The sequence below is a fragment of the Patagioenas fasciata genome, chromosome Z (assembly GCF_037038585.1).
Source record: "Patagioenas fasciata isolate bPatFas1 chromosome Z, bPatFas1.hap1, whole genome shotgun sequence".
Lineage (NCBI taxonomy): Eukaryota > Metazoa > Chordata > Aves > Columbiformes > Columbidae > Patagioenas > Patagioenas fasciata.
The window spans coordinates 80,248,741-80,392,919 of NC_092560.1; the positions used below are offsets into that span (position 1 = coordinate 80,248,741).

Sequence of the window (144,179 nt, forward strand, 5' to 3'; positions counted from 1 at the left end):
ATCCTTTTTTGTTGTTGTTGTTGTTGCATAATCAGAGACACCAAAGAAACATTTGGAGGTTTTAGAGCTCAATGGCACAGAATACCTCAGAGACAAATCATTTGAGATACTTTTAGAAAAGATCTAGTGGCATTTTTTTTTAAGGAATAATAATCAGACTAACCTTTTTATGCACATTAAGCAACAGTATTGATCCGCATACCTCTGGGGACACTTGGTTGGCAGAAGAGGTCAGGAAGAAATGCTCCCAGTTGCTCAGCAGTGTGTTGAATGGGAGGAACTACCGGGAGATATTTGTTATTCAGCATTTCCTGGGAAATCTCCCTGGGCTCTTCAGTGCCACTCCTTACTGTAAAAGTTTATGTGGGAAGTGAGCCCAAAACAAAGCACCAGATTAAACAGTTGAGCCTGGGATGAATTCGGAGAAGTGACCCAGCATGAGGTGAATAACAGTTTTGACTCATGAGGATTCAAAGTCGGACTGAAAGTCTGAAATCTGTAGCCAAAGTGCTTTTTCAAACTTCCAAGTATTGACTGTGATATCATTCCTACAAATGGAAATCTCTCCCCTAGTCACCTTTGGAAATAGACTGTCCTTTCTGGGAACTGGAGCTGGAAAAATGGAGCAGCTGCAATTGAGCCATCTTTCCTCTGGATTCTGCTCCCTAATCTCTTCCAGCCTTTCCCACAGGAAATATAAAAACTGCAAAAGGTCAAAAAAGTAACACACAGGTGTTTATGGGTGTGCGGGTATGTATTTACACACATGTGAAAGAGAGAGATGGGGAGAGGATTCCTGCCCCAGAAGTGTGATTAAATTCAAATAAGGTTGATAAAGGATCTACTGTAGTAGGACATAATAAAAGAAAGAGTTATTGGATCTTAGAACTGATCAAGGTGATAAAGTAACTGATCACACAGAAGAACTGCACCCAATTCTACTCTATGAGTAAACAGTCCTGTGGCTCATTCAAGAGGCTGTAAATTTAAGCTTAGTATTTCAGGTCTATCTCTAAAGAGTGACAGAACCTCATATCTCCTGATTCATCCAGAAAGAATACATCATCTTTTTGTACCAATCTAATCAGGAATCTTTTTGCCATGTCCATTTTTCTTTTGAAGTCAAAAAGCACTGAGTAGATTTAGTCTTTTTTTCTTCTTTTTTTTTCTTTTTTTTTCTTTTTCTTTTTTTTTTTTTCTTTTTTCTGGATATGGGGAAAATAAAACCAAGTTCGACTTCGCTAAGCCTCTGACACAGGTACCTTTACTATACGTCTCACAGTAAAGCAGTTCATTTCAACCCTGTGCTTTAAGTACCATCTAGTGGTTAGAAACATATTTGCGTCCCTGTTGCAGGATCTTCTGATTCAGATTTCTGTATCTTTTAGAGATGAACTAGTCTTACCATTTTCTGAAATGAAATAAGAAGAAACACTCTTCCATTTATTATTCTTCCTTTTTAAAAAAATAAAATAAAATCTTCATGTCTTCTTACTTACCGTGTCTCAGTTCCACCAGAACCACTGCAATATTTAGGAACTTCAGAGAAAAAAGGGCTCAATAAAAGTGTATCTGTGCCTGTCTTTCTTTACAAATAGAAAATAAATGTCACTGTGTGATCCTTCTTTTCCTTATATTTTTCAAAACAACAAAGAAAAAGATTTTTTCATTAAGAGTTGAACCCACAGGTCTCTGAATATGCATTTGAGAATTCGCCTTCAATTTGAGCCATTTGTTACTGTTGAAAGTATTGCTCCATCTATCTGCCTGTCTTAAATTAATATCTCTCTTTGTGTGTTCCCCGTTCCATATTGTCTGCCATCTGTTATATGATCACTGAGAGATAACGCCTGGTTCTCTTGTTTGATTAGTTATCTTGCTTTCTGTTTCAGTGGACATTGGTTAAATGTGCCCACAGTGTTACTCTCCTGATATCAGCAGAGTTACACCATGAAGAGGGTAGAGGTGACCTCCTCCTTTCCAGCAAATCTGTGTGATTCTTTTCTACCTTAAGGGCCCAAAAGCTAGGTGTGTAAATCATAGGCAGTCACCTTTAAATAATCATTGGAGACAAATTAGAGCTTGTATCATTCTAAAATAGGCATTTGTGATAGATCAAATGAAAATGCTCCTTAAGGCACCTGTCTTCTCCCCTGATTACAGAAGGAGCTCACTGATGTAGGTTAGGTGATGTCCCTGGACCATGATTCGGTCCCTTGCTCTCAACCCCCAGCATTGGTCAAGCTGTCCCAAGCATGAAACATCCTGCAGGAGATCTGCCGTCTCCCTGTCTGGCAGCCCAGGGCTGGAGGATATTAACAACAGCTCAAAGCACCTGAAATCAGGGAGTCTGAGTTGAGTCCCTTATGACTGGGCTTTCCTTACATGCAGGGGGACCTGTCAGTGCAGCCGGTGGAGCCGAGGGACGATGCTGCTCACCCAACACTAGAACTACTCCAATAGCTCCACTGACAAGCTCTTCACCAGCTCTAATGACAGCTTAAACATCAGCCTGGGCATAAACATCCCTAGGTGTCTAAATTAAAGTGTTTTACCTGTGCACGACATCCCACTTAACATTTTAGTCAGGTAGAATTTTGGCAAGACAACTCGGAAGGTGGCTAATTTCACCTTGTAAGTCTAACTGGCAAGTGATGTGAGAAAAATAAAGACAATAAAACATTTATCATTCTCACACTGCCGCAGCATGGGTTATTACCCTCCCAGAGTTTGTCCCCACAAACATTCAATTTGGTGTTTGTCACAAGTGATGGAGCAGGTTCCCATAAAGAAGGTCCTGCTGCTGCTGGAAAATGTTTCTGTCCCTGGTTCTTGGACCCAGCTGCTCATTCCCTCTCTCCCACACTTGAGATTTCCAGACAGATCTACACGTAGTCATAGTCTGACTCTGGAGACACTGACAACATGTGCATGGGAGGAATTCATATACGACACTTTTAAAAACTCAGTTAAGTTCCTGAGAAAAGCAAGAATCATTTACCTACTTCCCATTTGACAAAATTTAGAGATTAGCCCTTTTCCTGTTAGAATACTGCTCATGCTGCTTATACCATAAATCAAAAATCTCTGCCTAATGTTGAGCTGTGAGGTTTCATCCTAGAAATTCTGCCGGAGACATTTTGACATGAGCACAAGATTTATTGCTGGGCAGCTAGTGGATCTGACGTCTGTGATGACAGATATTCTCTTTTGAAATGAGTATAACGACACTGAAAGGATCAGCTTTAACATCCCTGGAATCTTCTTCTGCAAGCTGCAGGCATACCCACATGCATATTTTTGAGGAATCCCTGTCAGCAAAAGCAGCAACATCACACAAGGTTACTGAGCAAAAGAAAATGTACATATTAGTTTAGACTGCATGGGTGGGGGCCCAGAGGGTGTGATGGAGTCCTGGACTTAAGCTAAACTAGTGGGGAGATGCTGCTCTTACACTGGAAGATATTGCACACCTGCACGCTAAAGCACATTTCTGTTATGTTACCCAGAGTGAATAGTTTATTACGTATCATTACCTCGAACAACAGATAATCAATTTGGATGTGTCCTTATTTACCTGGACAAACACTGCAAGGCTTTGCAATTTAATGGCCTAACTGTTTGTTAGAACAAATAGACCTATTCAGTTCTGAGATCACAGTCAATCTGACGGTTTATAGCCGTTTGGTTTCTGCTTTCAAACTGTGAAACCCTGATTTGTTTTCAAGGTGTAAAATTACCAGTAAAATTTTCACATGCAAATGGATAAGTCCCTTATTGAAACATATGACTGCACTTGCTCATTGCAGAGTGAAAACAGTCTTGCTCAAAAACCCAGCTCAAAGCCTCTGGCCCGCCTGAACTTCACATCAGCCCTGATGTGATGCCAGATGTGAACTGGCCCAGTTCTGCACATGAATGAATTTCGACTATTAATTTACAGGTTGAAGTAGGAGTTTTTCTGCTCATTATTAAATTACACTATTTGTATATAGCCCTGTTGGGCAGCAATGGGGTGCTTGAACCGAACATAGCATTTAAAACAGTAATTCTTCACTCCATCTTTGAAATTATTGGCCTTGGTAAAACATTACAAACACTGAAAAGGAGTGCTAAATCATGTCCCCTTGGTTTAGCAATATGTTCCATCTTATAATCACACCAGTGTAAACAAGTTCAAGGCTAAAAAATGAAGGAATATCTGATCTGAAACGTCTGCCTTTAGATCTTAGAAACCAAAGGAGTCAGAACAAGATGTAAGGAAAGGAAAGGCAATGAGAGGAGAAAATGCAATTTACCATATTAATGTGTTGGTTATTTTTTTCTGTTCAGTTGGGTAAGCCAAGCCACATCCTGAGAATCAGAGAGCCAAGGTAAATTTTGAAAATATCAAAGTGGACTTCAGTGAGAGCTGAAGATGGAGAAAGGAAAAGTCTGGCAAATGAAACAGGTAGCAGATGTAGCAGTTCCAGTGAAAAGCATCAGGCCCGTAAATTCGCTTTTTGGCCCACATGGAATGAGTTGCTGTGTTCAGTACAAACACCACCACATCCAGCAATATCCCAGCATTAATCTGCTTGAGAGACTCATTGGAGTTCAAACTTCTAAAGAAGACACTTACCAGGACACACTGAAGTATTATATATGTGTGGATTACATGCAATAAGGAGATGCTTCAGAATATACAGGGTGTTTCAAAAAGATGGACTCAATTTCAAAACAGTATATTTCACATTATCTTATGAGGCCAGGGCTTGTTTGTGCACTGGGAGAGGCATTCAGCAGGAATAATTTGAAACTCTATGTCCCACCCTTTCAAGTGGTGAGAGTTTCATTCATGGGCGGTTCGTGGTTGCAGAGACACACTGATTGCAAATTGGGTCCATCTTTTTGAAACAGTCCGCATAGTGATGTTCAAAGAGGATGCTTCAAAGTGGCACATGGATGTCTCCAGTGCCCTTCATCCAGAGGACAGCTGTATCTATCTGCATTTTTCAGTGTTTAAATTTTCCTCCTTCCAGGGATTTCCATCATGTTTCTAATTAAATAGTAATAACAAATTGTAACACTTTCCATGTTTCATTTAAGAGCCCAGTCTGTTTTAATCTCTCTACAGAAACTATGTTCTCCATTTGACTGTTCATTTTAATAGTCCTTCTCTGTACCCACTCTATTTTGGATTTGCCTTTTTGTGGCCATTAGTGCCTCCACTTTCCCGTTACAATTCTTTTGTACTCATCTTTCTTTTAGTTGCATCACTTCAATCACAAACACCACACAACTTCTAGAAAACCCAGCTCTTTTCTCTTTCTCAGTAACAACTGATGGTCTCTCAATTAAAACCAGCAATGGCTAGGTTAAAATTCCCCCAAAGCTTATGAATGATATCACAGATCTAATTCAAAGGGATCCTGTAAGCAACCTGAAGGAAAGATCCACATCTGACCCAATGTTTTGATAAAGTTCATTTAAGTCTTAGTTATCTCACCCTTGTCTATGCTGAGATGGGTTACTTTTTATTAAATAAATATTGCCACTTAAATCATGTCACTAGACACATCACCAGCAGCTCAAGGAGGTTTATGTAAGAAGGAAAACCGCACAAGAAACACAGAACACAACACACCCATAGCTCTAATTCAGGAGCATCCATGAACTTAGGATGCTTCATTGCCTTATTCATTTTCCAGTGATACTATTAACAACTTTGTTTAAAGGCTCTGTCATCTAATAATAAAGCTAGTACACACTGCCACTTAGATTTCCCCATCACTGAGCTTCAAAGCACTCTGAATTTGTGGTATTTTGCTCACTCTTCTAAAACCTTAGACTTTTTTTGTTTTCAGTTCTTGACATAAGTGATCATATTTGTCAATCTTTTCCTCAGATTTTCAATTTAAGGTTTTCATCAAATGGAAGAAAAAAAAAATCCACAGCGAATCCTTCTCCCTCTTATTACCATTATCACTAATATTATCATTGTCATTATCCAACACAGATGTAAGTTCTTTAGCTTTTTTCCCTAAGGCTTCTTGCCTCAGAATATCTGTGAGTGACATAGGAAAGGCTTTTATTTGAGGTCCTGAATAAACTTCCAGAAATATTTTCAGGCCAGGGTGCTATGAGGATTTATTTAGTTATTGCCAGGGATTCATCTTTAAATTAACTGTGCCTTTATAGTACTAAAATTCTGCTTTTTCATTAGTGACATAGCTTAATTGCTTCACAATCAGGGAAGAAAAAAATGAGAAATAAGAAGAAGAAAGAAAAAAAGAAAAGTCGCAAATACCTGCCTGACTTAGCCACATTAAGCAGCGTGGTGCAGAATATAACTTAACAGTCCAGTGAACTGTCAGTGGCAGAAGTAATTGGAAATTGGTGGGATAGTTCTTCATGTGATGGTGATGGGAGTTTTTCATGCCTATTTTTAATGGGCAAATAGCTCTTAGGGCAGCTTCATATTCTGTCATTAATTTGTAAAGATCCTTTATAATGTAGAAAAGTTAAGATAGCAAAAAAAAAAAAAAAATCCAATTACATGTTTAATGACTTGGCATTTGTGGTAATGCTATCTAGCACTAATTCACCTGTTAGAAAACAGTCTATCTTTTAGCCCCTGGGGTTAATAGAGTGCAAAAGCCCGGCCTTATCAGAGGGTGGGAGAAAAGTGATTAATTTTTTCCTACAAGTAAGAAAGAAAAGCACAAATGACAAAATTGATTATGAGTTTTCAAAAGCTTTTTGAGCCTAGACTGTTTATGAAATATCTTTTTTTTTAAAGAAAATAACAAACTTCTAAATGCTGGTGTCTGTCTGTCCCTCAGCATTTTGCAGAGAGGCATGAGTCTTCGGTCCCTTTGTACCCAGCATGAGCACCCACCAGAGTGAAGCATTTACCACATCATGTCATGGGGCTGCAGCGATGGTGCTGCACAGCCTGTCCTTGAGATCAAGGCCTGCTTCACTTCTATATGGAAATAGGATCCATAATAAAAAATGTGGTTTGATTAGTCAATATAGGTAGATGGATGGATTTATCCTGTCCTCAGCTGCACACTCGTAAGTACACTGAAATCAATAGTAGATGCTTAAATGTAACTAAGAGCAGAATTTTCTCCACAACGGCAAAGAAATATAGTTCATGCAAACATCCATATTCATTTACATGTTTTTCTTTATCGCTCACTACTGTATTTGCATCTCACCCTGGACAAAAGGCTAGCAAAGGCATTTGTAATGACCTCTTCCATTTCAAAACATTTAAAAAGTCTGTACTGTGAATCGCATATTCTAACTGACTGCCCTGGTGTGAATTTCTGAGTCCACTGAAAGGAAAAGAGGCAGGATTTACTGCGTTTATGCAACATCTTCCTTTGCTTAATACCAGATTTTTCTGTGTCAAGGCTAAACCACGATTAGCAGCAGAAATACTAAATGATGTCAGAATTCATGCAGTCCTGTCTAGCTCATGTAGAACACGGAGATACTGGTAGTAGTAAAAAGAAATAAAAAAATTTAAAAAAAGCAAAACAAAACAAACAATTGCCATCAGTCCAATTTCTAAAACTAGGGGTTTCACATTGAAGATAAGTGCTGGCTAATGGCTGGAAAACAAGCCCAGAAATCAAGGCTTATCTCCCCTGTTCCTAACTCAGCTCGTGGTTCATCTGTCAGGAGCTAATGAAGGCTGAACACTGAGTATTCAGAACACTGAAATCCAGTGATTTCATCAGAAATTCTCTAACCTTGGGTTTCTTTCAGCAGTCAGCATGTACAACTTGTTCCTGAACCCTTTAGGCTCATTTATGGTTTTGTCATTAGCTTCAGTTGGAGAAGAAAACATTGAAATTTATATTCTCTGTACCTGAGCACTGCTCATCTGTGGCATGGAAGCACCAAAACCCAGTGCACCCTGAACAATTTGTATGTGTCTGATCCGTAAGAAACCTAACACTTGCAATGTGCCCTTTAGTGATCTGGTGGACACAGAGAAAATACATACATCTCAATTTAAGGGCAGGATTCACCTCATCTAATATATAGCTTATAAAAGCAGTATTTAATACACTTACATCATCTATATTCCTTTAAAGATTTTTGGAGAAAAACAGGATTGCAAACAATTATTGAAGGTAAGTGTGATTATATGTCTCTTAAATGTCGCTTTCCATGGGCTCCAAAGCAAGGTGAGGATCTCCTAGACAAGGTAAAATTATTTATCCCAACATAACAAAGTTATTTTAAAGACATTATCAATCTATTTTTTATATCCCAAAGCTTTATTTGGACTCAGATGCTATGAAAATGGACCCCACAGTAAGTGGATGGATGGATGGATGGATGGATGGATGGATGGATGGACGGACGGACGGACGGATGGACTAAATTCTTTCTTTATTCATTTTAAAGTTGTTATTATTGATGCTTCTTATTCAGAACAACCTAAAAGAGATGTTCAGCTACTTTGGGGAAGCATGGGGTGCAGGTGAAAATATGTCTCACTCTTAAAAAGACTCAAACTTGTTTTCCCTAAGTTAGTTGAAAGTGATGTGCCCTCATTCCCATGGCAAGGAACATTTCCTTTAGTGCAGCTGACAAGTTTTTCAAGGTGTTTCTGCACATTCTGTAGGGAAAGCAAATTGTCATCAAAATTGAAAATTCAGAATATTTTTTTTCCCCTGAAGGTCCTTAGGGCTCTTGAAATGCTAAGTAGAAAACTGAGCTCAATGCATATGGAGATTTTCATATTTTAAAAGACAGAGTGTCAGCCGGCAGATGCAGCAACTCCAAGAATCTTCAAAAAGGCAGGAGCAGAAAAGTTTACTGCTTGTTCGGTGGACACATTATTTTACCCTGTGTTCTGCAGACTGAGAGGCAGATTGCCTAGGGTCAGAGAGTGACCCTGCCCTGCAGCATGAGTATTATTCCTTCTTTTTTTTTTTTTTTAAGTGTAAATTTACATTTGGCTGCAACCTGTCTCCTTAATGATGGATCAGCTTTTTGCACAGGTAGAAGCTCTGATTGATGGGGCACAGGGATAGGAGAGGAGAATGGAGAAAACAAGTTTATAAATTTGACATAAGATTTGAATCGCAGCAGGAACTCTGCCAGTCTCCTTAGGCATAAAATTGGACTGGCTGGAGATATATACTGCATGTGTGATGTTTCAGCACTTATTGCTTTCATTATATCTTTACTTACTCAGTTAACAGACTACTGAACTTGCAAAATCTGGCAGACTGGGTATTTTTTTTTAAACAAATTTTATGATGGGGGGAAGGGGAGGAGGAACTGAAAAAAAAAAAAAAAGAAAATTACATACAAGATCTTCATCTGGTGTAATCCAATATCATTTAATTGATTTCACTGAAGTTACACTGATTTTCTCTATTTGATGACCTGACTTAGTATTTTTGTTTTGCTTTAGCTTTTTTTTTTTTTTTTCCTTCTGAACAAGCTGCGTTGACATTTCATGGTTCCTATTATTATTATTCCTTCTCCTTCCTTGTTTTTGGAATTATATGTCTTATTGAGTAAACAGCATTAGAAAACTAACGTTAATGAGTCAAACTCTTCTCTAGTGCAACTTTGTTTGGTTCAAGTAATATAGGGATGAATGAGTTCAGGGACTCCTCCAAAGAGGGTTATTGCAGATGTTGACTCTATAATGAAAGGGAAGTCTACCACTTTATTGTCATTAAAACAGAAATCAAATGTTGTAAGAAGCCCAGTGCTTTAGCTGATGTGAGGAAACCTGAGGGTACTGAGCACAAAAAGGTAAAATTATACCTCATTTTAACGGATTGGAACAAATCCTTCAATATTACCAAAAATGCATTTAATAAAACTCCCGCTAGTGTTTACCTATTCTCTGTAGCACTCTGAGTTGTATGGCCAACTAGAATGGCCATCTTCTCCACCATACCTCTGTCAATGGCAACTGAGGCAGGGGCTTGCTGACTGGTATGACATCTGTCCCAAAAGCAAGATGACACTGTGAAGGTTTGACTCCTTAAAATAGCAGAAATGCAGCACCAGTCTGGATATGTCTCAGTGAAAGCAGACTGTTATGGACAGGACAAAAAAAAAAAAAAAAAGAAGGTGGTTCCTAACCAGGAGTGTTTTGGGACAACCTTATTGTGGTCTTAGTGGAGCTGAAACCCTTTTTTCTTGTAAAGAGGCAGACAATGAGACAGATCTAAACAGCTGGTGCTGGTAACAGTAAAAGATGGGACTGCAGATGTGAAGAGATGTCTGCAAGTCCTCGGTCTTTTTGAGCACAAAGAATGATGCTGGACAGAAGGTCAGAGGAACAAGCACCTGGAAAGTTTGTTCAGCGTCAGTGTCATTTACTAAGAAAAGGTCCGACACACACTAGACAGAAAACATTGTACCTTTTACTGTAGTGTTGAGGAGCCAAGTCCTATAATAGCAAAGTACAGTAGAAATGCAGAAGACCAGACGAATTCTTTCTCAAAGCACTCTAGTCTATATCTAACAGCTGTTAATCATGGAAAAATATAAAATCAGCTGGCAAGTGAATCTTTTTAGGTAAAATCTCATTCCATACACTTAAATTATTGCTGCTCTGAGTTTTCAAATTGTGTTTTATGCATGGCTTTTTGTTATCTGGGTAAGCAACCACAGGGCTACCCTTGTGAGAGCCTCAGCTCCCTACAGGGCTATATGCTGCTGGCTGAATACTCTCTGATAGACTTGGGACATTTGCTCCCTGTTCCGTATGGTCTAGATCTGAATGTTTTGTGAGCACATTACAGGTACAGTTTTATAGCAAGGCTAGATTTGTGAGAATGATCTGGTTTTGGACACAAATTACATTAGTAGGTTTTCATTTAACTCCAAACTAACGTGTTGGGTTTTATACCTCACTACTTTTGCACAAAAGGGCTTATAAGAAAGATGGGTACAAATTTTTTAGCAGGGCCTGTTGTGATAGGAAAAGGTGTAATGGTTCTAAACTAAAAGAGGGGAGATTCAGGCCAGACATGATGAAGAAATTTTTTACACTGAGGGTGATAGAACACTGGCCCAGGTTGGCCAGAGAGGTGGTGGATGCCCCATCCCTGGAGACATCCCAGCCCAGGCTGGACGGGGCTCTGAGCAACTTGATCTGAGTGAAGATCTCTCTGCTCATGGCAGGGGGCTAGAGTAGATGAGCTTTAAAGGTCTCTTACTTTTACGATTCTGTGATTCTACAGATACTTCAAAGTATTCAGTATCAACTGTATATGAATCTGTGACCTTTTCATGCATCAATAAATGTAAAACATATATTTGAGGAAAGTTGTATACTTTTCTTAAACAGCATTTCTACTCATTTTTAAAAGAAATAAGTTAGCCACTGTGTTAACTACCTCTCTGTTGTGGTCCTGAAGACCTGTCTGTCATTGTGGTATCTGAACAGCAGAAATATCCACCACGTAAAGTCTCTCTCAGAATATTACTAGAGGGAAAAAGGCAGTTGCCAATTCAGTTTTTTTCCAGTTCATTAGTGACTCAAAGTCATTACCATCTGACAGATGTGCTAATAGTTATGTATAGTTTTTAGTTATCTCAGTGTGGTTTCTAGTGGACAGATGTCCACATTCAGAAAAGAGGAAACTAAGTCTGAAAACACAGCCACCTTCAGCAACTTTCCTGAAAGATTTTGCCAAGAATGTAGGATCTGGCTGAACATCTGAACTGATCAGGCCTCTGGCTTATCTTGGTAGTCCCACTAGCAGAAAACAGATGGTATATGATGAAGAAATGCTGTCCTCTGGAAGATGGTATATATTTCCTGGTAGGATTGAGAGCTTACATATTTCTCTGTGGCTATCAAACGAATATGGACTGTGAGTGATATTTTTGCTTCAAAGCAAGAAAAATAGCTCCATTCCCTCCAAAGAGAATCATGCCAGCAGCAGAGCTCTCCACTTCTCCCACTGTTTTCTTGATGCTTCATCTCATCAGGCTTCTAGGATCCGACAAACTGTCACACTAAAAAATGGGGAAGGGATGGGAGAGATTTTAGTGCATGAACAAAGCAATGAAGAGTGTCAATCTCACACTTGCTGTAAGTTTTCCAATTACAAGAAAGGCAAAATAACGGTGATTAACTAAATCTAGGTCTAGTTAGCCAGCTTCTTATACTCTTAATGAAAAAAAAATATATATATATTTTTTTTTCTACATTTAATCGAAAAGTTTGCAAATGCTTCCCTGTGTGGAGTTAGATTGAAGATTCAAGACCAAACACTTGGGTAAATGTTAGGCACTACATGAACATGTGGTTGAGCAGCGCTGTGGCAAAAAGCCAGGTTGTGTCCCAGTGCCTCAGCTAGGGAGCAGGGTAGGCTGGGGGACAGTCAAGGTACCCCAGACCTGGCCATCAAGCACTCCCATGGTGACGGGTTGATGCCAGGCCAGGACATCAGCCCAAGAGTGGGCTTTGTCTCAGTGGAGTGGACGGCTGGGTCAGGCAGCAGCAGGAAACTGATACCTATGGTGTTGCTGGAGCACAGATCCCCCCAAAATGGGGTCCTGGGGCACGAGCAGGGGAGACTGGTGACCGTAAAGGCATATCAGTCCATCAAGTCACTCGCAGTTTTGCAAGGGAAGAGAGAGATGGTCTTTTAACATCAGCAAAATGAATGTCAGAGTTCACTTCACAACACATCTGAAGCATGAGCAGCCTTGACACTCTGGTTCACTTTCAGAACTTGTTCCTGCTGTCACATATATGCAATTGCCTGTACAGTGTGTGTGGTACTTCACTCCTGGACTGTCTTCTGGAATATACTAATTAGTCCCCTTAAAGAAGAAACCCAAGTAGAGTTGCCAGGATAGTTTGCTTACAGCTGTGCTGCACCTGTAAGAACAGAGATCCCTTGTTTGACACCTGGTGCTTGGAATAACCCTGCCGTACTTCAGTAGTCCACAAACACGCAACCACCACATCATGTCTTCATGCCACACCCCAGATGTCACACTATGTTGCATTATATCACGCTCTTTGAGCTAGAAAACCAGCAGTGTGGTCCCCTGCATTCCCAACTTGGTTTCCTCCTGTCACTCTGATCAAGTGATAACCACCGGTGGTGGTCATGATGGGCGCATCTGGTCTTGATGGATGCATTCGGCTCAAGGTTCAAGGTGAATTCAAGGGAGACAAATAACAGCACGATAGCCAAGGTGTAATTTATGGTGATGTGCCCACCTGGTTACAGTGTTGGTCTGTGCCTGGCTCAAGCTAAGTCGGAAGAACCTGGCACCCGTGGTTGGTATGCAAATATGACTCCAAGTCAATCATCTCACTCCATGAATAGGGGACAGCACAGAGCTCTTTGAGCTCTCCTGCATGTCAGCAGGCTGCACATCAGGATCTCCTCTTAGGTAGGGACACCTCTCAAGGTTATTCCTTGAGACTGAGAGAATCCTTATGGCATCAGATACTTGGTGAGCAAGCTGGGAAAAACTGCACTGAAACTTTGTAATATTAGACAAGTGATATAACGGATTGATTGCACATATATAGTTCTTTAGACATAAAACATTGACCAAGTCTGGATACAGCTGCACCTAGACTCTTCTCTAGGAAGTTTAGGGGGCAAGTGGTTCTCTTTTTAACCTCGTGACTCAATGGGAGGATCTCCCTGACAGTCCTGTCTGACTCTGTCACCTACACAGTAAATTATCCCGTGTATCTCGCCATTGAATTTTGTTAAATCAGTCATATTTACTACTAAACTTTCTTATCAATAAACATATTGCTGCTTCTCTCTTACGAGTGAAGCACATCACTCCAGTTGTGACAAAAAAACACAGAGAAATTATCATGTCTTTTGACCACAAAAGTGATCACTGAAGCTTAGAGAAGAAACGGACCAAATATTATTGTGGCTGGGACACAGAAGGACCAGTCTGCACCAGCCAAGTCAAGATAGGGAAGATGTGAGCCCCACATACTACTTCTGATCTAGTTGAAGATGTCCCTCCTCATTGAGAGGGAGTTGGACTAGATGACCTTCGAAGGTCCCTTCCAACCCAAACTATTCTATGATTCAGGGGCAACAGTCTATTGTGGCTGCTTTTAGCAGTGTAGATGATGCCTTGAATGTCGAGTGCCCTGAAGGATCGACAGAAGTGGCGGGAGAGTAAATAGGATAATGCTCTTATCCAGCTCTGCACCTGCTCCGTACCAGATGTCCCTGCTCAGCTCTGGTGAGCCACCTCAGTGGTAGCAGCGTGGCACGTTCTACAGATGCAACCACTTAGACATCTGTCACCTCCGGCAAGACCCGTGTCAGCAGCTTAGGTAATGATTCCCAGATATGTATGATATGTTCACCATTTCATTCTCCAAGTACGTTGGATCCTTAAAGGTGAAAAATACTCCTAGCTTCCTCTATGGCAGTATTTGAGAACTTATACATGTAAGGTTATTAATAGAAAGTACTATAAACCAACTTTTTTGACTGAAATTGCATCTTTCAGAATTTTATTGTAAAAAAAAGTCTTTCCTAAACATTTTTCTTCTCTTTTGCCTGCCACAGACATAATTTACTTTTTTAGTTGGACACACTGGAGTCTCAGAAAGCTGGGAAATACAACACTTCAAAACTTTTTTTCAATGCCAGCTTCAGAAGTTTTACATAATTTTTTCCCTTAACTTTTTTTCTGATAAATAAACAAAACTTGAATAATGATCTGAAAATGTCTCTGTAATGGTGAAATCGATGGTGAGATTAATCAACTGATACTATCAATTCTACTAATTGAAAACTGATTGAATTTTTCATGAGACAAAATAATACCAAAACAGGTACACACATATGAATGTACTTGTCGTTTCTGTACACACAGAGATATATATTTCTGAGGTTTATAACTGTGAGATTTATTTGTCTTTTAAATTTTTGCAGTTTGATGTGTTACATTTCCTCCATAGCCAAGAAAAACAATACATTTGTTTATCTTTGTTATGGAAAGCAGAGATTTTATGTAAAAAACTGGGCTGGAACCAAACTAACAAACAGAAGCCATCAAAAATTGTGAGGTAAGCAACAGATGAATGGCAGTTGTCAGGCCTGTAGAAACTGTAATAGTGATCAAAAAGTGACAAACCAGAAAAAGCTAGATAAAAGATCGCTTTAAAAAAAAAAAAAAAGAGGAGAGATAAGTTATTTTAATATTATCTGTGCAAAGGAATTTGTTAATTTATTTATGTTTACATTATGTTTTGCACTCATGACACATGTCAGCTTGTCAATGTTAGAAAGTAAAGGCTTAATTTTACTGATAAATGGTTCTGGGTCATGGCTGCCTTCAATTTCCTAGTTGTTTTGGAGGAAAAGGAAAAAACAACTCCTGGTCACAGCACCTGAGGGGAAAAAAATCGTGTTGAAATGAAATAATCCTTTTTTCTTTAAAGAAGTTTTCCTCCCCTGTTTCGGCCTCCTCCGCCCTTGCTGCTGACTAGCAAGAGAAAAGGACCAGCTGGAAGCATGTTCTTCCACATACACTCATTAAAAGTTTTTGCTGTGAAAATGGAGGAGAACACGCTGGTTCCAAATGACAATTACATTTTTAAATACAAGCAGTGTGTGCTGGGAGTGAGCACCTCTACCTTGATGCTCCCTTAGGACTAGGGCTGCTGCAAGTACAGTAAGCTACACCAAATCAGCACTTTTTGCACTTTCATTCAGCAGCTCTGAGAAGTTCAGTGGCTCTGATGGATCTTAAAACACGAACCTCCTTTTTAGTCAGCCCCAGTTACTTTGCCTACATGGACACATAAGTGTAGGATAGGAATGATGTGTATATTTTTTTTCCTTAAAAGTGCCTGCAATCCTTATTGACCCTCAAAACATTAAGGATTTTTTAAAATCATTTAATTATCTACAAGTTATGGGTGATTTTTGGTTGCCTGTGTCAGATACAGAGTCATTCTGCACACGTTTTACAGTTTTGTTTTCTGTTAGGTGATGATCACTGATTGCCTGCTGCTGCTGACTGCTGAGGCTTCAGGAAAAACTTAACAAATGAGGAAAAAAAATTCTCAAATTAAGCATGAGAGACACATGATAAAATCAGCACAATGAATTCAGTGATCAACCTGTGATGTCTGCATCCTGCACAGCGCTTGCTGCACGGGGTGGCAGAAGACAATCGCCATTTCTGCTTGACCTCCTGCAAAGGGATTAGTAACATAAACGAAGAATCGCAAACTCCAAAATCAACCGGTGTGTGACTACCCCTGGAGAAACATGAGGCACAAGGACTGCGTGGAACCAGTACTCTCCTTCCAGGGCACAGAAAGGTTCTAGAGATGAAGAACTTTTCTGCAGAGCAGAGAGTCTCAGCTGTAGGAGATGCTGTGAAATCCTGGTGCTGCTGAGCTTCCTGCTGGGAAACAGAGCTGGAGTGGACAACAGGGTAACCATGAGTCAGCAACGTGTCCTTGTGGCCAAGAGGCCAACAGTACCTGGGGTGCATTAGGAGAAGTGTGACCAGCAGGACAAGGAAGGTTGTTCCTCCCCCTCTGCTCTGCCCTGGTGAGGCCACATCTGGAGTTCAGGGTCAAGTTCCAGGCTTCCCAGTTTAAGAAAGATGAGGAATTACTGGAGGGAATCTAGTGGAGGGCTACGAAGATGAAGAGGGGTCTAGAACATCTTTTTCAGGAGGTAAGGCTGAGAGATCCGAGTCTGTTCAGTCTGGAGAAGATCTCATCAATGCTGATAAATATCTGCAGGGTGGGTGTCAAAAGGATGGACCAGACTCTGTTCAGTGGTGCCCAACAACAGGATGAGGGGCAACGGGCACAGACTGAAGCACAGGAAGTTCCATCTGAATATGAGAAGAAACTTCTTTACTTTGAAGGTGCCAGAGCCTGGAACAGGCTGCCCAGAGAGGTTGTGGGGTCTCCTTCTCTGGAGACATTCAAAACCCACGTGGACACGATCCTGTGTGATCTGCTCTGGGTGAACCCGCTTTAGCAACTGGGTTGGACTAGCTGATCTCCAGATGTCCCTTCCAACCCTAACCATTCTGTGATTCTCCCAGTTAGAACCCTGAAACCTAAAAGCGCATCACTCTGCTGGCAGCTACGGCGCAGCCCAGCCCTCTGCACCCCCCCGCAGCCATACGGCACGGAGCTAGCGCAGCCGCCATCTCGCCGCCCCTCGCATGGGCGCCGCCATCTTGCGTGCCGTACGGACAGCAACCCCATCTGGCTCCGCCCACTCTTCTGACTCAGGCTGGCGGCCATCTTAGTGAAGGGCCATTACAGCTGGAGACGGCGGCGTCTCCGCTCCATCCTCCTTTAAGCAAGATGGCGGCGGCGGCGCATGCTCGGAGCGAGGCGGCGGCGGGGCCCAAGGGGAGGGGGCGGTCGCTGCTCATGCCCGCCGGGTGTTGTGGCGGAAGGCTCGGCACGGACCGGCGGCAACCATGGGCGAGACCGAGAAGCTTTACTATGTTTACAGCTGCGATCTGGACATCAACGTGCAGCTGAAGATGTAAGTGAGCTGGGATGGCCGGGGAGGTGTGCGGAGCGGCGCGGACCCTCCCGGCTCGGTGGAGGCCGGAGCTGCGCTGGGTCCCAAAGCCCGGCTGCCCCGCGGGAGTGCGGATATCGGGCGGCGCCGGCTCCATCTCCCCTCACCAACACCGGAAGGTCTGGATGTCGGCGCCGCCCGTTTGCCGCGGCGCTGCCGGGCGAAGGCAGCGCGGCCCCATCCCTGTCCCAGGGGCCGCGGTGGCAGCAGGGCCGCGATTTTGGCTCTAAACTCCGTACAGACGGTCACGCGCTTGTGTCCCGTGGTGCACGGCGGTGCTTTTAGGCAAAGATTGATGCTAAAGACTCTTGATAACCTTTCGCCTGCAGGTGTCACGGGTCGAGAACCCGGCGAGTTGTGAGGGACCCACAAGAATCATCCAGTCCAACTCCTGTCCCTGCACAGGACAACCCCACAGTTCACACCATGTGTCTGAGGACGTTGCCAGTCTCTTCTTGAACACTGTCAGGCTTGGGGCTGTGACACTTCCCTGGGGAGCCTGTTCCAGTGCTCCAGAACCTCTGGGTGAAGAACCTTTTCCTAATGTCCAACCTAAACCTCCCCTGGCACATCTTCCTGCCATTCTCTCAGGTTCTGTCACTGGTCACAGAGAAGAGATCAGCCCCTACCCCTTCTCCTCCCCTTGTGAGGAAGCTGTAACCCTCATTTTCCTCCAGGCTGAACAAACCAAGTGACTTTAGCTGCTCCTCATACGACTTCCTCTCCAAACCCTTCACCAACTTCGTAGCCTTTTTCCTCCTTGTTTGCATGCTCCTTTGAAAGCAAGGTGTTCTTAGCCGGAGTGTTTGTTGTAGGAAGGTCCAGGTGCTCCAACACGTATATTCCTAACTGGGTATATGCAGGCACCCTTGTTGGAGATGGTATTGTCGCACTCTGATGTATTTGCTGGTTCATTTTTTAATTTTTTGAGATTTTTCTGCATCACAGCAGTTGAATGTTTGCATTTGTGCAGAAGTGGGGTAGCTGTCTTTAAAATCTAGTATACCTAATGTTGCTACTTTAAGGTGTATTGCACTTTTTTTTAAAACTAACTTGGAAAAGTTTGTTTGGGGCTTGTTTAGCTTATGAATGAAAGATGATATCCGAAGTCAGATGCATGTGCCCTCTTTGCTAATTCATCCTGCCTAATGGAAAATATAACTAAGATTTTTTTGTGCATCAAAGCATATTGCGGCCTGGAATGTGCTAGGCTACTTTCTTGCAAGAAACTTGTTCACCTATTCTGAAGTATTTTTGTGGTACTTAAAGAATTTTGTTTGGTGGAAGATCAATCTTGCATGTTTTCCCATCACTACCACAATTCCTTTTATGTTTTCACATGTGCATCCACAGTCAGATATATAATATGCATGATTGTTTTCATGTTAGTGTAGCTGAGGCCTGAGAAATTCTATCAATTTACTCTGACAATATCTTGCTGTAAATTTTCGCAGGGCTTTAATCAAGTTTGGTTTGAACAGCCTACTTAGTTGACCTTTGATTTGTTGTTGATTTGAGAGATGACTGGACTGGCATCCAAAGCTAGTAATATGTTTCACATTTCAAACAGCTTAAAAATAAGCCTTTTTGCATGTGTTTTTTTGCTTTGTGGGTTGTGTTTGTTGTTTGTCTGTTTTTCCCCACCCCCAAATAGTATTTGGAGCACATGTATATTGATAGTTGTTCTTTTCAATAATAAGAGCAGCATCTCTCATCTCATTGTTGCCCTGCTTAGGATACCTCATTTGATGCTGTCTGAAAATCTACAGGTTATACTAGAAGAAGTTATGTCAATTGAAAAGACAAACAAGTAATTCTTCCCTCCACTGCTCTTCCCTGCGACCCTCTTAAATAAAATTCTGTATTTGTTCATCACTTCACATCCTGAGTTCCTCTCCAATATTTGGATTTTGCTGCTGGCTAGTAATGCAAAGTGATGATAGTCTCAGTACTGGGTAATCTAAATATAGGACATGGAAATAGAACAGGATTTTTACTGTGGATAGAGTCATTTTTTGTTTATTTATTTTATTTATTTTCCCACCTTCCTTTCTGCCCTCCCCCCAGAGGAAGTCTGGAAGGGAAAAGAGAACAGAAGAGTTACAAAGCTCTCTTAGAAGATCCGATGCTGAAGTTCTCAGGACTGTATCAAGAAACGTGCTCTGACCTGTATGTAACTTGTCAGGTGTTTGCAGAAGGGAAACCTCTTGCTCTTCCAGTTAGAACTTCCTACAAAGCTTTTAGCACTAGATGGAAGTAAGTGACCGCCTTTTATTTCATATTCCTATTAGTTCCTAGAGCATCAATTACATAAATGTATCAGAATATTTTTATTTGCATCAGAAAGATGTGTTTTCTGTTGTCTTTTCCAAATAACTTATGTCTCTTCAAGTCTCTGTATGTTTATTAAGTGTTGCCCTGATAGCACAAAACCAACTTTTTTGGGTAATGGGTAAGAAATAAAATTATTACTTGTGTGACTGGACTCACTACTTAAATAAATTCTAGGACCTGGATTAGCACATTTTTGTGCTGTTCACTGGACAGACTGATCTTTGGTACTTGGTCATTAAGCTACAGTATTTTCCTTTGGTCTCTAGCCTTTCAATTATGCACAAGACAAGTATTTGAATGGTTAAAGCCCACAAGAAAATAGTCTGTCTGCCATTAGAAGTTCATATTCTAACTAGAATCTGAATTGAGTTGAATAAACTAATACAGAATAACTTGAATTCCAGATCTTTATGACTAATAAAATGTATTTCTCTGCAGTTGGAATGAATGGCTGAAGTTGCCTGTGAAGTATCCAGACTTGCCTCGCAATGCACAAGTAGCTCTGACCATCTGGGATGTATATGGACCTGGTAAAGCAGTTCCTGTGGGAGGAACAACAGTCTCGCTCTTTGGGAAATATGGGTATACTGCTTTTTCTTCTGTCATACAGGTTTGAAGCTGGCTTGTGAATAGTAAGGTAGCAGTGGTTTCGAAAAGTTTTTTTATGGTTTGGGTTTTTTTTTAATTTTTTTTTTTTTTAAACCAGATTAACAGTTTCACGTTTGATTTACTCTATTTCTTCGTAAGTGTAATGTCAAACATTTTACAGTGTTGCCAAAAAAAAAAAGTCTTCTCTTTTATAACGCCAAAATTTAGTTGTTTTTTTTTTTCTCAAGCTGTAAGCTGGATTTTAAGGTAGCAAATACTGAGATCACTTTGTGTTTATATTTTTGTGATGCTTGAATGCCAATACTCATTACTTAAGATAATTGATTTAATTGGCTTGCAATTCGGCTGTTAATGTGGTATTATTTATAAGGATTAAAGTGTAACTCAGTAAACCGTGAATTTTCAAAATTAATCATCTGTGATCTAATAGAGGGTGGGTTTGGTAAATTTGTGAATGGTAACACCAAGATGGGAAAAATTACAAGTGTGCTGGAAGATGACAATACATCAAAAAGATCTTGGCTAAGTGCAAAGGGGACTGAAAAAAACCATAAGATGCAGTTTAAGGAAAAGTATGAGGTGCTGGTACTTTTTGTAACTGATTGTAGTCAAATATGGAATGGGGAGCAGCAGCCGAGGAAAACAGAGTAAAAGATGCGGATTTTGCAGTGAACCTTAAGTTTTGCACAATTCAGCATTCTGATGAAGTTCTGAAATCACAGAATCACAGAATAGTTAGAGTTGGAAAGGACATCTGGAGTCCAACCCGCTTGCTAAAGCAGTTTCACCAGATGAATATGTACAGGGCTCCAGACCCCTAGTCATCTGATCTCCACATGAAATGTGCAAGCAACATGGAATATATGAACAGTCTACAACTATATGCATCAGGGAAAATGTTACATTCTCCTTTTCCATACGTGTCCACTTGACTGGGATATGTTCAGTTCTGTTTAAGTGATTTTAAGCAAGCTGCTGACCACTGATTCTAAGGGAGTCCATGTCCTGACCGTCTAGCAAATAGGTGTGATGGAGGAGGAGTAAAGACTGGTGAGGCTGGAGAAACAACTATAGGAGCACATTTCTATTATGTAAGTAGCATTGGAAAATAGGGAGAAAGAGCCTTTTTTTGGTCTTGCCAGTGGATAAGAAGTGATTATGCTAAACTGAAATTCAGGTAAAGTTAAGGTTAGCATTAGGAAAGCTGTTCTAGTGATACTTGAATGCAGAAAATGATTGTAGAGATAGGTTGTATCTCTGTCAGTGAAGATACTGTTTTGACAAAAACAGTGACATGGTTTTAGGGCAGAACATGGAACTGGATCAATTGCACTGTTCTTCAAAGACTCCTCATAGGTTTTAAAGCATTACAGAATTCTTAAGGTATAGTTTATAAACAAAATCTACTTTTCCTTCCAGCATGTGGGGCCTGGGGAAAGTCAATGGACAGAAAGATGCAAATAATATCAAAATTTTGTATTTACTTGTAAATGGAAACCCTTGTAGTGGTATTCTACAAAGTGATGTGTAGATTCAAGGTTAAAATATTTCCAGTTCTAATTACCCAAAGTTGTTAAAGTTAAGTGATCACCTCTTATTGGCAAAACAAATGCACTTGATTTCTTGGGGCATCTTTCAGAGGTGGATCAGCAGAAGTATGCAAGGGTTGCAGGGTTTTGCAGAGGAAAGGTGTGGTCAGTTACCCTTCAAAGTTTTGTTCACTGCGCAGTTTCAATTACCAGTTCAATTTCAAGCATAGATGGAGAAAATGGTGTGCTGAGGGTTGGTGGTTTGTTTTTGTTTTGTTTTGTTTTGTTTTCCTTTTTCAGCTGGCAGCTCAAAAGGCAGCTTTTTATTAGTTGACCTTCAAGTGAAACTTAGGTAGCTTTTTAGTTGATTTTTTTTTCAGACTGTCAGACCTAAAGTCAGTATTATAATTTGCAAGTCAAGAGGAATACTTTCTGCTTCATTACAAATAATAAAAATATGAAGGTCAAGCTGTGTCCTCAGTTTGCATTCGTACCACCTCACTGACTTTGGGAATTACCCATTTTTCTTCCACTTGCCAAATAAGTTATCTCAGACTTACTCATTTTTGTTTAAACTCCGTGTACCAATAAAAATGAAGGCCATAAAGGGCACAAGGTGCAAGGTGCTTTTGCAGCTCAGTTAAATTATGCATGGCAGCATATTTTTCTATGTTTGGCAAAGGAAGCTCCTTCGTTTTCTTACAGCTGCTGCTGTACTTTAATTCCTGACGGCTGTGTTATTTTGAATTTACTGAAGCAGTTCTGCATTTTTCCCTGCAGTATGTTTCGTCAAGGAATGCACGATTTGAAAGTCTGGCCCAACGTAGAAGCTGATGGTTCGGAACCCACCAAAACTCCTGGGAGAACCAGCAGCACAGTCTCTGAAGATCAAATGAGCCGCTTGGCAAAGGTGATGGAATAGCAAGTAACCTTTAAGATGTATGTGAAAAGCTTTCACTTTTACTGGAGGGGAATGAAGACAGGCTTCTCATGTTATTTTCTCATGTGAAAGCTGTCTTTGTTTGATTGTTTAGATGTTTCACGGGATTTTTATGAATGAGTAAACTAAATCATACTCATTTGCTTCTGAAGTATTTTTAAAAGAAGACGTTTAAATACCTTTTAATATATATAGCATTCTGTTGTTAAAACATCCTAATTCTTTGTAAAGAATGAAAATCTGAATGTTCCTTGAAGATGCTCAAAGCTAAAATTCCATCAAGTTGGGCAAGGGGTGCTTCTACCAGTAACTTGTGAGGACAGTCTAGTTTCTTTCAATAGCTGTCCTTTAGATGTAACACTGATGTAGTGTTCAAATGTGTATGACATTAGAAAGAATTTGAGTAGAACTTCAAAAGTTGACCAATATTAGTGTTTTCTTCTCCCGGCTTGATGACAACGTATTTTTGCAATCAAACCTGCTTCTGGATTTGATCAGTAAATGTTAGTTTTTGAAGTGTTTTACTAGCTGATCTCTCTTTCTTCAGATAAGCTTAGCCCAAGGTTGCCGAATGACTCGACCCACTTACTTAGTGTACTTTCTTCTTAATCTTGAACTCCTAGCTTTCGTCCTCACCTTGTTCCAGTGAAAGATAGGTCCAGTGCCGTAAATATGTCCATTTTCTCATCTAGAGATTTATCACAGCCATAAAAGAACTTTCATTTAGAGTCTCTCTTTTATTAGTCTAGTTCACCTTGAATTTATAACGAAAACTCATTAAAGCTTTCTGCCAGTGGTGCTGCCCCATTTCTTGATCATAGTAGTGCAGCCTAAGGGAGCTATGTAGACAGAGACTAAGTATCAAGTCTTTGTATCTGTAGTGATGAGCTACTGAAAGTCTAGTGCAAGTATCTGACAAAATGTGCAGTCTGGACAACTCCCAGCATGTAGCAAATCTTAAGTCTTCTATATGTTTTTTTCATAGTAACCTCATCTCCTTGGAGGAAACACATTGTTGCTACATATTGTGCATTCTCCTGCATACAATATGTTTCGTTCATATGACATCCTGGTACTCTTTGCATATTGCCTATGCCCTAGCCACCGGCTGGGCAAGAAATAGTAGGTGGTGTAATTGTATGGCCTGTTCAAATTCAAATGCTCATGGATGGGCTGGTTGACCACAGAACAAAGTTGATTGAGTAGTTGTAACCTTTCCCCTAATAGGAATAGTTTTGCCGGTCTCTTCACTAGCTGTTTTCTAGACAGATACTGATTTATTTGAAACATGAAAGGACCTGATGTCTTCTAGTCCTTTCACATCTCTTCTTGCATACTGCAAGAATTAATGATTTTTTTGAGGAGCGCCTGTAGTTTAATTGGAACTGAAAATATGATAATTGTTCATATTTGTATGCTGATTTTTTTTCAAAAATATTGTGTGTCAACGCATCTGAAGCTACAGGTAGTATGGCTTATAGGTTACTTCTGCTCTTCTACTGTTAGGTAGTCCTTTAAACAACTCAACTTCTTACTATTACTACAGCAACATGTAGATATAGGAGTAAAACTTGAACTACTTTTCAGATGACTAAAATGAAAGGGAAAACAAGCTCTCTATGACTCGCTGTAAGTCTTCAGCTGACCTTTTGTGATGTGTATGTCCCAATCAGAAAACTTGGTTAGATAAAGCTAACAAGGGCAGAATTATTAAATTTGGATAGTGTTTGAAGTATCTTTTGTTGGGCTTTTTAAGTTTTACTATATGAAATTTAGTAACATAAAAATTGAAATAGCTTTGTCATGTGACTTTTCTTGAAAAACAGGTTCCTGTTTTAATGTGTTAAAAATACAAAGGTATGGTATAGCTTAGCTGTGTGTACCATGCAAACAGTTTTTTCCAGTTTCTTTTTTTTCTCCATGATTTTGTGTTAGCATCTCTTTTAAATTGTAATTCTGATATTATTTTTATTGCTCTGAGCAATTTAAATGGTATTGTGTTTTTTCATGCAGCTCACCAAGTCTCATCGACAAGGTCACATGGTAAAAGTGGACTGGCTGGACAGACTGACCTTTAGAGAAATAGAAATGATCAATGAGGTAGGTCATCTGCCTGCTTAGGATATTAAGTGTAGACACTTGTGCTGTTTTTCTTCAACTGCCAGTGTATAGATAAAAGGAAAAGTAATTCTTTACGTTTCCAAAGTTGATTTCACTTTGCCAGTAGTGAGAATCAGAATGGCTTGGGTTGGAAGGAGCCTTTAAAGGTCATCTAGTCCAACCCCTGCCGTGAGCAGGGACGTCTTCACCAGATCAGGTTGCTCAGAGCGTGTGCAACCTGGCCTTGAATGTTTTCAGGGATGGGGCATCTACCACCTCTCTGGGAGACCTGTTCCAGTGTTTTGCCACCCTCATCGTAAAAAAATTTCTTATTTCTAGCCTGAATCTCCCATCTTTCAGTTTAATAACATCACCTCTTGTCCTATTGCAATAGGCCCTGCTCAAAAGTTTGTCCCCATCTTTCTCGCAGGCCCCTTTTAAGTACAGAACGGCCGCAATAAGGTCTCCCCAAAGCCTTCTCTTCTCCAGCTGAACACCCCAACTCTCTCAGCCTGTCCTCCCAGCAGAGCTGTTCCAGCCTTGGATTGTTCCTGTGGTTCCTCTGGCCCCTCTCCAGCAGGTCCATGTGTGACCTATGCTGAGGACCCAGAGCTGGACCAGCACTGCAGGGAGGTCTCACCAGAGTGAAGCAGAGGGGCAGAATCACCTCCCTCCACCTGCTGCCCATGCTCCTGGTGATGTAGCACAAGGTACGATTGGCCTTCTGGACTGCAAGTGCACACTGCTGCCTTGTGTCCAATCTTTCATCCACCAGTTTCAAGTAAACTTCATCACAGAAAACAGAATTTATTAGGAATTTGGAATAGCTTGAAACAATTGCTGTTTAGTATAACTTACTTAAGTTTAGTATAACTTACTTATAGTGTGATGGGAACCTTTTTTGGACATGCAGTCTGTTCTTTGGTTTTACACCTGTTCAGCGTTGTTGGTTTTTATTTTGGATCCTGAGGAAATGCACTTGTAAGGTTTGAATGAATATTTTGAAAAAAAAGTAGTTAAATACCTGAATGAGGTGTTAACCCTCATCGAGCAAAATCACTCCACAAACTGTTAACTGATTATACTCATCTTGCACAACAAACTCCATTGCTTCTGACTTTGCTCTCTGAGATTTTTGTTATCTTCTTTATAATTAGACCCTGGAAATCAGATTATTTTTGAACTTGAAATTTGTGTTTTTATAAACCCTTATGTGGGTTTGGTTTGTTGTCTTTTTTTTTTTAAGGACTCAACCTATTCCTTTTTTTAAGTAAAAATACAGAAAACTAAAAATGATTGATTCCTAGCACTGTGCCTTAAGCACAGAGGCACTTTACCTGTGCTGGAGAGTCAACCAATTATTAATGCATTTAAATGAACTTGAGTTGCTCGTTATTAAAGGGAATGCTGCTTTTTTTTATTAAATGCATGTTCCTGGTGATGGTTATGTATAACTTCTTTCTTGTTTCCTACATAGATTTTAAAATTCTAAGTACTTTTTTTAGGTAAAGCATTTAAAAGACTGCATACATGATCAGTTCTTCCTTGAAATGTTTTATCTAAAATGGTGATTTTTTTTTTTTGTTGTTTTCGTGTCTTCTGTTTTTTGACTCTGAGATGCATAATTGTATGTAATGATTTTTTTTAAAAAAGGCAAACATCAAAATCCAGCTGTCATCTAGTTATTCTTCATTGCCTTTTTTCAGATCTTTAGCACATAGTTGCAACCCACTGATGAAAAGAATGATTTTATCTGTTGCATGTGGTTGTTTGTCGTGAGGGGGAGACATAAGGAAGTAAGAATGTCAGGAAGAAGGTGATATGGTCTCAAGTAGTGCTATGAAGTGATTAACTGAATAATTGCTACAACAACTGATAATCTAATTAATCAGTTACTGCACAAATGAAGTAGGGTAATTGCTGTACTGAGAATGCTGAAGATTGATGCACTTGAATATGTGATACACATCTGTGGTGGTTCTCTTCTCAGAGGGAAAAACGAAGTTCTAATTTTATGTACCTGATGATTGAATTCCGTTGCGTCAAGTGTGATGATAAAGAATATGGAATAGTTTACTACGAGAAGGTATGTGCCTTGCAGGCTTTATGATCTTCTTCAAAAAGCAACATATGCACGTAAAATGGGTAGGTTTTTCTGCTGAGGTGAAATATTCTGCTGCAGGATAGCGGCAGACAGCTGTCAGTGGCAACTGTTTATGTACATACAAATCAAATAGTACAGATGCAACAAGATTGCAGAAGTCAATAATTCGTGTAATGCAGTTCAAGATTACAGAATTTAGTAAGTGTGAGGGATTAAAAACTTTTTGATTTATGGTTCCTTCAGTCATCCAGCAGTACTTTCAGAGTAACTGGGTGTAATATGATGTCTTATATCAGGAGGATGTGTACCTATATTGATTGGTAACTTTATAAAAGGTAAGTTATTAAAACTTCACACAGGAGCTCTGCTGGTTAACATTTTATCTGAAACTAACAAATACAGAAGTTTAGTCTTTCACGATGAAAATGTTTTGGAAGTCAATTAAGTAAAAGACTTCTGGATTGGAAAGTCTTTCCTCTTTTATTTCTGTTACAAAACAGATCTCTGAAGTGGTGCCTTCAGTGATTATTTTAGGAGTTCAGATTTAATGGCATGAAGGATTAACAGTGAGTTTAACCGTGTGGCATTGAAAGGCTTTATCAGTACTTTGATTAACCTGTGTGCTGTGCAAAGACCCACTGCAATAGAAAAAGCAGTATACCTGTAATCTGGTTTCAAAAAAATTTGTCAGTGATTGACTCTTAAAATTTCAGCACATTGAGATTAATCAAGAAATTGGTTACTGGATGATGCAGCTTTATGGGAAAAACAAAAGTAGAAAAAGAGACCGGGGTCTTGTTGAGATCAGAAGCACTGATTTTAAGCAGCTTGTATTCTGAGAATTTTAAACAATCAGTAGTTCAGTCCAAAAAACATTAATGTAATAGAAAATAGATGACAGGTATTTCTATGTATGTGACTTTAGCAGTTGATATGGACAGAAGAACTGTGGTCTAACTTAAGATTCCTCAAGAAGGTTTTGAAAAATGTAGTAATAAATGTAATAAATTGCAAGAAGCGAGATTCCACAAAAAAAAATTCTGAGAAGGCACAGATCAGAATCTGTCTCAACTATATGATCTGTTGCAAGTTCAAACTTGTGGATGTTTGAACACAGAACTGTTTAAATGATATTAATCTAGCCCATTGAATTAAGGTGTTACTGAATATCTGGAACTATTAACAACAATAGTTTCAGAACTTGTAACAGAGATGCCACTTCAGAAGAAGCTCTTAAGGTTCTTTTTCAAATTACTGCAGTCATAGCGAAAATGAATGGTTGTTTTAAGAGGTTTTCTAGGACCTTGTAAGAGCCGTGTCTTGCAGGCGTGATATAAAAGTAATGCATGTGGATGTCTGCACTCTGTCCACATAGCCGGTGCAGTGGTGACCGCCTTTGAATGTGCCGGGAGGGAACGGTGGTTCCATTTGTCTCTTGGTGTCTCTTCCCACAGCCTGATGCAAATATGTGGGATGTGTTTAGGGTGATGAGTTTTTGTATTTTTTTGGTGTGTTCAGTTGGGTTTTGTGCATTTCTTTGTGTGTATGCATTTTTCTTTTTTTTTTTTTTTTTTTTAATGAATTCTGGTGATCTTGGTGAAACTGTGCCTTAGGGAGATGTCTAGGGTAGCTCTTTAGCATTTCTTTTAGTGGAATGTAGTTGACGATGGGACCTCTCCCCACCATAGCAATTCTTTTTGCCTTTGGAATAGTTTGATTCATGGTGCATCTAGACACTTCTAGAACTGGCTACTGTAGAGGACTTTACTGTTACAAAAATGCCTTGTGTTACAAATCAGAATGAAACCTACAATGTGTCAAATTCCTTCCTGAAACAAAGTACAGTTACTTCTTTGGAAATCAAACAAGTATTTTTTTCCTGAGAGAATGGCATATGAACAAAATATTGAAACATCTTACTAACTGTTAGCTTTTTACATTAGAATGTGCTATACTTTTTACAGGTGCAGTCTGAGGAGCATGGCTACTATGTGGCTTTCTGTCCTCTTGGTGCTTTTATTTTCATAGTTGAATGTGCCCTTCCTAAAAATGATTTCTCTCCCTCACCTCCAGAAACCCACCATTGTAGGTGAATTCTTCCTGATTCACACACAGTTTTCTTCTTTGTCATCATTATTGCTTTAAAGATATGCAAACTGTGGGAAAGGAGATTCGGACTTGAAGCATACAGTGTTGGGCTGAGACCAGTTGTCTAAAGTTCAACAAAGCCAAGTGCCAGGTCCTGCACTCGGGTCACAACAACCCCATGAACGCTCCAGGCTTGGGGAAGAGCGGCTGCAAAGTGCCTGTGGGAAAAGATCTGGGGGTGTCGATTGACAGTGGCTGAATATGAGCCAGCAGTGACCCTGGTGGCCAAGGTGGCTACCAGCATCCTGGCTTGGATCAGGAACAGTGTGGCCAGCAGGACCAGCGCAGTGATTGTGCCACTGTACTCGGCACTGGTGAAGCCCCACCTTGAATCCTGTGTTGATTTTTGGGCCCCTCACTACAAGAAAGGCATTGAGGTTGTGGAGCAAGTTCAGAGAAGGGCAGTGGAGCTGGTGGGGGTACTGGAGCACAAGTCTGATGAGGAGCGGTTGAGGGAACTGGGACTGTTTAGCTTTGAGAAAAGGAGGCTGAGGGGAGACCTTATCACTGAAAGCAAGTTGTAGCATGGAGGGTGTTGGTCTCTTCCCCCAAGTAGCAAGTGATAGGACAAGACCAAAGGGCCTCAAGTTGTGCCAGGGGAGGTTTAGACTGGATATTAGAAAAAAATTATTCATGGAAAGGGTTGTTGGGCATTGAAACAGGCTGCCCAAAGAAGTGATGGAGTCACCATCCCTGCAGTGGTTTAAAAGATGTACAGGTGAGATTCCTAGGGAACATGGTTTAGCGCTAGTTTTAGTTTATGGTTGGATATGATGATCTTGAGGGTCTTTTCCAATCATAAAGATTCAATGATTCTATGATATTTCTTTTAACAGATGTTTCTGAAGCATATTAGAAGTGCATAGAACAAAATGACTGAATTGGCTGTTCTTGTGATAATAAAGTAGTTGAATGGGTAATAATACATATTAAAGCTATAACTAGCTGCAGTTTGAGGGATTTGTTGTTATGAAGTAGCTTTTCAACAAGTTCTTGACCCTTTTCTGGCAGCAATAGGAAACAGTACATAAATTAGTGCCTGTGTTCTCAGTTTTGTCATGCTTTCGATGACAGTGTACAGTATATATATCCAGCATCACCAATCCAGTATAGTGAGTCTAATGAAAGTTCGTTCTGTTGTCACCTGCCTGTGACTGATAGTTGAAGTGGAGATTACTTGTCACAGTTTTCTTGATAGATTTGTTTTGAAGTGTTTACGAAGAACTAGCCTGCTAAATAGTGGCTGATAGAAATTTGAGATTCTTTGACTCAACATTCAATTACAATGAAGTCAAGTGGCAGTGGCTCTTTCCATGGTCTCTTTTAACTTAATACAGCATTCAGGACGTGAAGAGTATTAGTCTGCTAGTAATGAGAGCATTGTTTCTGATTCACTATTTAGGCAAAAATTCAGTGTGACTTTCCGAATGCAAATAATAGTAGCATGTATCATTAACTTTTTTTTTTTGTGCAGGTTTCAAGTGAAACCTTTGTTCGAATAAATAAGCTGATAGCACTGCTGCTTTGAGTTCATTAAAAAAGGCCTATAATCAGAACCTTTTTTGTGGCCTGAAGGAAGAAAATAGTAGTGTCTACAGCACTCAGTGTCCATTTACTTTTTGTGTGGGAGAAGCTGGATTGCATTGATGTTACTCAAAATGGTGTTTTAACTAAATAATAAGATAAATAGAATCTCCTTATTTACTGATGTTGTGAAACTGATTTTAAGGAAAGTATAAAGAACCTTGCTGGTTCAGAAAATTCTGCGAATTTTGTTGACTTTCTTAAATGGACTCTAATAGTTATATAAAGTCACACACACTGACCAGTGCAGTGAAATACCGCTGAAGCTTTGTGACATACCAATTTAAAGGAAGTTAATGCAGTTTAGTATAGATGTTGCTTTTGTTTCCCAGTGGCAGAACAGCAGGTCATCTCAGGTTCTGGCTGTGCTAGCAGGTAACACAGCCAAGAGGAGCTGATTTGTAGAGTGAAGGAGTTGTTGCTTAAGGCCTGGTGTCTTAGTGCTTATGCTTGAATGTACTTGTACTTGAGATTAAGTGTAATCAGGTCATGTGAGCTGGTTGTCTGTTCGCAGTTGGAGGATGTTAGAAATTTCTGAAACTTCCATGATGTTAACCAAAGTTTCTACATGGCAATCATCAGGAGAGACACTTCAAAAGCATGCACTTGAACAAATTCAGATTGTAAATTAGAACTGAGCCTCAGGCATTGGTATGATTTAGGCAGTTCATGTGGTCATGGTCACAGTGATCCATGTGACACACTCCAAGTATGACAGACAATTAGAACAGCGTGTTAATCTAATTGGAAAGCAAATTAAACAACTGACGTCCTTCATGGGCAAACTAATGCTGTTGTACTTTGTTGAGGATTTTACAAAATACTCTGTTTTGAAAATGTTGTTAACTCCTGACACAGTAACTTGTCTCATGAATGCTTGGCAAAACCTGATTTCATAGTAAGTTTTGGTTAAAGCTTAAGGCTTGGCTTTTCAGCATAATCTAACTGCATTTGAGAAGTTTAAAGGACCGTCATTATAAAATTTCTTTTGAAAGGTTAAAAAATGAAGCTTGCAATAAGTTTACAAGTAAGTCTTTTAACACTTGAAAAAATTCCCTGTCTTCTTTTTAGAGGGTATTATGAACATTTTGATAGGAGGCACTGAAAGGCTTTGTATATTTTTTTTAGTTTTGTAAGTAAGCAAATATTAAGCAATTGTGCTTTTGTCACTCTCCTCGTAGTAAGTACTGAGTTGGTAATAGCTGTTCATAGGCGTTTCGTTGTGTGGTTGGTGCTCCATTTTTACCAGCTTAAAAGATTTTTCAGACTCTTCTATTTTACAGGCTTTTTATCTGAATGTTTTCACCAAGAAAAAGATGTAGTAGTATGGGTGTTATTACTGCTACTTCCTAGAGAATCCACATGGAGTATGGATGTTATAAATGCTTCAGTAGGAACTTATACAATTGTTAGGTGCTAGTGAATTCACTCCTGTGTCAATGGTTTTTGCTTCAGCACTTCTATGTGAAGGGTCTAAATGGAGTGGAAACTTGTTTGTCACTGAGGCATTGGTAACTCTTTGTTTAAGAAAAGTCGAGTCAGACTGCAGCCTTGTTGCAGTGTTGATTAGGAGGAGAACCAATTAGGAATCAGTCTGTCATCTCTTATCATCAGATGTGTTTATTTTCAGAAGGATTTTCGCCCCCCAAAAAATTTCTTTTTTTTTTTTTTAATAATTTGAATTTGTAAAACTAGTATATAATGATCTGAAAAGTATAAAAGCAAAGCCAAAGCAGAAGGAAAAGACAAAAAAGGAGGGTGGGAGCAGAAGCAGACCTAGAGCAAGTTATCTCAGAATCTCACTTAATGAGCGAAATGTTGATATGTCAAAAAATTTTATTCTTAGCTGAAATTTACTGCAAAATAAGTGAGAACAAACTAAATACAAATACAGCATAGAATGTATTATGCTGGTGTTGTCTTGTTTTTTCTGTTTTACACTCTGTTAAATGCAATGTTCTTCTGTAGATCGTGTCAATGCTTAGTTACACTTCTAAGGGAAAAAAACAGCTGGGTTTGACTGCAAGAGGTAAACCGTTTTTGTCATGTGCTGGCAGGCACATGACACCTTCTGCTTGGTTCAAATACAGAACTTTTAGCTTCTCCTTTTCCGTATTTATGCAGCAACAGGATAGATTCCCCTAAGGAAAACTAGCATGTTCCTGTTGTACTGCTCCAGAGCAGCACAGTGTGGACTTCTATAATACAAGAGACTGTAATGCTCCATGTGGTACCTGTGATAGATAGGCACACGTATATCTTCCTAAATCCTTCTGCGTTGTACTATTAGGAGGTATTTTCTGCAACATGGTTGTTATTTCTAGGAAATGTTTTGTTTTTGCTGTAAATATGGACCCTTATTTGGTTCCTCTTTGTGCTTCTAGAGGACGCATGTAATGATGATGTCAATTTCTTCACTCACCTGTGTGCCAGTATGATAGGGAATTGCCAAGCTACACCTTCTCGGATGAACTTTCTTCTGACTTGCGACCTTGTTTATCATCTGGCAAAAATTTAACAAGAAAAATAATCCATTTCTTATATTCTGATTTCCCCTTTATGACTAGTCAGCAAGGTGCACTTGCATCATTCTTTAACTGTAGCGTAATTCACAAAACTTTACTATGACGCGTTGTTTGTTTGTTTGTTTATTTGTTTTCCCTAAAAACTTGAAATGTCTAATACGCCTTTAACTTTTTGTCATTCAGGATGGTGATGAATCATCTCCAATTCTAACAAGTTCTGAAATTGTTAAGATTCCAGATCCCCAGATGTCTGTGGTAAGCATGCTCCATGTAATGCAGTATTTGGTATTGTATTGCTGAAGTTTTCATAAATGGAGATGAAAGCTTGCCTGTATTGCTGTCTTTAATATTTAAAAATTCCATTGGAAAGATGTATTTGACCAGTTGAGAAATATCAGTGGGTTTGATTTTTGTAATTATGTTTTTCCTACTGCTGCTAGAATAATACAAGAATTGACTTAGTGCTTATGTTCATCTCCTTCTTTCCATACCTGATCTGTTTACTTCCGAGGTGTAGAAGAACAGAGAAGGGGGATTGTTGGCAAAAGAGGTCAGAGGGTGGGAATATAAGGTGAGAGGGAGTTGAAGAAATTTAGAGGAAGGTGCAGTAACTTGTGGTGACTTCATCTGTTAAAATATTTTTCTCCCTACACTTTCTTGTACGTTGTCTTTCATGTAGACAGTGCCTAAGTACAGTTCTAGAAAAGATTTCCATTATTGTGGATGCCAATTCAGTGGAACTGGTATTGGCAGCTTTGGGAACCTTAATGTAAGTGGGCTTCTACTGGCAACACCGTTTGAGCACCGTGTAATCTAACACTGCAAGAGCAAGTCTGACAATGCTGAAAACTGCCTTGGCTGCTGAAAACTCGCTTACACCGTGGCTCCTATTGTGGCTCCTACTGTTGCTAACATGGCATTAACAGTGGGAAAACTTTCTGAGAAGTTTTTCTTGCATACAAAGCTTTATATTGCAAACATCCTAAAATTATTTATGAAGCAGCTAGCACATTTGCGTGCTGTCTGAATCACAGACGTGTTGACTGAAACGCCTGCATTTTGCAGCAGTTCACCAAAAGGCAAGATAAGGTTTGTATATTGCGTGAAGTAAAAAATAAAAAGAAACACAGACCTCAAAATCCCCAACAACCCTCCACGTAAAATAGAAGGAGTTTTTGTTTTCTAAAAAGAACAGCAAAAAAAATCCAGAAGATGCTGTAGTTTTAGATGTGAATTTTAACTCTCATGCATTGTTCAAGATACTGATGAGTCTTTGCTAGATGGTTTCATTGCAGTAGTTTTCTCTGGGGTTTAGATATTTATGGATACTGACTTACCATCTGTGTTTAGGAGAACTTAGTAGAAAGCAAACATCACAAACTTGCTCGAAGTTTAAGAAGTGGACCTTCTGATCATGATCTGAAGCCTAATGCTGCTACGCGAGATCAGCTTAATGTAAGTCAGTCATATGATGGCCATATTCAATTTTATTAGGTAGATTGGTATTTATATATCATAATAATTTAAGGAAAATTAATCTCAGTTTAAAGAAAGTTATCAATGGAGAAACATCATTAAATGTTTCTTACAGGTGCTTAGTTAGCTGGGTCGAACTCAGAAAGGAGCAGAGGGTACTAGCTTATTTTTGTATAAAACAGTTCTTGGGAGATAAAAGAAAGCATATTGTGCACATATCATGTAGGTGCTAATGGTAGTCTTAATGTAACTGTGTATGTTGGCCAGCCCTGCCAGTTCTATCAACTAGATAACTGAGGAGCATCATCACAATAGCGTGAGAACTTGGTGATGTTGGGAAATTTTTTCTGTCCTGGCTATTTTTGTGTGTTGTCAGTGCTGTGCTTTGTCACAGTGTAGTCTGTTAACTTGTTGATTATGCCCGTTCATGTTTTTAACCTCACTTCCTGACTATGTGTCTACTAGATCATAGTGAGTTATCCACCGACAAAACAGCTAACGTATGAGGAACAGGATCTAGTTTGGAAATTCAGATATTACCTTACTAATCAGGAGAAGGTAAGTTGAATGATTTGAGAGGACTTATTAATGTAAAAGATGCTTCATCTGGCACTCATTCTGCAGTGTTCTGTCCTTGCGGAGGTACAGTGCTTCAGTGTCTTAGAAGCCAGTGAAGAATATTTTAACATTTTCTTTAATGTTACTGATTTCAAGATTGGTGACTGTAATTTTCCCTCTTAAATCATATGAACTGGCTATTACTACAGCAGTCTTCCTGCAAGCACTGACTATCAGCTTAAAATACCAATTTTGACGATTTTGTCTTCAGCAGAGAAAAATTATTAAAGATGAGCTTCATCATTTTCTACAAGGGTTGACATTACCAGAATAAGTAATAGCACATCACAAGCCTGAAGTGAATTAAATAATCCCCCAGCAGTGGGCATTTTTTATGTGGTGGTAATTGTTGTAGAGCAGTAACCATTGGCTTCACATTTTATTAAAAGTAACCCAGCTGCAGTATTTTGGGATGTGTTGAAACAATCCAATATCATATTGTCGTCTACATCAATACGGTTCCCCAAGTCTGTGCTTGTGTAAATACAGCCTAAATCTAGTTCTGCCTTAAGGTGAAACATTGATTTCTTGAATTGTTTGTTTAGCCTGGCTTTTCACTTATGAGCTGTCCTATTTCCTATCTAGGCCTTGACAAAATTCTTAAAATGTGTCAACTGGGACCTGCCGCAAGAGGCAAAGCAAGCACTGGAGCTACTGGGCAAGTGGAAGCCCATGGATGTGGAAGACTCTCTAGAACTTCTGTCATCTCACTTCACCAACCCAACGGTTCGGCGTTATGCTGTCGCCAGGCTTCAGCAGGCTGACGATGAGGTATTCATTGGTCTGTGGGTACCTGTGAAAGGAAGCTGGTCTCATTTTTAGTGTCATTGAGTACTTTAAATGTTTGTTACCTTTAAAGGCATTTAAATTTAAATTTACTATGATGTTATTTACTACAAGCTCTTTATGGAGCAAAGTCTTCGTATTAGATGGCACTCACTGATAATTTTCTTGGTGTGAGCAGCCAGTGGTAGCTGGCTTTGTCAAATGAGGTGGAACAACCATATGTTCTTCCCAGAAAACAGTGATAAATTTTGAATGTTAACGTACGTGGCAGCACTCTGAACTTAAATAGTCTACTAAAGGATTTCCAACAAATCCACCTAGTAAATTGAAGCAGTCAGTACTCTTGCTGAAGAAAATGAGTAGAAAGACATCTGTGGCAATAAGGTGTTTTTAATTGTATACTCATTAGAAGATGAGCTGTGATTTGTGAGTAGAAACATCTTAGTACATGCTAATGTTAAATTTTGATTATATATTTTATTTTATTTTGACAGTAAAAAAAAAAATACGCAGAATGTATTACTGTATCTTGAATCCTTGGATTTAACAAGAGTTTAAAATAGGGAGCATAAATACACCAGTTTTTTGCAATCTCACTTCAGTAGCCAAGGTCATACTGCTTTGACTTTAAAAAATGCATCCTTTAAAAAAAATTTGAAATAACTGAACAAAGCACGTTGAATAGTAGAGGGGACAAATTCATTATAAAACAGCAAGTAATTAAAATTCTGTTCTTCGTTCTAAAATAGATCAGTTATGTGGGCTTTCCTTGGATCCCCAGCTACACAAGTAATCAGGAAAAAAAAAATAAATAGTGCATAAGGGAGGAGAGAATATGAATTTCTGGAAACACAGTCCACATTTTATGCTTGAATTTTCTTCTTGGGAACAACAAACTAAAGGGTTTATTTTGTGGATGCTGGAAGTGAGTAGGGTAGCTTAACTAAATAGAACTTTAAAGTGGTAATTTCACTTAAATATTTACTTAATTAGCAATTACTACCTCTGAGTAACAAAAAGTAAGTACTGCAATAGCTGAGTATCTTTTGGAGTCAAACTCTATTCTACACCACTTTTTCTATTGCATATTGCTTGCTAGGGAGATCTCAATTTCAATTTCTTTATAGGTCACTAAATCCTAAAGTTTTTCTATAGGTAAGAATTTTGGAAACATATGGAGCCCTGTTCAGCTTTGACTGACTCCCTCAGTTTTCATTTTTTTTTCCTCCGTTAGGATTTGCTGATGTACCTGCTACAGTTAGTCCAGGCATTGAAGTACGAAAACTTTGATGATATAAAGAATGGACTGGAACCTAGCAAGAGAGACAGTCAAGGTTCAATGTCAGAAAGCATGACAACATCTGGAACTAATGGTGCAGAAATAGACAGGTAAGAAGCTTAGATTTCCAGTAGAAAAGCAGAAACATGTAGCATTTTAAACTCTCAAATTCTTTCTTCTCTTTAAGGACCATTGTGTATTCAACATCGTATTTTATAACTTGAAGTGGTGACGTAAAAAATTAATCCCCATGATGCCACAGAATATGTTTCCAGACTACAGGTAGTTTACAGCGCAAATGTTCTTAATCTTGAAGTTATGGTCTTTGACCTTACTGCATGAAACGAAGCCACCTTCTGAAGAGCAGGAAAAACACTGGCATTGCTTTCTTCTGAATTTGCATAAGTTAGGATATCTTCAATTACGTTGTTGTATGAGGCTTTGCTTCAATTAGTCTGAAATGGAAAGAAATTTCTTCCTGCTGCTGCAAAGAAGGTGTAGGGAGAGTCCTGTGGATGTAAAGGAGCTGGGGGAGCTCACTTTTTGTTCTTGCAGGAATTCAAAAGAAAGGCTGAAATATCTAATTAATGTGGTATTAAGCATGGTGCAAACTAACTTGATTAAACAAAGTCTGCTGTGAATATTTAATAAAAATTTCCAGGATTTTTAGTCTTAAGCCTCAGTGTCCAATCACTTGCATCACTAGGCTGTATTACAAATATTCTGCTTTTCATTGATCTTGCTGCTAAGCCGTAGAGTGGGTGTCCTGGGATGTGTGGTGTGGTTTGCAATGACACTTAGATATTAGAAGAGCTGTTTGATTACTTCTTTTCAGGTAAATTTACTGTCTAATAGTTTTTCTTGCAAGCATTGGATTTACCTGCTCTGTTATGTGTAATTGCATTCCAGAAATGAGTGTTTACAGGTGTTGTGTGTTAGCAATTTCATCTTCAGAACATCTGAAAAAAGCTTATCCTGAAAATGCAGATTTGCTTAATTCACATCTATGCTTATTTTTATGGAAGATAAAATGCAAAGTTTGATATAAGTGAATATCCTTTGCAGCCATAATCTGTGTAGCTATCCGGGCACAGGCTTTTTCCATTTCCAGGAACTGCAGCTGTCAAAGGTGCAGTTCATGCAGTTTGTTCTGAAACAGGAATGAGGTGCTATCTTCAAACATACTTTTCCAGTTTTCTGAATTTATTATGCTGTGAAAGTGAAATGCATTGCTATTACCATGCAAGAACTTTGACTTATGCCAGTTACATGTTTTCCTTTATGTAGTTCCCAGATAATGAGTCCTATTCCACCTGTTTCCTCACCGCCTCTTACTTCAAAGACAAAGGAGCTTGCAGACAATGAAAACCTTGATGTAAGTCAATTGCTTTACCTTACATTTTTTATACTTGAGACTTGAGGTTTTAGTTTATGTTTGTGAATATTTGAATCTTTCTACTAGGTCTTGCTGAATAAAGTACTCAAAGAATATAAATGCAAACTAAATGCAAAGAAAATAGCAATAGACCATCTATCTATGTACTTGGTCCCACTATCCAAAATTGGGGGACTGGGCCTTGGATTCTTCATAGAACTACTCTACTATAAGAGACAATTACTGCAAAGGCTATTGCATGCTGATTAGATACTGACAGTTGCATGTTTTTGAGGTGTTTTACAGCAGATTTGTAAATGGAAACCAGTTATCCAAATGTTTTGACCTCTGAAGTCTCTTACTGCTGTAACCATATTCATTGGCAGGGCTGTCATCCTTTTGTACCTAAGTTAGACTGTTTGTTGATTTACGTCTGCCAAAGTTTATACTCAATTTATACCACAAGTAGAAGAGTAATGAAAATGGGACTGAAGGAAGGGAAATATAAAAATAAAAGACAGTTTGAAGGAATCTGATTTTAATCGGGTTTGCAGTTAATTAATCTTTGAACTAAAGATCCATTCCCTATTGCAAATCTTCCTTTTTCGGTCTTAGTACTGCATAGAAAATAAGCCTCAAATCGAGCATATCAGTAAAGATGCACAGATTTCTAATGTTAGTTGGAATATTAAACCTTGAAAAAGCAACTAAATACTGTGTCTCCTCTACAGATTTGTTCTTTATGTCAAAATGTAGAACATCTTAATGAGCTTTAGATTTGGATGCAAAACAGGGTAGCAAATCCCTTTCAAGGCTGAATCTTACAGCATGGGATAATTGCATAGGAGGAAAGAGTAATATATTATAAATAGTAACTTTACATTAAATATTTATTGTTGGAGAACATCATGTACTTCTGACATGTTTGTAAATATATTACTGTAGTACCAGACCTATTTTCACTTGTGTTGTTTTTGTTTAATTTGTTTGGACTAATGTTAAAACTTAAATGATTTAAATATTACACTATATTGGATTCAGCTTTTAGAAGGGAATGTGTCTTTTGAAACTCCCTGCAATTATTTGGGAATTTTATTTAACTTTGTCTCTCTCTAAAGGGCTCAGATTTCTTTTTAACTTAATTTTACTTTTCTTAAATCCCTTCCAGCAAGACCTTTGCACTTTCTTGATATCACGAGCATGCAAAAATTCCACATTGGCAAACTACTTATACTGGTATGTTAGAAACTCTTTATTCATACTGTATCAATGTCTAATTGAAATCAAAGCTATAATGCCCAGAAGGATGCACAGCAGAACATGGGCTGTCTTGAGAACTTAAGAATCTCAGTTTTTGTCAGGAAGAAGTAGTAAATTTAAAAGAACATGCATTTGAACAGAACAATTAGTAAAAGGAGGGTGCTGATTTTTAAAATGCACAAATGTGCTTTACTGTTAGACAGAGGAAGGTGATTAGTAGAGCATCAAGTACTCAGGGTTAAAAAGAAAAAAATAAAAGCCTAACTATAGTTAATAAGTTGTCATTCAATTTGTTTATAGTGGTGGGAAGGAGATGGAGTTAATCTTCTCATCTGCTTTTCTGTTTGCTTTGTGTTTATTCTTTTTGATAGTGTTGGCTAGAATATTAAGGTTATGCACTTTAGTATTAATCAGGTGTGTACTTTATGATGGCTTGTAAAGCACCAGTTTTTTGTGCTAACCAAATAGATTTTTAGATTCCGTTTGTGGTTGTATTATAAGCAGAAACAAAATATCATTGCAGATGTGTGTTTTCTTAAGGGGGGAACTTCAGTTGTGGGTAATTCATCTAGATAGTGGAGAGGTAAGATTTCTCTGCTTATCTTATCTCAGTGGTTTAGAAATTAAATTAGGGACTTAAACCTGTCTTCTGTGTGCCTTCTGAGTGAGCATTTGCAGTTAGAATTATTTAATTTGGAGAAAGCTGAGATTAATAGAGGTGTACCCTTGTGAAAGTGTATGTGCATATGTATGTTCATATACACAACACATACAGCTATTTTCTTGTATATACACATGTATTTTAAAATAGAGAGCTTAGATGCCTTTTACATGGCCAAACTTAGGTCAAATAATTCTCATTTGTATCCTTTGTAGATGTATCTAATAATTAAAAATACTAATGCACATTATCATATGTTAATGTGCTATTAATATTAACCACAAACTGTGAATTAGGAACACTGAGGTATGTGATGTAAACCTACCAATCTGTCAAGATAAAATTCTTCTAAGAATTCTAACCTATCCTAAGAGTGATTCCTTTTGTAAATGTCTTTTTAAGTTGTATTATTTTGTTGCTTTTTCAGTAGCTTGACTTTAAAATACATAAATGCATGCCTTAACTACAGTTCCTTAGTGTGCATACTTTTATTTCTGTGACCAAAGATATTTAGCTTCAGAAAAAAGTGCTATTGAATTTAAATGATTAAAATAATTACAAACCTAAGTGGTGTGGGTAGAAGTCGAATGCCTGACCTAATCAAATATTCTTAATTTAAGGTAAGTGTTTAGTAGGTTAGCTCATTTCTATCACATTGATAGAAACTGTGCACATTTTGGCGACATATCAGACATTCAGTCCACAGGAAGTTCAAACATCCAGAGCTGTGAAGTTTTTGTCTTAGAACTAAGAAAATAAAACACACCCAAACAAACAAACCAACAGCAACCAAAAAAAAAAAAACACCAAACCACAACCAAAACAAAACAACAAACAAACAAACAAACAAAAAACGCAAAAACAAACCGGTCACTTTATTCTTTGTTTTCTTTCAAGACATCTCAGTTTCTCAGTGACAAAATACAAATGTTGCAGCCACTATTTTAGCTGAAATAGCCATAAATCCTCTTGGCTGCTGATCAGTTACTTATTTCAAGTATCTGGACACAGCATGCACCTAAAATAATCAATGGAAAAAGTACAATAACCCTTGAAAATCAAGGACAAGAGAAAATGGCCTCAATTTGTGCCAGGGGAGGTTCAGATTGGATATTAGGAAACATTTCTTCATGGAAGGGGTTGTGAAGCACCGGAACAGGCTGTCCAAGGAAGTGTTGGAGTCACCATCCCTGGAGGTTCACAGGGACATGGGTTAGTGACAGAGTTAGGTTATGGTTGAATGTGATGATTTTGAGGATCTATTCCAACCAAACTTACTCTATGATTCTGTAATATATGGAGTCATTTTTTAATTCAAATGCACTGGTTGAAAATCAACTTACGTGCTAATTTCTTCCTTTTTTTAATAGGGGGACTATATTTTTTACTGGGTAATACTAGGAGATATATTTGTCAACAGAAAGAAGACCTGTGTAAAGATTTTTACTTGTCAGTGCTCTGAACAGAAATAAGCACAAAAGCTTTCCAAACGACTGCTTAAATTAAATGTGCAGTTTAACTGTTCCAAATTTTACTGTTTCAGTCTTTAAGAAATAAAAACTTATTTTGAAATATAGGCTTTGCAGAGCTGCTTCAGGACGAATACTGTCTCTTCCACTATTGCCAATGGTAAAATAGGGAACAGGTAGGTCAGGATTCTTCTTGTTTTTGCAGATACACTTGAATAGCAAGTTTGCAGCCACTACGTTATGTAGAGGGTAATAGCACAGTGGAATGCTCACTTCTCCCATGTGTACTCTGTGGCTGGAGTGTTCATACGATTTGGACTTCTGAGTTGTCCTGTTAGAGTGATGCTACTTCTCTCTACGTGAGAAATCTCAAAAGCTTTCCTAGACTCTCCTGGTCCAAGTAGGAATTTGACTATGCAGGGTTTGCCTGTTGGTTGATATCTCATTTAAAGATCAACTTTATTTTTAGTTCCAGGCCTATAATACAGGGCTACTGTATTTCACTCAAATTGTATAGCACCAGAGAACAGCATAACTTGGTTTGTTTTTATGTTGCAGGTATGTAATAGTGGAGTGTGAAGACCAAGACACTCAGCAGAGGGACCCAAAGACACACGAAATGTATTTAAATGTGATGAGACGATTTAGTCAAGCTTTGCTTAAGGTAATGCCTTTGTGTAAGAAAATGCTTAGTGGTTTGGGATAGTCATCTTTTAAATAGGCACAAGTGTCTAGAAGGAGGACAATTTTTCATGTCGTCTGTATTAAAATTTAAAAAAAATCTTCTGCTTTCTCTTGAATTTTGAGTTTATGGCGAACAAAAGAAACTACTGAAAAAGAAAAAAATATAAATCCTTTTCCTCTGTTTTATTGCTTATTCCTATTACTAAAATGCTGGTTCTAAAATGTTTGTTCAATCAATCTATTTTATTTACTATTTCTTTTTTGGAAGCATTTGTCCAAATTGAAACAAGAGACCTATCTTTTGAATCACAGACAGTGTTGTTCTGTGTGTCAGCAGCAGAGGGTGATGGAGTAGTGAGGAAAAAAAGTAGAAACAACTGAAAAAACATTTGTGAATCGCCATCTATAATTTATAGCAGATACACAGTCTTTCCTGATTTAGTGTATATCATACTTCTTATTGATTCCCATTTTAGGGATGTTACTCAAATCTGCTCTTAGCACTTTGTAAGAATATGCCATGTGCTTGTCATTACTAACTTATTTTGGCTGCATGTATAGATTTGTCACACATGACTGTTCACCACTGAAATTGTTGATGCAAATTGAAGTGCACTGGTAGTTCAGATAATTGATGGCCAGCTACAGTGATTCTGATTCTCTTTTATGGAAAATACCTTTTGAGTCGACAGGAAATTAATTGTTATTTGCTTAGCTCTTATAAGCCCAAGGGTCTAAGAATAAAATAATAATTTCTAGATAAAATAATTACAGAACAAAGAACTAATTTTGTTTCTTCTAATTCACTTAGGGTGATAAGTCTGTCAGAGTTATGCGCTCATTGTTGGCAGCCCAGCAGACGTTTGTAGATCGGCTGGTTCATGTAATGAAAGCAGTGCAGCGTGAAAGTGGTAATCGTAAGAAAAAGGTAACTAAGGGATTGGAAAATTTATCTCTGGCTAGAATTTGACAATAGGAATGTTAGCTTTTCACTAAAAATTCTTAGCACTGAGATTTAGAACAGATGTCCATCTGTCCTGTAATAGTTTTAGCTAACTTTAAACAAGCTTTGGAGAAGTTTAAATGGGTCAAAGTTCCAAAGTGTTCTGAAAGCTTGTAGATGAAAAACAGAAGAGGCCCTTGAGAAAATCTTGAGATGTTTTGGCAGAAGGAAGATACGGGAGTAGTTGATGATCTAACACTGAATTTAGTTGCTGGGGATATAGGAAGGAGGCAGATGTGGTATGAGAATTATGTCAGGATAGACAGTGAAATTTGACCAGCAGCAAGGTTTCATTTGTTCAAGAGCAACAAAACTATTATTTTATAAGGTGTGTGTTTAGCAGAACTTTGCCTTCTGTTGCATCTTGACAAAAAAGATTTCTGTCATATGTGCATTTTAAGAACCTTTGCCCTTCTTAGTTAGATACTATAAGAGAAAGTATTGGGAGGAAGCAGGAATGCCAAAGGGATTTCTATTATGCAGTTCTTTTTCCTTTGACACACACCAGTATTTTTAAACATGGATTTTTCAGTCTAAGAATTTTTGTCACCTATTTGTGCAGGTAAATGAAACACTTAGGCATAGCATCATTTTTATTAATTATTATGAATGTTCTGTATATTGATAATAACAATGTAATCACTGGAAGAGGAGGAGAATTTTTCAGTTGATAAAAATGTATTTCCTGCTTGTGCAATACATTGATAGCATTCTGTCAAATGTTCTTTTATAATTACCAGGATATTTCTGTAAAGCGAAGAAAAACATGGCTTTGATTTTTGCATTAAAATCTAACTAGTGAGATTTGACCACTGGAAGGATTCCTAGCAGTAGCAATTTGCCTTGTTTTGTCTCTGTTTATACCTGTTATATTCAGTAGAGGGAAAGACTACAGACTTTTATGTGTTTGACCTTTATTATGCAGGACACCAAGTGTAAGTAGTGGAAAATCAACCAGTATTGTATTTCTAGTAACTGCAGATGTAGGAATGTAGAGCAAGCCCTGAAAAGAGATTTGTGCGACCTGTTGGCAGTTTAGGTCATTGGTGGTAGGCGATCTCCTTGAGTTCAGGGGTTCAAAGAGTCAGACCTAAGGATTTGAATCACGTTTCTGAAACAGAACTATCATTCAATACTGGTATGGAAAACATCATCCTGCTACTTGCATAGGCAATTTAGAAATAAATTTTTGTAAGACTGTTATATCTGGAACTTATAAAATCACTTGACTAGTTGGAATATCTGCTTCCTTATTGAGATTACTGCAAATAGAGACTTTTTATTTCACTGGATTTCAAGAGTGAAACCTTGATTTTTTGGAAGAGTAAATAATTTAATAAATTGGATATTTATTAATCTATCCTTTGTTAAAAGACTCTTTAGCTGTTCATATATACCTACTATGTACTTTATGGTTTGTTTGGGTCTTTTCAACACTATTTGATTCTTTTATTCTTTTAGAATGAGAGGCTTCAGGCTTTGTTAGCAGATAATGAAAAGATGAATTTAGCAGATATGGAACTTATTCCACTTCCTCTGGAACCTCAGGTGAAAATTAAAGGGATAATTCCTGAAAAAGCCACACTCTTCAAGGTAAACAAGGTGTTCTGAATAGCTGAAATACAATTAACTCTAAAGAGGACTAGGCTCTTAATGTGCAAACTTCAAAGCAGCTTTTATAACGCTGGTATAGTTTATAAAGTTTCTGAAGTCTTTAGGCTGAAGTCATGCTTCCCCATTCAGAATTTCTCTGAACCTTAGGTAGACTGTGTTCAACAGGAATGCCACTTATGATCAAAATCATACAAATCAAGTCTGCTATGTTACGTATCATCTAGATGTATGCTAGATGTATTCCGTTGCAAAATAAAACTGTTAAGAGACTGGAAAGAAGTAAGGCGGTCCATTTCATTCTTTTGCAGTGGGTTGACAGGAAGATTCTGTATCCTTTAGGTTAGTTACTCCTTAAACAAATCTGTAGCAGTTGCTTGTGATCATACGCCCATTCCTTAATCTAGTTACTAAAGAGTCAGTATGCTGTTGAAGGGGCTGGGGCTATTGTAAATTATTGCCTGTGTCCAGTGATGTAGGACCTCTTTATAAATTAACTTTCAACTTGTATAGATGACTGTGATCTAATTTTAAGATTACCAAAATGTGCTCTGCCAGTCAGGCCTGTGCCCAGGAAGTATTCTCTGTCAGTTAAAAAATGTTCAACTTGCTATGGCAACCAGTGTTAATCTGTAATCTCTACTCTATCATAAACTTCTTATGCTCATAGTTCCTTAAAATAAGAGATAAACATTTTTCCGTAGTTTCCTTGGTTCCCTGTCTTTGCCTTGCTTCATTATATACCAGTGAGTACTTTTGAAAAGTACATTCCATTCCATGCTCTTGCACCTCAGATTGGAGCCAACATTGGAAAGATCTTGTCATGAAAACAAGGTTTTGCAAACCTGAGCCAGCTTGTAGCATGCGTATGATTTAAGGGTCAGAGGAAGTATGTTGACAAAAAGACTGCTGGTACAGCAACTGAGTATTTCCTATCAAGATTAATAGCTTAACTTGACCAGGACAGACTCCAATGACTCTTCTCCATGTTGGTCATCTGTGGCAATGTAGAAAATTTAGGACCAAAATATGAGATGTAACTTGTTTCAAAGTCATAGATGATTTTGATTCTCCTGATTCTGAAAGGGTGCAGATTTCCGTTTAATATCTCATTCTGTACTCTGGGATGAATAACAAACAAACATAAAGAAGGAAGAATGACTAATTTTTGATGCTCTTGGACATTATACGCCAGCTTTTGTAGAACTATTTAAATAATTGTTTTTCCTTTATTTAATTAATAATAATTCATTGCATATGAGAATCTAATGTAGCTACTCAAATATTAAAGTCTGTATTCCTTTTTGTGTTGTTTGGTTTTGAGGCAAGTGACTAGGTCAGTTGAAATAAATGAAATCATTCATGTTGGTAATTGATCCCCTTTAACCCTCTTTATGCAGAGAAATTGCAAACAATTAAATTGACTTTCTCAAACAACAATGTAAAAAAGCATTTTTGCTTTTACTAAATAGATTAAAGAAACAATTAATTGTTTAAGATGTCTTGCCCCTAGCATTTCTTTGATGTTTATCCTATAATTGTGTCTCTTTTTGATCTGGTCAGCTTAAATTTGTTTTATTGTGACCTTTTACATAGTGCTTCTATGTTGATTGAAATTACAAGCATACAAACAAAATTTGAATCCTTCTGTGCTTTCCTCTGCAGCTGCTGGGGGAGGGGAGATGGGGAGGAAAGTGTATCCTTCACACTCCTTGCTAAAAAAGGAAAGCCTTAAGGTGTTTCTTTTAAAAAAACATGCACTTCTGGTAGAAGAAATTGTGTGTTCTAATTGTTGAGTCCTAGACAGTGAGTAACTGCTTTTAGAGTCTTTAGAATGTCTTCTATTCCACCAAACTTCAGGAACGTGAGAAGAGTTCTGGTGCTTGCTGCCATACTGTTGGTATTCAAATGGGACTATTCTAAACCTTTTTGCAACTGAATTTGACACTCGAATGCTGTGAACTGTTACTTGCTTAATTCACACAGATTTCCAATGCAGTAAGCAAGGATTTATATTTTAGAACTCCCCTGTAGCAACAAGTTAATATGGAGTTTGCTGTCAACAAGTTTAGTGTAAGAAGTTTCCTTTTCCAGAGTGCCTTAATGCCTGCCCAGCTATTTTTCAAGACAGAAGATGGAGGCAAATACCCTGTAATTTTTAAGCATGGTGATGATTTACGTCAAGATCAACTTATTCTTCAGATTATTTCACTGATGGATAAGGTGAGAGTTATTCTTTCACACCCTTGTCCTTCTGTGTTTTGATTTTCCTTTTTGAGAGTAAGACTACTGAAAACTGTTAGTGCAGCTTACGTTGGTAATACACTCCAGGGTTCTCAAATCTTGGTTACCTTTTTTCTTTTCTTTGTACACAAGCAATGACCTTGTGTACACTTAAATAAATAAATAAACTGTCAAACAAGTTTCACTCATTACTGATTTCAATGAAGAACCGTGAAGATCACCCTCGAACACACATTCCCTTTAGAAATGAAACCTCCCTTTTTTTTTTTATTTCCAGCTGTTAAGAAAAGAGAATTTGGATTTGAAGCTGACACCCTATAAAGTGCTGGCAACTAGTACAAAACATGGTATGAATACTTTTATTTCAGAAAAATATAGTGTTAGGAGGAATCTTCTTCTGTTCATAGACAGTTGCAACATACTATTTTCCTGAGAGATTTTTTGCTAGTACAGCATTCTAAAAGGAGCTCAAATGTTTATGAAAATCTTGTTGCAATATAAGTCATGGAAGTGAACAACCTAAGTGCCCACAGTATTCTCTAGGTGACGCAAATATCTTCATAAAAGAAGGCCGACCTGAATTTAGGAGTATGTGACAATATTTCTATTTTTCCTGCTAACTTGTGCAATCTCAGAACAAGAACTTGTAATACTCTTATTTATAGATCTTTGTGTGAAATGAAGGAAGGAAAAAAACGGCAAAGAAAAATCCAACTTGGCTATGCTTTTAGATACATTCTGGATAAATATTTAGAAAGCTATTGTTATATATTTCTCTTCTCATGAAAACTTGGGACTGTAGACCTTTAAGCTAATTTGGTGTTAATGGCCAGTTATTTTGAAAGTGCTGAAGGCAGAAAATGGGGACAAAACATGTCCCAAAGCATGTCATAATGAGAAGCAGTTGGAATGAAGTATGTATTAGTGTTGTACTTTAATAAACATGCATCATAGAGTATCTTCAAAGTTCTGTGTGTTAGAGACTCTTTTGATTGTTTTCTGTCACAGGCTTCATGCAGTTTATTCAGTCAGTACCAGTTGCAGAAGTTCTTGCTACTGAGGAAAGTATACAGGTATGTGATGGGGATATTTTTAAGTCATCTTCTGACTGGACAGTATAAATTGCAAGCTTAGATCTCACACAAAAGTCTTTAGTCTCTCAACTGATTTTTTGTGTCTGTTGTTAGAAGACAACTTACAGCTTGAAACATGAGAGTGTTTACAGCGGAAGTTTTGCTTTAAAACAGTATACTTAGATTACTATATTAGTATCTCATGTCCTAAAAGAAGTACTATTTAAATAGTTAAAGTGTGCTTTAGTTGTGAAACTGAAGTGGTCTGGATTTGCTGTAATGCTGGGTGGTAGGTGCATGACACTCTTCTGTGGTTTTAAGTGTTTCTGTTATTCACCCAGTACTTTTGGATTAATACCTCAAAGTATGTTTAAATGATATTTGGAGGGAACAACTAAATAGCTCACTCATATAATTTCTGAAGTCTTGTTTCCCTGCCACAGTGGATGTATTGATACTGTGTGATTTCATTTCTTTTTTTTTTTCTTTTTTTTTTTTTTTCTCACCAAACCTTCTGTAACTATTGAGTAATTGAGTAGGGATACATAACTGAACAATGGCACACAAAATTCGTGCTAATTTCAAGCACTGCACAGAGGCGAGGTAGCAGAACTCAGCTGGTTGAGATAAGTATAGTTACATAAAACATAGCAAATTGCTATGCAAGAGATGTAGCTAATACATTTTTTAATGAATGCACAGCATGTTCATGGTGGATTCAAATTGTCACAGTACCTTTTTTCCCTTTTTTGTAGTTGATATTGAAGTTTGCATTTATTCATAGCTCAGTAACTGAGAGCCAAAGCAAATGGCTGACAGATACTATAAACTACATTTATTAAAAATATGGAGATTAAAAAATACCTATCATTTGCCATTATAATTTACTTAACAAATAGGTATGTGAACTGCTTATAATTTCTAAAACAATTGTTTATCATTAATCAGACAATGAGCAGCATAGAGTTGCCTATGTTTTTTTTAACTTTCCATTTCATAAAGATTGTGATAAGCTACATCTACACATTCAGTAATTGTACAGTTTATGAAGTGTTTTATTGGCAATGGTTTGTAGTCTTGGAAATGTACTTCATATTCTAGTCATTTTGCAATTACTTATAACATCATATTGCAATCTAAAATACGTAGCCCACCGTTTTAGTTGCTGTGCAGATGTAAGGAGCAATTCCTTCTGTGAATAATTGCTAATCTAAATAGACAAGATGCCAAAAGAATATGATTTACGATTGCTTCACAGATCAATGGGAAAATACATTATAGAGCCCAAATTTAATGTCCCAAGGCATGAAAAAATAGCTGGGCATTGTAGGCTAAGGAAGTAAAACCTAAACGAACAGTTGTAGGTGTTGTGAAAGTTTCATTTATTCTTCATGTTGCTTTTGGGTGTCACAGCTCTTAAGTTGGGGACTGTATATAAAAAAAATTAAATGTTGCACTTCTGAATAGATTTAAGGCATCTAACCTAACACTGACTGATAATGCAGATCTGCAGGACAGGAAAGATGTTTTGGTGTTTGATGTTACTTACCTTCTACCAACAATCTTGAAAATACAGTTCATGGTTTGGGTTTTTTTTTTTTGCATACTTCATGTAAGATTTTGGAGGACTGAAGGTAGCTTTCTAGTACCCTGTTAACCTCTTAAAAATGTCCTTCCACAATTCACTTACAGATTTCATTTACCATAATCTTTCTACTCTGTCAGCTTTTTAAACGTATCTCAGAAGGGCTTGTTCCTCTGTGAGTATGGATAATTAAAGCTGTCTCCAAGCCTTAAAATTCTGATACATGTTAAAACAGGATGGCTTTCTAAGCAAAACTTTCTTAAAGAAATAGCCTTCAGGTACCTTCATCCAGTACCTTCTTCTCTTTTTAAGATTCCTTTCACTTTTTAATTATGATTTTAGTCACTTAAATGTCATCCAGATCTCTGCAAAGCTCCTCTTAACAATGTTTGCTAAGTGACAGAAACTTGTGCTTAGGCCTGGAAAACCTTGGAAGAGCATGTGTCCCAAACATAGTTGTCGATCTGGACTGTTAGTCCTATTTATTATTTGTTGACCTGGCCTAAAGAGTTCCCTGTGGAAGTATTTTGCACTCATAGTTATTAGGTAGTAATTTCTCAATGCGTTGTTGATTTTTCTGAAGTTGTTAATAAAGAAAACTGCATTTCAGTTTCAACTTGGAATCTGTTTCTCTTGAGTGTGAGAATATGATCAGGACAGAAAATAAATAACGCAATATAAGAGTGGATTAGATCTTACTGGGGTTTTTGGGAGTGGTTGTTAGTGTAACAGATTGTAATAACAGCCATTTGTGGTCTTGATTTAAGTCTTTTTTTTTTTTTTATACCAGTTCTAAAGATCCTAGTTCAGATTATGTAGAATAAATAAATATGTTGTTGACTTGCCCTGCAGAACTTCTTCAGAAAACATGCACCTAGTGAGACAGGTCCTCATGGAATAAGTGCAGAGGTAATGGACACGTACGTTAAGAGCTGTGGTAAGTTACAGTCCTGCAGCTGATTACTTAATATCTCAAGTATAAAGCACAGGGTAGATGAGGTATTAAGGTGTATCTGTTCATATGACTGGGGATGGAGAACTATGTGTGTACTTGCTGTCAGCATCCCTGTGAAAATAGTAGTTTTGAGTCTACCATGTGATACACAATTCCTCTGCACAGCCCTCCTTCTCTCTCCTTGAATATTCTTTGCTTTCTAGCAATAACCTTACCTCTGCCTCTCCACATCGTGAGTTGGGGTCTATAATTCAGGGAGATATAAAGCATTTATACAGCAGTAAATCATCTGGATTTGAGGTAGACGATTTTAATTTGCTTTTAAAACATTTAACTTCCTACTCCATTTGGATGACAAGAAAAAGTGGTATTTCTTGTTCAGTAAACAGATGGCAATCTTAAAATGTCACATTTGCTGTCTATTAAATTAAAAGCAACTTTATTCTATTAAAAAAAAAGAGTAATTCAGTTGTTCCTCCACAGTGTCTTCTGTTTTCCCCTTCTCTTTTTGATCGACAGTCTTTAGAACAGCTTCAAACTGTTCTGGTTAGTGGGTGATAGTAAGAACTAAAACAGTTTGCATTAGTTCTAATTTATTTACCACTGCCTGGCTTATTGCTGACATACATGTTCAGATTAATATCAATGTCTAATGCCTGTTTACAGTTGTCTTAAAATGTCAGGTTTAAAATGCATCCATTCATTTTACTCAAAATACTTCATCTTCCTTTGAAGTATCTTAATCCCAATATTGCGTGAGTTCAGGCTTTTAGTGTTAGGCGTGTGATTGTGTAGAAATAAATGATGATTTAGGCAGTCCTGAATAAACTTCAGAGATTTAATTTATTGCTCCAAATGTTCTTTGTAGTGCTGACAATCATGGTTATTTTTCACCAGCACTACCCCTGCCCCAGTCTCTATGGTATATTTATTATTTGTGAACAAGAACTAAGTTAATGTCTTTTGTTGTTGTTAATAGAGTGGAACTTGCTATTCTCCAATGTGCTTAAACTGATGTTTATAATTTACTTGTTACAGCTGGTTATTGTGTAATTACGTATATCCTTGGAGTGGGAGATAGACACCTGGATAACCTTCTGCTAACAAAAACAGGTGATTCTGTTTAGCACTAAAGTTTTATAATAGTCGTTTAATTTCTATTCTGTTGGTACTGTTTTGCTTTGTTTTTCTTTTGAATATAACACACTGGGTATTGTACAGGGCGTTTCAAAAAGATGGACCCAGTTTGAAATCACTATATCGCTGCAGCCACGAGCCACCCATGAATGAAACTCACACCACTCGAAAGGGGTGGGACATAGATTTTCAAATAATTCCTGCTGGATCCCTCTCCCAGCACACAAACAAGCCCTGGCCTAAGTCATTCCCAAGATACTGTGAAATATACTGCTTTGAAATCGGGTCCTTCTATTTGAAACACTCGGTGGATTAGAATATATGTTTAAATGTAAAGTTCTGTTGTCTTGTCTAAGGTAATATTTGATCCAGTGAATCAAAGTTTACTTAGTAGTGTGAAGTGGCAGTTGAAGAATAAGAAAGCAAGTGGAGTAATTGCTCTCTAAACACATCAGTAGGCAAGAAGTGATATAATGTGTATCTGATACATGGTATTGATGTCAATTTAGGAATCATTTATGCATCTGTAGGTAATGGAAGTCTAACTTCAGCTAAACAAATATGTTTATAAACACTGGGATTTTTGTATAGTTTTCAGTTGGCTTATTTTACAATCCTGTGCTCTGCCCTCACACTTCTTTTTACAATTTAAAGCTGGACCTGTATGTTATTTGTTTTTAAACACAGGAATTCTCTTGAGTGATGATACCTTTCTTTAAAGTAGGATGGGCATAGTATAACATAAAATTCGACTGTCTTTACTTAAGACCAAGGAACATTTCACTGTTATCTTAAACTTGACTAAGTCATAATTGCGTTGTTTTTCAGAACTCTTAGTCCAAAACTGAAAACAAAGATACATTGAAAAATATTTATAAAGTGCCTCCAACCACAAATATTGTAATAGTTCTTTATAAAACCATTTATTTTTGTAGCATTTATGTTTCATAGCTTTTTTTTTTTAAGATGCTACCGGAAAACGATTTTAAGATCTAATAATTGGATGCCAGTTATGTTTTAAGAGTTGTCAAATAATTCTGGGGTTTTTATGTATGCTGTTCCAAATACAGTAGATGTTTATACAAGCGTTGTCAGTAGTCACGTGGAATTAGGTATAATGGGGATGACTTCACTGAGACACTGGAAGCAGGGACTGGCCACTTGGGAGGAATATAAGGCTGCTGTTAGAGGATGCAGGAAGGCAGCTAGGGTAGCTAAGGCCTCCTTAGAATTACAGCTGGCGAGAGGGGTCAAGGACAGCAAGAAGAACTTTTTCAAATACATAGCAGATAAAACTAATACCAGAGGCAATGTAGGCCCACTGATGAATGAGGTGGGTGCCCTGGTGGCAGAAGACACAGAGGCAGAATTACTGAATGCCTTCTTTGTCTCTGTCTACTCCACTGGAGGCTGTCCTGGGGAACCCTGTACCCCTGAGACCCCGGATGAAGCCAGGTTAATGGAGGAGTTTGCTTTAGTCAATGAGGACTGGGTTAGGGAACAATTAAATAGTCTGGACGTCCGTAAATCCATGGGTCCAGATGGGATGCATCCGCGGGTGCTGAGGGAGCTGGCTGAAGTCATTGCTAGACCGCTCTCCATCATTTTTGCCAAGTCTTGGGAAACGGGAGAGGTGCCCGAGGATTGGAGGAAAGCAAATGTCACTCCAGTCTTTAAAAAGGGCAAGAAGGAGGACCCGGGTAATTATAGACCGGTCAGCCTCACCTCTGTCCCTGGGAAAGTAATGGAACAGCTTATCCTTGGTGTCATCTCAAGGCACATCAGGGATAAGAGGGTCATTAGGGGCAGTCAGCATGGCTTTACCAAGGGTAAGTCATGCTTCACCAACCTCATAGCCTTTTATGAGAATGTAACAAGACAGATGGATGATGGCAGAGCGGTGGATGTGGTCTACCTTGACTTCAGTAAAGCCTTTGACACAGTCCCTCACAGCATCCTCACAGCTAAATTGAGGAGGTGTGGTCTAGACAACAGAGTAGTGAGGTGGGTTGCAAACTGGCTTAAAGAGAGAAGCCAGAGAGTGGTGGTCAATGGTGCGGAGTCCAGTTGGAGGCCAGTATCTAGTGGAGTGCCTCAGGGGTCAGTACTGGGGCCAATATTATTCAATATATTCATTAATGATTTAGATGAGGGAATTGAGTGTACCATCAGCAGGTTTGCTGATGACACTAAGCTGGGAGGAGTGGCTGACACGCCAGAAGGCTGTGCTGCCATCCAGCGGGACCTGGACAGGCTGGAGAGTTGGGCGGGGGATAACCTGATGGAATTTAACAAGGGAAAGTGTAGAGTCCTGCATCTGGGCAGGAACAACCCCAGGTTCCAGTATAGGTTGGGGCATGACCTATTAGAGAGCAGTGTAGGGGAAAGGGACCTGGGGGTCCTGGTGGACAACAGGATGACCATGAGCCAGCACTGTGCCCTTGTGGCCAGGAAGGCTAATGGCATCCTGGGGTGTATTACAAGGGGGGTGGTCAGTAGATCGAGAGAGGTTCTCCTTCCCCTCTACTCCGCCCTGGTGAGACCCCATCTGGAATATTGTGTCCAGTTCTGGGCCCCTCAGTTCAAGAAGGACAGGGAACTGCTGGAGAGGGTCCAGCGTAGGGCAACAAAGATGATTAAGGGAGTGGAGCATCTCCCTTATGAAGAAAGGCTGAGGGAGCTGGGGCTCTTTAGTTTGGAGAAGAGGAGACTGAGGGGTGACCTTATTAATGTTTATAAATATATAAAGGGTGAGTGCCACGAGGATGGAGTCAGGCTCTTCTCAGTGGCAAACAATGATAGGACAAGTGGCAATGGGATCAAGCTGGAACACAAGAGGTTCCACTTAAATTTGAGAAAGAACTTCTTCTCAGTGAGGGTAACAGAGCACTGGACCAGGCTACCCAGGGAGGTTGTGGAGTCTCCTTCCCTGGAGACATTCAAAGCCCGCCTGGACACATTCCTGTGCGACCTCACCTAGGCGTTCCTGCTCCAGCAGGGGGATTGGACTGGATGATCTTTTGAGGTCCCTTCCAATCCCAAACATACTGTGATACTGTGAGACATCCATATGAATTCTTGTCTCTGATTTAACTTTTAAATGAAGTAATTATGTGAGCTTTCCAGGTCTACATGTTTCTAACAAATGCACATGATATGTTTCAAAAGTAGGAGTGCCACCTGAGAACTGTTAAGCAAGATTCACTTCAGCATTTCCTGTTCCCTATGAATTTGTGTTCTTGATGAAACCAAACCACTCTACAGCAAAAATCCGAGTTTTTCATCAGTAGCCTAACTGAGCTGGCTGGACCATTCAGCTCCAGTTCAGATAATATGTATATATGTATTTTTTAAAGTCTTCTCTAAAAACTAGGTCTATCCATTAGCTTGCAGCAAAACCTGTGCATCTTGAAAATGCAAAATAGTAGATAAATGGACTTCAAGTCTGTCTAACTTAACTTTTTCAGTGTTGTTTTTTGTTGCAATTTGTAAGGATTAATAATGAACCAGGTAGGCTGAATAATTGTTGAAATTCTAAATAGATAGAAGACTTCTGTGCTAGAGGAAGTTAAAGATTTGAAAATTTAACTGTTCCCACTATTGCAAACAGTGCCTTGGGATGAAGGGAAATTCAGGTATTTCAGTTGCAAAATGAGTTTGTGTGTAGCTGCGTGACTTTCACAAAGTTCTAACAAAAAAAAAAAAATCTTTTATGGAAGTTGGGTTTTGGTTTGTTTTTTTGTCTCTTTTTTTTTTTTTTTTAACTTCTTGTTTGGTTTTGGTTTTGGTTTGTTTGTTTTCTTGTTTTTGAACTGCAACTTCCCCTAGGAGTTCTGATGCTTCAAATAGCTTCCTTTACATTATGATGAAGAATTAGGAGTTGTGGTTAAGTGTTTATTATGAAGTGAAATGTTTATTGAATGAGAAGCATTTTAATTAAAAAAAAAAAGTTGTTTGGGGAAAAGAGACACATCCTCACAGAGGGTTTGTTAGTTTACAGCTAAGGCTGAAGCTTGTATTACTTCAAAACAACATTTAAAAATATGTCTCAAGAGGTCTCAGTCATTTGTCTAAAGTGATGGGTATAAATCTTGCCATAGCAGGTACTACTTGCATACTCAGACTAGTAATATTTTTGTGTTTTGGAGTAAAGTGCAGCTTACCTGTCTGGTGAAAAGTAACAGCACGGTGGCTCTTGACTCAGTGGAAGAATTTAAGCAGTACAGCAGAGGGCAGCACACATCCATGATACATTCTGAGTCTGAAATTGTTTTAATCTGCTACCTAGCTGTGCTCTGTCATATACTGAGATTTACTGAAGGTTTTTGAGCAATCAAGAGAAATTTGTGTGTTCCAAATACAACAAAGGCTTGTTTCTTGCTACTGAAAAATCCTTTAGACTAAAGTTGGAAAAAGCTAACGTCATTCTTCTCTTGAAGCTTATAAGTACTTTTCTTGAAAATTCTATGACCATATATGCATCCTTGATTATATTTATTTAATGAATTGAAGCTTTTCCAATAGGGTAAAGAATGCTGAGTACCAGCTATCGGTTCACATACTTTTATTTATATGGCAATATATATGGCTACCTTTTTCAGTTCTGCCCATGGGTTTGGTGGATGTAGCCACATCTGTGTTTGCTTCTTTCCAATAGAATTTTGCATCTTCTCCTAACATACTGTGCCTATAATTGATATAGTACAATGATATAGTACAATTTAAATATTAAACAGTAGATGCTGAAGTTCTTAGAGACAAATTGTTTCTCACTCAGTGTTAGAAAGGGGATTTTTTTGTGCTATAGAATGAAAATGTCTGTTATCTGGGTGAAATAATTTCTGCTGTCTTTCATGACTCTTTTATGCCTCTAGTTCTAGAAATAGGGAGACTGGTTTTTAAGTAGCCTTGAACAAGAAATCTAGATGTTCAACTTTTTAAATGCTTTACCATTATACTTCAATGGCAGCTGTAGAAGTTTGTTTGAAAAGACATATAGGCATCCTTCAGTCAAAACAGCCTCATCTATCAGTAATTTTTAAAATTACAAGAATACTTTCATTAGTTTCACAAATGTGCCTTAGGTCACGTTATGTAGTCAGTATTGCCTTACAGGAGTATTTATTTTTTCTGAGAATTTTGAACTTCCTAGGTCTTCTGGAGATGAAATATCAATTCTTGTGAGTTTTAATTTTTCGTTTCCAGATCTGTAACAGCAGATATTACTGTGACTTGTAAATAACAAGACTCTGTTTTGCAGCTGAATACTCCGCTTTAAGAAACAGCATTGCCTTGTTGTAGGATTATGGGCTGGTTTATATATTAATGTCAGTATCTGGCTTACCAGCTGATGTGCCCTTTGTTGCCTTGGGAGGAAGAGCTGGGTGGTTGTGAACCTGCGTTGTGATATACCAGATGTAGCTTGTTCAATTAACTTTCATGTAATATGCATTATGGTATTATAGTACATTTCAGATATGTCACGCCTTCTCTTGAAAATACTTTATTCTGCATTTATTCCTCTCTCTAGTTTTGATTGTGGATCTGTTTACTGATGTAACAACCAGATGCCGTTGCTTTATAGACAGACAAAGGTCTTGTCACATTTGCAGGCTATGTGTAGATATTTTAAGATATCCTGAGGCATTCAAATGCCATCCTTGAGTAGCACCTCATGTGTGCAACTAATTCTCACCCTAGTGACTGTACAGCTTAATCTTTCAGTAACCTTTAGGGGACCTACATGTAAATCCAAGTTCCCATTATACATTGCCTAAATACAGGTACTTTGATCTGAACTCAACACCTGAAATTGCTCTGTAGCAGAAGGACAAATTGTTATGTGGATAAGATTAGGTTATTAATATCTGTGGGCAGGTCAAAGACTGAGACCTCAGAACTTGAAAACCGTATTTACTTCTAGCATCATTTATAGATAGGTAAAAGGACTGGACTGTCTTCTCATTTAGTTCATAGAGATAGCGCTGTGGTCTCTCTTCACTCTGAAGTGCACCAGATGACACCTGATTTATTCTTCAGTCTCAGAAAGAGTTGCCAGGTAAAACAATAAAAATCAGAACAGTTCCATGTGTAAGATGACACTATGTGTTTGTACTTTCAGTGCCTTTCGGTTAAAACCACCTATGCCAAGGCAGGTTTGAAGATGATAAAAATGCAAAAGCTATGGGATTCAGACTCTCTTTCTATATCAGTGCTTAGATAAGTACATTGATAAATACATTCGTTGTTGTTTGAAATTTCTATAACACATAAAAAGCAGTGGAATTCTTAAATATGTTTTTAAATGTTACTGGTCTCAATAGAGGAACATCCTGTAAAAAAAAAAAAAAAAAGAAGCTGACACATACTGTTATTGTTTAGATTTTTCTCTGCAATTCCAATTTCCATGATGTCTACCAAAGAGAATACAAACTTGTAGCTGTTGGTCTGCTAAAATGTTTTCTCTTATAGGTATCTTAAACAGTATTTCTTATTTAACAACACATCTCACATCATTTTTTTCTTATAATATGCTTACATGGAGCGTATTTTAAGAATGGACAGCTTGAGGTGTGAGGGGAAAAAATTCCAGTGTTTATCACAAGCTGGGCTTTTATCTGTTATTGGGATGATGATAAACTTTACCTCCAGCTGTTGCTGCATACTGAGTTTAAAGTCTGTATCCTGAGTTAGTCCTTAACAATTCATACTACTTCCTTCAGCTTTTGTGAAGTCTTAGAAATGTTATGACATGTAGCTGATGAAAAACATGACAATAAACTAGGCATTCAGATTTTTTTTTTTTCACCATGGCAGTGCTCTGTTAGCAAAGTAGAAAATATGACAGTAGTATCAGAATTTGCTGGGAAAGCCAGGAAACCACCCGATCCATCATTCCATCCATCCATCCATCCATCTCCACACTTTCATCAGGGGAATTTTTATCCTATTGCTTCCAATTTCAAATAGGAATTTCAGTTAAGATAGTCACTAAATTGTACTTTGTTTATGTGAGCCACGTTAAAATAATAGCAGCAATTGCAGTTTACATAAAATACATTGGAATTCAGAGCTTCGAGATTTTTGTGTAATGATTGGGGTTTTTTTCCCCTCTTCCCAAAGGTAGGAACAGGTAAGTTCAGAATAATTTCTGAGGCTTTATTACCTGTTAAAAGACAATTGTCATCAGACTTATATTAGTAGTTACACCTAACTTACTTTGCCTTCCACGTTTTGTTTAAGGATTTAAGACTTCTGTGCAGGTAGTAGCTTTTCCCAACAGTCCTCTGGTGAAATAAGACAATTTCTGTGCTACTATGTGGGAACTTTCTCCTGTACTAAAATCTATGCATTAGCAGGGATGGACAGATCAACCTTTCTGGCTGCAGTCAGATGTTATTGGCTGCTGCAAGCACCAGGTATCAATTTTTAGCCTCCACAAGTCCATGCTTCACTTAATCAAAGATCACATAACTCTCAAGGCTGAAAGGAACTTGGACATTCAAATCCCTCATGGCCTAGTCAGGGAAACTTTCCGTGTTTGATGCTGTTTCCTTGAACTCTCCAAGGGCTGGAACTCTTGTATTCCATATGTTAGAAAACCAGTTGTTCTGTAGAAAAATGTAATCAACTTCATAAAATTTAAGAAAAAAAAAAAAAGCTTGAAAGTACACAGTAGTATCAGGTTTTAGATTTTGAATGAAATAATTTTGTGTGTGCATGTTGCAGTATTGCATATTTCTGGAAGCATCCTCTTCCAGTTAGTAAATACCTATGTCTTGCTCTTTCTACTGTAAGATAAATTAAATAGGGAGTGGAGAGTGAGTATTAGGGCACTGTTTTTTGAGTTGAGAGACTATTTGGAGTCTTTCTAGCAGAGTTTTTTCCTGAAGGAGTGATAATGTCATCGTTTAGACTTTGAGGAGTGAGGCACTTTAAACATCAGAAATGTTTTTACAGAGCTGTGTGCCTTGAACTATATGTAAGTGCCTATGAATAGTCCTTCTAGCCTTGAAACACAACAGAAATTTCATGCATACTTGTCTGTGGTATCAAGGTGTTTCCTGAATTGTTATGTTTCCTCAGATGCCTGAAATCTCCCATTTTATAAGGAACACAGTATTCTAAATAAGTTTCTAAGGTTTCAGTGTCTAACTATTAGAAATCTAGGGCCTTTATATTAATATCTAGACTTACAAGAAGGTAAGAGGCTCAGAGGATGAAATTTTCTTCACCTGTTGTCTTTAAATTCTTGTTTAGTGTAAAACATGACTGAGACAAAGACCCCTTACCCTTATGGTTTATGCTCATAGACTCTTTTTTCTGCAAGTTTAGTATCGACATTTGATACTGTGTCAAATGTTGACATAAGTGATTATGTTTGCCTTTCCTTCTACAGGGAAACTGTTTCATATTGACTTTGGTTATATTTTGGGTCGAGACCCTAAGCCTCTGCCTCCCCCAATGAAGCTGAATAAGGAGATGGTGGAAGGCATGGGGGGCACACAGAGTGAACAGTACCAGGAGTTCCGTAAGCAGTGCTACACGGCCTTTCTCCATCTCCGCAGGTAACAATACTGTTTTCTTGGTAAAATTTATTAGATTCACCATAAAGCAGGAGTGAAGAGGAACGAGTGAATCAGATATATTTCTGTTGAAAATTCAAAACAGCTTTGGAGTTGGAGTGTAGACACAAGAATTTGTATGAAACAAAGCAATCACAGCATTGTGATGGGGAGCTTGAGTGTAATTGTCCTTCAAATTAAGTCCCTAATTTTTCTTGTTTAATAAACAAATTGCTTTTTTCATAACTCCTGGAGTATTAATTTGTGTCTTGCTTTTTGGATATGTTTTTGCCTTTAAGCAACTTTTTCTCTGGTTATTGATGATGAGTTAACCAACTGTCCTTGTAACTCTTAGTTATGACTCATTTGCTGCTGTATCCTCCTCCGGTTTATATTAGTGATGATCAGATTCTTTGGCTTGAAGATGCCATACGTAAGTTTAGTTGGCTTCAGGTCCCATGGGACAAAAATTAGCTCCTTGTAGTGACAATCAAGTATGTTAGCTGTTTCTGTAGATATCCAAAACTGTGACAGCTAAAACATCTTTAGACTGTATTTATTTATGGACCAACAGATCGCTCCTTTAGACTTGAAATCAACTTCATTCATTTGCAGTGACCATATCACTTACCATCAACCTACTGAGCCAAGTGATTGATTTAGTACATCTTCAGTGGAGATTAAAGGATTTCACTTTGATATCAAGATCACATAAAATAAACCTCCAAATATGTGGAAAAAATAGTAATATGAAAAGCATATGTAAAGAATGTGTAATATGAAAAGAAGACAGTGATTTAAAAAAAAATGCTACATGTAGTTCTCTCTCTGTTAGAAGGAGAAAGAGTAAGGAGTTTATGAACTGAAATGATTGGTTTAAAAGCAATTCTGTAGCATCAAAAAACATCAGCATGCTATTAGCAAACAATAACCATGACTTCAGACAACAATCAGGAGACCTAATGTATATTCAGTGGTCTAAATTTTGCTTTAAACTGTTTTATAACACTGCATTTCTTATTTGCGAAATACTTGGGTTGTTTTTTATTATTTAAACCCAGCTGTTTCAATGGAAAAGTCTGTTGTGTCAGTGAAGGATTATCCATTGCATTCATTTATGTAATGATTTGCTACAAAGATCATTAAGTGTGGAGTATAGCAGTAATTTGAGCATAAAAGTAAACTGTAAATCAAGATGGTTTCATTTTTAATGTCTGGGATTGTAGTTGTAATTATAGTCTCTCCAATATTTGTTCAGTTTAATAGGAAACTATTTTTAAATGAATCTGGGTAAATATCTTTAAGTCTTTCAACAAAGATAGCATAGAATAATATTATTATAATTATGACTTTATCCAGCTAGACCTAAAAGTGACTCAGATTGGTTACTTATTGAAAAAATAGTAATCACAAGTGGAATGGCTTATTTCTAAAAGTTTTGCATGTTGACACAAACCTGTTCACAGATACTTCTTCTGGTTGGGTAGTGTGAAATCTTAACGTCTTTGATTGCTAAGACAAAATGCAAACTGTATCATCTCTGACAATTCGTATTTTATTCTTCTTTATTTCCCTGGGGCCATAGGCAGTTCTCTACGTATTTGAAGTGCTGTATCTCAGGCTTCTAGGATTCCTGGTGGAATGGGTGCTGCATAGTAAAAACAGAAGCAATTTGAAACAGAAGTGGCAAAATAGTTTTGTTTGTTGTTTTAGGTTGGAAACAGTTTGGCATATAATCATTAGTGTGTGCTTTTCGGTGCAAGTTGTGTTTTTTTTTTTTCAGGCAGTGGGAGAGATGCGTTCCACTTTTTGAAAAACGATGATCATTCGTGTGTGTCTGTCAGCAGTGCTGTAATGAAGGAGCAGCCTCTGTGTTTTGAATGTGCTGCTGTGCAAATTATGGCTGGCAGCAGAACTTGCATCCTCCCTTGGGCTGCATCTGCCTTCTACACCTTCATTATACACGTTGAGCCTAAAGATGTTCAAGTCCTGTTATATGTCAGCATTTCCTTTCTGTGAGAAGTCCCAGTTTGCATGTCCTCAGCAGGATCCAGCAGACAAGAATCCCTCATCAACATCTGAAAGTTTTCTCCCAGAGGGAGGTTTTAGATTGTAAAGATTTCCACTCCGTTAGTCATGTAAGAAATTTGATGTTCAGTTTTAGTTACTGGACACAGATAGGGACAAAGAATTGGGAAGTAGCTGGAGACAGAAGCTGTAATTTGAGCTGAGATATTTGCTCTTTATGGATAGGAATATCCAGCTGGGTTGACCAGAGTGTTTTTCCCCATCCTGTTCTCAGGGATATAATGGGCAGAGAAGGACATGTAGTTCCAAATGAAGAAATTGTAGGCAACAAGTGGAAAGCTGTGATGTCCATTGTGAAGTGCCCATTCTTTATAAAGGTGGTAGCTAGGCAATGCAAGCCTAGACAATCTTCTAAAAGCTGGGGCTGGATGGTCAGATTGGTAGAGCAAAGGTGAAACTGGATGAGATCAGGTCAGTTTTGCTTGAATCTGGGCTATGAGGAAATATTTTTGGAAGGCTAAATGCCATAGTTTATTATAGCTAACTGGGACATGACAGTGACTGGGGAGTGTATGTAATCTTGAGAAGAGATGAGTTCTAGAGGGTCCCAACTTATACTGCAGAAAAGGCATTTTAAATTTTTAAGTTAGACTAGGTAAACAGGATTTTAGTTTGGGACTGCAGAAAATTCTCTGCTTTCCTGTCCTGTCTTTGTGATGGAAGTTTGTGGCTTCGAATTTGGAAAAAATACTTCAGTGACAAGAGCCTAAATATTTGTTTGGTTTAGGACATCTTTATGCAAATGAGCTTGTAAATGTGGAAAAAATACATAAAGAAGTGCTTAGGATCAAGCATAATTTAATGAGATATTAAACACTTTAAACCAAAAGTTAATATTCTTGGAAAAGATGGCAGTGAGAATTTGGACTTCTGTCTGATGTGTGTGTCTTTCTTGGTATATTTGAGGCCTCTTCTGCATAGGATTAGAGTTATTTTGTTGGATTTCTTAAATTTTTACAGAACCTCCTTCATTTTAACACTTTGTGTTCAAACCGTAAGTTTAATCAACCTCCAGTGTAGTTGAGTGCTCATTTATTTTGTAAATTACTTTGTATGGGCCTTTGAGGAAACCAAAGAATGTATTTATGTGAGAAGGATTCAGGGTCAGGTTTGGGTGCTTAACTGAAGCTCTTTATACCTAGAAAAGCTGAGGTCCTAGTTTGTTTTGGCTATGGGTGGCAGTCAGCCATGCCAGAGGCCTTTGTTAACACAAATGTCAAAGATGAGTGGTAGGACTTGCCTGAGAAAGGTATTTGTCTGATTTTTACAGATTAGACTCCTAACTTGTTGTTTTGTTTGATTTTTTTTTCAGCAAAATGTCTAGTGTTAGGTTGAATTTGGGCTGTCAGTTGACCAGTTGTGAGCTTCTTGGCATGTTAGCCAAGGATGTCGCATCTGTAGAGGATGACAGCCAACTGTGTGTAAAGTAGGAAGCTCCTACCTCTCTTGTCAAGTCCTGGGTTTTGAACAAATTTTCTAAAAAATCTGTAAACTATGACAAGGATCATATAGGCAGCTAACAGATTTACTTAATAAGCTCTTTTCATCCTTAGACCACCATCTAGTTTATTAATGATTTAAAGAAATACGGCAGCAAGGGGCAGAAGAAAGACCTGCAGATAGCATAGTGAGCATCTCTTTCCTAATTTTTGTCTCTTCCTACCCCATAATATCCCAAAATTACCTCGTCTTCATTTTTGTTAAATGAGGTTCTTCAGAGGATCTTACGCTTCTACTGTAAGCACCAAGAGCCAAAACTTTCTTTTATGGAACAGAACCAGCTCTTAACTGGCATCTGGCACTGATGCCCGAACATTTTATGAACATCCATCACTTAATTAACCCCAGTAACCTGTACTGCTCAGAAGCACTTGTCCTCTGTGTAGTTCAAGAGCAAAAGGGACTTTGAAACTCTGGACTCTTGGGTAGGTTAAATGGGAGGACTACCAGTGGAAGCTACTGATGACCTAGGAAGAGACTAAAGAGAATGTAGCTGTGAGATTTGCTTGTTTCAGGCAAGTAGAAAAAAAATTCCGTAATACCTGTGGTGACCATTCCTGGCTCCAAGGCAGCTTGACCGCTGGATATGTTAGTGGAATCTGAAACAAAACGGTAGCATAACTTTTTATGTCTGTCGTCTTTCTTGTGATTTTTCTTGATTCCAGCCCCTGGGAAACTGAAACAGAACAGCTGAAACTAATTAGACACTGAAGATTTCTGCTCAGTTTATTTTAAAACTTTTTGTTACAGAGAGTTAAAACTTAAATTGAGATGTGTTAGGCAGTACTAATTTCATTTCACAATGAAGCATCAAGAGTTTTTGTTGGAATTATGCTTTTCCAGAGAGATTTTTATTGAGTAGTATTTACTTTGTAAGATAGGGCTATGAAGCAGTTGTTTGCGTAGTTAAAATACTGTGTAGTTCTTGCAGTTGTCAGCTTATATATATTCAGCAGGTTTTTAATAAACAAGTTTTGCTGCTAAGAATTCATTTTCTGTCATCTATGAAACTCCTAGTACTCTTAGCAAAGTGATATTTCAGATTTTGAAGTCAGTTACATACTTGGCCTCTGAAAAGGGGCCTCAGATCTCTCTACAGAGGAAGGAAAGTTGCAGATTATGTTGAGCAGCTTGAAGATTATCCTTTCAAAAATCACCTTGCAGCTAATTTCCTGCAATGGCAAAATCGAGATCTTTAAAATATTCACAAGTACTTCTAACACCACATTAAAGCTGAAAATTCTACTCTGTCCTATCTTTTTTTAGTAGTTATAAAGGTTGTGTACTTCATAAATGCAGTATGCCTACCAGTGTTATAGCAGCCTAACTGCGTACTTGAATCCAGTTAAATCACTGACACTGAAGTTGTTGTGGCAAAAGTCCTTAGAGCAGCTTGAAAAATTGTTTGTTGAAACCGTGAAGACTTCAGCTGTTTGAATTCTATTTTATATAATACCACTATATCACTGAGATCCTTTTAAAAAAAAAAAAAAAAGTTTGAGTCAATATTCTAGGATATTATTATCCTACTAGAGGTAAAAAATGCCATTAAATCCCCCACTATTTGAAATTATATTTGATGTGTCTCTGCCTCATGAATGTTCTGACAATTTTTAAAAACTTTTACTGCTAATATCAGGTATCTTATATTTTTAACGTAAATATGTTCAACTAAATTGTTATGCATCTCCTCTGAATCATTACCAATTCACACGAAGATGATGGTGTGTTCTTAAATGAATTTGTTTACAAAATGTCTTTTGTACCATTTGCAAAGTGTCTTACATAATTTACTCTTCTGCTTAGGTATTCCAACTTGATTTTGAACTTATTTTCCCTCATGGTGGATGCCAACATTCCAGATATTGCTCTTGAACCTGACAAGACTGTGAAAAAGGTAAGCAGAAAGCTCTCCTTGTCTTTCAATAACGAAAGCCATAATGTAATGAAATTTTCAGTCACTTGTGGTCACATATTTGTAGCTGATGACCTGAAAATACTTGCTACTGTTCTGTGAATTTTGAGCAGTTTCTAGAATCTTTGTAGTTAAGATAGGGGAATATACTTTTGAGATCTCGTAACATTTATGTGCCCATAAATAGGGAATCAATCTTTATCTTCCGTGCAGTAGCTCAGCGTCTGTTCCCAGGGCTATCTCAGCATTCTTCTGAGACCAGTGATCCCACCTTATGAAACTTCTGATAAGTGCGACAGTCAACACTGACTGCATCATGAAAGATTGTTCCATCTAGTCTGGAATCCTCTGTCACGGATGGTTTTGTAAAACCAGTCTGCTGAAGATGTAAAGCCAGTAGACTGGTATATCTTAATTACCAAGAAATTTTTGGTTTTTTGTGAAAACAAACTTGTGTCACATAATTCTAATGTGGTCCTTTTGTACCAACCTTAATCATTCTTCTCCATTTGATGTTTCAGCAACAGCTGACATTAAAAATACGGGATAAACATTCATCTAGATTTCATTACACTTACATGTTAGGCAGATGTTAGCTTTTTTTATAACCTGATTTATAGTGAAGGGTTATCTGGTTTAGTTCAACAAAAGACTTTGTGGAGCCTGTGTGTCCAATGGAAACCAGTTCAGTATAATTATTATTCAAACTGTGGATTTTCTCTAAACCAGACCATTCTTCAGTGTTTTCAATAAGCTATGAAAGCAGAGATTCAGAAACTTTAAATTAATATTTTATGTTCTAGTACAATTCTCTTAAAGAAAACTAAATTGTGACTCCAAATGGATACAAGGAGTTTGTGTAGCTATTCAGTGTCATTTCCAGGATGGCTGGGCTAGCCAGAACTGCTGTATTTTGTGGTAAGCTGACAGCTCTCCCTTCACTTGGCTGTTTTCCTGAGAAACTAACAGCTAATTCAATATTTAACCTCTGTGCCTAAATACCCTTCAAAGATTGAAAAGATTACTTGTGTAGAACATGGGACGTAGATGCTTAAAGTATAAAACCAAAATGCTTCAATACCTACCAAGTTCTAGATCATGGGAATAATTGCATTTTGGAGAGAGACGTTCTTTTGAAGTTTATTGGATTTGCGTGGCAAGGTTTTGTTAGCAGGCGGGTACAAGGGTGGTTTCTTTGAGGAGACACTAGAAGTTTCCTCCATGTCCAATAGAGCCAATGCCATCAACTCTTAAGATGGACCCAAGACTGACCAAGGCCGAGCCCATCAGCAACAGTGGTAGCACCAATGGGATAACACACTTAAGGAGGGGCTGGCGGGAAACTGCATGAATGGCAACTGCAGCTGGAGAAAGGAGAAAGAATATGTGAGAGAAACAAACCTACAAGCACCAGGGGCAGGAGGAAGAAGTGCTGTATGTGCTGAAGCAGAGATCGACCTGCAGCCCAGGGAGGACCCCACACACACGTAGATGCCCAGAGGAGGCTGTGATGCTGTGGGAAGCCCAGGCTGGAGGCAGGCTCCTGGCAGGTCCTGTGGCCTAGTGGAGAGAGGAGCTCATGCTGGAGCAGGTTTGCTGGCAGGACTAGTGACCTCATGGGGAACCCAGGCTGGAAATAGTATGTTCCTGAAGGACTGCACCCTGTGGAAGGGACCCACGCTGGAGCAGTTCGCAAAGAGCTGCAGCACTCATATCGGATAAGTTTGTGGAGGACTGTATCTGTGGGAGCGACCCCGTGCTGGAGCAGCGGAAGAGTGTGAGGAGTCCTGCCCTGAGCAGGAAGGAGCAGCAGAAACCATTTGTCATGAACTGACCACAACCCCATTCCCAGTCCTCCTGTGCTGCTCAGTGGAAGGAAGTAGAGAAAATTGGGCATGAAGTTGAGCCCAGGAAGAAGGGTAGGGTGGGGAGAAGGTGTTTTGAGGTCTTGTTTTTATTTTCTCATTACCTTACTCTGATTTGATTGTGTACAATTTTCCCCAAGTCGGGTCTGTTTTACCTGTGATGGTAATGGCTGAGTAATCTCCTGTCCTTATCTCGACCGATGAGCCTTCTATTATATTTTCTCTGTTGTTCACATGAGTAGCAGAGTGAGGGAGTGGCTTTGGTGGGCATCTGGTGTCCAGCCAGGGTCAACCCCTCACATGAAGGAAGGGACCTTCTTAACAGTATGCTTGCATCACATGCCTATGGATTTTATCTTTGTAAAGATGGCATGTTTCATTCTGGCTAACTGTTGGAAAAATGGGGAGGAGTACTTTTTTTTTCCCTACTTCAGTGATACAGTAAGGTGGAGTAACCTTTTAGACTGCAAGGTCTACAGATGGATGTGCAACAAATCCTGGAAGAAAATGAAGTATGTATCTATAGGTAATGCAGGGGCTAATTTTGGGAAGTGCAGGGACAAATGTTGGAGAGTCTGTCGTTGGCTGAAATAGTCATCAAGAAGTCAAAGTGATGATTTCATTGAATTCCATAAGTGCTGATTCTTTCATGTTTGCAGCAGTGTTTGAGACTTGCTGTGTATTTTTGTCTTGCTCATCTCTGTCCAGAGTTCACTAACGCTTGGTGTGGTAGTGTTCATTCTTGCTTTGAATGCTTGCTTGTGAGCTCTGACATTTTTTTATTAAACTGAGTCTCCCAGGGTTCCCTGCCAATTAACACGTAATGTCCTTGTTTCTTATTAGTATCTTGGCACTGTATTTTATGTTGGTAAACTCTGCAGCAGTGCTGTCCAAGGGTATATTGCTTTCTGTAATTAATGAAAACAGAATGTCAGATTCTGTAAAATATTTTTAAAGGATTATTTTAATGTAGCACCATTTGAATATTTCAGACACATCTAAAACTGTATTATTCTGTGTAAATTTCCTATATGATTTTCTTGAAATAGCAAATCAAGATACAAAATCAAAAGCCAACAAGTCATTTCTACAGCTGCTAAGTATATTATAGTTTACTGATGTACAGTAGTTAAAAATGAGGATTTCATAAAACATGATTGTATTGTATCCAATGAGATCATGGAAAGAGGCAAAAGCTAAAAGCTGTGAAGTAGATCAGTGTGGTTACTTCTAAATTACCTTACAAGGTATAAATAACAGTGCCACCTTTGCATGAAAAGAACATAAGTGTAGTTGTTATGTGGCAGATCACTGTTGGATCAAATGCAGCAGTTAGTTATTGAAGTTCTGAGCTCTGACAGTGCTGCAGCTTGGTGAACTGTGACTTTTACCCTCATGGTAGATTCAAGTCTGTCAGGCTTTGAAGTGTGAAAAGAGGAACCTGTAAGGCACGTGTTTATAATAAGGAATGCCAATCACCTTCACATTTTCAAATGTTTTGGGGGGAAAAAGATTTACTTTCCCAAGTTCTGCAAGTTCATTTACAATGTGCTTATTTAAAAACAAAGCAAACAAACGAACACCCTATACATAAAGGTTTATTTCATTAATTAATCAATTTTCAGAAAGATAACCAAATTGTTTAGCTCATTTGTGTTTTCTTTGTTATTCATAGACTTTTCAGCACTCCCCCAAGTATAGTTATTTTATATAAACTCTGTTGTTTTTCTTTTATTCTCACAGCTCAGCTGTTTTCAATTCCTGTTAACTCTTCAGGTTTGGTCCTTTTGGTTCCAATATTGTCCTTTGTATATACTTCTGTAATTTGTGCAAAATTAATACGCCATAATGTAATCCCTAAAAAGAAGGTGAACAGAGAACCAGGTGTTGACATTATAATCTATGGATGCATATGACTATAACAGTCATTGTTTTCATGAGTTCTCAATTTTTGGCTTTGTTTTTTTGCTTTTAAAAAAACAGCGAATCAGTTGTTAGTGGAGTGACTAGGATCAGAATCTTCTTAACCCATTATAGAATGGTGAATAGGTCATTGTTGTTTGATTTTTGTTTTTTGTGTTGTTTTTTTTTTTTTTAAATGATGTATTAGAAAACTTGTTTTAGATGTTAAGTTCCCATTACCCTGTCTGAAATCAGCTATGAGCTTTGTTAGTGCTAATAAAAAAATGAACAGGGTGTCTTGCATCTTGTGTCCTGAGTGGCAAGTTTGTGCAGTCATTTAACAAGATAATATTGTACCCTGTTGTAGGAAAATTTAATAAATGCTTTCAGCATATCAATTGATTAATTTTTTTTTCCTAAAGCTTTAAACAAAAAATCCATATATGTTTCAACAGACTTAAATCAGCTAAAGATCCATTTTGGACTCACCTGTAAAATTAAATTACCTTTGATGTGTGAGTCCAGTCAATAGCTATTTCAACCGTGATATCACTTTCATGGAAGATAAAGATGGATATTTACAAATGTTTCTGTATCTGAGAGGGTATCCTGCTTAATAGTGTAGCTGGAAGTACATAGCCAGTTTTTTCCATATCGGTGCTGTACTAATACTCATCCTCTGCTTTGTAGAGCCGTAATTTTTGCTTTAAGGGGCTGTGGAACCAGTGAGCCTCTGGACTCACATGCAACTGCAGTCAAATTACTGAGGTAATGAGATAGGTTATCTTTGTCTAAATTTGGTGATAAATCAGAATACTATTTAATGATTAAACGACAATGAAATTTCTGTAGTCAGAAAAAAAAAAATCTTGTTTTTAAGGGAAGGAATGCTTACTGAATGGAGTATTATGCATCAGTTATTTTGGCGTAGAGATCCTTGGAACTGGAATTTTTCAGTGGGTGCAGCTATCCTACTGTTATGAAGCAGGCATGAATTATTCTAAAGATCACTTCTAAAGAAACATTTTTCATGAATGGCCACAGTTTTGATTCTTCATTACAGTGTCAGGTGGTAGCTCCGGTTTCAGTCTCGTATTTAGCTTCACAGAGTGATATAGTGTGTGCTCCTCACCACTGGGCAGGGGGGTGATTTACATTGCAGGAAACATCTGCCTGATGCTGAAAAATACAGTAAGATGTAACAACATGCTAGTGAGTAAAGCTGCCTTTGGAAATATTTTTAGTGTTCCCCCTTTCTAAACTTTTAGAACATAACCCACGGAGTTTTTAGAGCCAGAATAGGGGTTTAATTTTTGTAATCATATACATAGTCTAAATAAAACAAAATTTTCATGTACCATGTGATAATGATGGGTAAAATCATTTGAAATAGAATAAAAAAAAAAAATAAAACTACTGCCATTTTGTACAACTTGATTTTTTGAACTCTGATTTGTCACTTCTCATTGATACATATGTATGTGAGAACAGGCTACTCACTAGTTAAACTGAAAAGAGGGTTAGAAGTCATCAATCCTTAGAATTCCATATGTTCAAACAAATCAGGAAACAGAGCAAGATCATAAAAGAAAGCATTATGTGGAACATGTCCTCTTGAGTGAGGCAGGGGTGATTTCAATTGTGATTTTTTGATTATTTAAGGATTTCAGACTGATACGTTAAATGTGACTTTTTAGAAAAACCTGTGGAAAGAGTTCTTAAGGAATATTATTACTACCCTGGGGAATGAAAAGGAAGGCAGGATCTTTATAGTTGGAGACTGTTTTTGCAAAGTAGCACCTGCCTTCCACTATTACATGACATCCCAAGCTTAAAGTCTAACTGAAAGCATTTTGTCTGAGTGTCCTTTCTGTCCAAGAGTTGTGAAGTGTCTTGGGAGAAATATGTATGGAGTCAAAGCAAAATTGAAACAGCAGTTTGTGTCATGTACAGCTTTCTATAAAATAAGTATAGATTACATCTCTTTGACAAGGTTTATAGCACAAGGTGGTGTAAGCAGAGCTGGTCGCACTGTTCCTGTCATCTGTGAAGGTACTTCCGCATTCTTGTTCAAAAGAGAGCAAGCTTCTATACAAACTGGTTCTACTTATCAGAGAAAGATGACAATGCGGATATTTTCTTCCTGTTAGCTTGAAAAGAACCAGAAACTCCAAATGGCTTCAATGAGAGATGCAGATTTGGAACATACTAAAATTATTTGACAATACCTTTCTATTCGCTTTACACAGCATTTTTTTTTCAGAAATTAAATCAGCCCTGACCTTAATGATGCATTCTGACACCTAAAATTGAACTAAACATCAGAAGTGAGAGTTGGCCTGAAAATAAAAAAGTTCCTCAACTATTCTTTGAGAGCTTATGGAACAATGTTTTTCAGCCAGCTTACTTTCAGTGTGTAAACCAAATATCGCTAGATTAATTGCCTAGTACCTTTCAATGTTAAGAAAAGCTTGTTTTGGTCACTCACTTCCCTCACTCCAGATTCAATCACTATTTTTCCACATAGTAGAACCCAGAAAATGGTGATTGCTAACTACACAAAATTGTCCTCATCCTCAAAACCATAGGAACCCTCTTCAGATTCTTGGTGTTTTGTTTAAGAGTAAAACATTTGTCAATTTTTGACCAAGAAAAGGTAGCTGCAGAGCTTGAAATTACTTGTCTTTTTGCTCCTTTCATCTCCTTTTGTCCTCTCTGTACTATTTATAAAGAAAACTGTCAACCAGTGTGCTTCACCTTATGGTTCATGACACGATCTCCTACTGCCACTCTCTGATTTAGGCTTTTCTTGAAAACTCACTTTGGCTCAAAAATGTCACAAAATGAAATAAAATTGAAAAGTAGCAGAAGATTCTCCCCAGTTTGCCTGTTCTTTCTGTGGCCTCTGAAGTAATTGCCTTTAAATTTTCAACTCTTTACTTATTCTTTCCCATTTCTCAGTTTTCAGGAAAATGGCTAGGCTGGAGTGTCTTTATGTTGACTTATCAATGCCTAACTGACAATAAAATGAAGTGCTTTTTTTTCCCCCCACACGCCCTTTATTCCCTGCCAATGCTACTTGCTTTTTTCTTACCAGTACATCTGCAACACTAATTGCTAATTGTAGGATTTTTTTCAAATTAGCCAGTGCTATAAATTTAAGTAGTAATGACTAAAATCTGAAGTCAATTATACAGCCGGTTTCACGTAAGGAAGAGGTAGACCATCACTCTTCAGATGTAGCTAATGTATTCAGCATTGTCACCTCCTAACAAAAAAAGCTTTTGATTTTTCGACAGGAAAGCCAGATGGCTTCTATCTGTCCTTCATAGCAAATTTGACCTTTAAATTAGAAAACATCAGGGACCAGTGATTCATTGGCGCACAAAGAACTCAGCAGGCATTAAAGGACAGTGTCCTAATTGACTGAGCTCTATTTCAGATGCCCATTGATTAACGAAGGTGCTGCAAAGATGCTGCAACTGTTTCACTTACAGGCGAGGTTATTGTGAATGGAGACTCACAGACCTGGCTGCCAGCAAGCAGAAGGTAACTGCTGTCCATGAAAATAGCCCTGTTCAGTTCTGACAGCGCCTTTGGGTATATGTGAGAAAAAAAGCTAAATTCAAACTGTTCAGCAGAGTGTGGAGTGTAGCACTGAGAGCACCCTCTGTGTTTCCAAGTCTGTGCAAACACTGACGAGGTCTCATGCCCCTTGGTAAGAAAAATAATAACATAAATGTTTGAAAACTAGAAGAGAGAGCAGACATATTTTGTTCCTTTCGTATTAAAGAAAATAAAGTAAAATTATTCTTGTTCTACAGGTCTAAAAGCTGAAGCAAAGACACGGTATAACTTAAGGTACAGAAAGAGTTTTCTGAGGTAGCTTTTTTCCTAAGCCTGAGCTAATTTTGCCAGTTTCTTCGTCTGGGTTGTAGGAGAACTCCCTCTGCTCTTTACTCTCCTCTGTCCTCCCCAGGAGTTAGTCAATGGATAACTGAGAGTTGAATTCACGAGTTAATGAAATGGAAAGGATTTCTAATTTAGTGCTTGGCATGCCTTTTTAAGCAGCGGATATCTGTCCCTTTTCACCCAACTGAAAATACCAGTATTTGTTAAAATGTGGAGCTAGGAAATGTTTCTGAGATTTGTTAATGCCAAGAGGAAATCTATAGCAGACATAAACTCAGATTTTCTTGATCAGAGTCTGTTTGTTTCAGTATTTATATTTGCTTGCTGCTCTGGGGAGCTTTATTCTTTGTAGAAGTGTGACATTGACATGGAGCTTATTTTGCCTAGGCAGACATTCATCTTTTTGTCTGTTTGGGTACTGATGCTGCAGCTGCACACCCAGCCTTTTTATGTTTGTAGGCTGATGTACATTAATTCATTTAAAAAAAGAAAGGAATAAACATCACTACATGGGCCAAGTGTGAGAACACTCCTGTGTTTTGTATGATGCTGCCTATTTGATTATAAGGCTTTGGCCAATATGATGAAATTCTGAGCTGGAACAACGTTATCTTTCTGTACTGCAGCAGCTGAAGCCCTTATTTTCATGAAAGTTCAGTTTAGAGATGTTTGTGAACATCTTTACTGGATTATATTTAAAGAAAAAAAGCCTACATGGGCTTGTTTAGAAACTACAGTTTGTTCAAATCAAAGCCTTGAAAACAAAAGCTGTTGTTGGAATAGTCTTTCAAATAAAATTGCTCATGCATATAGAATATTTGAATAGTTTGTAAAATAGGTTGTTTGGACTGCAAGAACAGTCTTTTGCTGAATAAGATGATGTTGATAAGGATTAAATCAAGCATTTAATGCCAGTTTCTGCTACATGAATATTAGATACTGACTGTTGTTAACAATTCTAAGGGGAAACAATAAAAATAATCATGAAAACCCTACCTAATATTATTGTTTTCTTTTTTGGCTATCAGTTGACTTTTATCAGAGGATTTAATAGTATACAGGATACTTACATCCAGAACGTGATATGACCCAATGAAAAAGGACACTGAAGTTTCTCTAAATTTAAGTAGCTGACTTTGCAGCGAGCAGTCACGGATTAGAGTGATAAAATCACATAGTACTCATAGAAAACACCAGCAGTGGTGCCTGATGTTACTGGAAGAATAAATACCAGAGCAGCCAGCAGTCCTCAGAATGGCTGACTTGCAAATAGTGTAAAAACTAAAAAGGATTGAAAAGGGTTCTCAGATGTATGTGAGATGTAGCTTAAAGTGTGTTGCTACCTTCTCTAATAATTGTGAAAAATATAGCGAGAAAAGTTCATGAATTGTGGATCCAGATACTGCCCTCAAGTTTATAAAAACTTCCTAGGAATTTCTGCAAAGTCTGTCTTAACCTTGAGCTTAAAGTACTTGTTAGGTAACGCTTTAGCAGTGAGAAGATGCTTACCTATTATCACCTTAAACCTTTAACTGCAATTTTTAATGATGATTATGGTTTTCTTGAGTATTTCATCTCCTCTTTATTGCCATCCTGATTTTTATACTGAACACAGCCCTGTGAGCCTGACTGCAAAGTTTTTTTGGAAATCAGCTTCATGCAACCTGTTTGATGCCATTTTGAAAAATTCTGAATCTTTTTATTTCTTCTTGAAGACACTTCAGGCGAAAATGAGGTGTGAGTTTACCAGCAATTAACGCTGCCCGTTATTCTCATAGCTGGTATGCTCTTTGCCACTCAGTTAACTTTACAGCTTTCCTTTTCTAGCGAAATGTCACATCATATAGAAATACACAAGTTCACAGGTTTTGAATTCTCAGATCTTCAGAACAGTTTTTTGGTATTTGCTTTGGTGTTGTTTTGTTTTGGTTTTTTAGTGTGGGCTTTTTTTTTTTTCTTTTTTTTTTGTGGGAAATATCAGTGTTTGCCACAAAATAGTTTAATTTCTATAGCAGTCTTTTCAGTCCATGATGGTCTGCTTCCCCATAACAACATTTATGGTGTGGGATGTCCCTTACTTACTCCAGAATTTAAGATGTGGGATTCTAGTTATTGTTTTTTCTGGCCATGTCATTATAGGATCCTGAGGATTTTTACAGTAGATGGATTAAATGACCACTTGATCTGGGGTTAAGATGTTTTGTTTGGTTTTGACAGAAAGGGAGGCAGTCAACTGTAATTTTGGCTGGGATCTCACATGGTGTTTGTGGTTTGAGTTTGGGGCTTTGGGGGATTCTTTTGGTTTTTGATTGTTTTGGGTTTTTTCAGCAAAAGTGTAAATGAAACTGATGTCTCTTCTTGTTATTTCACCCCCCACCCTCCTGTATCTTAACACCTTAATCCTTATGTTTAAACTGTTCTAGAAAGCACAATGTATTTGCAAACTGTGACCCCACTATTGGAAAAAAAAAAAAAAAAAAAGTGTAAATGCAACTTTAAACCATATTAAAAATAAGGTCTGTGTAAGTTCATCTTTGTATTAAAAAATTTAGTTAATGCTTTAATCTGCAATCTCTCCTGATACTGAGAAATTCATTGCATGGAGCAGCAGTAATGGAGTGTGTGGAGACTTTTGATGTACATCAGTTGCAGAAAATAATCCCCCACACCACCAAAAAAACCCCACTACATATATTATTGGGTTTTTTTGCACCCCGTGCTTTAAGGTGAAGGATATGCTAATTATCCAGTTCATGCTCTTGTAATCCTCTCTTCTTGAGTTTGTTTGAACTGTAGTTGGTAAAAGTGTAATTTTGGTGGGATAATCGTGATGCAAAGTAGTAATTCTTCATGATTTTACTGCAAAATACATTTTTTCACTTTTTTGGCTTGTAACCTTGCTAATTTCCATCCTCTGTGTGATTCTGCTGCAAGTGATGATCAGTTTTCTTTCTATTCTCATCATGAGTTCAGCTCCAAGTAACTTACATTTAAATGCTTATTTTCTCATGCACACTCCCCCATGTTTTATTCTGAACTGTTCCTCATGGTTTATGACCTCTTCCCCCTTTAATTTTTATTTTCTTTTTCTTTTGAAAAAGGAAAGCTCTGTCATGATTACTGACATTAACTTTCTTACAGGACACTTCAAATTTGACTGAAGTATAATAACGTTTCTAGCCATGCAGATTCCAATAACTATGCATTCCTGTTCTTTTATGCTTTATTACTAAACTATCACTGTGCAGGGCGATAGGAAGTGGACAACTTGGAACCTTAAAGTTGAACATCAGTATCTTCATGGACTCTCCAGTTCTTTATCCAACCTTTTCAAACTTAAACATTCAAATTCTGCTGTTGAAACCTGACGGAACATGTTTAAAATAATTGTGTGTATACGATGTGGGTTTTAAAACCTCCCTTTCTGGAAACAAAGCAAAAGTTTAACCGGATTCATTAAGTGTGTTGCATTTCTCTTTGAAAGATACTAATGACTAACCTAAAACAATTCACTTAAATGCCGAAGTGAAAACTCTAGGTAAATAATTCACATGTGACAGTTTTGACACCTTAATGGTGGCTGTTCTTCTTAAGTGTGTAGACATAATTGTGTAACTCATCAGAATTTGACTCCCCTAAATTCCGTTTGTTCTGTGTTTTTTGGTTTTTGGGGTTTTTTTTACACCATGCAAAAATCTCTTCCTAGTTGCACATCCTCTGTGAGAAGCTATTGGTTTTCAGAACAGATGGTTTACTTTGGAACTTGGAGGTTTCAAATAAGAATTACTATTGGTTTTGTCACAAGAACTATAAATCAGTGTACATTAATCTTGCTGCTGCTGTTGCAGCTCAAGACATAATTTTTCATCTTGCCGTATTCTCAGCTAGTTTGCAGCAGCCAGTTTTAATTGCAGAACTGAAAACCTTTGATGCGAGGATCTAGTACTTGGCAGCATTTGATCCTGCTGCTAATTACAAACTGATTTAAAGGTCTAAATCTGGGTAAATTTGTTTTTGTGTATATCAGTGGGCCAGTCTGTTTCTAGGGAAGGTGGGAAGTGGCTTAAAGAGTCTTTAATTCCATAGAACGAAGCTTCATCTTAACATCACTAACTGCAAGAATGTCCGAGAAGCTCTTCTGTCAAAAATTAGGACATCATTGAAGTGCACGATTACTGGAGTTGTGTAAAAGAACGTTACAGTTTTGGTTTGTTTTTTTTTTTTTTTTGAAACTGTAGTTAACAATTTTGCTGAATTCTCATTACATCAGCTTTTCTATGAGCGTGAAAATAGATCTGATAGAAGCCTATGCTCTAGTTTGGGAAGGTATTAAATCTCGTGTGTAATTGCAAGCTTGTGAATAGTCCGTTAAATTCAGGTGAAGTTGACCATGTGCTTCATTGGCTCTCAAACTTCTGATATGTCTGTGGGAGATAATAAAGTTCCTTCTCATAATGTTTGTTAGGAAGACAAAAGTTCTATAATATTAGTCTGAAATATCTTCTGAATCCCTCCCTGGTACTTCTTTCCTTGAGAGTTTCAACTTTTTCAGCTTAATCTATTTTTTCATATTGGTCAAACTTACTTTTAAGGCAAAGTGGAGGAAAAGCTCAATTTACGCTTACTTCAAACATATCAACAACAGAGTTATAATGGTATTTTGAGTGAAGCACCGTTATCTTCCCATGCTTGGCAGGCTAACTTGTGCTTTTAATTGTAGCACTGAAGGGCACTATTCTGGAACACATTGCCTTTGAAAAGAAAGCAGAGTAATACTAAACTGAAATCTTGGCCAATTTTGCTATCATAAGGAGGGTAGTTGTATATGCAGTATCCTTTGTGGACAGAAAGAATATAAAATGGGAAGAGAAGAAGGTAGTATTATCATCTCACAAATTTAACCTTATTAAAAACGTTGTTGAAATAATTTGACTCACATTTTTGTCAACTCTTAAAAAAAAGTGAACGTGTGAAAAATGTTCAGGAAAGACTTGATTCTGCCTTACAGTCAGTCTCCTTAGTCATATCCTGGAGAAGGTTAAGAAGCAACTTAAATTATTTGATACTTTTACTTATATTAGAGATTTCTGATGGACAGTTCTTGAATGTAAAAAGTTGTAATCAGCTCAACTGTTTGAGATGGAAATTGGACAAATTCAGATAGGAAATAAGTCACAATTGTTACATAGGGCAATTAATAATTGAAACAATTTACCTAGGATGTGAAGCATTCTGTCTCATTAAAAAGACTCACAGATAAACTAGAAGTTACATACTTGATGCAAAAATTGTTTGATACAATTTTACCTAGCTCATTATGCAATAGACTTAAGTAGATTGATATGGTGATCTGCACAAGAGCTCACATAATTTGAACTTTACGAGAATAAAGCACGTGATTAGATGGCAGCAATTAATTTTGTGCAAGTAATATGAATTTGCTGGGCAATTTTCGTATTGTAATCAGCACTACTTTGAAGTTTGGGGATAGGATTGATTAGAGAACACTAGGATCCAGCTAGCAGTATGCTAGAACTAACTAGCAGGTCTTTAACAGCACAATTGGTTTTCCAATTTGAGCACCTGAAGTTCACATTATCCAAAAAATAGTGTGTCAGCTGGAAGGGTCCTACAGTGATCATCTAGTCCAACTGCCTGACCTTTTAAGGACTGACCAAGTTAAATAATGCTGCAAAAGGCATTGTCCAAATGTCTCTTAAACACTGACAGGTTTGGGGCATCAGCCACCTCTTGTGGAAACCTGTTCCAATGTTTGCCCACCCTCTTGGTAAAGAAATGCTTCCTAATGTCCTGTCTGAACCTCCCCTGATGTAGCTTTGAACCATTGTGGTGGTTTTGGTTGTTATTCAGAAGGAACCTGAACACTTGTCATTCCTATGTGTAGACTTCGCTGCACAGCAAGCACTTCAGAAAACTTGAATTTATATTTTGGTATCTGTAGCACTTTAACAGATCCATGTAATAAATTATTTGAACTCATCCAAAATGCTTATTTATGCATCTACCTCTCATAAATGTTGGGAGGGATAAGGCATGTCTGCAAAAATTACTTGGCTCCTGTAAAGCAATTTTTTTTCCCTAAAGATCTGTTTAAGCTCTTGCCAGTTCTATGTACAGAGGGGTTTTTTGAGTATTACCAAAGGAATGTCTGTGGTAATGGTGCTTTTGAGATGTTGCCATCTGGAGCAGTCCTGAACAATTGCCATGGAATTAGCTGGAATTCACAGAAAGGCATCCACTGCAGCATTGTAAATATTCATAGGTCAAGGCTTTGCCAAAGCTGAAATTGGAAAGTATAGATGTTGTTGCTGTATTGCTAATTATAGTGCTTTCAGCTTTTAATTTCTACACAAATTGCAAGTACTAAGCAAAATGTATTATTGGTACATAAAGAAAATAAACAATGGTTGGAGATGTTGTTGCCCCTTACAACTATACCTGGATGGTGGATATAATCAAAGTTAATGAAATTCTCACATGCTATGCAAAGGTCAGCTTTGACAGGGTTGAATTGCTTGCACCTTTCTGGTTCCATATTCTTCACTTAATTGCCTTACAGTTTCTGAAAGAGGTTAATGGAGGAGTTTGCTTTAGTCGATGAGGACTGGGTTAGGGAACAACTAAATAGTCTGGACATCCATAAATCCATGGGTCCAGATGGGATGCATCCGCGGGTGCTGAGGGAGCTGGCTGAAGTCATTGCTAGACCGCTCTCCATCATTTTTACCAAGTCTTTGGAAACGAGAGAGGTGCCTGAGGATTGGAGGAAAGCAAATGTCACTCCAGTCTTCAAAAAGGGCAAGAGGGAGGACCTGGGTGATTATAGACAGGTCAACCTCACCTCTGTCCCTAGGAAAGTAATGGAACAGCTTATCCTTGGTGTCATCTCAAGGCATATCAGGGATAAGAGGGTCATTAGGGGCAGTCAGCATGGCTTTACCAAGGGTAAGTCATGCTTGACCAACCTCATAGCCTTTTATGAGAATGTAACAAGGCGGATGGATGATGGCAGAGCGGTGGATGTGGTCTACCTTGACTTCAGTAAAACCTTTGACACAGTCTCTCACAGCATCCTCACAGCTAAATTGAGGAGGTGTGGTCTAGACAACAGAGTAGTGAGGTGGGTTGCAAACTGGCTTAAAGAGAGAAGCCAGAGAGTGGTGGTCAATGGTGCGGAGTCCAGTTGGAGGCCAGTATCTAGTGGAGTGCCTCAGGGTTCAGTACTGGGGCCAATATTATTCAATATATTCATTAACGATTTAGACGAGGGAATTGAGTGTACCATCAGCAAGTTTGCTGATGACACTAAGCTGGGAGGAGTGGCTGACATGCCAGAAGGCTGTGCTGCCATCCAGCGGGACCTGGACAGGCTGGAGAGTTGGGTGGGGGATAACCTGATGGAATTTAACAAGGGAAAGTGTAGAGTCCTGCATCTGGGCAGGAACAACCCCAGGTTCCAGTATAGGTTGGGGCATGACCTATTAGAGAGCAGTGTAAGGGAAAGGGACCTGGGGGTCCTGGTGGACAACAGGATGACCATGAGCCAGCACTGTGCCCTTGTGGCCAGGAAGGCCAATGGCATCCTTGGGTGTATTACAAGGAGGGTGGTTAGTAGATCGAGAGAGGTTCTCCTTCCCCTGTACTCCACCCTGGTGAGACCCCATCTGGAATATTGTGTCCATTTCTGGGCCCCTCAGTTCAAGAAGGACAGGGGACTGCTGGAGAGGGTCCAGCATAGGGCAACAAAGATGATTAAGGGAGTGGAGCATCTCCCTTATGAAGAAAGGCTGAGGGAGCTGGGGCTCTTTAGTTTGGAGAAGAGGAGACTGAGGGGTGACCTTATTAATGTTTATAAATATATAAAGGGTGAGTGCCACGAGGATGGAGTCAGGCTCTTCTCAGTGGCAAACAATGATAGGACAAGGGGCAATGGGATCAAGCTGGAACACAAGAGGTTCCACTTAAATTTGAGAAAGAACTTCTTCTCAGTGAGGGTAACAGAGCACTGGAACAGGTTGCCCAGGGAGGTTGTGGAGTCTCCTTCCCTGGAGACATTCAAAGCCCGCCTGGACACATTCCTGTGCGACCTCACCTAGGCGTTCCTGCTCCAGCAGGGGGATTGGACTAGATGATCTTTTGAGGTCCCTTCCAATCCCAAACATACTGTGATACTGTGTGATACTGTAATAAGGCAGTATTTAGGTATTTTCAGAGATGGTTAGAATCATCTAGTTTCTTCCAGCTGTCTGTTTAGTATGTAAAGTGGTGTTTTTCTTCACAAGTGGCATTTCATTCCTGTTTAGTGAATGTTGAGGATCTTCTCTTACTCTCATAACATTTTAGTTCTGTTTCGACTCTTATGTCCAGGTACTTCTCTTGACTTTCTGGGCTCGAGCTTAGAAAGTACTGCTTGGGGGGATGAGGTATAGGGTGCTGTTTCTAGCTTATTTAAATACTTATCTTTATGAATCAGTTAAAAATAGACATTTTACATGGCATTGTAAATTTCACAGAATGGTTAGAGTCAGAAGGGACCTCTGGAGATCATCTAGCTCAGCCCACCTGCTAAAGCATGTTCACCCAGAGCAGATCACACAGGATCGTGTCCAGGCAGGTCTTTAATGTCTCCAGAGAAGGAGACTCCACAACCTCTCTGGGCAGCCTGGACCAGGGCTCTGGCACCTCAAAGGAAAGAAGTTTTTCCTCACACCTCCTGTATTTCAGTCTGTGCCCATTGCCACTGTCACTGGGCGCCACTGAAAAGAGTCTGGTCCCATGTTCTTGACACCCTGGAGATATTTATAAACATTGATGATATCCCCTCTCAGCTTCTCTTCTCCAGGCTGAAGAGACACAGCTCTCTCAGTCTCTCCTCATAAGAAAGGTGCTCTAGGCCCCTAATCATCTTTGTAGACCTCTGCTCCAGTAATTTCATGTCTGTCTTAAACTGAGGAGCCCAGAACTGGACACAGAACTCCAGATGTGGCCTCACCAGGGCGGAACAGAGGGGAAGGAACAACCTTCCTCAACCTGCTGGTCACACTCTTAATGCACCCCAGGTACTGTTGGCCTTCTTGGCCACAAGGGCATGTTGCTGACTCATGGTCAACCTTTTGTCAAACAAAACTCCCAAGTTCTTCTCTGCAGAGCTACTTTCCAGCAGGTCCACCCCTAACCTGTACTGGTACCTGAGGTTGTTCCTCTCCAGGTGCAGGACCCTACACTTGCCCTTGTTGAACCTCATTAGGTTCTTCTCTGCCCAGTCCTTATGTCTGTCCAGGTCTTGCTGAATGGCAGCACAGCCTTCTGGAGTGTCAGCCCTTCCTCACAGATTGGTATCATCAGCAAGCTCGCTGAGGGTGCGCTCAGTCTCTTCATACAAGTTGAACAAGACTGGACCTGGGAAACTGCACTAACTACAGGTCTCCAACCAGTCTTTGCACTGTTGATCACACCCCTCTGAGCTCTGTCATCCAGCCAGTTCATGATCCATCACACTGTGCATTCATCCAGACCACACTTCCTGAGCTTGCCTTAGGAGTGAAAGAGATTCTTTGTTAAACTTCCATAACTGAAATCACTGTATCTGCTACTGTATAGTTCAAATAGAAGAGTGTATGTTTTAAATGTTGAACTGAATTAAATTTTGTCATCTCTGCCCCCATTCCAGGTACAGGACAAGTTTCGTTTGGACCTGTCTGATGAAGAAGCTGTCCATTATATGCAGAGTCTAATTGATGAAAGTGTCCATGCCCTCTTTGCAGCTGTGGTGGAGCAGATACACAAGTTTGCACAGGTGAGACATCATCTTAGTTGTTGGTCTCTGTGAAAGTACTCTGTAAGGTGTGAAGTTGCAGGTGGTAAGTTCAAGACTTAACTTCATTGTTTATGATGTTTTAGTTCATTTTCCAGTAAGTTCGAAGTGTGTTCTGGCTGCCAAGATGGGAGAGCAAGGTCATAGTGGTCCTAGAAAATTGTTTAAAGCACCTCAGCAAACATGCAAAGTAGGATGTGACCAGTTTTATTACTTAGGGTAAGAACTGCAAATTGTAAAGCTGGAGTTCTGAAGGAACGATCCATAATTTTCTTAGCTTTCAATCCCACTATAAATGAGTGAGGATAAACTTCCTTTCTTTCCTACCTTTGCTAAGCTTCCTGAACTGTGCGTTCCAGCTAGTTATTTTGATCGTTAATAGCTGTAGCAGCTTGCAAAGCAGGGAGCATGGAAGGGGTGAGGAACTCTGCTCGTAACAGCATCCATATCGACTGCAGTGCTGACAGTGTACCACAGAACATGATTCCCAGCAGCTGTGTGAAGACCTGTCCCCTATGTCAGAGGCCTCTACAAAGATAAAGTTCCTGAGGGATGATGCAGTTTTTGAGATAGGAGGCTGTAGGGGCTGGTTGAGAGTTCTTGTTGGGGCAGTAAGAATTGGGCTCCTTGCTTGCAGAAGGTGTGCAGTGGTCACATGTCTACACTATCAACTAAAGGAGCTGTAGGAGGTCAACAAACTGCACAGTATTGGGACTGATGAGAAAAAAGTTGACCAGACCTTCCCTAAGACCTTGGAGACGGAAGAGCTGGAACCTCTAGCTGCGTTGAAGGAGGAGCTAGAATACTCATTGAGTTAGGAAATAGAAACTCTCAGAATGGTGATGGCTGGAACCTTTAGACTTCTGGTATTAGGAGTGGTGGCTTCTGCTCTACCTGCAGATCCACACCTGCAGAATAGATTCAAGGTAATTGGGACTGTTCAACATGGATTTACAAAAGGGAAACCATGCCCGACCAGCCTGATAACCACCTAAGATAAAATCGCTAGCTCACTGGACTGAATGAGAGCTGTAGGTATTCTTTATACTGACTTTCACAAGGCTTTGACACTGTCTTCTATGATATCCTCGTAAACAGAATAGAGTAATATAGACTAGAGAAATGGATACTGACATAGATTCGAAACTAGTCAATGTGCTGGGATTAGAAGGCTGTGGTCAGTGGCATAACCTCCATGTGGAGGCTGGTCGCTAGTGGTGTACTTGAAGGGTTGATACTGAGGCCAAAATTGTTTAACATCTTCATTAATGATCTGGATGATTGGATTAAGTATGCCCTCAGCAAGTTGGAGGAGTATCTGGTAAACCAGAAGCATGTGCTGCCATTCACAGGGACCTTGACAGGCTGGAGAAGTGACGGCACAGGAACCTCATGAGGTTCACCAAAGGGAAACACCAAGTACTTCACCTGGTGTGAACTAACCCCCGGCTTTTCAGAGAAAGCCCTGAAAGTTCTCATGGACAAGCTGCACACGGTGCAACAATGTTATCTTGTGGCAAAGAAGGGTCAATAGCTTTGTTGACTACATTAGGCAGAGTGCTGCTGGCAGGTGGAGGAAGGTGATCGTTCGCATCTACCGAGTGTTGTGTGAGATCATCTGGAACACTGTGCCCCTTTGGGGCTCCTAGGTACAGGAGAGATATGGACATACTGGGCTGTGTCCAGCAAAGGGACAGCATGGAGATAATCAAGCTCTTTGAGCATCTGTCATATGAGAAGACGGTCAGCCTGTTCAGCCTGAAGAAGGCTCAGGGGGATCTTAACAATGCCGATAAATGGAAGTGAAGAAAATTGAGTCAAACTCTTTTAGTGACAGAACAAGAGACAATAGGCACAAACTGAAAGCCAAGAAATTTCACATAAAGAATTTTTTTTTTTCACTGTGAGTGTAATCAAGCACTGGGAGAGGTTTCACAGAGAGGTGTCAGAGTCTCCATCTGTTGAGATACTTAAAATCCAACAGCACGAAGTTCTGAGCAAATTCTGTTGTGTTTGATCCTATGTGAGCAGGAGAGTTGGACTAAATGATCACCAGAGGTCCCATCTACCCTCATGCTTTACCTGATTTTCACTAATGGTGTGGTGAAAGCTTGTTGTCTCCACTATTTTTATCACTAAAATTTACCCTTGCTGTAGTGTGGAGAATGAAATGTTCAACCACACATATGTATGCTGTCTTACTACAAGCCACAGTAAGACAATAAAATGTTTTATTCTTATATCTATACTCACAAAAGCATTTACTCTTTGAATTTTCAATGTTTTTTTCTTAAAGCCATCTGACATATTTAGTTTGTGTTTATCAGCGACTTCAGATATTACACTGTTTGCATTAAGTATTAGATTCATGACAATAAATGGAATTGAGAGGGAAAATGTAACCAATCAGAAAAGCCAGTTGTTATTTGAGGATTTTTTAGTTGATTCTTTATTCAAAAAGGCTGATCAAATTCTGCCAGAAACTGAGAACTATTTTTATGGCTAAAGGTCTTCAAACTAATCTGTTGTTTCCTGCAAACTTAATTTTTATTTTGAAGTATTGCACTGTAGTATAGGGGAAGAAGTCAAAATGGCATTTCCATCTGCATATATATTTAACAAAGGTGATCTCTTGTGTGATATGAAAAAGGAGTGTAATTATATGAAAATGTTGCAAAATTGTTGTCATTCATTATCAATAACTTTGATCATAGGATGTAGGATGTTAATTTCATAAAACAAAGTGAAAAATGCCTTTGGGATAAAGAAAAATAATTTTAAAAGCCGTTACAAAGATTCAAGATTAAAATTAAGTATTAGAATTTCAGGTTCCTCTAGCAGTTGTGTAGACCTTTCCTTTAATAACATACTGACAGTCACTTTCTTTTAAGACATGTCTTTTTACTTTATTGTTTGGGGTATTTTTACTTGATTGGTTTTAGGTGACTGCCAGGCTCTCCTAGATCAGGGTTATTGCATTTGCGGAGCTGTATTAGTAAGTCAGAGTTTACAGGTTTGATTTAGGTGACCTTTTATTTTTGTTTCTGTTCAGCCTTGTTCTTGCTTGACCTTTCCTCAGTGCTTACAACAGCTTTTAAAATCACAGGACAGACTTTTTCAGAATATTTAAAAATACACGAGAATTTGAACCCCAGGTTTCTGTCTCCCAGGAATGGTGTTCTGAACAACACACTGATACACACACCAGCGCGCACCAATTGAATCTTCTATTCGTATTTTGGGAGTTAAAAAGCAAGCCCACAGTCTGTATTGCACTTTGGATACCACATAAGCAGATGCTACAGCCACTAATGCAAACCTGATCCAGTTTTCTCATTTTGGGTTTTTTTTTAACCTCTCCAGCTGGCTGGTGCTGAGTTCCAGTGCAGAGATTTTGGGGCTATTTTTCCTGAGGCCTTGAACTCTCCTCACATGCTGGTGCAGAGTTTGCTATGTATGTGCTTTCAGCTTTCGACTTTTAGGTGCCTAAAATGAAAAAATACAGTGTTGCTTTGTAAGTGCTTAAGGCATCTCTGCTCCATGTCATGTAGGAGTCTTCTACTAGTTTTGGAGTTGTGATTACTGCCTTCATTCATGTTCTGTTAATAATTACAATTGCAGGCTTTCCCCTGCAAGAATACTGAATGCTTGTGTGAATAGGATACAAAAAAAAAAAAAAAAAGTTATCAACAATTGACCAATCTTAAGAATCTGAAGTCTATTTAATATCTTGTAAAAAAATAAACTTAAAAAGGATCCATCAAATATAATACAGTTGATGTCTATTCTCTTTATATTACAAGTAAAGTGGGTCACTTTTTTGTGACATTTAGTTCTTCATTAGTCAAAACCATTATCTTTCCTCTTTGTCTGAGGTGGTCTTCCTAAGAATTTGCTGCTGGAGCCTTCGCAAAGTGTGTAAATTGTTGAATAAATGAACAATTAATGTGTCATTGAATTTGCTGTAAAGCACTCATCTTACACAATGGCCAACTGAAGCTTTCAATTTGTTCATGTATAATGCTGCGTTGAATTACCAATGTCCTTGCTTTTAGTAGCAATATGAGTTGTCTAAAAGCCCCAAAACCACTGTGCAGGTATTTTGACACATGCTTAAACAGCAGATTTTGCCCTAATGCCGCACAAATTTTCATTTGAAATACCCTTCTGCGTGTTTTCTTGTTTGTCAATAGATATTTATTCTATTACTGCCTCCATAATAGGCCTACAAGGAATCTGTGCTGTCTACTGCAGCAGTTAAGAGCTTTTTAATAAGGTTTGTTATTATAGTAACCATTGCTTATCAGCATTCTATATGTCACTCTATAGTAAGTAAAGCTCTTGGATAAAGCAATGTAGATATTTTGGCATCAGCTTAGTATTGTTCTTTTTTAATCATATCGTAAATTGAGTTCAGTTCAAAGCTGTGTTATGAAGCCTTTAGTTTCTAATGTATCGCTAATCTGTTATCTTCTCATATATTTTACAGACCTTTTTATGTAACACTTGTCTCCTTTGTAATGGTTATCAAAAACTGTTGACTCAAAAGTAAATAAATTTAACATTTAGAATAAGTTAATGGTGTACAATGGTGCTCAAGAGGAGAAAAAATGCATTTTAATTTTAGTTGATGCTAATGAAGACTAGATAGCCATTTCTCTCTGGAGAATCATCTTTGTTTTAGCAGCATTATTTATTTCTGCAGAGGAAGGAAACAATCTTCAGTTGAAGTGACTAATTTCACATTTTATTTCTCTTGAAAATTTGCAAGTCAAGTCAGTTGCATTCAGGGCTCATGTTAAGCAAAGATTTAAAAAGTGAAAGCTTGGGGGATGAGGGCTGTCCCTCCTGAAATGCAGCTGTATGATTTGGGGTTGCACTAGTGGTTGGCTGCTCCCTGTGTAGGGGCAAACTCAGTTTAAGCTGTAAATGTTATGTGGCTCTAAGGTATCTCCAAGCTGTGGTCTCAGTGCTGCTGCATCCCAGAACGCAGCTGTCATTCCTTTCCTCAGAACAGGACTTCTGTTTTCCTGTTGGATGCCAGAATAAAACAGGGAAAATACACCAGCAGGAGAGTGTAGATTGAATGAAACCATTTGTCAAGGGGCAGATAGTTTGTTTCCACACTGTTCGTTACCCTGAAGGGTTCTGAAAATTGCCTACCATTAGCATGTTACCATGTTTTTAAACCCAGAGTTCAAATTACATGTAACTTTTATTCTTTGGGAGTAAACTGGATTGAATAAATGCTGTGCTATGTATTCTTTTATTTTCTTTTAGTATTGGAGAAAATAAGCCTTTGCTAGCCTGTGGCGGAAACAAGCAAATGCTCAAGAAAGAGACTTTCTCAAACCCTTCTGGACTTCACGAAACAGTTTTGGAAGGCAAAAGCTGCAGGTTTGGTAGCATGGAGAACTGAGAGCTCAGGAGATAGAGAAACTTTTTTGAGTCTCGCTTCTTTGAAGGTTTAAGAACAGCTTTTTTTTTTTTTTTTTTTTTTTAAGGAAAATGATTGTTTATAATGCCCTTCGGGCTCAGATACTATGGCATTTCTTCCAAGTGAAAACATTTGAGCCTCAAAGGTTGAAGTAAGAAACTTCCTACCAAGCCAAAGATAACTGGAAGAGGCTGGATTTGATGATAAATTCTTGTACCTATTAATATATTTTCTTATTTAAAAATAGAAATCATTGATGTACTGAACATGCGTATATACAGAGTTACAGCAGTGAGGCTACGGTTCCTCCATGCAGAAAACCCACAAAACTATGGGGATCTCCTCTCATCCCTTCCCAACAACTTTGTTCCTTGAGCAGGTTTTAATGTAATTTGTCTCATCCTTTATTTCCCACCTTGGGCAATGTTATCATTTAGAAAGGACAATCATTTTTTCCCTGCTTACAAAAATGTTTTTAAATGCTGATACGTTAGCCAGCTGTAAGGTGCCAATTAAATCATCACTAACAGGCTCAGCAACCAGAATGCGCTGTGAGCGGTTCAATATTTCACACTTTAACTCTGAATGTTTTCTGTACAGTGGTTATATATTCTTGACTCTAATAAACTCTTTGTTGTTGCAGTCTTGAGGTGTTCTGTTTTGTCTTTTTTAATCTTACCTGCTGAGACGTGGCATACTAGAGGATTATGTTCATAACTCTTGGCCTTTTGCAAGGATTTTCACTCATAAAATGGCTTTTGTGCCACATGTTGAGTTCATAATGAATCTGTTTTGAATGATCAACAGTTTGATTAGCTCTTCACAGATGTGTGGATGTCTTCAAAAGGTGCTCTTTTACTCTCGTATTTTTTTTAGTAATAATATAAATCACGAAGAAATCCCTTATAATCATAACAATAAGAAGGACAGATTTGAATCTGAATCTGGCTGATATTTGCAAGTCATTCTTCCTTGTGCTTCTTTTTCTAGCAAACACCAGCAGATTTGATGGAGGAAAATCCACTATGGTTGCAGTGGCCCTTAATTACTTCAGCATATTACCTGAAGCTTTTATGTTGTTTGTTTGGGTTTTTATTTTGGTCCTGCTTCATCTGGCAAAAATACATATTTCTCTACTGCTTCCATTTCCCATGATCTCATTCTCCATACGGTACTTTGTGGTATCTTATGAGGATATTCCTGAGAACATGGAATTTTAAGGTATTCAGAGAAAACTGTGGAAAAAAAAAAAAGTTGCTTTGTTTCCTGAATTTGTTTTGAAGGGGCATCTTACATGCTCACATAACTTGTTGATTTGTATGATGTAGCTACACTTTGTTGGGCTGAGCTCTTGAATGGCCTACAGCCCTTTCCACTACATGTATCATAGGACTTTTTCCACCAGTTCTTTTTAAGAAAAATTTTTCTTCCTACTGCCCAAGCCTAACGATGGCTGAGAATGAGTCCTTGTTAAAACCCCAGAGACGTCATCAACTTGATTCTATAGCACATTCCACTTTGCGAAGAGGTTTATAAAGTGTTGAATGTAACTTTTATGAACATGTTATGAATTCTTACATGGTTGTTCACTGTGTCTTGCATTTTAAAATGAATATAATAACCTGTTAATCTGTTAGACTATGCAACCACCTGTTAAACTGTACACTAAGTCAGTTATATATGTTAGTACGTGAACCCAAATGGAATCTGAGTGTGATATGTAAATCACTGACCGCTTTATAAACAGGGAACCTCAGGCACGGAAATGGTAAATCTTACCTGAGTCAGTGGAACATAACCCGTGTGTTCAGCTGTGCTTTTTGAGTGACCCCGCATATTTTTTCAGTGTATTTGCCAAATAACTTTGTAGAATATGTACCAGCTGAGTGCTGACAAACTCTGGGATATGTTTCTGATTGAGCTAGTGACTGTTTCTGGGATTATTTGAATATTCTGTTCCCAGCTTCTTTAAACGCTTATTACATGAAGAACAGGACAGCACCAGGACTGCTACAAAATACTAGATGTAAGTAAATCTGTTACTTCAAGTCTTGTCTTCTAAATGCCAAATATTGTTGAAAATGAGCCTTAGAAGTCCACAAATGAATACATTTTTTTTTCAAATCCTGATCCACTATTTTGTGTTCTGACTTTACTTTGTAAGATCTAATGGCTCTTAGCACTTCAGTGCATTATCATGTATTTAAAGTAAAATGAACAGAAAAACCTGGGGGGAACAAGCTGTTTTGTATTGAATGAAGGGGTTTTGTTTTTTATGTTAGTCTAAAGTTTTCACTAACTGGAGTAAGAATGTTTAATAGTTTATCACAGTTCGGTATCGCTATGCAATACTGTAAGTATATTATGTGTCTGTCTCCAGTGAGTTCTTTATCCCTTGAGTAACGACTACCAGTCTTGACTTGAGGGGTACAAATGCTAAAGGTGAAATTTCTACACGTTTCACACAGTTAGATCCCCAGTCAGAGGAAGGTCCCCAGGGAATGTCAGACAGCAGTTTCACCTTTGTCAAGGGTTTTGATTGCGGGGTGACAATAAATCCGTGGCAGATGTATTGTTAACCCCCTCTCCCCCTCTTCCCCCTTCAGCCCCTTCCTCTCCCCCACTTCCCACTCAGGACAGGCGATCGGGAGGGAAAGAAGGACAGAGAGAAGAGAGTTGGAAAAATTGAAGATGTTTTACTAATACTGCTAATAAGAATGGAGAAAATAATACAAAATATACAAAACCAATCTTGAAAGTCTCAGCAACTACAGAGCCGACACTTAAAGTCCTGGATTGGATTCTGCAGCCAACCGGAGCTGGATTCAGTCTCTCACTAGGCCTCAGTTCACAGGGACGACTAGCAAGGTCCTCTCCTAATGTCAGCCATAAGGAAAAGGGACAAGATCCTTGTGATCTCCCACTTTTATATGAAGTATTCACGTGAATGGGAAGTTATACACAGTTGGTCAGTTTTTTGGTCACCTGTGTCTCGTTGCCCTTCTCGCGAGATGTGCATCCATTCTTATCAATAACCTCACTTTCCATTGCTCTGTTTGCCAGAACATGTATCTGGTTCTCCAGGAAAATGCAGCTAATATGAAAGCTTTAGCTGACAGGCAAATTCACGAAAAGAGAAAGTTGTTTTTAACAAAACCAGGACAACCCTGCACGTGTTTTTGTGTATGTATATGTGGTGGGGGGGTACACACACAAAATTGCACATGGAGTGAGGCTGCGAGCTCCGTCGTGTGTATCAAAGCATGATGCAGTAGTTGATAGGAAACCAAGCTGTACCATTTTGACAGAATAACTTGTCACAAGTCATCCTATTAAGTTTCTCCAGAAAGCACTGCAGAGAAAAAAAAAAAAAAAAACAATTGAAAAATAATTTTACTGTAGGCATGTTTTACCCAACAGTTGTCTTTTGTATAACTAGAGACAGAAGGTGCTATAAAACCAGCTTTTGAGTGTTTCATTTGCCTTTAAACATCTTGGTTTCATCTTGATTTTGTGGAACCCGTGGTGGTCTTTCTGTTGGGATTGAGGGTGAGGGAAGCAAATTAAATTATTCCTTTTTTTTATTTTCTGTCTCTCTCCTACCTGTACACTGTCATTGTTTTAAACTGCCAGTTGTTCAGGAGGAGAAAGTGGCAGTCATATTTTTTTCAGGGGAAGAAGCAGTAATTGCCAAAATAATATTTTTGGGGAGTGGGAAAAGGAGAGATGGGCTCTTTAATATGAAAGGCACATATCCTTTTGGCAAGAAATGTCCCTGTTCCTATAGACGGTCATCTAGCTTTGTTGTGGTTTTTTTGTGCAATCTAAAATAAAAAGCACTTTTGCAAGGCTTTGGGGAAATAATGCCTTTGGAAAAGGGAAGGAGGAACAGAGAATGGGAACCTTAACACCTCCTCGCAGCGTGGGGCAGCGGCAAAGAGGCAGAATAGCTAAGTGACCTTTTGTAGGCAGTGAAGGTTTTACTCACAAGGTGCGGTATCATCAGTGGATGGTAAAATACTGTGGTTATTATAAAGTAAAGAGTGTACATTTAAGGAGTCTTAAGGAAATTGTTGGAAACAGATTGCGGGAAGATTGTGGTAAAAAAGGTATTTGTAACCTCTCCAGCCAATGTGACAATTCTTTGTAATGGTGAAGCTACTTGAAGAATAGTGTTGGCGTCCTCCTGTCCTTCCAAGTATCTGTGATTTAGAATGGACTTTGCTGGGGTGGGGGAGAAGAAATTTCGCTTTGGAGAGTAAAATACCTAACACTAGTTGGTTCTAGAGTATCAAACAGTGAGGCAGTTCACCTGCATGGGCTCAAACCTGAAACAGCAGGAATGTTGCTTGGAGAGGAATTAATAGCACATCTACACACAGACATTAATCAGGTAAGCTGTGTGTGGGACGGCCCTTTCCAAAGTGGATTAAGCTTTACCACAGGGAGGTACTTAAATTCTGAATAAACCTCTCCACAATTAGATGTTGTGTAAAATTTAACAGAGCCACTTTTAATTCCTTCCCTTGACAGAAACGTGTCCTTATTTTTTTCCATCCCCCTCGGTGAGGGATCAGAAGATGATGATTTTACAGATTCACTCAAAGGAGGGTTTTCAATGCATAAACTACTGTGCACACAAAGCAAAGGGATGTGGAGGGAGGGCTGAGCCAATGTGGGGGCTCGGGGGAGCTCTGGAGTCAGTTCTTCCATGCACAAGCCATTCATTTAGTTCCAGCCTATAGTCCTGATAGTGACACTGAGATAATGGCACTTTCTCCATCTCGCTAGGTGCTTAGGCATTAACTGGAATATGTAATGGATAGATCATACAGATCCATATCCCACACTATCGTGCAAACTTTGTCTGTTCGTGATCTATAAAATTGGAAGACTTTGCAGAGTCCTTTCTTCAGTGTGCCGTCTTTCACTGGGAATCAGATTGTGAAGTTAATTGTAACCAAAGGCTTTTCTGGCACAGTTGCATAGAAACAACTTTCTAGCTGAGAACATGGGAAATAATTAGGGGAAAGCTCGACTCTTATTAAACTGTTCACAAACTACTTCCCTTTGAACTTAAGGTGGAATAACAAGCTCCCTGTCTGCATGCAGATATACAGAGGTACCTACCTACCTTGCCTAGCTGGTGGTGTAGCACAGTGACAGGGACACTGTGTCCCCAGGATAAGGACAGGCTATTTTATCCTCTTCCAGTAAATATTGGGTTGTTTTTTCTTCGTCATGCCTTGTGATGTCAACTGCAGTCATTCAGTCCAGTCAGCCATCTGCCACCTTTCTGAAGCTGTATCATTAACTGACATATCAGGGAGAGATTTCTGACAAAAGCAGAACAGATTTAAATAGCAGTGTCTACTCTCTCAGGTAGGCAGCTTCCCTTTCAGCTTAAGCCTGTGCTTTTGTTTGTTTTGTTTTTTCCCTTTGTCCCTGCTGGGAGCCATTCTTGTGTGGGTAACAGTTTAACTTCTGACGCTCAGGTTTGATCATGACTCAGATAGTGAGTTTTCTGACCTGGCAGAGGTGAAGAGGAGATGGCTGATGCTGCAATGATTATCTGATTCATTCACCAGCTTCCAGGATGAGGACAGCAGCAGGCATGGTAGGAAGCTTTCTTGAAAAGAGTGATTCAGGTGAGATGTCTGACCAGATTCTGCCAAAGCAGCATTACACTGGAAATTAATTCTGTTTCTTTTCCAAGGGAAAGCACAACAACAGACCTTGGGGTAAGTAATTAAGTCATTTTAAAAATTAAATACATTGTAGAGAGTTGGCTGCCACAAGAACCGTAGTTTTTTAAATCCTGAATGGGGACAAGAAATGTGGTTGTGTAGTTCAGGGGTGTTTTGCATGGTTAGTCCACACAATTTACTAAAACATGTACGCAGTATCTTTTCAAGGATGTGGGGCCATATTGCATTTATCTTTTCCAAGTCCCAAACAACATGTCAATAACAGGGTACTGAGTGGCATCTCACTCTGCAAATGAGGAGATGACAAGTCTTAGCTCCCATTCTGCTTCTGTCTTGGCAGATGCTGATTTTTGAAATGTGAAGACTGTGTTACAGTCCTGGCTGTGACTTTTGTTGTCTGTTGGCCTTGAAGACTTTTCACTTTTTGAACTTTAGTTTCCCTCCCAGCCCTGTAAACTCAATGGTGCAGGACCATTTTTAACTTGTCTCACACAAGAAGTGCCATAGCTTGGGGCTTTAATTTCAGATGGATTGTGGAAGTGCCATTATAATCTGCCAAATAGCAGTGTGTTTTGATTGCATTTTGCATTCAGCCCTGGTTTGTTGGCTTGTATTTTTTCCATACGTTGGAGTTGAAAGATGCCTGAAGAAATGTTCTTACTGGAACTCCTGTTCCTGTCAAACACTATTCTGCTGGTTCTCTCCATCCTTCTGTCTTAGAGAGCTGCGGTAAACACAGGGAGAATGAAAATGTTTCTTTCGTTAACTAATTCTAAAGTTCTGTACATTTCAGCTTAACTGAAATACAGAAAAATAAGATGATCAGTTTTTCAGCTTAAGCAAACAGTAGCCGTGAGACATATTGTCAGGCCTTTTTATCAGGGTCCATGTTTTCTGCATCTGCCTCATCCAGCTTAATGGGTACGTGATCCTGATCTAATGTACTGCAACAGATAAATTATTTTATTCAATGAAGAGATATAGCCAGAAGGATAGCTAAAAGCTGTACATTTTTTCTAGCTTAACACTCTATGGAATGTAAATGGGTGTTTACAACAAAGAATTACAAGTTCCAAGGATTATTTTCCAATTTGCAGTTAGAGCTATGTAATAAGCAAGAAGACCAACTCATTTAAGACTTGTAAATCAGTGTAAATGAGGACACCCACAATTCAGTCTCAGATCTCCATTACGTATGTATACAAAAGGCTTACTTAACATATGCTTTTTCCACTATTTCATTATTTTGTTGCCCATGTTAATATCTGTGGTCATGTACCTACAAATGCTGCTCAATAGTAGTTTTATTGTTCAGCCATCAAGATGGTTCTTTTTGTTACCAATCTTTTTCATGCTGAGTTCTGGTGCATTACTATTCTAGTTTGTCAGTTCTCAGCCATGTTGTTGGTATTAGTGCAAACATAGGTGTGGTGGTAGGGTTACCACCTATCCTTATTTTTGTGATTGCAGAGGATTGGCCTTGAATTAGAGTATCTCTGAAGATAAAACCACTGCTCAAATACTTAAATACAGTTTGCACAATGTACTGTTACATGGGAGCATGAAAAAAGAATCTGAGACCAATGCAATTACACAGAATCACAGAATGTCAGGGATTGGAAGGGACCTCGAAAGATCATCCAGTCCAATCCCACCACCAGAGCAGGAACACCCAGATGAGGTTACACAGGAAGGTGCCAAGGCGGATTTGAATGTCTGCAGAGAAGGAGACTCCACAACCTCCCTGGGCAGCCTGGTCCAGTGTCTGTCACCCTTACTGAGAAGAAGTTTCTTCTCATATTTAAGTGGAACATCCGGTGTTCCAGTTTGTACCCATTGCCACTTGTCCTATCATTGGTTGTCACTGAGAAGAGCCTGACTCCATCCTCCTGACACTCACCCTTTACATATTTATAAGCATTAATGAGGTCACCCCTCAGTCTCCTCTTCTCCAAACTAAAGAGCCCCAGCTCCCTCAACCTTTCATCATATGAGGGAGATGCTCCATTCCCTTCATCATCTTTGTTATCCTGCGCTGGACTCTCTCCAGCAGTTCCCTGTCCTGGAACTGAGGGGCCACAACTGGACACAATATTCCAGATGTGGTCTCACCAGGGCAGAGTAGAGGGGCAGGAGAACCTCTCTCGACCTGCTAACCATCCCCCTTCTAATCCACCCCAGGTACCATTTGCTTTCCTGGCCACAAGGGCACAGTGCTGGCTCATGGTCATCCTGCTGTCCACCAGGATCACCAGGTCCCTTTCCCCTACACTGCCATACAGACAGATTGAGGTCAATTAATCCTACTAGATCAAAACTGCCAGGTGTATGCATGTTCTAATGGTCTAGATTACGGTATCTACAGGATCCTGTTCAGCTCTTTGCTGCCTTTGGATAACTATTGAATAATCTCTTCCTTCCCACTTGTCTTGCCAGACAAGCAGGTAAGGATCATCAGCCTCTGATTAGGATTAGGATTTCTAAAGGAAATTTGTTTTAAGGTAGGTCCAGGCCTAGCCAGTATCCCTCCTGGATTCTAGCTGTTGCTCCAGAATAGCATGGGTTACCCATATTTTCCATGTTATATTTGCCACCCTGCCATGGGGGTCTTTTACCCCAGGCCTTTTCAAATAGCACTGCTTGCTTATTTTCAGCCAAATTTAATCAAGGCTTATGTGCCTACTTAAACAGCTGACTGTTAAATTATTACGTTCTACTGACTGTACTGAGTAGATTTCCATGGACCTTGCTGGCAGTTCAGATGCAGGTATTTATATGAAGCTGAATTACACACATGGCAGTTCTGTTTTGCAGTACTGGCATGTTCCTTGCAGGGAGCAAACGGAGGGCATCCCTATCTGGATCTCCCAGTTATGGGAAGTTTGGATAATTTTAAGGGATTCTGAGTTTCTACTAATTGTCAGGGCAGAGGTTAAAGGCACTAGGTCATCTCCTTCTCTAAGTGGACATCACAGTTTCTGTTTTGCAGACGTGTTACTCTCTGAGCAGTGGAATTCACTGTGAGATGTGGATTATGTGTGCATCAAAATCACACTCAAGCTTTGATTTGTTTGACTATGTAGTCAGAAACTTTTTTTCTGAGAGGAGTCATAAGTACAGAAATGTTCAGAGAAAGGGTTTTCATGCAGCTGGTTACCTTAAGAAGGTGATTGTTTACATAAACCCAACTTCTGCAGAAGTTCAGAGCTTCATGTTCAGTGAAGTATTAGGAGTGCAGCCCTGGCACTGGTTTCTGAGATACTTTTCCCGCATTCAGATGCCCTTAAACTGAACTAAAATTATGTGAATGAGAAATATCTCCCCAGAACCGTAGGAGATGGTGGTGTCCCAAGAAGACAGACTGCTTTTACCTAAATTTATTTGTGGCTGATGTTGCATCAGAAACTACCAACTTTTTCAAAATGTCATCTTCTCAGAAGCTGGAATAGAGTCAAATGTGTTTCACACAACTGGGCACATCAACCAAGCTTAAATCACAGAGTAGATAATTACATTGCCTTAGGAAATCAACTAGCTGCTCTTTTATGCCCAGCTTTGGGCTCTAAATCTTCATGTAGCATCCAACTGCCATGGTAGCTATACTTCAGTTGTGTTTTCTTTTATCTCTGTTCTTTACCTGCTTTCAGGTGTTTTGTGGAGCTTAAAATAACAAACGTGTTCAGATCCTGGTAGTTGAAAGATGCCAGGAGAGGTATAAATTATTAACTTTTGTAACACTTGGACTTGCATGAATTAATCTGAAGTTGAATTTGTACTGATACTGCAGTTTTTGAATGTGTCTTGAGGATTTAATTGATTATTCCACTTGTATGTTGTTTAATTTCATGAAATCCAGCATGATCGACAGCGGGAATGAGGCTACTTTTCTTAAAAAATATTTTCAATCTAAATAATTTAAGAAAAGAGCTTTATTTGAATTTGAAATCATTACAGTGAATTTCTGCTGGCACAATAAAAGACAGACTTGATCCCAGTGCTCCATAGATACCATGCCAGCTGTTTACTATTTCATATGTATGAACATTTTATCCAGTCTCCTTTAAATCCTACTGGCATCAGGGATCCAAGTGGTTCTTATTTCATCTGTTGCATCCATCTGTGTTGTCTTCTCTTAACCTTTTAAATTTATAAGCTCTTCTAAGCAAGGACCATATCATTACATTTGCATAGTGATTTTCATCATAGGTCCAGAATCTCTGAGCATTCCTGTAATATAAATAATTAAGAAAGAAACCAGCAATCCAAGCGCAAATGAAAAGGAACATGTATATAACATAGCTGGATCTTGACAGTTAAATTAACTGTAGAATGGGCACTAGATAGCTGCATAGAAGACAGGAGTAGCCCTCTGAAGAAAACGTATACCTTCTGCTAGAAGTAGTTCACCTCATTTTCCTTTCTCAGTCTGAAAATATAATAAAAAAAAAAGTTTTTTATTTTCTAAGTCAAGTGAGAAGAACTATCACCTTTTGTTGTTAAACCAAACTGTATAATCACCCAGTGAAATCCTTCTAGTCTGCATGCTAGACTGTGCCAAATGACTTCTGGTGGAGAATAAAACAGTTAATATATTCAGATAGCTTACCATTTTATGTAGGATAGAGATGAAAGGAAATTCCTTGTGTAAAACTTCAGTCAGAAGAAAGTTATTAAGGTGGCAGTAGTGCATCCCTATGAATTTCTAACTCCACACTGAGAAGACATGTGTTGGGTTGCAAACAGATAGCCAAACCTTGTCTGTAACAAAACAGTTGTGCCTTTGCCCCTGAATGTATTTTGGGTGCTTTTCATCCTTTTGAAATGAAGTTTTGCATCCACTAATCTTTATGTGACCTGGTTTTGTTAAAATCAAGACCAGCTTTCTCTTAGCGTTTTTTCCTTTCAGCTAAGGTCTTCTAAGTAACTGCACTTATCTGTGTTTACCTACATGTTTTCTCAGACACTGTGCCCCAAAGCTGATAAAGGTGACCAATGGAATGCAGAAGAAGCCCCATGTTTAGATTTATTGCTATAACAACCAAGAAGACTGATAAGATTCCACACATCCCATAATTGAGAGGGGCATGTTTGCAAGGAGGGACGGACAGAGCAGGTGACTAAAACTGACCATCCCATATGTACCATACGCTCTATAAAAGAGGGATATCATGAGGATCTCGTTCTCTTTGACCATGGCTGGCATCTGAAGACGGCCCTGCCACCTATGCCTGTGATCCAAAGCCTGAGACCCTACATCCCTGAATCCAGTTCCAGTTTTCTTTGAAGTCCAACCTGGGACTTTTGGGTGCCTGCCCTGCAGCTGCTGGAGACGTACCAGCTCCGCATGGGAGGAGTTAAATGCTGCTCTACCTCAGGACATTCTAGATTGGTTTTGTATATTTTGTATGTTTTTTTCTATGTACTAATAGCATTAGTAAAGCCTTTAAAACTTTTTCCAACCCAGCAAGTCTAAGCCTCTCTTCCTTCCTCCTTATCCTTCTTATAACTTTTTCCTATCTAAGGAGAGAGAGTGGGGAGGGTGAGTGGGTAACAGAGAGCATCTGCCACAGTTTATTGTCGCCTTGCAATTAAACCTTGACGGCATATCCAAAGTTAAACAAGAATTTCTTGGAAGTGTGAGAAGAAAGAAAATACAAAGATTTACAGTAAAGCAGTCTTTATTCATATCTGTCTCGTACAAGGAGATCCAACTGTTTCAGGCTCCTCCAAGCATCTAGTCATAGGTCGTGGTAGCCGGTCTGGCTTTGAAAAGCATGGCAGAAGTAGGTAGTGAAAGCGAAGGCCGTTCCACTTTCACCAACCGTTAGTCTCCAGCCCTTGGGCTGCTTACTTGACATAGGGCTAAAATTGTGCCCACAGTGTCGACAGAGGTGACCAAATTCTTCTGTCATTGCATAGACCCACGTGCATATGTGGAGGGCATTCCCATCAGCTGTGTTGTAATCATCTCAAAAAGATAATCAGTTGTGAGATCAGTACATTACTTCCATATTCCATCTGTACATGTACATTTCTTCCCTTTTTATCCTTCACTTTTTTTGGCCCTTTTATTCATGTTTCTGTTTTTGCCATAGGAAACCAATTGAAAGGGGGCAAAAATGCTGATACAAAATAAATTCCATTTTCAGTTTTTAAGGAAGCAAATAAAAACTGAAGGAAGAACAGGGGGAATCATTTGAAAGGGATTCTAATAATAATAATACCATGAGGAAAAACTGGCATTATAGAACACCATCTGTTAAAAGGCTTATTCAAGGAAGAAATCTCAGAGTTCTAATACACAGTTTTAGGAAAACAGCTTTTCATGCTTAGTTGCATTCAAAGAGCAATTGAACAGTAGGATTTGTTAGAAAAGGAATAGAAAATGTGCAGAAAAAAAAATATTCATGCATTTGCATCCACACACTGAATCCAAGCAAAGCTACAGCTGTCCCATCCCAAAATGGATCTATTGGATCTAGGGAATATGAAGATGAGTGGAAATATAAGCAAGGGAAGAAAATTACTCCAACATAACATCAATAGCTGGATCAAGGAAGCTTCAATCTAGAAAAGAGGTGGCTGAAAAGGATGTGACAGGAGACTTTAAAATTTCCAGTATTGTGTCCAGTTCTGGGCTGCCCGGTAGAAGAAAGTTACAGGTTTATCAAAGCAAGTCCAGTGAAAGGCTGCAAAGATGGTCAAGGGACTGGTCCATCTTTCCTCTAAAGAGGGGCTGAAACAACCGGGACTGCTCAGCCTGGAGAACAGAAGGCTCAGGGGAATCTTATTAACGAATGTAAGAATGGCGGGAGGTAGTGAAGAAGAGGGTGTCACACCTTTCTCAATATTGCCCAGTGACAGGACAAGATGCAATGGGCACAAGTTTAAACATGGGAAATTCCATCTGATCACAGAATCACAGAATGTCAAGGATTGGAAGGGACCTCAAAAGATCATCTAGTCAAATCCCCAGGAACAGTTAGATGAGGCTACATAGGAAGGTGTCCAGGCAGGTTTGAATGTCTGCAGAGAAGGAGACTCCACAACCCCGCTGGGCAGCCTGTTCCAGTGTTCTGTTACCCTCACTGAGAAGAAGTTTCTTCTAAAATGTAAGTGGAACCTCCTATGTTCCAGTTTGAACCCATTACTCCTTGTCCTACCATTGGTTGTAAAACTAATTTTCTTTCTGATTCCAAGAAAGCTTTAATTAATTAATTGATTAATTGATTGTTGATTTTAATTGGGATAGTGGTCAAACTTGGGGACAGGTTGCCCAGAGGAGCTCTGATGCCTTCATCAGTGGAGATGCACAGAATCCAACTGGGCACAGTCCTGGACAACACCTGCCCCCAGGTGACCCTGCCTGAACAGGAGGGTCAGACTAGGTGGTCTCAAGAGGCCCCATCTATCCTATGGTATTCTGTGGAAAATCCTGAGTAATATGGAAAAAAAGTGAACAAGAGAAGACTGTTTTGTTTTGTTTTTTTCTTCTTACTTAATAAATGGGTGGTATCAAAAGGAATTTAGCAAGAGTAAGGTTTGAAACCAATAGAAGGAAGTGCTTTTTTACACAATGTATAATTGAACCATGGATGTTGTGTGGATGCTAAATAGCCATTAGATAAATGCATGGAAGAAACATTCATCAAGGTCAGTTAAACACAATGTTACCCACAGTTCTGGAATTTCCTGAACTTACAAGCCATTGGAAACTGAGAGAATGCAACAGCGAAATAACAATATATTCTTGCCATTCTCTTCACTCTTGTTTTGACTTTTTTTACTGGTCACGCTTGAAGACATGACACAGTACAGCTGACCTTGTGTAGTTGGTTGTATGTTTATAAGTATAATGCATGTGCATTTTGAGATCCATTTTATTGCAAATGCTCTGTAAAAAGACCACAAGAGATAATGGGTGTCTGTTTTAGAAAAAGAAAATATACCTTGAACAGAGAAAGAAATAATTTGCACAGAGGGCTGATTTGTTTAGCAAGAAAGTTCCATTCTCATGTCTGCTTTTGATGAATACTGTATTTTAAGACTTTTTAAAAACTGATGTTTGATATACAATACGGGAAATTCCATACTGAAAACTATTCAAGCACAAAGGAAAATTTAATATGCTTTTAAGAGGCTTGGTGTAATTCAGAGATATATAAGTATAAATAAAATTACTTAAATTACTTAGCATCAAATGAGAATTAGAAAATCTGTTCCTTTTGCAAAACACAGGAGTATAGCTGTATATTAGGAGACTGAAGAGTTTCCCATTTTAAAAAAGCAAATGATATATTTTTAGGAAAATCTGGAACATATGCTGAAGAAAATGTTCATCATAATTAATTCTTAGGAAAAATAGTGAAGAACTTGATTTTCACAAGGCAGAAAACTGACAATCTGTAATGGACTGAAATTAAGGAGGCTGAGTCTTGGGGCTTATTTTCAGTTTTGATTATGACAAATAAAACAAATCAAAAAGCAACTCCAGTCTTGACTTATAGTGCAAAGAAGGAAAAGTGTGGATAAGAGCGTTTGCTTATTTCTCTCTTTTTTTTTTTTTTTTTTAGCTGAAGACCTGCATATTCAAACTGAGAAGAAAGAACAAGTGTAAGTGACAGGATTTTGTACTAAGAATCAGTACAAGGTTGAAAATGATGATAAATTAGACAGTGTGGGGATTAATTGAAGTCTGGGTAAGAAAGTCCTCTCTTGAAGATGAGAGCAGCTGAAGCTGCCTTTGAACTGATGTCAGTGGGACACTGTGATTAAACACATCTTGTTTCTAAAGCGCTGCTGATCCCCATGGAGCAGTGATTAGGAACCGAGATCAATTATATGTTGGTATTGGTTGAAGAACCTTTCTTTTTCCTGCTGTTGGCAGCTTTGTGAGCCTTTGGGATGAGATGGTAAAAAGGAGGAACTCCAGGATACTAACCCGGAAAGGCTGTTTGGTTAGGATTGGAAAAGCGCTACAGAACATCACATCTATTAGTATTATTATTTTTTGTCTTTTTCTTCCCCCCCAACCCACATCTGCCCTGGGTAAGTACTGACTGACCTGCTGTGTCCAGCACTGAGCCTGGTGCTTGCTGTGCTCAGACATTGCGAGCTTCGTCTGGAGGGCTGAATGCAGCTGTAAATGTTGTAAGTCCATTTGCCTGTGGTTTGATTGCTTTGATAATATGGTTCTATCGTGTGTGATGACAATTAAATAACATTTAAAGTGGAAGGAAGGAAGGAAGGAAGGAAGGAAGGAAGGAAGGAAGGAAGGAAGGAAGGAAGGAAGGAAGGAAGGAAGGAAGGAAGGAAGGAAGGAAGGAAGGAAGGAAGGAAGGAAGGAAGGAAGGAAGGAAGGAAGGAAGGAAGGAAGGAAGGAAGGAAGGAAGGAAGGAAGGAAGATCTTGAGTGCTTAAAGTGCCTTTTAAGCAGAAATTGAGTGGAGTGCTGAAACCACCCACTGAGTCAGGAAAAACTTTGACAGATCTCTCCGTTGCTCGCTTTGACCTTAAAGGTTGTGCTTCAGGATAAGCACTATATTATGCCTGTTTTGCCAGGTTTAAACAACACCAACACTTAAATCAAGACTCTGAGAGCAGGTGACCCTCTCCATTTGTGACAGGCTCAATCTGATGGGTTTGCTCAAGGAAATACAAAAAAAAGTGCCTTTCAGGAAACTGAGACATGATGCAGAGTCACACCAGCCACATCTCATTAGCTGTCTGCTATTGATAAAACTTCTCCAGAAGAAGAAGGGCTAACATCCGTGTCCTTCCTTGGCGCCAGGCTGCAAACCAGGGACTGAAATCCTTTCCCTGAGCGCTGCTTGTTTCCATAGACTGTTCTGTGATTTCCCTGGGAGAGCTCTGTTCTGGCTGACTCAGTGGAAATACACCATTGTTGCAGGGACCAGAGCAGGGACATGGCCAGAACCCCTGTGTGGTGTGATCCACCAAGCAGTTGGACTCCTTGGTAATTAGAGCTCACACAAGCAGCTAGTTTTGATGACTGGTTGACGTTAATTACCTTTAGGATATAATCCCTCTTGCCTCTGACTATTCAAATACTGACCTGAAAATTCAAGAGAGAAAAAGAGGAAAAGTACCCTCTTGGAAACGGTTTTCACATCCATAATTTTTAGCCCATTGGCTGCTAATTATTCACTGCGTGCGAGCTCACATTATCGTACATTGCAGAAAAGACACCACGAAAGGTGTTATAGATAGCATTTACGAACACAAAGAGCTTTGAAAACTACTTTTAATCTGTAACAGTCAAGTCAAACCTACACTCCAGTGAGTAAATCACCTCTTAAATGGTTTAGACAGACTTTCCTAAAACTCTGCATATAGTGATTTTTTTGTCTTTAATCATTCTTCCATGGGGGTACTCGCTATGAAAGCAAACCCCAGCCATGCTGACAAATGGAACTGAGTGTGTTAGGATTTTTTCTCTTTCTCAAAAGAAGTCAAAATTATACATATATTTATACACATATATTTAGTTCAGGTTTGTTTTCAGACCATTGTTTTCAACTGGTGGAGCTGTCCTGTTCACCAGATTGACTATAGTATATATAGTATAGTATATGGAAAATAATATGCACTGCAGGAAAAAAAAAAAAACAACAAACACATAACGGTACATGAGGGGCCACTCTGGAAGGAATAATTTCCCCCTGAAGACACTAGAGCTTGTTCTGGGATTCCCCTATAACCGTATTCTGTGGTCTTTTAGTGTGCAAAAGAGGCCTCTGTCAAAAGGAAACTAGAGATCACATAGTCTGCATCTCGAGAAAATGATGCGCTATGTCCAGGGGTTTACTGGCTTAGCACAGGGGCTGAAGAAAAAGTGCTTATTTAATTTTGTTTATTCCTAAAGAATGAGACAAGGACACCAGAGACATGGGTGAGAATAACTGTTTCAAATCTTACTGATAAGTGGCTTTCCACATGAGATTTTCTCTAACAGCAAAGCTGGTTTAGGGTAGCCTTGCCTTTGTCCCAGGGGCTCATTCTCACCAATGTGTGTTCCTGTAGGATTGTGGTGAAATCACCTGAATCAACATAAAACAGTATTAAAAAATAAATCCATGACTCTTTGAAAAGAAGAACTGTTGACAAAAGGATGGATAAAGAAATGGGATGAGAGAAGAATTTAACTCAAAGAGGTGAGGAATGTAGTTAAAATACTTAGAGCTGAAAGGAAGATGAGATTTAATGCAGCTATGTGGTACCTCCCTCTCACAAGAGAGCTGAGCTCTGTCTTTCCAAACAGGTCCAGTCCTTTCTCCATTATCCTGCTGCCTTCTAAGCACTTTATGAAATGCTTTGCAGAAATTTAATCGTGGGCTGAAGGTGGTTTAGAAGATTGGCTCCCATTCAGCCTGACACTTAGGCATTTAATTTTAATAATCAAATAATCCTGTGGGACAACTCTGAGGCAGAGAGTCCTTTGATGGGTTGGATTGGACTTCTTGGAAACAAAGGGTTTAATAGCCATTAAAAGCATTGGACTTCTCTGTTTGGCTCAGGCATGTCAGCAAAGTTGTAGGAGTCTCCTCTGGAATTTGAATTTGGTGAATTAAACTTGTTTTCTAGGACACATGCACATACGAAGACAGGTAAACAAATCAACACAGAATTAGTTACAAAAGGAGAAAAATGACAGAAAAAGGCCAACTCAAAGAACCTGAAGAGACCTCTTGGGTTTAATTCTGGCCTTATGAGGCCTATTTTGCAAAAGTGGCTCAGTTTCTGTTTTGTGGAAGAAAAGACCTGATGCGGGGAGGGGGGGGGTGAATTTGAAGCAATAAAACAGTCACAATAGAAGAAAATGACAACTACAAAAATTGAAATTAACAGTAAACATGAAGTCTTATTCTAGCATCATCTTTTTCCTCCTAAGAGTGTGAGAAGACATGTGCAGGACACTTCACATGACCTCGAAGTTTAGCTACATCTAAAAGGGGTCACCATTTAGAAATGAGGTGACAGTGTGTCTGGTGCTGATTGCCACTTAATCAGCTGAGGTCCTGAGATATGTAATTCACAGCAATTTCTGTGATGTCTCATCATAGACTGGGTAGATAGGCTGAGACAAATGTTTTTAATGCAACACAGTGATCACCCATTACTTTCTTGCTTTCTTAAACTGTTAACTTCTAAGTACAAACCAAATCGAAGGGTGCATCTCTTGGAACCCCAAAATAATGCACTGGAACAACTTTTTCTTTGAACACTGGAAGTGTTAAAGAACTGAAGAGACTGGGCTATTATAGAGCAGTCACTCAGCTGAATTTTCTTGTACTTGTTAAAGTGCAAATAGTGACAGTGTGGGGTTTTTTTGCTGTTGTGTGTGTTTGTTTGTTTGTTCTTTTTTCTCTAAAGCTAGGAATTTCATAAAAATTTCTGGTGCAGCTACAACTGTTTTAATCAACAGAGAGATTAATCAGTCTGCTTCTTGATTAAAGATTAATTTCCATAAAGCATACACTCATATATCTTTGAGACCTCTCTGATCCACCAGGTACAGTTGTAACTGGCCAACAGTTTCAGCAGTTGTAGTGTGAGGAATGGGCAGATGGATGAAAAGTGATAACATAAACCTTCCAGCTTCAGCGTTAAGTATTGTTCTTAGCTTTGTTGTCCATGAAATAAAATTACACTAGCAAATTTCTTCCATACCAATCCCAAAAATAAGGTCAATTAGAAGCCTGGCTTTTCTAAAAAATCGATTTATGAACGCAACATGGTGACTTGTTGAAGAATACTATTGAATAGTTTTGGATCCAGGGAGAAAGCCGACATCTTTTCTAGGAAGCATTAACTTTCATTTTTCCTCACCTGCACTGAACAAACTATTTTGTTGCACATTTTATTATTGTTAATGTTATATTTGAAATAATAACCATTGTCTGCAGTTTCACCTTCTGAGGATATTGTTATCACTGTCTTCAATGCCCTTTTGAAGAACATGAGGGAAATATGGCCAGCCAGTTCCATGGTGCAAATGTGAAATATTTATGATAGAGCCTGGACCCACGCGCTGAACATCCTGGTTTGCAATTTATTGCAAGCAACATAGAATGTCCTGAATTGGAAGGGATCCACAAGGATCATTGAGTCCAGCTCCTGTCTCTGCACAGGACAACCTCACAGTTCACACCATGTGTCTGAGGATGTTGTCCAGTCCCTTCTTGAACACTATCAGGCTTGGGGAGCCTGGGGAGCCTGTTCCAGTGTCCAGCACTCTCTGGGTGAAGAAACTTTTCCTAATTTCAAACCTGAATCTCCCCTGACACATTTTTCTGCTATTGCCTTGGATTCTGTTGTTGGTCACTAAAGAGAAGAGATCAACCCCTACCCTTTCTCCTTCTCCCCTTGTGAGGAAGCTGTAACCTCTCAGTCTCCTCTTCTCCAGGGCGAACAAACCAAGTTATTTTAGCCGTTCCTCATACAGCTTCTGCTCCAAACCCTTCACCAACTTTGTAGCCCACCTCAGGACCCTCTCCAGTAGCTTTATATCTTTTTATTCTGTGGCACCCAGAACTGCACACAGTGCTCCAGGTGAGGCCGCACCAGTGCAGAGCAGAGTGGGACAATCACCTACGTCACCCGGCTGGCAATGCTGTGCTGGATGCACCCAGGACACAGGTGGCCTTCTTGGCTTCCAGAGCATACAGTTGGCTCATGTTCAACTTGCCGTCGACCAGAGCCCTCAGATCCCACGTCCGCAGAGCTACTTTCCTGAATCTCGGCCCCCGGTCTGTATGTATAACCAGGGTTGCTATGTCCTAGGTGCAAATTCTGGGACTTGCACTTGTTGAACTTGGTGTGGTGGGTGATTGCCCAGTTTTCCAGTTCTTCCACGTGTGTCTGCAGGGCCTTTCTGCCTTTGACAGTGCTGACAGCTCCTCTCAGTTTTGTGACATCAGTAAACTTACTAAACAATCCCTCAAGTCCAATCTATAAGGGGTACTTGACTATGTATGACCTCTTGGGAAAAGTTCAATTAAATGTTTCGTTTCATTCAAAAATGACTTCGTATTACCATTGTCAGCTTTTGTCTCGTTAAGAAATAGTTTTATTAACCTGTTTCAAAAACCTAACGAACAAACAAACAACACAGAACAATGATTGCTGAAAGGTCCCGTAGGTGTCTTATTGTCCCACCCCTCTACTCAGCCTACGTGACATAAAGCAGATTGCTCAGGACCACGTTGAGAAGTCTTCTGAGTATCCGCAAAGATGGAAGCTCCAGACATTCTTCCTGGTGCTGTGCATCTTGCTGCTCCTGAAGGCCCTGGGACCGCTTCTGCAGAGATGCTTTGGCCCATGCCCTGCCATGCTAGGCAGAGGAGCTGGGCTACTTGGTGGCGCAGCCTGAGTTGAGGTGTGGAGGTAGCAGCTGGCCCCAGCAGGGACACAGCTCCCAAGGCCCTTGAATGGGAAGGTCTTCAGCACCCACTGCCCGGCTGGTGTCCAAGGGGCTTGGAGAGTTCTGCCGTGGTGCTAGAAAGGCTCCCAGTGTTTATTGGTCTCTCCTTCCAGGGAGCCTAAAGGCAGAGCTCACCTCATTAGCTCCAGTCTGATGATGAGGAGGTCACCATAGGGGTGGGTCTGTACCCCCTCTACATCCTGCCGAGCCACATCGTCACGGGGCACTAGCGTTACAATGCGCCTTGCTGCAGCACCCCTGCCCTCGGGCACCCTTCTCTCTGCTGCAGGCCTGCTGTTGTTGGGCCTTGGGCGCAGGTTGTAGCGACGCTGGGGGGATCTGCTCCGCACCCTGGTCCTGGCCGCATTCCGCTGCTGGCGGGCGGAGGATCCGACGGCATACTCCTGGTAGTCATCGTCGGCTCTCACCGCGTGCAGGAGTCGGTCGAAAGGCTCCCTGCAGAGCGGGCACGTAGATGTTGTCCTTGCCCAGCGCCGGATGCAGCGAAAGCAGAAGCGGTGGAAGCAGGTGGGCACACAGGCTGGGTTGCGTACGGTGCCCAGGCAGATGGTGCACCGGGCATCTGCCGCTGTCTCCGACTGCCCTGCCTGCTGCGTCTGCCCAGGGGCAGCCATCACTGCAGAGCCGCTCTGCTCCACAGCCTCTTGGGCACCTGGTGGCCTGTCCTGCCAAGAAAGACGTGCAGAGTTCCTGAGCGGTAGTTGCATTTTGAACAAGATAGCAAAGCAAGCAGAAGAAAGTAGTGGCAGAGGGGAGGGCAGGGCCTCCTGTAGAATCTCCTTCAGGACTGGAAAGCAGCGTCAGCAGCAGCTTCATCATGATGGGCCAGCCAACTGCAAGAGCTGGCCTCCATGCTTGCCTCGGCTGCCCCAGACGTGTTCCTACCCAGCCCCAGACCCCGCAGAGCCCTGTGCTCTCTGCAGACAACCACCACCAGCTCAGCCAGCCCAGGGTACCTGCAGGTTCTCAGGGTCCTGGCAGCCTCCTTGTGCCAACAGCCTCAGGACAGCTGCTCTGCAGGACTGCAGCCACCGCACCGACCAAAACGCTTCTCAGAGGCACCCTCCAAGGGGAAGACCAGAGCCTTCTTGGAGCTTGCACGTCACACGTGTGCACTCACGGAATCTCTGGACCAAATGCCGTGTGACAGAGCCTGCTCAGTTGCTACTGAGGAGCAGTGAGGTCACAGCCATCAAAGGCTCTACCCTGTGACATCACAAGGGTCTTCAGGGCTGCCCCCCAACTGCTGCCCATGCAGGGATGCAGACACCAGAAAGCAGGAAAAGCCAGCTTTGTAGGCTGTTTGCCATTTTCTTATGGTCTTGCGGGGCTGGTTTAAGCTCAGGCTGGACAGGTGCTGTGATGTGAGGCCGGTGGCCCTGACCATTAAAGCCCAGCAATGGGCAGTGCAGCAAAATGCAGGCACAGGAACCCTGGTAACCTCGTTGGTGCAAGAAGAGTGCCCTGACCAGGTTCTCGCAGGGGCTGTCACAGGAGAAGGACTCACCTCTCGCAGTGCTGTGAGAAAGCTCCAGCCAGTGATCCCAGAATGGCCGGATTTAGAAAGGACCTCTGGAGGTCACCTAGTGGAAGCCCCTGCTCAAGAGCGCCAGTTCCCCATCACTCCCACAGTCAACAAGTGTTTCCCGATCTCCGTGAGGAAACTCTTGTGTTCCAGTTTGTGTCCAGTGTCTCTTGCTTTGTCCTGGGGTAGCACTGTGAAGACTGTGACGGCATCTCATTGCACCCTCTCTTCAGGCATTTATGCACATTGACACACTCCCCCCAGATCTTACCTTTTTATTGAAGTGCTCAGCAGTTGGACTAGATGATCCTTGTAGGTCCCTTCTGACTGAAACTCTTCTTTCTTTTCTATTCCTTTCTCCTCTACTGCAAACAGTCATCTTTCTCTCTGCCTTTCCTCTGATGGGAAATTTTCCATCCCTTCCATCACCTCTGTGGCTCTTTGCTGGGCTCTCTGCAGTATGTCACTGTGTCCCTCATACTGGGGAGCCCAGCACTGGCCACAGTACTCCAGGTGTGGGCCCACTAGTGCTGAGTAGAGGGAAGAATTACATCCCTCGACCTGAGATCCCACAGCCCTCCTCATGCAGGCATTGACACCATGATCCTTTGTTGCCCCACGGGCACATTGCTGGGGCATGGGATTTTTGGCTTGCCACACTTCTCTCAGAGACACTTCTGCAAATCTGCTGTCTGGTCTGTCAGCCCCCAGCATTTTTTGGTGCATGATGTTATTTCTCCCCAGATGTCAGTCTCTGCAATTTCCTTTCCTGAGTTTCCTGACAGCCCATTTCTCCAGCCTATCAAGACTCCTCTGCATGGCAGCAAGTACTTCTGGTGTATTGGCGTCCGTTTCAGGTTTTGCAGTGTTTCTGCCTCATCATCTAGATAAATAAAGAAGAACTACCCCAGTGTACGCTGCTAGTGACTACCTTCTAACTAGACTGTTTTCTGCTGCTCACCACCTTCTGCCTTCTGACTGGACTTTGTTCCACTGAACGGCCTGTCTATTCAGCCACTTTTCCATCCACCTCACTGGCTTTTCATGTAGCCCATATTTCACCAGCTTGTCTGTGTGGAACCTGTGGGAGGAAGGTTTCAAATCCTTCTGGAAGTCAAGGTAAACAATGCCCACTGTTCTTGCCTCATCTACAAAGCCAGTCGTTCCACCACAGAAGGTGAGCACATTGGTCAATATTGCATCGCCCTCGGCAGATCCGTGCTGGCTACTCCTTTTGTCTTTACTGTGCTTCATGGGCCTGGAAAGGGTTTCCATGATAAACTAACCCATCACCTTCCCAAGAAGGACAATCTGACCATCTGTAATTGTGCAGGGCCTCCTTCTTGCCATTTTTAAGAAGAGCATTGACCCTTGCTTTGCTCCAGTCTTTACCGGGTTGAACAAACCAAGTGACTTCAGCTGCTCCTCACACGGATTTCCCTGAAAACCCTCCAGCAACTTCGTAGCCCCCTTCCGAACACTCTGCAGTAGCCTAATATATTTTTCGTTCGATAGGACCCAGAACTGCACACAGTGCTCCAGGTGAGGCTGCACCAGTGCAGAGCAGAGCGGGACAATCACCTCCCTCACCCAGCTGGCAATGCTGTGCTGGATGCACCCAGGACACTGGTGGCCCTCTTGGCTGCCAAGGACACTGTTGGCTCATGTTCAACTTACCAACAAGCAGAACCACCAGATCTCTCTCTGCAGAGCTGCTTTCCAGCATCTCGATCCCCAGTCCGTATGTATAACCAGGGTTGCCATGTCCCAGGTGCAAAATCCAGCACTTGCCCTTGTTGAACTTCATGTGGTTGGTACTCTGAGCCTAATTAAGATTTATGAAGTCCTGTTATTCAGCTTAAGATGCTGCTGAACTTTATAGCCAGCATGAACAGGGTGAAGAGCTATGCTTCTCTGGAACTACACAGAGTCTGGTCAAGGTGCAACACTTCCAACTTTACCCAGCTCCACAGTTCTGGCTACAAGCATTCTAATAAATTACTATTTCCAAAGCCTTGAGGCTTTGTTATTTCACATCTCTCACAGAGGACCTATTTTCTCCAACCTTCAACAACTGCAGAGAGGCTGAGTGACTGTGTGGGAGACAAGGAAGCAGAGAATGATCCCTTGGGCTGAGGGATCTCTCTGAGAAGTGATGGAAAAGCTCCATAATGAAGCAGACATTCCCTGCACTGTACAGACATCATGTTAATGCCATGCCCAGGTGTAAAATGGAAGCTAATTGAGGCAATCGAGCAAAAGATTGGTGCATCACACAAGATGTCAGTCCAGCCTGCAGAACCCAGGTGTCTGTAGGAAATAATTAGATCAGGGAGTGAAGGCGAGATGAGGATTTGATGGGGGACGCAGGAGGCTTGGGAGGAAAAAAAAAAAGTGAAAGAAAGGAATAATGAAAGAGTTTGGTACAGCAAGGAGGGAGAGTACTGATGAAAAAGTTGCACAGCATGTGGCTCAGTGTAGGGCTTTGGGACAGTCACTAAGGTTTGATGAAAACCCCGTGATGGCATCCAGGGAGGGCTGTTCCTCCATAAACCAACATGTGCCCAGGTGGCCACCAGCATCCTGGCTTGTATCAGCACTGGTGTGACCAGCAGGCCCAGGGCAGTGACTGTCCCCTGGACTGGGCACTGGGGAGGCCAAACCTCAAAGCCGGGTGTAAAATTTGGGCCCCTCACAACAAGAAAGACCTTGAGGTGCTGGAGAAATTTCAGAGAAAGGAACGGAGCTGGGGAAGGAGCTGGAGCACAAGTGTGATGGGAGTGGCTGAGGGACCTGGGGGGTTCAGCCTGGAGAACAGGAGGCTGAGGGGAGACCTTATTGCTGTCTACAACTACCTGAAAGGAAGTTGTAACATGGAGAGTGTTGGTCTCCTCTCCCAAGTGACAAGTGATAGGGTGAGAGGAAATGCTCTCAAGTTGCACCAGTGGAGATTTAAATTGCAAATTAGGAAAAATTTCTTCATGGAAAGGGTTGTCAAGCATTGAAAGAGGCTGCCCAGGGAAGTGGTGGAGTCAACAACCCTGGAGGTGCTTAGAAGATGCATAATGAGGTTCTTAGGGACATTGTTTAGTGACAGTGTTAGTTTCATGGTTGAACTCAATGATCTTGAGATTCTTTTCCAACTAAAATGATTCTATGATTCTATTCTAAAATGTATAAGACAGTCTGAAGGCTGCTCTGAAGTGCTGCTGGAGTACAGACCTGCTGTCCATGGGAGATGTGGAGAGCTGGGCACACCAAGGGCTGGGCATTTCCTACCTGTGGTGCCAGCTTCAAGACACATGAGGCAACAGTCTTTGGCTCTATTTATTGCTCTCTTGGTTGTAAAGGGGGACCAAAACTCCTAATGTCTCAATTTTAGATTTGCCAGCATAAGGTGAGATACATCCTGACCCAGGTGTAGTATCTGTTTGTAATCAGATAAGTTTAGCAACCCGGAAAATTTGCTGTGTCAGGGTAACATTGCCCTAGGATGTTGTACCATCTGCCTCAAGAATTTTTTTTGCAGTCCATGGTGTTACCCACTATAATTTTCAGTTGTTTGCAGGCTGAGTGTTCATTTTGTGCATAATAAGCTTGTTCTTACTGACAGAACCTAACAATGATGTGAAAATGGTTTCAGTTCTGAGTTTCCCATGGAACTTGGCTTGTTTTGCCACCATCTGTCTGTATTACTAAATTTCAAAACTGTAGGCTGTGAGATAAAGACTGATAGTTTCGTCAAGCCATCTCTCTGATTCTTAGCTTTTTTTCAAGCAAACTTATGAAAACATGTATTGAATCCTAGTCATATCTTAGAGGCTGAGACTAAGCCCTAAAGTAATCAAGTAAGAACTGTTCTGTAACATCCTAGCAAAAGCTAATGAAGTGTTCTAGTCCTCTGTGTGCTGGCTCTTATATGGATCTTTATCTTCTTCAAAGAAGATTTTTAAAATGTACAAAAGGCAGGGGGAAGAATGCTTTATTTCTCTGAACAGAAGGTCTGCAGAGCATATGACGAGACCCTGTTTTTGAACTGAATCTTTAAGTGATTTCTGACCTAAACAGGAAGAAATACACTGGCCTTTTCTTTCAGTGTAGGTATCTGATGGTGATGAAATGTCTACAGACCTGTGAAGTTCTCTGGGCTCCATATTTTTAGTTTATAGAAGACCCTGTCAAAGGTGAGTTTTGTGCTGTTTTGCACACAAGTGTTTTTTAAAGGGTAGGATTTCTAACCTGCCTTCTACTTTGTTATTCAGGGAGACAAAATTGTTTCTGCTGCCTCCAGTACATAATAACTTGAGTGTTTATCTAATTCATAGTCATTTTAATGATACAGCATCTCAGGTCTTTAGATGATTCCTTGGATTTACATTTTTGCAGTATAGTGTCCTCTTCTGCTTTTTTAGATTCTGTAAAGACAAAATTGAAGACTCTAGTTGAAAAATATTGCTCATGCATATTAACTCAGGAAAAAACAAAAATAAAAACAAAAAACAAAACCAAACCAACCAAACAGAAAATCCCCACCAAAAAAAAAAAAAATCCCCCAAAAAACAACAACAAAACACCACCATGCAGCACTTTGGCATTTAGCAAGGTCCTAACTGCTGTGCAATCACATTGAACTAAATCTGTCCCAAAGTTTGTTATCCCCAGGCAGGATGGGCATAGCAAACCATTTGACTCAATGGCTCCACCAGAAGTAGTTATACTACATTTTTTCTGCAGCGTGCCAAGTTCTCTGCCATCCCTTCAGCTGTGTTGATACAACTATGTACGGGGTTGCAGTTTAAATCAGGTCTCTGAAATTATCTATGTTAAAAAAAAAAAACCAAAACAAAACAAACAACAATGCAACCTTGTTCTCTAATTTATTTTTGTACATGTTTGCTTTATCCAACAGCACCATAGACTGTTGTTTCGATACAAAAAAGACAGGGAAGGGAAAGGGAAAGGGAAAGGGAAAGGGAAAGGGAAAGGGAAAGGGAAAGGGAAAGGGAAAGGGAAAGGGAAAGGGAAAGGGAAAGGGAAAGGGAAGGAAAGGAAAGGGAAGGAAAGGGAAGGAAAGGGAAGGAAAGGGAAGGAAAGGGAAGGAAAGGGAAGGAAAGGGAAGGAAAGGGAAGGAAAGGAAAGGAAAGGAAAGGAAAGGAAAGGAAAGGAAAGGAAAGGAAAGGAAAGGAAAGGAAAGGAAAGGAAAGGAAAGGAAAGGAAAGGAAAGGAAAGGAAAGGAAAGGAAAGGAAAGGAAAGGAAAGGAAAGGAAAGGAAAGGAAAGAAGTGGCGATGGGAAAGTACTGAGAGAAGAAAACAGAAGAAGTGTAAGTAGTTTCATCCTTTCCTGCTGTGCTCTTTGCTTTCTTGATAGGCAAGGGCTTGAGCTGGTCACATCAGTAGTAGCCAGTTCCCTTTGGAAGAGAAAAAAGATGGACTGTGACCCCAAGTTAGAAGGGAAGGACCAGCACAGAAATGCTATACAGTACATGCATTTTCCTGGCACATATGATGGATTTCTTTTTAATACTCACAGCACTGTGTAATTTGAATTGCTGCTTGCTATTTATTTTGCTTTAATCTGTGTCATTTCTCTGTGTTTTGTATCTTCTTTCCCACTGCCCCCCAAGTTATATATTGCTAGCCAGGCTCCTATGATATTAGGGGGTCTTTTCAAGTGGAGAGGACCATGTTTGTGGGTAAGGAAGATTTCAATAAATTATCCATGGAATTTATAACTGTCAGAGTACAAAATTCAAAGTACTTAAAAAAAAATAAAATAAAGCAAATGTTTGTATTTACATTCCATACTGGGAACTTCTATTTTAAACTGAAGCTAAAGCCTTTATCTGGACTGTCGATGTTATAGATGATGCCTTTATATGTATAAAGATTAGCATAGTTTTCATCAAAGTGATGCACTTGGCTGATTTAATATTCAGACGTTTTATTTAAGAAGCGGGGAAAGATAATATTTTAATAGCATATGAAAAATGGATCACCTTTATTCAGACCAGTCCATCAATCTTTCTTGCATTAGTTCACTTTGGACACATGAACCAGTTCTGGTGGTTTTTCAGGATATAGTGTCTGCAAGACAGACTAGGGGTCTGGTCTTCTATCTCGGTTTTCAAACTCCATCTGTAAAGTGTCACTGCCTCCATACTCTTATGGTACCAGGATTCCTGCACATGGCACTGAATGTACTGGAGATTAATTTAGGAATCACCAGTTGGAGCAATGAGATTTGGATTATCTTGAGTTGGGTTGGGGTGGGTTGAGTTGAATTGGGTTGGGTCGGGTTGAGTTGGATTGGGTTGAGTTGGGTTGAGTTGGATTGCATTGGGTTGGATTTGGTTGTTTCTTTAAAGCCTTGCATTAAGTTCAAGACTGCATCTTTGGATCTCCTTGAGATCATGTGTAACCTACCGGTCACTATGTATTGTGTGACCAGGCTCCACAGATGGTGCAAATCTACTGTGATTCCCTGAAAGTATGAGTTCATAACAGCCTAACTCAGTCTGTCAGAGCTTCCTTTCCCTGTTCCAGCACTAAGAGGGTCGTGTGACTACCCAGTTCAGGGAGCAAGCCAACAAAAACCTGATCCATTGCTTTAATAGTATGGGATTTCTTTGGTCTGAACTCACTGAATTGTCTGTTTGTGGCAGTCCCAATTTAGTGTATCCTGCCAGGGAGCAGCACCTCAGACTGTTGACACAGAATATTTTATCACAGAAAGTGTCCATTTCAGTGAGTGGTGTGTGGTGGTTCGTATAACAATCTTAACCAGGGAAATTATATTAAAGGGTATTCAATCCACTGCATTGAAGCATAATAGAATTGAATAGCAAGAAGTTTAGGTCAAATAAATTCAAATGGAGAAGTACGAATCCTGTCAAGGTGTTTAAGCACATGGTAAGCTTACCAAAGAAAGTGGAGCATTTACGCTGAGACTGGATGTCTTACTTAATGATAAACTATAGCTCAGCCACCAGCAAGTTATTTGGCTTGATAGTGTTCAGTTAGGAAGAAAGAAAGAAAGAAAGAATAATTCCCTCTGCCATGGTGGGTGAAATCCTGTGGCCTGTGTTAAACAGAAGGTCATGCTTGCAGAGGGTTATGATCAATTCTCTTTCGAGATCTGTGAATCTCTGCTGGTAGGTGTTCTAAGGTTGCCATTTGCTATGTATTTTACCGCATATGTGAAGGGAAGTCCCAGACCTCCCAGATGTGAAATTGGTTGCAGTTGTATTAATCTCACAAAAGTTATCTAGCCTTTGGACACATACATTTTCCACACAAACTGTAATAATCTGCAGTGTCATCTTGGCACTCCCAAGTTGCTAGAGCCCTAGAATTTGCATTATAGTATCTGTGGGTTAAATCCTATTTCCAAGAAGGCAGAAGACAAAAGTTCTTTCAAATTTAGGCTTTTGCCCTACATCACCCAAATGGGCTCTACAGCTTCAATATTGAGAAGCCTGGATTCCTATCTTGCAGAATCCAATGGCTTAAAAAGGTGGGTCCAACTCCTCTAAATGCAGCAGAGAAAAACCCACAGTAGGAGAGGTGTGTCTGAAAGCAATGGGCATGTATATCTATGCAAATCCTAGCTCTGGGGTCCTCTTTAGAAAGTGAACACTTTTTCTTCTCTTTTAAATTTTATTTTCCTTTTTCCTTCTTTTTTTTTTTTTCCCCTCAGAAAGTGGCCATTTTCACCCTTTTGACTGATACTCTGTGTTTCATTACTCACTTAGGAAGGAGAGTTCAAACTCCACCCAGCTGGGTTGATGGAGTTTATCGTAAACACTAGGGTCTTCACAATGATGATCAAAGTATCAAATAACATCTGTCCCTTCTGGTGAAGGTCTAACTCTCAACCACAAGGGAAAAAATTAAAAACACAAACCAAATCAAATGACAACAACAAAAACCACCCATTATTTTCTCCATTATAAAATTAGGCTTTAGTCCTCGTTGAAGTCTATGTTCTTCTCAAAGCCTCTCCAGAATTTCAATACGAAGCTAGAATCAGGCTTCAAAAATTCTTCCATCTGCTAAGCTGATCTGCTACAATTGTCCCCAGGTTTCACCGGTACATTCCTTTTCCGCTCTCTCTAGACCATTCTGACAGCGTCCAATGAACAACAGTAAAATTGGAGGGTCTTCTAGACAGTGCGTTGTCCACAGAAATGCAACAATCATTATGGCTCCCATGCCTGTCAGTCCCTTTTCACATAAACCTCTGACAGCTGGATTCAGCTTATTTACATAAGAATCTTTGATTTTTTTTTTTTTTTTTTTCAAGATGAAAATATCTCTCAGTTGCAGAGAAGAGTTCACAGTCTCCATTTGAGAAGAAGCTGAAGGCTGCAAATCACAACACAGGGATTTTATTTTCTTTTTGAATACTGTGATTCTTAAACTTGATCTCATGATTTTCGAGGTGGGGAATGGCAGACCAGCATTGTTATCCTGCATCCCTCAAGTGCTTATACCTCCTGCTGTCAACTACTGCCCTGCGGAAAAGTGAGCTTTTATAGAGTTTATGTGAGTCTAATGCAATGGCAATTACGACGTGTTAGGGCAGCTCTGGGCATAGGGCTGCAGTTGCTATGTGGCAAAATCCCCTACTGCTGTCTCTTCCTAAGCAGCAAGCATCTCATCCGTTTTTCTTGTTCCTTCTCTTTGATGTTCTTACTGAAATTAATCACTTTATAGCAGCAAAGGCTTGCTACTGGCCTCTTGTGACTTAGCTATCTGTCATGGATTTTATTTAATATAATAGTATAAAACCTTCTTGTGTTCAGATCTTTTTTTGATGTTTGTTTAGAAAGTTTGTGAGTTATTATCTCCCTCCCCCTACCCACTCCAGCCATGTAGAGCTTACGAATTGCTGGTTGTCAGTCCGCAGACTCAGTGGCCACATGAACTGCTTGTCACCCTTGATATTAAACTAAGCTTGCCCTGCTCCTTAAGCCCAGGTTGCTGCCTTCTTATCTCCTGCTAGAGATAATCTCTTTGACAGCTTTGCACAGGGTCTGTGAGACACACCAAAGCCATAGTAGTTCTGTCATGCGATGCAGATTTTGGTCAGGAATAGTTATCTCTTCTGCGTGGTTGCTAGCCTGTGGTATATCTGAAACAAAAACCCTGGCACAGACCCAAAACGACTCTGAAATGTAACTTTCCGCTTTAACTTTCCACTGAAATTTCCACTGTTTGTCAGCGAAATGGGCAGTGAATGGAAGTGCATGTTAACAGACTTGAAAGCCAGGAATTTAGGCATGGTTGGTCATTTACTGGAGAAACAGGCATGTGGTATCGAAACAGATGTCTACAGAATAACAAGGAACCTGTTTTAGTGGTTCGGACTAGATACTCGTGCACTGAAGCTAGGTGAGATGAATTGCAACTTGCATGATCTAAAGATCACACAGTAAATGTGTGTCTTGTTGGAGAAACCTGATGGTCCTTGCTGGTGCTTGACTAAGGTCATTGTCTCCTTCCCCATCCCACTGAAATCAGTGGGGTTTTAAACTGCTCTGATAACAAAACTAGTGAACAGTAAATGGAGGCCGTCTGGGGATTTGTCTCAAAAATCGTGCTACAGCTCCAAAACAAATCACTGCAGCTGCAGTTCTGTTTTCTTACAGGGATACAGCAAAGGGCCATAGGGACTGGCCCAGAACAAAACACCAGGCTAGTGCTCTATAATGTGGGGATTGTTGGTGCTCCTGTTTCAATACCATAATCCGTCTGCTTCACCCAATAATACTACGATGCGAAGAAATGTGTGTGTTTCTTCTCTTTAGCAGTTGGCTTCCTAAGCCTTTTGCTTAACAATTGAAATAATATCTGAGCACTACTCCTGTGGTGTTGAGACAATTTAAAAAAAAACAAACAACCTTACATTTTTTATATTTATTATTTTGTTATTATATGTTTATAAAGATAATCACATTTAGCTGTTTTTTTCTGGAAGTTCTTTAATAGGAAACACCTATTAAAATGGATGAAATGGATCATTAATGAGATAAGTAACTGGAAAAATAAGATTTTAAATACTTATAGGTGTTTTTACCAAAACACTTACATTGTTTCTCTTAAAATTGGGTAAATCTATTCAATCAGCTGATGGAATGACAGTTTGTCACTGTCTAATTATTTGTTAGACCTTTGTTCACTGGTTAAAGCGAGACTACTGCGTCAAAGAGTTCTAGAAGTTAGGACCAGAGGTCTGAAATTATGAGAGATGGGAATAATGGCATAGTTTTTAAGAGAACAGAGATAATACTTGAATGATAAAGCTTCTCAGCTTTGATTCAGATTGACTGTGTCTTTTTGGGTAGATAATTTAGGTTAGCATAATGGACACAGCCAAGTTAGACTGTAGTTATCCTCCTGTAGTCAGTGGAGACAGGTGCTTTCTGAGGAAGAGTGGTGTCACTAATACTGCTTTTGGAACTCTCTGTCTCTTTTTGTTGACATTTTAGGGAACCTAAGTTGAACTGGGGAGGAAAACACCCCAAATGTTGTCATCACATATAAAGCATATGCTGATAAAAAAATATAAAAGCTTTTGTAAGTCTTTCGAGATCAAAAGCCATTAGAATAAGTCATTAATTTCTGCTCCTGAAGTTTTACCTGAGAAAAAAAAAAATCCAGAAAAAAATAGAAATTGCTAAAAAACACGGAGAGAACTGCCATGAAAAGAAAACTGAGTTAGAAATAATATATTGATCTTTATTTGCTTTATTTTCAAGATCTCACATCTGCTGTATTGGCTGAAATATTGGCACCATACCATTCTATCAAAGACCTTTCATTTCTTCTGGACCGTTGTCATGGCTGCAGCTGCTGTAGCAGACAGAAATGGATAAATTGATTCTTGATTTTCCTACCATGACACAAAACCTTAAATATTAACAAGTATTGACTGAAGTACTGGACCATGTTGAATATTCAGAGTGCTTGAGTTCATGTACCAGTTGACTCCAAAGGCATAGCAAAATAAATAAAAAAAAAAATTAACCTTTATGAGATCGAGTATTTTACATAAGAATCAGGCTTCTCCTGTTCTTTCATGTTGCCAGTGGTTGAAACTGTATTCCTTATTGTTTCTTCATTTAAAGAAGAATACTCACAGGTATTTTAAATAACATATGAGAATAGTATTGATGACACCTCAATAATTCTCTAAAATAAACAGAAAACTTCTAGTGATTTAGTGAGTGGATTCTTCTGCATTGGAGGAAGACTGTTTTCCCAAAGCCACTATGACATATATCTACATCAACAATTCTGTTTTGAATCCTATATTATGCTGCAAAATCAGAGGGTAGTAATTAGGAGCAACCACAGCAAAGTGTTAATAGTGGTGAGAGTTGAGGAAGGCCTGTTAAAATCACACACGAGGAGATATTCTTTTAAGTCTAAGCAAAGTCTCCTTTATCAGCTGTTAGATTTCTCCCAGGACAAACTACCAAGAGACCAGCAGAGCCACACGTGGATATTGGCTTCCTTTACCTGCTGGGTCAACAACATGTTGGTACCCCACCAGTGGGGTCCTCCTGGAAGGAAACAGCCTCTGTTAAATACAACCACAGCCAGAGACTATCATCTAGTAATTTAATCTGCTATCAACCTAATAATTTGATTTCATTATGTATTGTATTAATGCACTGGTTTGATCATTCAGAGTCTATTGATTTACTGATTTAATTTTAATTGTGACCTATCCTAGTAAAAATGTAGTATATTAGCTCACTAATAGACGCTCTTAAGCGAGCATTTGCTTGCTCATCCTTTTAAATAAATCCATTCAAAGTATACATAACTGTTTTATTCTGTCTGCCTGTAATGTGGGTCACACTTTCTGAAGACACAATTAACCTCAAGTGAGAAATTTGCAAGCCACTAAGATATTGCACTGAAAAGTAAAACCAAGGTCTTTTCACCTTATTATGTAAGACACTATAAAGCCTTCATTTTCTTGCTGGAAAGAGAATTCCAGAAGAGAGGTGAAAAGATAGAGTGAAATGAGCAGAAATGCTGAAGTTTGGGTTTTTCTTTTTTCCACTCTTTTCCATTAGGATAACACTTTGGGAATACAGTACCACCAAGGACCCATCTGGTGGCACTGTTAGCCAAAATCTTTATTTCACAAGCAGGAGGACAAGTCTCACACAAGAAAAATAGAAGGGAAAGGACAATCCTTGCTAATGGGGCTATTCATATCACAATGGTCAAATGACATGGTAAAGCCTCATTTTATGTGCCACTTTCTCTTCAATTCTTCAGTCCCATTCGCAGGATTTCCATGAATGGGAATATCTGACTTTTTATTACTTTTTAAAAATTCTTTTCAGTTATAGAAAGTACCAGAGAATGCCTCTTGTTAAATAAATGCCCAAATATGAAATCATGTATAGATATGAGTGTGTGTGTGGGTCTGCTTTTTGCTTTAGTGTCAGAAATTGGGTAACGCTGAGCCTGGTAAACTTATTAGCAATCCTAAGCAGAAATTCAGGAATTTAAAATGCAAATACACTGAACACATAAATGTATGAAAGAAATATTTTATGTATTAGTTCTTATTTTGTACTTTAAAAATCATTCAATATACTCCTGCTTGGAACTGCTTCTAAAGACACCCTTGTTCTTTTGTACTTTATGCATCTGTGAAGAGTTAATATATCTGCTTTTCTTGTATTAAATACACCTCTTTAAAGCCATTGAGATTAACAAATTTTTGGTGGCAGTGACTTGGGGTCACTGATGGTGAGATTCAGGTACCTAAACCTGGATGTCCAGGGCCAGCTGAGATGACACAGGGTATCCAGGGCACCACTGCAGATAAGACAGAGAAAATCTGATGCACCCATATCCTGTTGGAAAGTGTGTGGGCACCAGGTGGGAAATCACAAGGGACTATTCCTCCCTGAGAGTTACAAGACATTTGTAAACTCAAGACGCATCAGTCCTCTAGGGAACAAATGCAAAGGCTGCTCACCTCAGTGTCTACATGTGGCTCTGGGGTAGGAGCTCATTTCAACTTCCTCGGTGTCTTCTCCTGACACTTGTTTGGCACTGCCTTTGACACTACTAGGACCTTTGGGTGAGCTAATTTACTTCACTAAAATGGCAGAAAATATCTTGGAGGAGGAAAGAGTGGGGTAGTTTTCTGCTATTTTGTTTAATTAGATTGGTTCAGCATAGGGTCTAGAATCAGCTGAAGGGAGGGTGGGACCTCATGGCTGTAAGAGAAGGACAAGGAAGAAGGATGGAGATGTCCTTTTCTGGCAGCAGAACTTCCTTACAGCATGATTCCTGCGTTTGAACCAGCACCTGTTGTGTCTCCCCTTGAAGGTTTTTGGCAGCTGGTTGGTTTTGGTCCCCAAGCACCTCCCTCGTCGTGGCATATACCCTCCAGGCAGCTACACACCTTGCTTTGTGGTGCTGCGTGAGCCATGCAGCTTTTGAAGGTGGAATTTAGCTGCTATAATTAGAATATTCCACACCTAAAAATGCAAGTAAGTACCTTGGGGCATTTCTGAAAACAACAGCAAACTGGGCACCTAACTTCAGATGAACATTTGGGAAGGTCCTCCTCTTGTCTCTGACTTCTTGTTCTGAAGGAGATGTGATAGCTCCGCCGAGGATTACCTACTTACCCCTTAGGTAACTGAAATACTTACCCTTTAAAATATTCCTGGTTACCTTAGTAGAAATCGATTTCATTTGTAGTTGCTCTGAAAATTTTGCCGAGTTTAGGTCCCCTTCTTAATCAAGCGATTAACTTTTAAAGAAACAGTAGAGCACAATGTAACAGTAATAAAAATAATTAGGGTTGGAAATGGGTCGTTGTTGCTGTCTGGGAATTTGCAGAGGAAATCTGAGTTTTGACATACACTGTTGATGTCATGCTGCATTGATATTCAGACTGATGGTTGCTCAATGAATCTCTCTTTTTTCCAGTGTAATGTGAGATGGATCTACACAAGATGAGAATATCTACATGTTCAAAATGCAGACATTCAACCTGATACAGTAAGAAAAGAAGTTCGTAATTGAAAATTAATGCATACTGGAAAGTGTAGTCGATAGACAATTACTGAGATACAGCTTGTGTTTATTGCTTGAGGAATTTTACACAAGATTTATAACAACTAAAAGCAATTACCTTTACATGTAAAGAACAGTCTAAAAAGATGAAACTTAATTACTGTAGAAGCCTTCAAACATTCTTTATCTTATGTAAATAATCACCAACCAGACAGTAATTAAAAAAAAAAAAATTAGATGTGAAAGTCAGCATGTTATACATGTCAAAAAGGTTTAGAGAAAAATCCCCATTCTTGTTCTGTTACTATTACAGAAATGTGACACTACTCTTTTAGTCCAGATGTAAGAGATGAAAATCTGATATTTGTGAAATTGAAGTCAAGTAGGCACAGGTTTTTTTAAAGCATTCAGGTGCACCATTGTCTCTTCTATCTTCTAGTCCCACTCTTTAGGCCCCACTGATAATCTCAGAAACATGGGAGTTGCATTCTGCGTGTGGGGGCTTCTGAAGAAGTTTCCCCAGGTGCCATTTGTGAGAATGGAAAAAATGATTTGATTGTTGACCCAAGCCAGAATCAGTGAATTCAGAGTTCTGCCTGGTAAGGAATTCCTAATGACATCAAAATAGGATTCTCATACTAGGACCAGTCTTTAGTCCCTTTTGCCTGGTCTGAAAGCCGTGTTCATGCTCATTGAAAATACTTCCTTGGGAGAAGCTATAGTGGGCACAAGGTGCTTGATATAGTGAATTCTGTGTGCTACCCTGGAAAGTAAGATACAGAATGCATGGCTTGAATGCATTTTAAAAATGTCAAAGATAAAGGATCTGTAAAGACACAAAAGCAAAGCAGACAGATCCAACTGAGAGTCCCGACATTAAATATAGAAGATGGTTCAGAGTATGAGGACCACCTCAGCATACCAGGAGACCAAGGATATAGGCCAAAGTAGAATAAAATTGAAGAATGGAAATGTGAATCTTCTTTCTTCAGACTCTTGGGTGTTTGTTGTCTTCATACCCAGGACAAACCCCTGATGTATTCAGGTCTGGGATCATTGTGTTAAAGGATCAAATTGGGGTGGGGGTAAGGAGGTAGTATGAGTTGTTGTTTTTTTTTTTTTTATTACGGTACAGCTGACTCTGAACAGATATCTGGGCCTTGGACATTAGTACTGTCTTTGTCTGTCCTTTTTTTTGTTCCTCAGAGGTACACAATAGTTTAGACTATCAAGGACTGAAATGCTTAGCTCTAAATGAGGTGTGAGATCAGGATAACATATTGAAGGCACATGCAGTGGTCCGTAGAAGACAAAAAGTCAGACAGGATAAAGTAATGATTCCTTTCATTTTTTTTTTTTTTTTTTTTTTTTTTTTTTTTTTTTTTTTTCCCTTTAAAATCTGTGAAATTCAACCTGTGTACTTTGGTCTTTTGGTGAGTTAGTATTTTCATAATATTTTCCTCTTTGTCACAAAATCAGAATGGAAAATCCAGAATGAGGGATCTGAAAATTCTTTTCTTCTTCTAAACGTAATTACAGTAATTGACTTTTAGATACGCATTCTGGGTTTTTTGTTTGTTTGTTTCTATTTTTTTGTTTGGTTTTGGTTTTTATTTGCTTTTTTGTTGTTGTTGTTTTTCTTCAAGAAGACCAATGCGTGAATAAGTGTTTAATGCTTTATGCTTAAGATAATGAAGAGTCTTGTCTGAAACCCTGTGGATACATTGTGGTGACTGCAGAGGAGTTTTGACTTCATGCATAGGTGCGGGGAATAGAAACGATGAGAACTGAAGTACATTTTCACCCTGGAGTAAAAGGAAGCTGCAAATTGGTTATAGAGAGAGAAGTGTGTGTGAGTAGAAATTTTCTTCTGATCTTCCTTCTGAAAATTACTTCTGAGATTAAAACCGTAATTAAAAAAAAAAAAAAAGCCACAGGAAGATTAATTGATCAGTGACTTTAAAGCTCTGGTTTTGTGCTGCTTTTGTTGGAGCTGCAGCAATCTTTCAGTTTATTTTAGATGCTGGGAAGGCATCTTTAGCAACTGCACTGAGACAGAAGGAAGTGCTTGAGTGACTCAGAAGAGGGACAAACATACCCAGGGAATGCGCGAGCTCCTGTGTTTTCCTTCGCAGTAGCAGGTCACTGGGCTCTGTGGGGTGAGTTTTCCTCTGGAGGACCCAGGCAGCATCCCCAGGGAGGTGTCCTCTCTGTCCCTTCCACGTTTTGGCTTGCAGTGGGGTAGTAGCAGCACTATTTAGCATGAGACAGACAGACAAACACATTCCTGTTGCAACCTCTTCCTGAGCTTCATATCCAAAAGGGATGTGTAGTGATGTGCAGTTACAGGATATAGGTTAACTCAGGGAGATTTTTCTGTTTGATTGATGGGGTATAATCAGGGATTGTGCCCACAGTAGGGCCAGACCCCTTGTGAAAGGGTAGAGCTGTCCCATCATGGTCTGTCTGCTCCTTTCTCATGTGCAAGGGAGGAATCCAGACTCTGCGGCAGAACAGATTTTGTCCCTTGTGAGCACCTATGACACGAAAGGCAAAACGTATGCGTGGGCTATTATGCACAGACCTCCTGGGTGACTTCTCAGCACTTGATTACATTTTAATTATTTTTGTAATGTGAAAGTGAGCCTACTCTCCTGAGAAGAACTGTTTCTATTAATCTTAACAAGTTACAGCAGAGGATCAGCAATTAACTGTGTGCTTTTTATTATGCTGTAATTATTAATAATGAGGGGCCTCCAGGAGATCTGTTTTCCATACTGAATCCCATTCAGTCAAGCAGTCAGATGGTATGTTTTGCTTTAGGTTTGACAGATGGATCAAAAGTGGTGGGAGCCATGTTGAACTGAGTGGAACCTCGGCAGGTATCTCTGGCTGATCTGTCCTGTGTAATTTGGTAGTACCAAGAGCACCAGTTCTGGGTGCCACACAAATAGGTTCAAAGAAAGTTACCTGCTAAACACAATCCATGACCTCATCAAGGAGCTCCCTTCCTTCCTTCTTTTCTGTTGTTATCATTAGCAGCACAAATGGACTCTCCAGCAATCTGAAGCCACCTTTACTGCCATTCAGCTGAAGGCAGACAAAGGGCATTTGAGGGGTTGTTATGGAGGGACCTCAAAGTCAGTTTTAGGTGGACAACAAGTTCCAAAACAGACTTTATTCTGGTCGGAAAAGTACAGCCAATGAACTGACCAGAACAGGGTTTGTACAATTAGTTAGCACTCCAATAACATAAGATAAAGATTCAGATATCAATTGAGGAGATTATTGGGGTGCGGCAAATGAGAATAATGAGGATCCACAGAGTGCATGCACACACTCACAAGAAACAAAACCAGAGCCCTCTGGTTTTCCCAGATACCCATAGGAAATAAACACTCACCTGGTTCAGCAAGGATTTAGAGTAGATTATCCCTCAGACAAATGAGGAGGTGAGGCACTCCCAATGCCGAGAAGTTTCCTTAGACGGCATTCCCATCTAAGGGGAGGGCTTCGACACAGACCCACTGCTCTGAGAAGACCACACAAAGGGAATCTTTGATGGGAACTCCGTTTTATAGTCTGATCATATCTGACTATGGGCATTCCAGAAGATTCTCAGCTTCTCTGGGCCCTTCCACTGTTAACAACCCTGTCAACCTACTCTGAATACCACAAAAGAGCCATTAACCGCCCCATTGAAGGCTCCAGTTCTCAGAGGGAGATGTGCAACTACCACAGGGGTGTATCATAAATGCTGGTCCTGTTATTCCCCAGTCATCTGCAAGTGGCCAGACCTGAAGGTGTGGGTGTGGCATGTACTCATGTATGTATTACAACACCGCATTTCAAGCTACCTCTGACTTGCCCAGAATTTACTTACCGTCACATTCTCCAGGTCAGATATCTACAACCATGTCTCAGAACAAACCTAGGGACAACTCCTTTTCAAATATTTCTTTTTTACATGGACAAAAAACATTCTCACTACTATTTTACTGGAAACCCATTGTTACTCAGAATTTCTCCAAGGGAGGCTGAAGTGCCAGTTAACAAGTAATTGGTACAAAAAATTGTACCTGTTGGGTTTGAAACGTATCGCACATGCGAAAGCAATTTGAGGAACCACATTCCTGACACGCCCCCCATCTTGTTAGAGCATGCTCTGTGGCTGCCTCTCCCCTCAGTGCTGTTTTTTGGAGGGGTGGTGCCTGCTCCTTCCCAGGATGGCTGAGGCTGAGAAGTAATTTCCCTGCCACGACTGTTGCTTGGTGTGAAAATTCTGTTTGCAGGAAGAAAAAAGCATATGTGACCAGATAACATAAGCATACAGGAAGGAGCGTGTGCTAAACCCTCAGATTTAGCTTGTCTACATTTTTCAGATCTTGATAGTGCAGCCTGGTTATTCTTTTGGTTTTAGTAATTATTTCTGGACCTAGTAACTTCCCAGCAAAACAAAGAATTTAACAACTATAATTTTATTAAGGAGTCCTGCTTCTATTTCATAGTTTCTGCTAGGAATAGAGCTTTATGAGATTAGTGTCCCTCCGAGCAATTAAGTAGCAGGGTCCCCTAATCTCTGAAGTCATACACAAAACAAATAGAGTAGTAGATGTTGCTTCTCTGGGATCGTAACAATTATTTATTGCTTTTAATATGTCTGAGTTTGCTTGGATCTGTCAGGATATCCTTTTGTATTAGTGTCAACAAGAGTAATTCTAACAGTCAGTGGAGCTGATCAGGTGAAATCCGAATTACAACCAATGTATTTTTTGTTTTCTTGCATAATGAAGGAAAAAGGGAGCCTATTTGCCACTTTGGGGCACTTCAAACCCTGTGGTTTTCTAGCTCCTTCATAAAGATATATTTTTTAAGAGTTTCAGATTTATAAAACCTCTTTCACTTTTCCACTATAAAGTAGTTTTATAGAGAACTTGCACTTTCAGAAGTATTACAGAGCAGGAAACTACTCATACTGATCTTCTTTCATGGTTTAGTTTTGCTTTTTATCACCTGTAACACAGGTCAGGGTGCAGCTGTGATCAGGACTGTGGGAAGGACCAAGTTAGACATGGTGCGCCCTAAGAAAATTAAATACAATGTCTTACCTCATTAGTTTATTGTGCGTTGTTGTATTCCATCAGCACGGGCGTATTCCTCTGCAAGTAGGATGGTCACTCCAATAATTGCTGGAAGTATAAATAGGATGAAGCATAGTATGAATGATGGAGGGGGTCATTAATATATACTTTAGAAAATAATCATCTTCCCTCCATGTTTTTAAACAGACAGGGGTACTCCAGCTCTGTGAGGCTTTTTGCCCTGGGCAATGGCACCACAATCTATATCCAGTTTTACTTGGTTAATATTCTTGGTCACCTCACCTGTGTGGGCAGAAAAAGAGTTTGCAGTTAGTTTTAGCTTGATTGTGTTTGCCTCTTGAAACCACTTGATGGCAGTCATTAATGTAACAAAACTGCATGTACACCCATTTATATTTATTATATACATAGTAGAAATCTTTTCTTAGGATCAACAGCAGTTTATTCTTTGCTTCATTGTGCTTAGTATGGTAACGACCTTTTATACACAATGATTTTCCATGTACTTTCCTAGATTTCTGTAGCCTCTACAAAGCATTCACGAGCTTCTCAGAGCTCTTCACCAAAAGCCACTTCCTTATCAGTCATCACACACTCTGGATGTAGACAGGCTGTTCCAGGAGAGTCAAGTAAAGTTTGAAAACATATTTTCACAGCCATCATAACCAATTGCATTCACAATACAGCCTTCGAAACTTGTAAGTTTTACTTGTATGCCACTTGGATAATACTTTAATATCATGTACATCCTCCCATGCAAAATGTGTTCTGGAAACTGTGTGTGCAGAAGCAATCATTATGCACCAGCACAGGCTTCTAAGGATAATCAATAAGGTACAAAACCACCAGTTTATCAGGGAAAGATGATTTCTCACTGAATAACCATTGTAGCTCTGGCTTTTCAGTCCTGAATCTCGAAGGATATCTACTCTGTACCCCGCTCGCTCCAAAAACCGCACTCTAAATCCTTCAAAAAATTAGTCTGTGAACCGGAATTCAAAACTGCATGAGATACTAAAAATCCTGGACTCAGGAGAGACATTGGCTTAAGGTGTGTTTCTGTTTCCTCCTCCATCCCCTTGCCACCTCCTACCTTTCCTGAAGGTGATAAATCACCTGTCTTTGCTCTCCCCATAGGAGATAGTCCCCTCCTCACCCTTTTTTTTTCTGCAAACACTCATTTTTGCTTTACAGATACCAGCAGTGTTTTCTCTCAGATGATTTAACTAATTACTGTTATCAAGTTCAGCTCAGAGCAATTTTCTCTACCTGAACTTAACACCGGCAGTTGCTGCTTCTCTTTCATACCAAAAGAAGAGCTTCTGTGTCAGAAAGCTTGACTGTTTCCCCATCTATAGGAGATATTACTTTTCCCTAAGCCCTCACTAGCCCTTAGAAACATACAAGAGCTCTAGGACTGTTCCTCTGAGGCCCATGTTTCATACCCTGAGGATTATGGCAAGCATTTTAAATGCAATTATTTGACACTGTGATTTCAAATGAATAAATTACCTTTCTCTATCGAGTCCAGGCCAAATCTTGATTAAGGGAACAAAGGCCTTTGTTCCAACGTGGCTCTGCTGACCCCATCAGGAGCTCTGGGCTATGGGCCTGTGAATCTGAGCAGTTAAATGATGCCTGGGGGGCATCAGGCAGTAGATCTGCCTCACTCCCATCTGAGAACTGGACTGGTCTTTTGTATTTGCACAAAGAGTCAACTCACTTCCCATGCTGCAAATGTTCTCTTTCCACCACAGATTTTCCATGTATTATTTGCAGTGGGAAGGTTATCTTTAGGATTTTTGATTAATGGCAAATTATTGTAAACAGAGATCTGCAGAGAGTCAGGTGTAGGACCTCAAGAAGTCCCAGTAACTGATGAAAATGGAGAGCAGTGAACTGGTTACTTCTGAGGCCATCAAAGGAGAAGGATGAGCCCACTCTCCCTCCTGTGAAACCCACCAAAGGGAAACAACCAAATAAATTCTCCCCAAAGACCTTTCAGGCTTAAGGGTCCAGGACCCTGTGTTGCCTTGTGTTGTCTGCAAGGGTATAGGAACCATTATAGAGTGCTGAGAAGAGAATATACTGAGTAAAATTGATGGTGGTATGTTTTAAGGGGGTTATGGGCATGATTTACTAATGGGATGTTCAGGGGAAGGACCACAGGTGAAGCAACAGGGGTTAAAGGGAAACTGGGAAGCAGAAATCATGGGGAAATAAAAGGAAAGGGGATAAAAAGGGCCTGTCAAGTGCAGACACATGACTGACCAGCACCCTTGTCCCATGCTTGTCCTCTATCCTTACCAACTGCTCTTTCTGATTGTCTTTTGCATGGGCATGCTCTTAAAGGATGTGTGACACCTGCCAACTTCAGATGGGACTGACCAGCAGCAGGATAAGAGCTCTCAGTACAGACCCTGGTGTGGGACCAGGAGTCTCAGTGTCTCAAGGGTCCAGATCTCAGCAAGTGTCTGAGGATGTGGGACCATGGCATCCCAGCTTTCTGGGGCTGGGGTGGCAGAAACACCTCTGTGTCCCATAGCCCACTGAGTCAGCAACCTCTCAGCAACGGAGAGACTTTATTTCTCAGTAGTAGTTCCCTACCTGTTTTTTTAAGGAAGAAAAATTACAGAGGAGAGATTCTTCTGGAAAAAAATTATGTCTTTCAGGCTGAATGGCTTTATTAACTGTGAGATGGCCTCTGAAACTGTGCCATGACGTCCCACCCAAATTGGAGAGTAATTTGCCTCCACATTTGAAGTTTACTGAAAGGTTTATGTGAGGATGTGTGCTGTGATTTCCATCAAGTTTAATGTTGTTTAAAATATAACTGTTCAAATAGCAAGATGCTGCTCACTGGATTTATGCTGAGGGTTTCTATTAAATCCCTATAAACAGAAGTATCTGCAATCATTATAGCTGTCTTTTCTGTCATCTGCTATAATACCAGCATGATTAAAAGTACTGTAGAATGGAGGAACTTAGAAAATCTGTGTGGGCTCATTTAGTTGTCTGGGCAGAAAACTGGTCCAAACTCCGTGAAAGCACTTGGAAAATTCAGCTCAAGCCTCTCCTAATGAGAGTTGGACAAGTTCATGCATGCTAGTTGCACAGAACACTTTTGGCATTGGGCTGTGCTGAACAACAGACACTTAAATTTGGAGAAGCCTCATCTCCATAGGAACTAAGTATTTCCAGTTCCCCAGTACCTGAAGTTCACCTTCTGACCCTGTTCAGGAGCGAGTGGTGTGGTGTCTGAACTGTGCTGGGAGTCACCAGAGATGTTCCTCCACCAGCACGGCCTGCAATGGTTGTTGTTTACTTCCTTTCTATATATCTCAGGATACCAGATAATATCTTGGGCACATTAATAGCATTTGGAAAATGGACTTGAACTCATCGACATGACCTAACCTGACCATGACCATAACAATATACCAGAAAAACTGGATTTTCAAAATGAGTATTTCAGGATTTGGATGAAATGTTTCCATGATTTTTTTTTTTTTTTTTTTTTTCCTGAAATTCAGGAGTGTCTATGGGACTTCTAGATGATTTTTTTGTTAGCTTGTTCTTTTGTTTTGGTTTGTTTGTTTGTTTGTTTGTTTGTTTTAATATTCCCAAGAAAAGTAACTCATAATTCTCTAGCAAGGGTGCATGTTTACAAATACACTATTCATAGTCTGTTTTGGAACTCTTTAGGAATTTAACTATTTCAGAGGCTTACGATCTCTGTTACCAAAGGGAACTACACATGAAGCCAGCTCTACCCAAAAAAAGCAATTTCAATGTTTTTGAGATTCTGATTGCATGCTTAGAGTATGGAACAAGCTGCCTGAAGTCAGCATCTAGGTACTGATTGATAGATGCACAGCTATGATTAATTTCAAGAACCTAAGTCATGATTTTGTTCTCTCCATTTATACACACCACCAAACATTTAAAAAATGCTGAACACAAAAAGAGCTCATGTAAAAATCAACAATTAGTAGCTCTGAAAAATGCACCAATTTGCTCTCTATGCTGCCACACCATTCTTTCCTCTGTTTGTTTTTCAGATAGGAAAAGTAAATTGCACTTATTAGGACACCATCACATGGATAGCTACAGATACAGACTATAGGAGTAGACAAAGGGAATGGGAAACTTCAAACTGTTGTGCAGTAGGATAGTGTGGAGTAACTGACTGACCACCCTCCCTCACGTAGCTCACTTGCAGCCAGCATGCTCCAGCACAGCTAGGACTTGCAATAAAATCTCAGAAAACTTCCAGAGATTAGTTAAGATGGCAGAAGAGGTGAGTATCTCAGGACTGTAACACAGTCTAAATTCTGATCTGGCAATACAGGGTGGTGGAAGGAAGGAAGGAAGGAAGGAAGGAAGGAGGGAAGGAAGGAAGGAAGGAGGGAAGGAAGAAAGGAAGGAGGGAAGGAAGGAAGGAGGGAAGGAAGGAAGGAAGGAAGGAAGGAAGGAAGGAAGGAAGGAGGGAAGGAAGGAGGGAAGGAAGGAGGGAAGGAAGGAGGGAAGGAGGGAAGGAGGGAAGGAAGGAAGGAGGGAAGGAAGGAAGGAGGGAAGGAAGGAAGGAAGGAAGGAAGGAAGGAAGGAAGGAAGGAAGGAAGGAAGGAAGGAAGGAAGGAAAGAAGGAAGGAAGGAAGGAGGGAAGGAAGGAAGGAGGGAAGGAAGGAAGGAAGGAAGGAGGGAAGGAGGGAAGGAGGGAAGGAAGGAGGGAAGGAGGGAAGGAGGGAAGGAAGGAGGGAAGGAGGGAAGGAGGGAAGGAGGGAAGGAAGGAGGGAAGGAAGGAGGGAAGGAAGGAGGGAAGGAGGGAGGGAAGGAGGGAGGGAAGGAGGGAGGGAAGGAGGGAAGGAGGGAAGGAGGGAGGGAAGGAGGGAAGGAGGGAAGGAGGGAAGGAAGGAGGGAAGGAAGGAGGGAAGGAAGGAGGGAAGGAAGGAAGGAAGGAAGGAGGGAAGGAAGGAGGGAAGGAGGGAAGGAAGGAAGGAGGGAAGGAGGGAAGGAGGGAAGGAGGGAAGGAGGGAAGGAGGGAAGGAAGGAGGGAAGGAGGGAAGGAGGGAAGGAAGGAAGGAAGGAGGGAAGGAAGGAAGGAAGGAAGGAAGGAAGGAAGGAAGGAAGGAAGGAAGGAAGGAAGGAAGGAAGGAAGGAAGGAAGGAAGGAAGGAAGGAAGGAAGGAAGGAAGGAAGGAAGGAAGGAAGGAAGGAAGGAAGGAAGGAAGGAAGGAAGGAAGGAAGGAAGGAAGGGGTTTCTTCTGGCTTCATCACAGGAAAGTTTTCTGCTGTAAATCTGATGCCTGATTCAGCTCGGAAAGCACAAAGAAGAGACACTAATGAGTCAGCAGAGACATCTGAACATCATGAGTGCCCATAACCCTTCAGCCCTGTGACACAGCACTGCCATTGCTGGGGACAGACCATGGGCTGAGCTTTTGCGACACCAGGATGGAGATTTATCCAACCTGTCCTCTCTGAAGTTTCTTGACCAGTCTGCAGCTTCTTTTTGCTTTTTCTAGCTGTAACTGCAATTGTTATAACTGCTATTTATGGCTGATACATTTTACTTTTGTATATCTTTGTGTGGTGCCAGCATAGTGTTATAACTCTAACGTGTTAGGAAATAGAGGTGGGGACACTGGCTGTGGCACTGGGTATGGCACTGGAGTCCCGGAGTCTATAAACAACTCACCAGTGGTTAAAGAAATGCAGAACTGCAGATGGATGGAGATGATTTTGGGGGTAACAAAGAGAACAATCTTATTTAATATATGAAAAAGGCAGCATTTATAGTAAATTCAGATGTAATGTGGAGGTGCAAATCAACAAAGAAAAAGTTGTAAAAATGTGCTAGGAAAAATAAAATTACCCCAAATGGAGCCTAGAGTAAGAAGGAAGAAAGCATCCTACATGAACACTATATTTCTCCCAGCAAAGGACTCCAGAAGCTCATGACTTACTGTAACCGTTCCCCCTACCTTCCCACCACAAGAGAAACCACCAAGGGTGAAAACTAGTCTGGACTAGTAATGATTCTAAGGTTAGATCTTTAAGATTTCAGTTATGCTAACAACCAGCTCTTGGCTTTATGTATCAGGTGTGTTTTTTTGTTTGCATGTAAGCAATATTTTGACCTAACACACACCTGCCAGCCCCTTGCTCCTCCCTACACCCGCCAAATTTCTCATGTCACAGAGAATGTAGAAAAAAAAAAACACAAAACTTATTTAGCGTTTTGGGGTGATTGATGAAGTATGGAGATGCACCTATATGGCTATATCCTGCTGAGAAGGTATAAGCATCATCTTCATGTTACTATTGAATGTATCCCTGGTTTAGTTTGGCGTTTATGTGTTTTCTTCTAGCTTCTCTTTTTCTTGCACTTTGTTTTGCCATCTTTAACTCTTCTTTTTACAATTTTTTCCAGCTGACAATTAAATGACAGGTATTGAGGATCATTAGACCCAGACATGCCTCATCTGTTTTCAGCTGAACAGCAAATAAAAAACCATAAAGCTTGGAATTTAGGACTTCTCAGTTCTCAAAATGCAGTCTTTTGTTCCTTGATCGCATTACAAGTCTTCACAGCTATGTATCTTTTTTATTTCCCTTTTAGTACACTCAGAACAGATAAAATGGAAAGTCATTGTTTGCCTCTTCAATCAAGACAGAAGTTTCCTCCACCCCTGATATCTAAGTTGTGGTGTGCAGACGAAAAAATGACCTGAGAGATCCCCCCTAATCAATCTTCAAAATCATAATAACCCATACAATTCCTTGTATATGTTTTCCAGATGAAAGTTATGATACTAAGGAATTGTGACACTGCAGGAAAAAATCTTGAACCCTAACAGTAATCCATGGATTTGGAAGCTTGGGTAAAGCTGACAGTGCCTTGTTGCACCTCATGTGTTCTTACACAATCCCTTCTCTGTTGTATAATTCAGAAAATATTTAATGTGTATGGTCTTATTTTAAGTTATTTCAAAAGGGTGTTTTGATGGGAAAATGATGTTTTCAATAATTTTCCACAAGAAGCCCTAGTTGTTTCAAAGCTGTCATTTTTTTTTTTTCTTTGAAGATGTTCAAACTGTGTGTGTATGTTTATGTGTGTGTACGTTCTTCTTTCCTTCATTATGTAAATTTTTGGAAGAGGAGAGAAATTATCCTACTATAATAATCAATTTGAGAGGTGTAAAATAAAAAAAAGAATGTTAACCAAAACCTAGAACCTTTCAAAAATGACTGTAGTTTGTAAAATTATTTTCCCTTTTGTTATCTTTAGTTAAAGATAATTTGTGATTAAGTTTGTTCTTTTTATCACAAATGGTAAACACAGGGTGATACCTGTTGCAAAAACCCACAGTCCCCAGGGATCTAATCTGACGATCCGATTAGCTCAGCCAAGCTTTATATAAAATCTCTGTGCCTTCAGAACATGCAGTGATTTCACCATTACTCAGAGTCTGGATTAATTTCATCCATTTCTGTTTCTTCTGGGAATTTAGCAATGTTCTTTGTATCAAGGCTGTTTTCATCTCAGTGGTGTTGCTATATGCATATTGTCCTTTGGTAACGCAATCTTGTTTCCTGCATGGTTTGTATCTATTTGAAGGGGACGTTCTGATTTAATTACAGGCTGTGACTGTATATACTTTCGATGCTCATATCCAAAACCACAGAGCTCTGAGCTTTCCTAACATCTCCCAGACTGAAACAGATTGTTTCTCAAGTTTACAGGTTGAGGTGGAGTTCCCAGTTGTACAGCCTAATTTGCAGATATCTTTTTGTCAGGAACTAGCTGGTACCTTGCTCTGAGCAGGGGTAAGGAGAGAAAACACCTCTGCAGTGCTCCCCCTGAAGGTACATAAGACATCTGCTGGTGTCTGGAAGACACGCAAAATGTGGCAATTCCCTCTTGGGGGGGGAAAGAAAAAAAAACAACGAAAAATCAGTATGTAGAAATTAATGTGCCTTTGTGAAGATTCAAAACAGATGGGGAAAAGGTCAGGGATTCTTTGTTGCTAAGTGCGTTTCTATGACAACTGCAATGTGTATGTTATGAGTGAGCAATCATTTGTTCCAGCTGCTGGATCATTAAAGGGGCAGCATTTCCCTCAGCACTGGGAGTGTTATTCATGGCTTATTTACTTTTTGTTTACCCCTCTTTAAACTGAAGTTCAACAGGTAAGACACAGTGAGTGCCTGAAAGCTTCAGTCAATCACAGCGTGCTACACATTATAGGTCTGGATGAGTCTGGACTGCACAGTGTGTGCCTTGGAGGATACTGGGGGAGCTCAGTAAGGAGATTAGGGAGATTAATTTAGATCCAATCATGCAATTAAATCTCAACACTCATGGTGAGATATTCTATGATTCCATGATTCTGTGATGCTGGGCTGTTTTGCAAGAGTTTCTGTAGAATTTATGACATGACTTGAGAGACACAAGTGACTTGTCTTTCCATGCATCTTTGGCATGGGAATACTAGTACACACAGAGACTCATAAAATGTTTGGATATTGTCTTAGAAAAAGTTAATTAACTAGGATGATGGTAGCAAACTACTCTTACACACTGAAATAAGAGGACAAAGACGTTTATTGCTTTAAATGCATGGCGATATGATCCAAGAAACACAGATTTTATTGTTCATAGGAGTCAATTTTGTCAAATCTTTCCACCCATATAATTTTACTCAGTTTTTAAAATTAAAACCAAGAAAAGAACAACAAAACAACACTTGAAGGTTGTTGATACAGGGTCAATATCCATTCCCAGTGACACTGAAGAATAAATTGGGTAGTATTTCTCTTCTGTGAATTGTGCATCTGGAAAAAGTGACTGTTTCAGCATGTCTGAGCCTATCAGTCACTTCTGGTGGCACATACAGCTCTCTGTCTTCCCTGTATTGGAGTGTGGTACTCCAGCTGACAGCGAGAAAATATCTCTCTAACTTTCAACGTGACATCTTGTTGGCTTCTGGCTGCTTGTGCCTTTTGCTATTCTTGAAGAAGGATTTTTTTTTTTTTTTTAATCAAAGCAGTTTCAAATTATTTGTCCACTGGGACTGCTCGCTTTTCTAGACTGATACCTTCTTTTTGATCTTCTCTAAGAATTAAAATGTTTTCACTGTTTCTTGCTTTGTAAGATCTTCTTTAGAAAACCCACTATGCAAACTCATTGCTGCTAAGAAATGAAAATTCAAGGCGATGAATGCAAGGGAAAAGCTTGATACAAGAAGCATTAGGAAATTCTGAACTTGCATGTTGGTAGACATGACAGTCCAGCTGCCATCAGATACTCTTGTCGCATGTGAGAGATAAATTGTTCTATTGCCAATTGTTCTTTGGCCAAACAGAAGAATTAGAATAATTCAGGTGGGAAGTGGAAGCTGCAGTAAAACCAAGCCTTCAGTATCAAAAAGCCAGGTTATAATATACACTTGGCCAACAATTTCTTTTTCTGTCTTATACAAGTATTCTTCCTCTTCTGCACAGATGTTTTTTCCTCATACTTTCTTGGCTTCAGCTGGTGGAAGAAGAACAAAGCAATGCAGCTGCCCTGGGCTTTGAATCCCATCCATCTTGCCTCACTTCACCATATGGAGTGATGATGAACATCACTATTCAGACCTTGTTTTGTTCTTCGAGAAATATGGAGAGGGAGGTATTTACTAAATTCAGTTGAATGGCAGAAACAAGACTAAACATCCTGGAAGCTAAGCATCCCTGAAAGATTTAGCATTTGTGTGGCTGACTGTCTTTCTGGAAGACTGAGCTCAGCTGCCCTCTGCATCACAGCTCTTTATCCCTCTTTTTAGGTCTTTCACAGACATCTATAATGCAAATTTCTCCATGCCACTTCCTGTAATTCTTCTTGGTGAATGAAAAGTTTATTCCCCACTTTGCAGCCACAACCTGGTGAAAAAACTAATTATGTCAGTGGTTTCAACTTGGTGTCTGTGCTTGTAGAGACAAAGATCTGGATTCACATCTGCTCCATGCTGATTACAGACATGGCAGCTGACAAGCACAATGTTGAACTGAAGTATCTCAAGGGTGATTCCTATACTGGGTCACTTGCATTTGGAGAATGGTAACAAGGCGAAGTGGGAAAATAAATTTGATGGGGGACATGTCTGCTGAGAGTCCAGCTGAGGGGCAACTAGAGCACATTGTTCAAATGCACAGAGTTGGGATGAAAACTGATGTAGTGCTATCTTGCTTCATTTCAGATTAGCTATCTCAGATTAACTACCCGAGAGGAATGGCAGGTAAAAGACAGCTGAAGGAAATGAGACTAAAACATCAGCTTTGGAAAAAGAAAGCAAGATCAGATTTTGTCCTCCAGAGGATGCTGATTTCCAGAGCTTTCATTTCAGGTGAACTAAAGTTCCTGAGTCTTCTAATCTGTTGTCAGAAAAAAAAACCCTCATTTTCATATATGAAAAGAAGTCTCATTTATGTCCAAAAAGATAAGATGATGTTTCTTTACTTTTGCCAGTTATTGATCCACCTCAAGTATTTTATGTGATGCAGTCCAGTGAAAGATGCCAATTGGGCCCCATTTTGGAATTACCAAATTTGATGGTGAGCTTCTGTGGCAGGATGCAAACCCCACTCTCTCTCCCCTCCCTCCTTCAGTATGGAAGGAGCAGTCACATCTCCCTCTCTCTCTGCTGTTTGAGGCTCACAGTTTCTTTTGTTTGGCCCCAGAGCACCCTGGCCAGGGCCATTAGGAGAAGGCAGTGCCGAGGCATCAGTAAGCCGCTGGGCACCTATGGCCAGTGTGGGGGATGTTTGGAGGCTTTAGGGGCACCCCAAAGCCAGTGTGGGGGTGCAGAGAAGCTTCTGGAATGCCTACAGTCAGATCTGATCAGCCTATAAAAAAAAAGTGACTCTCGTCGAGACTTGGCCCATTGTCGTGGGTCTCTCAGAGCACGAGTGAGATGCTGCCACCGAGAGCCCCCCCTCCCCAGGATGGAGACTCTGCTTGCCTTGCAGCCACGTGTGTGAGTAAAACTTCTCACAGGATTGCGAGTATATTTATACTTTTCGTGCACATTTGAACGTGTAACTTTCTGTGCTTAATATGAGCATGTGTAAAATTAATCCTTGCATAATCGCGGGTGTATTTTCCTCCCATGCTTCCACATAAGCACGTGTAGCTTTCCGTGCACATTTGCACGTGTACTTTCTGTGCTCAATATGAGCACGAGTATAAATTATTTCCTCGCAGGATTGCGAGTGTATTATAAATATACCCTCGCAGAATCGCGAGTGTACACTTTCCGTACTCATTACGAGTACATGTATCTCTTTAAAAATAATCCCACACCGTGTTTAGGCAAGTGTGTATTCCTCCCAGACTCAGGGGCGGCTCCAGCATTATTTTGGGTGAAGCCACGTGTACACACTCTGTGGATCACCTGTTGTATTAGTTGTTACCCCTTAATCATTTTCCTCAACTGATATTCGAACCTGTATTTAAGTCACTTTTGGAATGCTAAAACCCTGTTTCTCACTGGTTTAATAAAAGTTGTTTTGGACCCTGTTGTCCCTTGAACTAACCTGAGGGTGCCTCCATGACAGCTTCCTTTAAAAATCTTTGAAGCTTTATTTTTCTTTTTAAATTTTTTATTGTTCTTTTTACAAATACTAATAACAGAAGACCTTGATTAAATTATGTAAACATCTTGCCCAAATTGTAATATCCAAATACTTCACAATAAGTGACCTCCTTCACCAATTTGTGCTTGAAGATAGGGAAGAGCTAGGCACAAAATCATATTTGTATTGTTCCCAGTGTACATTTCAGCTAGCTGGATACGAGTTGCTTGAGCCACACACAATCTACCCATACTCCTGCAACAGTGCCCAAGGTACTAAGCCTGAAGGCGTACACATGTGTAGGACAGGGTAACAGGGATAACCTTTTTTGAGACTTTATTTTTAATGATGAAAACATAAGGCTTATAAAATGTCCATTTTCATTCCCTTACTGAATGCCTATTACAAACAGTTCTGAAAATGCAGCTGTTGACCAAGAATTGCTGATATTCGCACACTGTCACCCCACCACAATTCAGTGAAAGGATGTTTCCCATTGTCAGTCTGACCTGACCAAACACTAGTCGTAAACCTATTTCCTGACCCACAGTCCTCACTGTCACAGGCTTTTTCAGGCCTGGATTTACTGAAGGATAGAAAAGACTGTCTTGAGCCCTGTGTTGTCCTCATTGCTGCCTGGCTTCCTTCTCTCACCCCAGCCAGCCAGGGAATTGGGTTCTGATCTTCCCGTGCATCAGTGGTTCTCAGGATCTTTCGTGCAAATATGTGCACATACTGCACCACGTTGCAGACGCAAGTTTGCTTGCAGCGTAACAGATTTGTGAGTCCTTTAGGAGAAAATTTCCATAGAGAAACTTATCTTCATCTAAATGGCTATTAGCTGTGAAGAAAGCAGAAAAATTGAAACACTAGATAGAGGAATAATCTACATGTCTGAGGAGGGAGCTAAGTACTGCGTTCGCAAATGTGGATATTAATAAGCATTTGCAAGGAAGCATCAGTTATTTTTCAAGCCAAATAGTGTAAAATGCATTTGTTTCTCAGTTAAAAAAAAAGAAAAAAAGAAACATAACAAAAACAACCCCCCAAAAAAAAAAGCATGAAGAAATGTTACTGAAAACATAGTATAATTCTAAAATTTTTATTAACTTATTTATTTAGCCTTTTTTTTTTTTTTTTTTAATCTGTTGCAAAACCTCAGGGGCTCAGATATATAGATCGATCTGATATGAATCAAAGCCAAAAGAGTCAATCCTACCAACCCACAAAGGAGGCACACTCACCTCTCCCCTGAAATTTCCCTGGGTAGCTCCAGTATGTTCCTAAACAGTTACAAAAATTAATCGGGACAGAGGAGTTACAAGAGCAAGCTGCAGGAAGAGCTAATTAATCCTCAAATGGAAGCAAATTGGATCACAGTTCTTAGGGCTTTCAAGAGTGTCTCTATCGTAAGGTGGTGGCTGAGCTCCTGGGGATACCAGGAGGAATGGCAATTCTTTACCAGGATGTTGCCAGGACACCATCAGATTAAGATGTATCTGCAGCACTAAAAGACAGCCCTGCCATTGTAAAAAGTGCTCAGCAGTGGGTAGAAGGGCACTGGGCACAATATCAAGCTCACAAAATGTTAGGCATCTCTTTTAGAAGCCTCCAGAACAACTTGCCTAAGGATTGTACCAACACGTTAGGAAATGGCAAGATGCCAGCTCAACTGGAAGGTTACCTAAGGTAATGTACTCTAAATATCATAAACACTACTCATGTTATTTGTCATTAATCAATTTTTTTTTTCATTTTTTAAGAAGAGAAATATCAGAGCTGAAAAGATTTACAATATTTATTTTGTTAATTGCTTAAATTTTTATTGATATTCAACTCTGGGGTGTGCCTTTCCTGATTTAATGTGTATCACAGTTGTGAAATACTTTTCTTGAATTCAATAACTTCAAAGTAACTCTCTAATGACTGGGTGTTCTCACTGCAATCAGTAATAAAATTCTCCTTAATTTATGGGAATTGACAAACAAATGCTCTGTGTGTTTCCAATACTTGCCTTGAAGAATTTTCTAGTTCTA

General features: G+C 39.5%; 1 protein-coding gene across 2 annotated transcripts; it reads left to right on the plus strand.

Moving 5' to 3' along the window:
• The first annotated feature begins 17,366 nt into the window (after nt 1–17,366).
• PIK3C3 (phosphatidylinositol 3-kinase catalytic subunit type 3) lies at nt 17,367–90,312 on the plus strand. 2 transcript variants are annotated; one of them, XM_065860406.2, is made up of 25 exons: nt 17,367–17,519; nt 19,626–19,814; nt 20,331–20,474; nt 22,811–22,940; nt 24,984–25,070; nt 27,061–27,156; nt 33,615–33,686; nt 34,782–34,886; nt 35,373–35,465; nt 36,111–36,296; nt 37,546–37,700; nt 38,878–38,965; nt 40,134–40,201; nt 42,914–43,019; nt 43,851–43,967; nt 45,504–45,635; nt 47,748–47,876; nt 48,175–48,244; nt 48,906–48,970; nt 51,408–51,492; nt 52,549–52,623; nt 61,046–61,214; nt 66,606–66,696; nt 84,085–84,210; nt 89,509–90,312. In XM_065860406.2, exons 1-25 carry the CDS (start codon nt 17,452–17,454, stop codon nt 89,521–89,523), a joined length of 2,661 nt encoding a protein of 886 aa, XP_065716478.1. In that variant the 5' UTR covers nt 17,367–17,451; the 3' UTR covers nt 89,524–90,312. The 2 variants fall into 2 exon arrangements, with proteins under 2 accessions (XP_065716478.1, XP_071657818.1); XM_071801717.1 differs by lacking the exon at nt 17,367–17,519 and adding an exon at nt 17,942–18,083.
• Nucleotides 90,313–144,179: the final 53,867 nt, after the last annotated feature.

Bases quoted from the DNA above. Each gene is read 5' to 3' on its own strand.
- PIK3C3 (XM_065860406.2), top strand. From the start codon at position 17,452: ATGGGCGAGACCGAGAAGCTTTACTATGTTTACAGCTGCGATCTGGAC. The intron at 51,493-52,548 runs GTAAGTTACAGT...TACTTGTTACAG, and splicing joins CACGTACGTTAAGAGCTGTG to CTGGTTATTGTGTAATTACG. The intron at 52,624-61,045 runs GTGATTCTGTTT...TTCCTTCTACAG, and splicing joins CCTTCTGCTAACAAAAACAG to GGAAACTGTTTCATATTGAC.